At 40.3% G+C, this 144,179-nt stretch overlaps 8 protein-coding genes across 11 annotated transcripts; 5 read left to right on the forward strand and 3 right to left on the reverse strand.

Moving 5' to 3' along the window:
* The first annotated feature begins 410 nt into the window (after nt 1–410).
* On the forward strand, nt 411–10,837 carry LOC141007679 (calpain-5-like). The gene is made up of 13 exons (XM_073480064.1): nt 411–626; nt 2,439–2,627; nt 2,951–3,082; nt 3,929–4,137; nt 4,423–4,615; nt 4,705–4,895; nt 5,148–5,225; nt 5,313–5,508; nt 5,593–5,715; nt 8,049–8,251; nt 8,746–8,867; nt 8,965–9,101; nt 9,788–10,837. Exons 2-13 carry the CDS (start codon nt 2,463–2,465, stop codon nt 9,968–9,970), a joined length of 1,932 nt encoding a protein of 643 aa, XP_073336165.1. The 5' UTR covers nt 411–626; nt 2,439–2,462; the 3' UTR covers nt 9,971–10,837.
* Nucleotides 10,838–14,595: 3,758 nt separating this feature from the next.
* LOC141006799 (serine/threonine-protein kinase PAK 3) lies at nt 14,596–60,788 on the reverse strand. Of its 3 annotated transcripts, XM_073479050.1 has the most exons (17): nt 60,733–60,788; nt 60,545–60,637; nt 59,856–59,966; nt 28,573–28,766; nt 28,344–28,444; nt 26,616–26,769; nt 26,440–26,477; nt 20,663–20,818; nt 20,403–20,577; nt 18,945–19,008; nt 17,673–17,721; nt 17,472–17,584; nt 16,589–16,706; nt 16,304–16,403; nt 15,894–16,090; nt 15,642–15,779; nt 14,596–15,063 (listed from the first exon to the last, which is right to left on the reverse strand). In XM_073479050.1, exons 4-17 carry the CDS (start codon nt 28,742–28,744, stop codon nt 14,974–14,976), a joined length of 1,665 nt encoding a protein of 554 aa, XP_073335151.1. In that variant the 5' UTR covers nt 28,745–28,766; nt 59,856–59,966; nt 60,545–60,637; nt 60,733–60,788; the 3' UTR covers nt 14,596–14,973. The 3 variants fall into 3 exon arrangements, with proteins under 3 accessions (XP_073335151.1, XP_073335150.1, XP_073335149.1); XM_073479049.1 differs by lacking the exons at nt 60,545–60,637; nt 60,733–60,788 and adding an exon at nt 22,993–23,055 and having other exon boundaries at nt 14,877–15,063; nt 59,856–59,934; XM_073479048.1 differs by lacking the exons at nt 59,856–59,966; nt 60,545–60,637; nt 60,733–60,788 and adding exons at nt 22,993–23,055; nt 45,794–45,880 and having other exon boundaries at nt 14,877–15,063.
* Nucleotides 60,789–62,546: 1,758 nt separating this feature from the next.
* mepcea (methylphosphate capping enzyme a) lies at nt 62,547–73,987 on the forward strand. Of its 2 annotated transcripts, none has more exons than XM_073479051.1 (5): nt 62,547–62,858; nt 64,169–66,039; nt 68,745–68,963; nt 69,117–69,240; nt 69,336–73,987. In XM_073479051.1, the coding sequence occupies exons 2-5, from the start codon at nt 64,216–64,218 to the stop codon at nt 69,368–69,370; spliced, it is 2,202 nt and encodes a 733-aa protein (XP_073335152.1). In that variant the 5' UTR covers nt 62,547–62,858; nt 64,169–64,215; the 3' UTR covers nt 69,371–73,987. The 2 variants fall into 2 exon arrangements, with proteins under 2 accessions (XP_073335152.1, XP_073335153.1); XM_073479052.1 differs by lacking the exon at nt 62,547–62,858 and adding an exon at nt 62,896–62,986.
* Nucleotides 73,988–80,925: 6,938 nt separating this feature from the next.
* On the forward strand, nt 80,926–84,914 carry spag7 (sperm associated antigen 7). Its single transcript, XM_073479949.1, has 7 exons — nt 80,926–81,028; nt 82,244–82,311; nt 82,460–82,548; nt 82,660–82,744; nt 82,865–82,954; nt 83,516–83,672; nt 83,788–84,914. The coding sequence occupies exons 1-7, from the start codon at nt 80,944–80,946 to the stop codon at nt 83,901–83,903; spliced, it is 690 nt and encodes a 229-aa protein (XP_073336050.1). The 5' UTR covers nt 80,926–80,943; the 3' UTR covers nt 83,904–84,914.
* Nucleotides 84,915–86,111: 1,197 nt separating this feature from the next.
* chrdl2 (chordin-like 2) lies at nt 86,112–92,910 on the forward strand. The gene is made up of 11 exons (XM_073479914.1): nt 86,112–86,178; nt 86,596–86,708; nt 86,847–86,940; nt 87,023–87,168; nt 89,496–89,589; nt 89,935–89,996; nt 90,573–90,741; nt 90,864–91,052; nt 91,160–91,333; nt 92,194–92,286; nt 92,374–92,910. The coding sequence occupies exons 1-11, from the start codon at nt 86,112–86,114 to the stop codon at nt 92,505–92,507; spliced, it is 1,335 nt and encodes a 444-aa protein (XP_073336015.1). The 3' UTR covers nt 92,508–92,910.
* Nucleotides 92,911–102,056: 9,146 nt separating this feature from the next.
* xrra1 (X-ray radiation resistance associated 1) lies at nt 102,057–108,396 on the reverse strand. The gene is made up of 17 exons (XM_073479623.1): nt 108,306–108,396; nt 107,598–107,746; nt 107,446–107,517; nt 107,285–107,357; nt 107,104–107,201; nt 106,836–106,984; nt 104,889–104,990; nt 104,676–104,794; nt 104,532–104,584; nt 104,363–104,440; nt 104,199–104,292; nt 103,986–104,104; nt 103,719–103,883; nt 102,738–102,897; nt 102,518–102,633; nt 102,291–102,396; nt 102,057–102,202 (listed from the first exon to the last, which is right to left on the reverse strand). Exons 1-17 carry the CDS (start codon nt 108,394–108,396, stop codon nt 102,057–102,059), a joined length of 1,890 nt encoding a protein of 629 aa, XP_073335724.1.
* A 535-nt stretch (nt 108,397–108,931) lies between these two features.
* On the forward strand, nt 108,932–111,913 carry neu3.1 (sialidase 3 (membrane sialidase), tandem duplicate 1). Its single transcript, XM_073479829.1, has 3 exons — nt 108,932–109,251; nt 109,438–109,677; nt 109,780–111,913. The coding sequence occupies exons 2-3, from the start codon at nt 109,453–109,455 to the stop codon at nt 110,782–110,784; spliced, it is 1,230 nt and encodes a 409-aa protein (XP_073335930.1). The 5' UTR covers nt 108,932–109,251; nt 109,438–109,452; the 3' UTR covers nt 110,785–111,913.
* A 3,459-nt stretch (nt 111,914–115,372) lies between these two features.
* LOC141007193 (voltage-gated potassium channel subunit beta-2-like) lies at nt 115,373–139,577 on the reverse strand. The gene is made up of 14 exons (XM_073479543.1): nt 138,030–139,577; nt 124,099–124,142; nt 123,973–124,010; nt 123,593–123,672; nt 123,321–123,365; nt 122,768–122,812; nt 122,615–122,658; nt 120,678–120,764; nt 120,446–120,531; nt 120,214–120,334; nt 120,020–120,114; nt 119,756–119,876; nt 118,536–118,624; nt 115,373–118,367 (listed from the first exon to the last, which is right to left on the reverse strand). The coding sequence occupies exons 1-14, from the start codon at nt 138,353–138,355 to the stop codon at nt 118,278–118,280; spliced, it is 1,311 nt and encodes a 436-aa protein (XP_073335644.1). The 5' UTR covers nt 138,356–139,577; the 3' UTR covers nt 115,373–118,277.
* Between the last annotated feature and the right edge of the window lie 4,602 nt (nt 139,578–144,179).

A 144,179-nucleotide genomic window follows, 5' to 3' on the forward strand; every position in this document is an offset into this window, starting at 1 on the left:
ACAAGATGTGTCTGTTTGAGGGAGTCAAAGTGCTTCTTGTGCTCCTTAAGCTCAGACCACTGAGTGTCTGCCAGTTTGTTTTATTGCCACAGTTCACTTACAGCTTGCAGTGTTTGTTCAATTTAACTGACCTCTGGCTAACTTGAGCAGTTTTCCTTTTCACTGGCAAGGCAAACACAACAAATTATTCAACAGTGTGACAATCAATGTATTAAACGGGCGTTTTCTGTCGTTATCTTTAAAGAACAGATACTAAACAAGACAAGAATGTACTTGTTTCACCTGTGAGTTGGTGAGCGGTGGGCGTGAAGGTGTTTAGTTTCAGTCCCTTCCCTGCCTCCTTGTAATCATCATTTCAGCCATTGCATAACACCTCCTGCCGCAGCGAGGTGCTCGTCAGACCAGTTTTCAGCCAGTGTTTGTGTGTAATTTTGGGGGAAGCCCTAGCAGCCAGACGTTCAAGCTGAAGAAGCTGGATCTGGTTCTGTGAAAGGGTTAGCTGTGACTTTTTATATATCAGATCTTGTGCCAGAAATGTGGGATTGATTTTAACGTCTCACAGGCACCTGAGAGGACTTTGAATGTGTTTGAGTTCATCACTGCAAGGATAAGACAGCTCATCACAGGCAAGTGTTGCTTTTAACTTTAATTACACTTTGTCCCTGGATGAAAATTTTAACATTCTTGTATATTTTTCACTTCACTATGGCTTCATAGTATTGGCTATCTGTACATTTATTGAGTTTTATTTTGACATCTTCAGCTCTTTTCTTGCCTCAAACACTTAAGCCTGTTCCTTCATACTAAATGAGATGTGCTGACTTGTGGCAGAGAGTCTACAGGTAATGTTTCACACATCCTTGAGGGCATTTAGGGCTTTCAAAGAAGGTTTTCTCAGGTACAAGTCAGGACGAACTTCTCTTTGAAATGTGAAAAATTCACACATGGTAGCAACCTGATGATATCTGTTGTCTTATCTGATGGGATGCGTTCATTTTCTGAAAAAAGAGTCAAGCGTGTCTCTAACATGACCTGGTGCGTACGACAGAAAAGTCTGGAATGTGACCTGCTGTCACCTTTATACATATTACAAAGATTAAACAGAGAATATGAGACCTGATGCTGCGAACAAACATTCTTGATGTTAGAAACAAACGCTTCACAGTGCTGTATTACACTCAGGGCCCATTCAAGAAGAACAAACCACCAACCAAAAATAACCTGCCTGACCACATTAGCCAGGAACTCTCAAACAGATAACACGAGCACACGCGAGCACAAAGAGACTTGCAGCCGTGTCTACTCCCTTACCCACTGAATGACTTATTGTCTCAATCAGAAAATGTGGAGGTATTTCACTCCTGCTTCCTAATTCCATATTCTGGAGTTAAACAACAACAGTGAGAGGTAATAAGACACAGACAGGGTGTGGCTCCAACAATGCACATGCATAAGTAGGTTACTTCTGTGTGGGCGGCCGTTACAGGCAGGTACTACACCTGGAAACTTCCTTGTTGTGGAGCAGGAACGAATCCTGCTGTCTGAGAGGTACGGTGGGCATTTATTGTTTATTCTTCCCCTCTATTTCTTTTCTCTTTTCAGGGTTTATCTATACTATTTCTCTCTGTGCCTGCCTGACAATATAAATGTATCTAAATACATGTTTTTGTGAAGAACAAACTCTACATTATGAGCTTGTTGCTTCCAGGAAATTCAATTTGGTTTGCTGTAATGTGTTATTCTTGGCAAAAGTGAAATATAAAGATTTACTCAAAATGATTACATTGGCACATCCTGTCCAAATGCAGCCTCGAACGGTCAGTGTGAGGGGACTCTAAGATCAAGAGTTACAATATCGTCTCTCTCCAGAGAATACAGCTGTGTTGTTCATCACTTCCATTAATACAGTAATTCTCTTGTGAGTCTGGCCTTCAACGCAACTCATGTTGTTCCTACTGAATTTGATAGTTTCAGTCAAAAGCCTCAGTTTCAGGTTGTTAACGTGTAAAGGACATGCAATCAGTCTTGATGGATAAAAAAAAGTTCAATTTAAAAGACATTTGTGACTTATTTTTGTCCACCAGACAATTGGTGGCAGCACTATTAAAAATTAGTTCACAAAAATGTTTAAGCTTTTGTGAAATACATCTGTGGGCTCTTTCTGTATAAACCCAAGAACCCTTTAGTCACAGCCCAATTTTTATGTGGATGAATATTTTGTTTTTTACAACGCTCTAAGTATGCTCATCAGTGAATCCAGACTATCCTGAGGGACTCTGGGTCACAGGGCACTCTGCTGATGTGGAGCAGAGATTTATAGGATACACGTCTGCAGGATTACTCAGAATCAGAGATCAGAGGGCGATCCTGCCCTAATAAAGTCCTCCTGAACACTTTATAAAGTCAGAAAACGTCTGGTTTCTGTCATTGATCCGCAGCTGTGAGGCTTCACCGTCTGGACCATGTTCTCCTCTGCCGTCCCGTACAAGAACCAGCACTACAGCGAGCTGAGGAGTGACTGTATCAAGGACAAGAAACTCTTCGAGGATCCAGAGTTCCCAGCCACCAGTACATCGCTGTATTTTAGGAAACCACCTCCTGGTTTTGTGGAGTGGAAACGACCTGGGGTGAGTGGCACAGGAGGAGGCCCATCGCTTACATGCATCAATCAGGGAATTTGATTATTGCTGCAAATGAACGTAGTCACATTTTACTGTCCAGTGTGGGATTTAATGTAATTATTTAGATTTCTTTAAATATATGACAATGTAAAATATGCTGGCATACACAAAGATTTGGTAAAATATGTATCTCACAGATATACTCTAAAAGGCTTTTAAACTTTACTTTTCTGTTTTCTTCTTCTTCTTCTTCTTTCTTTTTCTTTTTTTGCACAAAAGTCTGAGGTATAAAGTGTATTAAGTCCATCGCATTAACTTTTTCGTTGTAGGAGATAAGCAATGAACCCCATCTGTTTGTGGAGGGCATTAGTGCCCATGACCTGAACCAGGGAGTTGTGGGAAACTGCTGGTTTGTTGCTGCCTGCTCCTGTCTGGCTTCGAAGCCAAACCTCTGGAAGAAGGTGAGTTACTTTAGTTCCTTTATTCTGAACGTGTGAGCCGAGGTGCTGGCATATTTAAAATTGGAAACCAAATATGAATAAGGCTTATGAACTCAGCACAAAGCAAATTGCAACAGCACTGAGGGGTGAAACATGAAACCAGGTGATGGAACAGGTCAGATTTTAACATTATTCTAATAATTAAAATAATTGCTGAAAAAAATTGCTGTTGAACCTGAGTGAGATCAATAAACTAAACAAAAAAGAAACACACTTGTATGCTTAAGATTCAAAATAAAAATACAAATCATTTAAATATAAAACAATAATTTGGGAAAAGAGTCCAGTTATAATAATGGAATAATGATGGAAGAGGAACTGGAGAACTTGGAAGATGTTCAGCTTTGTGTGGAAAGTTTTGTCAGAAAAATCTCACAGAATAAAATGTAACAGAGCCAGAGTGAGGGGTTGGAAATCATCCAGTGTCACATATTTTGCTCTTATCTGTTAATAATGTCCTGTTAAAAGTTCCCAAACATACTTATTCACAAAAAAGAAAATAAACCTGCGGCTGATACATGTTTACAGTAGAAGCTTTAATTAAAGAAGCAACAGTATAAAAGTTGTTAAAGCTGGAAATACCTTCAGGATGATTGGATTAACTTGAGTGACTGTTTTGATTCTGAAAATAATCATATCAGTCTCAAAACACTGCAATGGGGATTTTGGGAAAATACTGTGTGTGGAAATATATTGCACCTACACTCATCCCGTGTGTTATAATGATTATTTTGTATATATATGTATTGGCATGTATCACATGAGGGGCCACATTTGACATTTGACATTTTGTGTGTGTTTTACCAGGTGATTCCTGATCATAAGGATCAGGAGTGGGACCCAAAACACCCGGAGAGCTACGCTGGAATCTTCCACTTTCAGTTCTGGGTGTTTGGAGAGTGGGTGGATGTGGTGGTGGACGACCGGCTGCCTACAATCAACGGAGAACTCATCTACTGTCACTCGAAGGACAACAACGAGTTCTGGAGTGCTCTGCTGGAGAAGGCCTACGCCAAGTCAGTACACCTGAACCACACTGTCCACACTTTATTTATCTATTTACACACAAAAGCTAAAATCTTAATAGTATTAATATTTACATTTACATACATTGTGGAAAGTATATAAAGTGTTTTATTTATATAAATAAGAAGAATGTATAATAAAAATCCAAATATGTCATGAGTCAATTCTTGTGTTCAACTGTATTCTTAAATATATAATGCTTAACATATTCTTAGATTAATATATACTTGAGTACATAAGTCAACTTATGATTCCCCTCCACCCTCTGTGTCCAGGCTCGCTGGCTGCTATGAATCCCTGGAGGGGGGAAACACCGGAGACGCTGTGGTGGATTTCAGTGGAGCCGTGGCCGAAGCCATCAACCTGGAGAAAGAGGCTTACTATAAGGACCAGACAAAACAGGACCAGCTGTTTGAGGATCTACTGAAGGTCTATGACCGTGGAGGAATCATAAGCTGCTCCATTAAGGTCTGTGCTTTTCTTGGATGCATGCTGCTTGTCTCTTTTCCTCAGAGAGAATCTGGCCATAATAAACAAGTTATTTATAATTTCATCAGGCAGATCCTCATGAAATTGAGCTCAAGATGGCGAACGGGCTGGTGAAAGGCCACGCGTACTCAGTAACTGCAGTGAAGAAGGTACGTCTGGGTCACGGGCTGCTGGCCTACTTCAAGAACGAAACCATTCCTATGATCCGCATGAGGAACCCCTGGGGCAAGACTGAGTGGAAAGGAGCCTGGAGTGACAGGTGGGTAGTGTTCACCTTCTTACACATTTCCTTTGGTATTCTCCACTTCCATCTGCTTTTCAAAACCATGCTTCGTTAGTCCCAAATGGTCATATTTTTGTAAAAATATAATTCTGACCACAGAATGAGCAGGAAACAGGAGCTCTAAGGTCTGCAAACCAACAAACACTCATTTTTTTGTGGATTATAATTGTATCTACTAACTCAGAAGTGTGTTAACAATCTTCACTTGCCTTGCTTGCTGGTCATCAGCTCTGAAGAATGGTCAAAGGTCGGAGACACAGAGAGAGGCAACCTTGGCATCACAGTAGAAGATGATGGGGAGTTCTGGTGAGTTTCTCTGGTTACAACAGCCCACCTGTGGAGTTTATCTCGTCTTTCAGAGTGTAATAATGCATTTTCTGTTCACATCCACAGGATGTCATTCACAGACTGGTGCCAGCGCTTCACAGATGCAGATGTTTGCCGTCTCATCAACACTTCGCTAATCAGTGTTCACAAGACATGGCATGAGGTCGTGCACTTTGGGAGCTGGACCAAAAACGCAGAGCCGCTGTTAAACCGCTGCGGTGGCTGCTCCAACCACAAGCGTACATTCCTGCAGAACCCACAGGTACTGAATGCTCTGGCTGGACTCTTGCGTCACATGATACACATTCATCAATATATATATTCACTTCTTCATCTTCTTTCACAGTACTTGTTTGATGTTACAAAGGAGGTCGATGAGGTCCTCATCTCCTTGCAACAAAAAGACCTGAAGAGCCGCAGAAAAGTTGGTCAGGGAGAAAATCTAAGCATTGGCTTCGGTGTCTTCAAGGTAACATATATTATCACACTTTCATCCGTACATTATTATGAAATATTGCACAAAGATGGAGGCGAGACTGACTAAAGATGAGTTCATCAAGGAGGAAATGATGTTTGTCTGGGGCGAGGACATCAGTCAAAGGTCAGTTAGTTTTGGGGGGAAACAGGGTCATGTCATTACGTTTTGGCTCATTCTGGATGAAGATTTTGGCTTCGTTTGACTTTTCCACTCATTTGTTCAGTAGTTGTTGGATGATTGTAGTGACAGGCAGACATTACTAAATAGGGTTATCAGAACCAAAACAGACAATTTAAACAAGAAACTAAATCATACATAAAAAAAGCACATACTTTCACAGATTGTGAAGTGCAGCCAAACACATTTAGAAACTATTTTTTCTGAACTCCCAGAAAGGCGAGAAGAGTTCAGACATCTGTGTTCTAGTACTGTGCTTCTGCTGCCGTTATAATCTGATTCATTATGGTCAAATGTGGTGGTTGCTGGAGATGAAGAAAGCCATGCATTTTGCATTCCTTCTGCATTCGAATATACTCTACATAATGTATAGTACCTGAAAACAAAACTTCACAAAAAAGCCAAAAAAGAATAAATAAATAAAGGAAAGGGAAACACTGTATGAGTTTTGCAATAGAGATAATTGTGTCTAGAACAGAAGTTTTCACGTGACAGGCGGGCCTCCACAGAAATCTCCAAACTGTTTCTGTGGCCACTCACTTTGTGGAACTTGGCATAGAAAAGCCTACATGTCTGTGATTTGGTTAAAGAGCTGCAGTAGTTTTGGGAATTTTTACTGTTTCTCCCACTTTCCCAGAGTCTGAAACTAATAAATACCTTAGAAAAGACCCTTTTTCATATATTTGGTGCAGTCTGAAGTTATGTCAGACAACGCTATCTTGGCTCGGTTGTTTAGTGTCCAGGGGATCAAACAACATAATCATGATCCCATAGGCATCCAGGAATTGATTGAAACTAATCAAGTAAACAACAGAGGTTGAACGGAGGTCCACAGTCTCAGACTATAAAAACCCCTGGTCTAGCACATTTATAGAAACAAACAGTACACTCAGTAATGTTTTCCAGTAGAGTTCTTAACTGACTTGTAAAGTCAACAAAGTCCTCTCCTGCAGCTGTAAAACTTGCCAAACTAGATTTTATCCGACTTGCTGCAATTAGATTGTCACATTCAAATGAGTCCACGCAACCGTATGCGGTAAAACTGACGTCACATTTCCCGTAGTGTGATTTACTTGTCAGAGATCTAAGTTTAAACACACACACACACACACACACACACACACACACACACACACACACACACACACACACACACACACACATTATTCACTCTTATCATGCGATAGAAGTGCTGCCAAAGGGGCAGGCTCTGGACACCAATAAATGTTAGGGCCACAAGGAGCAAGTGATTAAAAAAGCAACTATGTGCACACATGCTGATGAGCTACTGTGAGCCTGAACCAGGATTTAACCCTTGTCAACTACTATCATCATACAAGTGATGGATCCTCCATCTGACGGACTGCAGACACAATTTTAAGTTGTCACCCTCTGCACTTTCTTGTTTGAGAAGTATGTTTGTGGTGAAAGAAAAAAGAAAAGTGTAGAAGTTTTTATCAAATTGCCAGTTATGATCGTTTCGATTAGAAACACAGCATTTCAAATATGTATAAGCCGGCATCTAAGGGCATCACAGCAACTCAGTGAAAGTCTGAGTTTTAAGTACTTCCTATGCTAACCTGGGGCTGTTTGTACTCAAAGAAGAAGGATATGCAGTGTCATCCAGGGGCCGGTCCAACAGGATTTCTTGCTTAACTGACACACAGGTCATCTTACTAGAGCAAAGATTACATTAGTCTGCACTGTCAATAACACTGTAATAAAAAACACACTCATGTTAAATTCAAGTTCTATTCACTATTCTGCCACCAGGAGGCAGAAGAATCTGTGTATTACCTGTTATATGTATTTTACAGTTTTAACCTGAGAAACCTGGTTATTCATATCCCTGTTTACATGATTCCCACAGTATCCAGGGTTCTGATCGTCTGTGTTTAGCTGTGTCTTCGATCTGATTCAGACCTGGATCAGGTACATGCCACAGTATCCTGGATAAGTTACCAGGATAAGGCCTTATCCAGGTTTCAGAAACAAGGATAATGTTTACATGTGCAAAGACATAATACTCATGGATATGAGTGTACATGTTAATGTTAAAATCACTTGCCAGACTGTACACCTGATGAGTTAGTGATTTATTTTCATTTTGTTTTCTAAATGACACCCAAATGCTTTTCCATTCCCAGGTGGAACTGAACAGGAAGTATCGGATGCATGACATCCTGACCCAGCAGTGTGTGGCCACGTCCACCTACATCAACGCCCGCACAGTGTTTATGAGAATCACGCTCCAACAGGGCCGCTACGTCATCATCCCCACCACCTTCGAGCCTCTGACGCTGGGGGATTACATGCTCCGAGTTTTCACAGACGTGGACTCAGACTGCAGGTACGACCGTGATGGAGGTGTGATGTCAAACCAGTGAGGGTAAATGAGCTTCGAGGCTGTCAGACAGAAGTGTAATGTTCACATATCATATAATTATCAGGTCTTAAGAGACATTGCAGGGAAATCGAGAACACAGCTGTTCTCTGGCTTTTCGTTTCAGACATTGGTTTATGGAAAATATCCAAGAAAAGCAAATGAGTGTTTTGGGGGAATGGAGACTATAAAACTATGTTCGTATTAAATCTCTTCTTGGCCAAAGATTTGTTTTGCCAGATTTAGAGGCAGGCCTTGTTGGCAGACCTTAACACAGACCCAAATCATGTTTGCTCACATGCAGGTCATCAAAGCTGGCTAGCTCAACCCCTGTTGTGTTAATGAAACATAATGTCATTCCCCTGGTCTTCCATCTTGCTGATAGCGAGACGTAGGACAGAGTACTGAGATAGAGGAACTCTATTTTCTCCCAGTCCTTAAATTCTCCTCTACTCTCACAGGGAGTTGATGGAGGATAAACCAAAAGTAAGATGCTGGAGTTCATTCCTTGGATACCCACAAGCTGTGAGTCACATCTATGTCCATGAAGCCGAGGGGCTGCAGAACCAGGACAGCACAGGAGGTCAGAGGACTTAACTCCAAACCTACTCATCATTGTGATCAGCCTGTAATCCAATATGTTCTTTTGCTGAGGTGTGTCTTTACATTTCTTCATGTAGGTGCAGACCCCTATGTGATCATCTACTGTGAGGGCCGCTCAGTAAAATCCACCATCAAGAGGGACACCTTGAAACCAGAGTTTGCAACCAGCGGCATTTTCTACAGGAAGAAGCCCAGAAAGCCCATAACTATAGAGGTGAGATGGCAGCTCTCAGGCCATGATGACTGTAATTAATCTTAGTGACTGCCTGCCACTGTCCTGTGGAAAACATCTATCTCTAGACAATGACAAAGACAATGCATTTTTTTCAATATTGTTGATGCACTAATATACTTGTTAAAAGCAGATTTTAGTGTTCTCATATTCTTCTCAGAGCTGCAGCACTGGACAGTATGAGAACACTGATGTTTTTTAAATTTTTTTTTTATGCTTTATTGCAGGATTGCACAAGTCGTTAATTCATGTTCCATTACACATGTTTCTTTTTAGCCATTGGAGCGATCCCACAAACATTTATGTATTTTCTGATGGGTTTTTTGAGCATTAAAGCCTATAAATATATTCGAGTAGTAACCCAAAATAAAACTATGAACCTGAAAATGTGCATAATATAATATAAGTATATTCTGTACCTATGGTAACCAATAATAAGATGAACAGACTGAGCCAATGGACTGGAAAAGCTTACATATAACTCAACTGACAGATGTAATGGCAGCTTGTAATTGGCTGTAATTAGAAGCATCATCTTTTCCTGAAGACGTTATTGTTCAGCGTAGTCAAATCAGAGCCATCAGCCCTGCAGCTCTACCATGTGGTCATCTTGTAACATGTGCCAGTAGCATTCAGACATATATTTCAAACTGACTGCTCTTCCTCAGGTGTGGAACAGCAACGCAGTAAAGGACGAGTTCATGGGCCAGGTGGTGTTGTCTGGGTCGGTGAAAGACCTGGCTTCCCCTCAGAGGCTTCAGCTGAGGAAACGTGGACGGCAGACAGCAGATGAGATGCCCGGTTACATCAGTCTGAGGATCGTCACTTCCACTCAGCTGACCGCCATGTGACCTCGTCGGTGACCTGAGAGAGAGCCGAGTCTTTTTCACTCCTGAACTATATGGTGGAACTTACGGGACAAGAGGCATCATCAAAGCACCAACGACACCACCACCGCTGGATTTCCATGCTTGATGAGAAATTTACATTATTAATTGCACGTCGGTGAATTGTTTTTAAAGTTGAGGGGTGAGCAGGGCACTATTGGACGGACTGAATGTCAATTCCTATTTTTTTTAAATTCAGATGTTTAAACTTTTGACTTACAATTTAAACCATTTTATGTAACTTATGAAATACTTATATATTGACGTTTTGCAAGTTGCTTGTAAAGATACCAGATGTGACACTATAGATACTGTGAGGGATGTAATGGTGGTAATTTGTCATTCAAGTCTTACCATACATTAGTCTCCTTAATGCATGTATGACACATAAATCATGTATCATCTATTTCTTTAATGCATCTTCTGTTCCTCTCCTCGATCAGTTCAACTCATCATGTTTTATCCTCATTATCGTCACATTATCGCCTCATTATCGTCACAGTCACCAGAATAAGATTTCAGCAAACTACAAATATGTTCAAATTTGCACAGGTAGACAGCTGCCAAACCTCGGACCAATGTTGGAGATGGCGTTTCAACAATTGTACGCATGTAACCACTACAAATTTTAACTAGACATCGGGTAGTTTCCAACAGTGTTGCATGTAAGTCATACTTCAGTAAAAATAATGGTATTGTGTTAAAATATTACTTTTGTAAAAGTGAAAGTCACCCATATGAATAAAACTTGAGTAAAAGTGTTAAAGTATCAAATATTAACTGTACTTAAGTATCAAAAGTACAAATAAAGAAGTTATACTTTTATCTATATGCATGTTCTATGGGCCTGATTATTGACCTGGGCAATTATCAGGTCTCATATTCAGCATTTTTCTGATTATCAGAATTAGTGTTGTTTAATCAGATTGTTGACAAAATAAATTGATTTAAAAATGTGTTACTTTGGCTCTGACACAACATGTAATCTGCGAGCAGTAACTATTAACTAAAGTAATCAAATAACTGTAGTGGAGTACAAGTACAATATTTGCCCCCAAAATGTTGTGGAGGGGAAGTATAAAGTAGAAGGAAATGTAATATTCAAGTAAACTACCTAAAAATTGTACTATAAGTGCAGTAGGTAAGTAAATGTACATTCAAATGATGAACCCTGAACGGCACAAACATTTAAAATGAAATTCAACCTTAGAATCATAAAAACCTTACAAGCATTGCAACAATTTTGGTTTTCTTCCTCTTTTTATTTCAGTCCAGTTCCCAAACTGCAATATTTTGTTTTTTTACACTCAAGACACAGCCATGCACAATTCAAAGTTCAAAAAGTCTATTGCTTCAACCACAATTAAAAATAGTTTATCCAAAACCTCATTTCCCCGTTGCTCGTTTGTCCTTTTTCAAAGATAGGGAAAGGCCTGCTGAGGTATGCCAGATGGATCAGCAGTTTTACAAAGCTAGACAATAATAAGAGTAATAATAATAATAATAATGATAATAATAATTTAAAAAGTAACATTTTTTGTCTTTGTTCCATTCTCTTGATACACATTAATAGAGGAATTTTCACACCACGTGTACAGGTTTACACATTCAGAAGATAGGAATGTACAGGAGCAACCACAGAAAAGGGGCACGTCAGCGGTGTCTCTTGTCCCGAACAAAATTCACCTTTTTGTGCTCATAGTTCCGACCTGTACATGAGACAGAGGCCAAACGTCCCAGGGCCGGCGGAGCTTCCTGACAGGCCACCCACACCTACCGCACGCACACATACATGTACTAACACTCAGCAGTGGTACTCGGGACAGACTGTGTGGGCCCGCACACAGAGTGCTGCATCCAATCGGCTCTCTGTCCAGATGAAGGAGTGTCCGACAAAGCCCAAACAGCAGAGCTGGATCCAGGAGTGCGGAGAGAGCGTGTGTGTGTTTGCTTTTCTCTTTTTTAATTCCCCAGGGTGCAAAACATTTATTGATACATAGAGCAACCTGAATATTGTCATTTTAAGTTACATAATTCTGAAAAAAGGGGGGTTTCCCATCATATTTACATACATACATACATATCCTAACAATCTTAACCTATTTGAAGATGAGATACAGTGTATAGTTTGTTTTACATGCATGAATTCTGTTGCGTCCTCCTGTCTAACATCACTCCTTCATCTTCTGTACATTTGCTGTACAATGGAGGTACAATATGACTAAGCAGCTACCCTGCACCTCAGAGTCAAGGTGGACAACACGAGTGAGGCATCTTCTAGTGCAGATTGAGGTAGCCCCCTAACACACACAGACACACACACACTCACACGCGGAGGGATGCTACATGGGAAATGCCAGACGAAGCTACCAAACACTGACACAGAGTAGATAACTTCTGTACAGGAGTTTAAACACTAACCAGGTATGTATGGAGGGAATGTGAGCAAACAAAGTGAACCTCTTACTACGGATTCTGTTTTCAGTGCTCATCATCAGGACAAGGTACAATCATAAAATGGCACTCAGCGCTTCGCTCAGTGGATAACATTCCCCCTCTTTAATCTGCCACACGTTCAAAGACACCACTACAAAACGTATGGAAAAAAACTCACATAAGACACAGTTAAAAGACAAAAGGACACTGATGAATGAATGAGCAGCATCTTCAACATCAAAGGAGAAGACTAGGAGGGTGCAGGTGGGCAAGGGACGGTTGGTGCCCAGTGTCATGGTAGATGTGAATGTTTTATATTCAGTACTTTAATCTGAACGGGCAGCTTTTTGGTTGGCATCTAATCCAAATTCATATCGTCACAGTCACATAATGTGTTCAGCAATATGAAACTTCTTTTGTCTGCATTATACATTTCTCTTCAGACTTTAACGTTTAGATGTCTCTCTGAAAATGATGTTAAGTCACCACAATGAATTCAGGATATTTTATGTTTGTATGTTTTGTTTTGTCAAGGTACATCTCTCCTGCTTAAAATTTAAGGTCACAGGGATGCTGGGGGGCACTATGTGAATCTCTAACAATGTGTGGCATGAGACCTCCAGCTCACTGTGGGTAAATGATATCATGACCTTCTGTTCGCCAGTGTTAAGGCTGAAATATTGTCCACCGTGTGCCAACACCTTAAAAAGAACAATCCAACACCAAATATAAATATTTAAATGAAAATATTTAGATTTCTGTTTCTGTCTCTGAATCAGCGTGTCTTTCCTTCTATTTCATACTTAAAGGTGCAATATGTAAGAACTGGCCACCTCTTGAATTCATACTTCAAACAAATAAGAGGCAGCATATCACCAGAGGAACCACTCAGTTATCAGTGCAGTTAGCGGTCCGGACTAGGAGCTCGGGGTGGTTTTATGAGAAAGGAGAGGCTGGGGCTAGCTGCTTAGCATGCTAGCTTCAGTAGATATTTCTGCAATACAATATATAGACTGTTGTTTCTTCACACTCTGCAGATAATGTCAGTTCACTAAAAGTTCTTACATACTGCACCTTTAATTGTCTGATGTAATAAAAAGAAGAGATTGGCATTAACTAAAATAGATGTTGAATTTACCAAATTCTGATTTATTTACAACAGAAAGCCACGTGTACTGAATACCTATGGGTGATCCTGTTTGAGATGCTTAATCACAGTGACTGCTTGAATTTGAACATTGCACAATGAAGCTGGCACCATTTTTTAGTCATTCTAACAGTTTCTGCAGAGTGTTCAGCACCAAATGTTGATTCATCGTCACAAAAATGTCAACCCCAATAACTAAATATGTTCCACATCATGTTCGATATACACCTTCCTACATTATATCTAAAATGTACAAGTTTACAATTTGCAAGTTTGATCAAAGTAAAGCCACTACAATTTTAGACGCTGTTGTAATTCTGGTTAAAGTTGATCTTTAATGCAGGCAAATTGTGCACCAACTGTGTTTAAATATATCAAATGTTTATAATGTTAAAGTTGATAATATGTAGCCAATTCTAGAGAGAAAATCAGCAAATGAACTGCAGCTAACCTGAACTCCAGTGACTCCACGTCAGAGACTGTCTGAGCAAGGTTGGTTTCATTTGTTATACGAGACCCGTATCTCTTCACCGATATGAAGCGGATTAATGAGTGATGTTTAAAGCTGGCATAGGTCATGTGAAATCATTCTCGACTGTTTCCCCTGTAGCTGCACCCCTGCACACATTCACACACACACACACACACACACACACACACACACACACACACACACACACACACACACACACACACACACACACACACACACACACACACAAATATGCCACCTTGAGGTGTGACAATCTGCAGAGGAGTAGCAGTGTTTCTCCACAGAGCCATAGTCATGCAGGCAAAGATTGGGTCCCAGAGTCACTCTCTCACATCAGCTGGTCACTGCGGGTGCAAGTGTGGCCTGATTGTGCTCCACGGAGGGACTAGAAGAGAGAAACTAAGCCTAGGGCTGGACAGGGAAGGATTCACAGGCTCTTTAGTTTTGTCAGTTTCTCCTCCTCAGGTTTCTTCTTAAATATGAGCACGTTTTCTTTTCCATTTTTGTTTTCTCAGTTTGGGGAGCAACTGCTGCCAAACAAGACATATGACACAAAGAGATGTGCACAGTTTGTACACACGCACACACACACACGCACACACACATACTTGTGATGGACTGCTCTACATGTACAGAGTGCTGGAGAAGTAAACGAGGAGGCAAGGTCTGTTCAGCAGCATTGGGCCGAGAGGCTGCAAGGCCAGATGTCCGTCCTACATATGAGGCCTGGGGGTCTTTTGTCCTTGTGCTGTCACTGTAAGTCACACAAACCCCCTCCTTGTGCTGTTGCCGTCACGTCACCCACCACCCATACACCCAAGCCCCTGCCCCCATGAACGCACACATCACAGGCAGGGCTCCAGCCTTGGGTGGGGACACCTAGAGCACACCCTAGCGACTGCTGTTCTTTATGGCTTCCTTCGCAGCTACAATCAGAGGCGTCAGGCTGGATAGAGGCTTCGCCAGCTTGAGGAAGGAATGCTGCAGAGGACAGGAATGATAAAAATGTTTTAGATATGGAGCCAAAGAGAGATGTATGCAGATTTAAAATGATACATAGTTCTCTTTTAGTGATAATTTGGTGACAAGAGCAGGGGTCTCATTACAGAAACTTCCCAAGTCTGAAATCTATTTTTATCTCAGTTTAGGATGACATTTAGGATTTCTGGTATTTTAGAAAAATGTGTCTGTGTCTGGAAAATATCTTATGAAGGAAAAAGATATCAGGCTACAGGACCATCCTAATTGAATAATTTCCTAAATTCCTTAGGATAGCACAGATCCAGCCCTAAATTTAAAATTACTTCCAAAAATGGCAACACCACTGTTGTTAGGTCTGTGCAGCAATGACACAGCGAACAGCGTGGAACACCGAAATATGCAATGAAATCCTGCGGAGGGCAGGATCTGCCACTACATGTTTTGTCCATTTCCTTTGGTTCTACATTTCATTTTAAGTTACAGTACTGCTTGGCTGATGCTACATCACTATATACAACATGTTGCAAAAGTGTGTGTATGTGCATGTTTTTATACTGAGGATTGAGTCTCGGTTCTACCTGGAGCAGCTCCTTGGCGGAGCCTCTGCGGTCCACATCCATCTCCAGACAGCGGTTGAGGAAGTCTCTGAACACAGATGACAGCCTCTCTGGGTTTTGCAGCTCTGGAGTCCCGTTGGTAGCTATCAGGTACAGCGCCTGGAAATATGGATAAAACAGACCACCACATGAGGGCCCCACAGAATCTGCCTACATACTGTATGACCACTAGCGGGGTAACATCATGACTTCTGGCTGCACTTCCTGTCTTACCCTGAGTGGATTCTCATTCAGGTAGGGTGGTTCTCCCTCCACCATCTCTATCGCCATGATTCCCAGAGACCATATATCCACTTTTGGGCCATAAGCCTTCCGAGTCACCACCTCTGGTGCCATCCAGTAGGGCGTTCCCACCATCGTGCTGCGCTTGTTTTGCTCTGGAGTGATCTGGGCACAGAAGCCAAAGTCGGCTGCGGAGGGAGACGGAGGGAGAGAGGAGTAGTGGTGTGTTATATTATGAGTTTGCATTCTGCTTTAGCACATAAAACACACAGTGTTTACTCTGCATTTACTCCAGTTCAATTTAAGAAGTCTTTCAATTTAACACGCTCAGAAATGGTGCTTTTTTAAAACTTTAATTCTACCTTATAAAAGACAAGTGCAAACTTTAAATGAAGACTTACTGAGCTTGACAGATCCGTCCATACCCAAGAGGATGTTGTCACTCTTTATATCTCTATGGATCACCTGGTTGGAGTGTAGGAAGTCTAGGGCTTGGAGACACTGAAGAGACAGGAAAAAAGCTTAAAAATATACCTGATAGACACACATTCATTAAAAAGGGAAGCCTGTGCTAAACATACATTTGCACAGTCTTTTTCTCTTGGCTGGGCAAAGTGTTAAGGGTCAGACAGTCAAGCCACAAAAGCAGTGGGCGGTGTTGCTGATGACTAAACTTGGCTTCTTACCTCTCTGCAGACCGCAGCAATCTGGCCCTCGTCCATGCAGGTCTCTGTCACTACATCTGTCAACGAGCCACCGGCCAAGTACTCCATCACCACCCATAGCTCATCTCCTACTAAATAACTAAAAAACACAAGACAGAAAAATAACTGTTATTGTGGTTTTATGTTGACATGCATTTCATGCACATAGGGGTTTTCACGTCAGTCAATACTTGAGGTTGATACAGACACACATGCAGAGAATAAGAACAAATCTTTCTTTTGAGAGAAAATGAATGGCGTAGTTATTCTTCTTTTAAAACAGTAGGTGGCAGTAATGCACCTTAAGATGAATGCTGACTACCATTAAAAGGCAAAAGGATGAAGAAGAAGGAGATGAAGAAGAAGAAAAAGGATCTGAAACATAGGCTCGGAGGATCCCTCAATGTCATTACAGTAACAACATGCAGTGACCTTGTCCAAGATCTGAACATAAATCAGTTGCTATTTGCAAATTAACGTCAGATACATTGGGACTGCTGCATGAACTCATTTATGTTAAGACTTGGACCATCTTACAAAAGCAAAAAATGCTTTACATATGCAGCACAGTTATAATAACTGTACTGGACAATTGATTGTCCTTTATCAGTCCTTTAGCAGGCAAACATGCCAAACATTTGCTGCTTTCAGCTTCTCAAACGTGAGGATTTACTGCTCGTCCCTCCATTTTTTAACAGGAAATTGAATATCTCTAACAATTTGGAGACATCACCTTGGGCTGTGATTCAATGGCCTTGAAATTCTTTTTTGGGGCAATCAAACAATCTCTTAACCTTAACAAAAATAACCATAGAAAGGCCTTGACCTTATATATTTATACTCATGTGTGAAATGTGAGACTGACCTGTCTAGGTAGTTCACTATATTGGAGTTTTTGTTTTCCCTCATCACCAGGATCTCATTGATGATCAGCTCTTTTTTGGGCTGCTGCTGCAGGTTCATCTGCTTGATGGCCACCTGAGAAGGAAGAGTAAATCTGATTAGTGAGGACAAAGAAATAATATACAGTATCTGCATGTTGTTTCATCATAAGAATCTGTCTTACCTCTTGGCCGGTTGCTATGTCGATGGCAGTGTAAACAGTGCCGGACGCTCTGGTGGAACAAAAGATCATAATCAAATTAATGTTGTGACATTTAAGACACTTATGGACATTTAATTTGCCTGAACTCTATCAAATTCATGATTCAACAGGTGTATTTCCAATAAAAAATAAAGGGTGATATCATCTGATTACTATTTTGTCTGTATAGTGTAAGGCAGCTCTGAAAATTTAAATTTATAATATAGTAAAATAAGTTCAAAATCTGTCATAAATTATCCAAAAGGTCTCCTTGTGTCAGTAAAGTTGAGTGTTTATGTAATTTTTAACATAGACATACATTGAGCAATATTCATACTAGGTTAGAATATACTAGGTCGTTTTGTTGTCTTACAAGTCCTATCAACCCTATGTTTTGGTTGTGGCATACCAATATAAATACATTTGAATTCATTCTTCCTTGGAGGAAGAATTATAAACCATATGAACCGCCTCCCTCCAAAAAGTTCCAATCTTGTTTTATTCCCATATGCAGTGTATAAACGTTCCTCGTAGAGGGCTAGACTGAAAACAAAGGGTCTGGAACATTATTTTTGAATGTGTGTGCATAAACCAGCTGAGATAAAGACGTTTTAACTTGTATGTGCTACTTTTACCACAGAAACGAAACTGCTAATAAATTACCTTCGCAGTGATGAGCTCAGACACTGCATCCACATGGAATTTATGGTTTTACAATAGTTGGTCAAAGGAATGGAATGCAGCCACTCTCTCCCTATTTGGAAGTGTAACTCATGATACTAAAAACCTTTCTCTCTTTCTCTCGTTGCCAACTACACCTGTACACTGTCAGAAGCTATGAATAATGAAGCACAGTTCCTGGTTCTAATAAGTTACAGATAACCTAACAGAGAGTAAATAGACTGTTATCTGCTGCTCAAGATAGGAGCTTCCTGATCAAATATGGAAATAGTGAGCATGAGCAGATAACAACGACCACACAGTTTTTATCTGTTCAGATGTGAACAGGGAGAGTGACAGAACAGCAGCAGCGAGGAGAGAGGGAGCTGGCTGAGCTAATCTAGCCCAAGGCCATTTCAGGATACAGTTCTCATTTCCTCTCTACTTAGTTTTCTCCCAGCCCTTTAACCTGACCCTCCCTTTGCCTCTGTCTCACTGAAGTGGTCACCACAGCTCCATCTCCCTCCTGGTGAGAGTGACTGCTCTTGAAATTGCTCTATTTCAATAACTGTGATGACTGGTTCATGGACTTACCCTTGTCCTATTTTCTCGAAGCGTGTGTACTTCTTTTTGGGATCCCCCACGCTGACAATACTCCCTGAGTCAGAGAGAAAGCAGATATATAATGAGTGAGCTTGTGTGGGTGCAAACAGCCATGGCAGCGTTCACACAAACACACAAATACAAAGGAAACATAGCTGAAATAGAAAGACAGAGAGGGTTTGGACTTTCTATTTCAGACATACCCTGTCTTAGAGTATAAGAGCTCTACTTTTTGATGCATTCTGATAATTGGACTAGTGTAGTGAAGGCCACAAAGTACTTCTAGATCCAAATTAGATTAGATTAATGCTCCCTGTTCCTTTGCATATTATTTTTTAAAAGCACAGGATTTGTGCACTAGAAGTAATATACCGAACACAGCCACTGGAAACCAAATATTCCAGCCTGTCCTCTGAATCACCACACAGGGAATTATTAGACATGTCCTTAGTATTGTTTTTGGGAATGTGTGGACTTTGACATTAGGAGGACTTTACATTCTACAATTTTGGATGATTATGATATTCTTTAATGACTCCAAAGCTATAACTGTAATTATTTTTAGACAATTAAACATTAATAAATCAAGATATTTAGGATATCTCCACCTCCAACACTTTCTATTAAGCCCATGTCTATAATGCATTATAACACATTATGAACACACTTGTTATACATCTGAATGTGTCGATCGCGCTGAACAATCATAGTTATAAGAAGTCATGAATATTCATAATGCTTTATAACATAATCATAAATCATTATTACAGTGATGTCTATAATGCATTATAAACATTAGTGCAATGGATTACTCTGACTTTACGCAACAGCGACCACTTATAGTTATTTATAACCGGCCTGTAAAGTATTATATCTGTCTATACATCAGGACATTCCTTACTTTATTTAAAGCCCCCAGAGGCCACTTAAAGTAACTTATAATCACATTATAATGCATTGTAATAGTGATTATAATGTGTTTTAAAATGATTATAATGTATTACAACTACAAAAATGTGATTAAACAATGATCTTTACAAAAATAGTGTGTTGCAATTATGAGGTATTGATACTTGACCTTATAAATCATTATTAAATACTTTATAATGTGTTATGATTATTGTTATAATGCATTCTGAATATTTGCTAATAACAATGATTATACAACGCAAAAGGGACACTATAACACATCATAAGTATGTTCAGAATGCGCTGTAATGCATTATAGACGTGTGCTTCATAGAAAGTGTTACCGGCTTTTATAATCATTTACTATGATTTATTTACAAGAATTAAAACTGAACAATTATGTTCATGACTAAACTGTAAAAAGATTTTAATCATCAGAAATGTTTTTATTCTTTTGGTGGCCATTTAAAAATGCTGTAGGATCCACAGTATTTCTGAAACTCTGCTCCTATACATGTAAAATTATGCACAGACACATACTGAGTCTCTCCAGAATCTCCTCATCCGTCATTTTGGACTTCTTCCTCTGGCGGTCAGTGTGCCGATACATTGTGTTGGACGTGTTCTCCGGCTGGACCTGCGATTCTGGAGGAGTCACCACTTCTTTCACAGGGGTGGGAGGCTTTGGTGGGTCCATGACGGAGCGCGTGTAGATCTGCAGGGAGGAAAGAGTCAAAGACATGCAGAGAGGACTACAATCACAACAGAACCATTTCACCAATCGCGCCACGTAAACTCACAGATTTGGTGTGCTCTGGCCGAGGCGCAATGACTGGCGGCAGTTCGTCTTCATCATCCTCCTCTTCCTCCTCTTCCTCCTCTTCTTCTTCTTCCTCATCCTCTTCTTCTGACACAGGTGGAGCGATCGGGGGCTCTGACGATGATGTTTTGGCAGCCTGCAGGGTAAAGGTGCAAGTGAGCGTGGATGTATGAGCCATGTAGCAGCACGGAATGGAAGTGTGTGTGCAGATCCTCAAATCTTTCCCCAATTAAACAAAATTTGTTATATTATTTTTTGTCTTTGATAATTTGTTGTCACAGTGAACAGCCTGAAAACCCCCAAACCAGCCATGTGCACAGTTTGAGTTCTGGCCAGCTGAGTTTTTCTTATAAAAATAATTTTATAATTGTATAAAAAATATAAGAGATTCAGAACATATCATCAAACATGTTATTCAGAAGTAGTGAGAAAAACATCATAAACAAAAATACAGTAAAAGGTCCAGTGTGTTGGATTTAGGGGGCTATATTGGCAGAAACAGAATATAATATTCATTACTATGTTTTCATTCGTGTGCAATCACCTGAAGCTAAGTATCGTGTGTTTGTTACCCTAGAATGAGCCTTTTTATATCTACAGATGGAGCGGGTCATGGAAGTATAATTTGATTGGAAACAGCGTACAAAGTGGGGTGCTGTTACTTCCTATACAAAGCTGCTCAGTGGTGCATGGAACCAAAAAAGATTGGCGTCCAGATATAAAATTACCCTGATTTTCTGCATAGCTTCTGCATTGTTGGGCCCACAGAATACGCACACAAGGGACTGCTACCTGCCGAGCTGGCCAACTTCTGGCTTAGCCCTTGGCTAACTTGAGTGGGGCCAATATGATCATTGTGCAGCTGTTCTTTCTGAATGTTATCCAACCAAATGGAACAAGTTCTGATAGTAAAATGTGGTTGTAACATTAAAAGCATGTGTCCACCACATAACAACTGCTTCTTTCGCAATGTAAGCTTGGGGAAAAGTCTTTTTGGCTCCTGTGCATCACCTGACATTATAATTACACAGTTTGGCCTCTAGGAAATAGGAGCAGGCTTTCCTTTTTTTCATGGGTCTGCCATGTCGCACCGCCATGTTTCTACAGTATCTCAGAATGGACAAACCAGACACTGGCTCTAGAGAGGGCCTTTTGTGTTTTTCTGATTTCAGCAGCCAATGTAAGGTAGGGGTGACCAGGTGAGGGGTGTTCAGTTGGTTGCAATCTACAACCGCACTGCTTGATGCCACTAATTCCTACACACTGGACCTTTAAATCTGTTGTGATACTCTACCCTGTAACAGTACATCTGATATTTTGTGTAAAAAAAAAAAATAATGAATGGGTTAAAGTGTTGAGAGCAGTTCTGTTAATAGCGAAGGGAAGTATTATGAGTCCAGTGAGAGCTATAGAGACCGTTGTTAAAAGAGTGAGGTGCCATTCAGTGCAGGTTTTTAAGTAAGAAACTGTTACATATTTAACTGTGCTATAGGAGAAAACATGCTGCCACACTGCAGTGATGTGCAATATGGCGATGAACTGTACAGTAGACATCCTCCTGATATGGAAGATACCTTTTAACAAGTGTGATTAATAAGCCTTAGGCATATTTATTATGCCTGATGCTCAGCCTTTATTTTCCCCCCATCCAACACTCTGCTAGCCTTGGATCATCTTCCTCTTATGGAATGGAAACATTTCATCCATTTCCAGTCCCGTCATGCATAAATGAAGCAGTGCAGCTTAGTTCTAGTGATTAAAGGGAAAGGGTCTGGCTGAAGGAAAGTCCCAGTCCTTCATTCAGTCGTACTGGGCCTCTGACCTGCTCCAAGGAGGGCTGGGCCAAGACTGCAGTGCAGAAATGAGTGTCTAGCTCACTGTAAGCAGTGCCATGTGTTTTTTCTTACAGAGCCATGCGGTAATGTCTACAATGGTGATGAAGTTACAGGCACATTATTGGCAATGTGGATCTAATTGTAAGGAATATGAGCTCATACATGCAGCTTGACAGTCATCACAACCCCTCTGTGGCATGCGCCCCTGCCCTGCCATTTCAGAGACGTTCTATTTGAAAGAAGATAAGAGGTGCTCTTGTGGAAGATTATAAATACATCTATAACATCATAAAGGAACAGATCCAATCATACCCCCCCCTGGAAATTTCAATACAGAGAGTGATGATGCGTCTAAAATCAAATATCCGTACGCATTTTGCATGAGCCAGTTGGCAGAATCATAGTTAAGAGACCAGATTTGGCTTCAAAGCCAATGCAGAGATACATCATGTGGAAAGTAATATGGAGGAGTTACCTTGTCAAATAATGCGCTGCAGGTTCTAAGGCTGACAGGAGGCCCAGATGACAGCAGTCGGTTCTGAATGTGAAGGTTGAGAATGGGAGGATTTACTCAAAACAAACCCACACAATGTTTAAGAGTAAGTGGAGTTCAGGGGAAGGGGGGGAGGGCAGGGGTATGCTACTGAGGGATGGACGTTAGGTCCATAAATTGTCCTCCTAACACCCAGCATGAGCAGGGGACATGATAGAGAGTAATCATGCCAACTGAGGACTGTCCTTGTCCGAGCCTAGAATACATCTTCCTCTCCACCTCACGAATTCTCTTCAGATTTCTTGTATAAACTGTTATTTTAATCACCTTTATTTGGATGCCTGATTTCAAATTTCAAAAGATGCAATCTAATAAACTATGAGATTACACCTAATTTATGTGTTTATGTGTTGTCGTAGAATACACAAAAGCACACACATACAGACAAATGTGTTAAAATCTACTGTAGGATAAACTCTCTTTTTCCATTATATTTGTTTGTGTTTTTTGTGAAGCATTTTTTTTTGCAAAAGTGAGAGGTCGAGAAGTTAGAAACCTGACATCATTGAGTTCAAACATGACATTTTTCAATGTCACCTTGCATTAGCTGGAAGGAAAGTATTGTTAATGAAACAAATGTTGGTGGATTCACTTTGACAGTAAGGTAAACATTTAAAAAGATGTGCTAGTTATTACTGCAGGATTTCTCATGATGAACGTTTGCTGTTTGTAGTTGTGTCGGATACTGGAACATAACTGTTTCTCAGACAGGAAAATAGTTGTTGATCGAAGAGAAGGGTCGCTGACTGTCTCTATAAACCCCGAATGAAAATAAAGTGGCTGCTCTCAGTCATCTGTATGGATAAATGGTATCTCCTAGCATACTACTGAACATTTTTCAGTCAAATCATGAATGAAGATTTGAATGGAAAATGTAATGAATAAATATTAAAGCTTGTGTGACAAGTTTTCTTGAGTTGTAGCGCGGAAAAGCACACTTACTCTGATAAATTGTCAATGCTGTGAACCCCCCAAGAGCTAGGGTGCATCGAGGGTGTAAATAACATCTTTTTAAATCAATTTGGGATCTCAGGGCTTCTGAAGACTTGGATTACGCCAGACAAGCTATATGGAGCCATTTTATGCCTGTTTTCGGTTGTTTTTTTACGTTTAAGTCCCCATCTACTTCAGTTGTTAAGGAGAACGCTGCTGCGCTGTTCTGCTGTGAAGCAGCAACAACAACAAAAGCGATCCCAGCACACTGCCAGTGCCATTTTTTCCCACAAATTTAATCTTCATTTCCGGTAAAAGCGTGTGTTTGTTTCCTGCCAGATAAAGGTCTTAGGTGAATCTATTGTCCGGTAGAGGCGGACACTGATAGCAGCATTTAGCACATTAGAGTCGACAGCACGCACAGGAAGTAAAGATATTTTCTTTCAGCGGTCCCAAATTCAATTACTACTTTTTGGTCCGACCAAAGCTTTGATTAGGATGCAACACAGAGTTCTTACAGTACGACCATCTTTCCATTTGACTTATCATTACGAAAACAGTTATTTTTCTTCTTTAATCCTTATTGAACAAGACAAGAAACCTGCACGGTAGATGTGGACTGTAGCAAGTGATGAGAATATAAAGCAAGTTGCTCAAGGAAAGCAACACACCAGCTCTCAAATATTTACCTGCATTGCAGGTTAGAAGAAGTTGCTGTTCAATCTGTCAGAGAGCATCAGGTAGCTCATAGTGAGTTAAAGTGTCACTCTGAAAAAGGAGAGTTTGCTCTGACAGACTGAGTATTGGCACCTCTCCTGTAGTTCTGCTTGCCTGCGGCCCAATCCTAAAATGAAATCTGTGGCACCGTAGCCAATAGCTGACTCACCTCTGCAGAACGGGGACCACTGTGACAGTCCAAGGCTGAGATGCTCTCAAATACCTCCACTCTGTTTGCACAACCTTTTAGACACACTGCCACACCCGCCTACCCTTCACTAGCAAAGAGCTCTTTCAAGCAATAGCCTTGAATTAAGTGATGCTATTGTAGTTCGCCTGGGGCGGCGAATCCCACTGAACAGACTTGGATTCCACTTTTTCACCCGGCTGAGCGTGCACAGGCCGAGGCATTCAAAGCATAGATTACTCCGGTCAAAGCCAGGAATGAGGTCAGCACAGCAGGAGTCCTTCTAGATGCAGTTGAGCCTCCAGTAAAGCTTGTCTATGGGTATTTCAAAATCTGGTTAAGTCGATTGGAAAAATAAACAATGAGCAGCAGTGGCTCTCACAGCAGTCACAGTTTCTGTGCAGGAGCTGTGAACTGATTGGCGTGTACGCAAAATTCAGGGCATTATGTCGCAGAGTGAGGGCAGTAAGCCTCCAGAGGAGTACGCACACAATTTGCCCGTGAACGTGCTGGGAGTCTATCCCAGATATTCCCAGATGGAGTTAGAGAGTAAAGTGAGAAAGATTTACTGCGGTGTAGTCTGAGAGGTTCAAGACGATTAAATAAAGCCACATAATGCTGTAACTTACCTGTTAGGTAATTGCACTGACACATGTATATAAATCATGAAAAAATGTTTTCCCTCCATATATTACGGTATATGGTAGAGATATGGCTCACGACCAGAGATTGTGTTGATTTGTAGTTTAAATATTTTTACTATAATAACCAGACAGTGGGAGGTCAAGATATGCAGTTGAGCAATATTTAACTCCTCCCAACTAAAACTAATTAACAACATGCTTGTTTGTTTAAAGGAGACATATTATGCTGATTTTTGGATTGATAATTTTATTTTGGGTTACTAGTAGAATAGGTTTACAGGCTTTAGTGTTCAATAAACAGATCAGTTTTCTTCATACTGTCCAGTGAAGCAGGCACTGTATTCCCCACTCTGTTTTAGCTCCCGTCTTTTTAAGTCCCGCCTCCTGAATACCAAGTCTACTGTGATTGGTCAGCTCAAACACACCTGAGCCAGCACCACTTACAACAACAGAGTAGCTGTGCTAAATCAATTCTTATGTGCCAAGTAGTTTCTAGGCATAAATTATGCAAAGTGTGACATGGTGACGTAGTGTGATGTCACAAAGTCACGGAATTAAAGGCGGGACTGCTGACGAGGTGTTTCAGGAGCAGTGTTTTCTCTGGGAGAGAGGAGCTTGCTGACTCTGACCTTTTTAATTTTCAAGCTCTTTTACATGCACAAGAAACTACTGTATATAAAACACTGAAGAAAAGAAAAAGAAAAAAGTATAATAGGTCTCCTTTAAACTCAGTATTAGATAGTAGTTGGGTATTAATAACTGACACATAATTTGTCAGATTATCATTTTATGGCTCTTTTCCATTAACAAATATTCTCAAAAGTCATCAAATGTATTGTTTAGGCTTAAAAACACCAACCAAGTAAGTTTAGATGAAGAAGTACTCACCAGAGTGTTTGCCGCTATGTACCCATGCGCTGATTTGTCTGAAACAGAAAGGAACATTTTTCTTGAGCAGCATATAGAAAATATTTTGTATTAGATATAAGAATAAATATGACGGCTTTATTTGATTTTTTAAAAATATAATGTTTTTGTTTTAACAGTATTTTGTTGTTGCTTACCTCCCGAGGTGAAGCTCATGTACTTCTGGTTGTTGACGGTCTCTTTGGAGTCGTAGAACTTTAAGACGTCCAGCACAGCCTGTGGGTTCTTCTTCTGCTCCAGCTTGGTGATGTTCGAGGTCTGTAGGAGTCGTGCCCACTGCTCTGGGATACCCTGCGCAAATAGATAGAGGTCAAATGTTCAAACATTTTAGCTTGAGGAAAAGAGTGTGGGTTGTTAATAGTCCTTCAACCGCAACCAGAAACTGCTGAAAAATGTAGATGTGGTGTTTGTGTTGTAGCACGCGGGGGTGGACAAGTGATTGCTAAAGCTGAATGGTCAAGAGTTTAAGACCCCTGTCAGTTAAGCGAGCATATATGTTTAACTATAATATTAATCATTTCTTTTGGAGTTTTTATGTTGAAGTCATTGAAATAACTACATCAAAGTATTGTCCAACATTTTGGGAATACATGCTCTCTTCTGAGCATAAAGACTAAAAGACAGTGGGAAACATCTAGCCTAACAATTACTTGTTGATTTCACATTTCAGGTTCTGCAAGATTCTGCAAAACAAGATTACACAGCCAAGCTAGCTGTTTCCCCCTACTTCCAGTCTTTATGCTAAGCTATCTGGCTAACTGGCTGCTGCAGCTTTAGCTTAATATTTAATGCACATATATGAAAGTAGTATTTTGAATAGTGAACAGTGAATATGTTTATTTCACAAAATGTCAAAATATTCCGTCAAGGCATTTCCACACTTGGTAAGCCTGTGTTTACCATGTTTTAATGTGCATTAATGTGCAACAAAGGGTTTCATTCATGCCATCTTGGAAACTTGTGGTTATTTTTACACTTAAAGCAACTGTCTGTGGAGAATAGTCTGCTGTTCTGTTGGTGTTATAGGCGTCTTGGATGGGGATCAAGGGGCAAATCAACAGTAATTTACTGTATCCTCCCAGAAAAACCATGAAAGAAGTGGAATCAAAGTGGTTTGGTTTAATCTTGTCTTAATGGGGCTCTGTGTGTCACACAGGCGCACAGCTTATCAAACGAACAAGGAACTACAGTATTTGTTACTGATGTCAGGGACCGAGTGCTGTTCATTTGGAAGTCAAATAGACCAGAATACACACAGTGTTCCTGAGTATGAGTGGTTTAAACGGGATGATGATAAGTCTTGGCTTGCTCATCCATTATTTAATGAAGTAATGGATGAGAAAGCCAAAACAACGATGAATAGACAAGAAATTTAAGGTGCAGTGCATCTTTAAAGATTCATTATACAACACAATGAACCCTCACCACTGACTGGGTGCTCAAAAAGGAGCTACAAACATCTCTGTGGGATCAAAAACTGATCATTAAACCTTAATAATCTTTGATTTAATGCTGTTGTACTGAAGAACATTAACAGATAAAATAAAAGAAGAAAATATTATGTCATCTAGACTTGTGTTTGAATAAAATATCTACTGCAAAATGAAACCGCAGGTTGTAAATGTAATTTACCAAGAAACGCTAAAGGATTCTAGTGCAGGTTTCAGCCGACAGGGGAGATGGAGTGATTGTCATTCAAGTCGCTTGCAATACTAACTTTTATGTGGAGGAAAATATATTATTATTTGACTCAATCACCTCAGGGAATTGTGATTTTAGAAATGCGTGCCTGAGACTCTGAGAATTTTTCGAAGCACGCCTGTCCCTGTTTATACTCCTGATTGTCAGGTGAAAGAGATACTCACCGTGAATTCTCCTGTTACAGCATCAAAGCCAACATGAATGGTGTGTTCAAAGTCTGAGGGTAGGGATATCTCAGGACGTTCCTTCTCCTTCTTCTTGTTTGCTACAAGAGACGAAACAGAACCTGATTACAGCCTGATTTCTAGTGCTTTTATAGACAGGATGATAGTAAATAAAGTGCACCAATGTGGCGCTGAGCGTGAAGGTGACACATGGGGAAGAGATACTCACTCTTGTCTCCCCCTGGGAAGATGGAGCGCAGGCGGACTTTCTTGTTTTTCTCTTCAGGAGCCATTGGAAGCGGTTTAGAGGCGTGATTCAACAATGAAGAGTCTCGGGAACTACTGTTCATTCTCAAGGGGGGGGCTGGTGGTTTCTCTTCAATATCAACACTATCAGACATCTTTAGTAGCACTCACAATGTCCTGTGAGAGAGAGGAAAGAGAGGGGAAGAGAGAGAAGGTCGGTGTTTAAAAGTCTGGGTGTAGATCAGAGGCAGATGGAGAAAAAAATCTTTCTGGACGCACCTATGCACGTTCACCAGCGACGTTTTCAAAACTGTTTTGCCTCCCATTCCAAAACCCGAAGATTTAAAATCTATGATGATTTAATACAGAAAAAAAGCAACTAAAATTAATGTGCAAAATTGAATAAACAGTGAATTGTTTTGCTATTTTGCTTGAAACAATCACTTGATTATCAAAATTGAGTTTTGTCGATGTTAATGTCTAATCGTTGAATTCTTTTATTATTTTCAAACAGATTTTTTTTTGCGAATTTTTAAATGAGACATGTAGAATAAAGTGATTGTTGGTGAAACCACACTGTTAAGCTGAGATTTGGTTAGGTTTACTGACAGAAGCAGAAGAAAGAGAAAAAAAACGCCTTTTAAACTTGTCCACAGGTTTTGGGGGTTAATACAGACATGTAATACACATAACACATGACAATATAGACAAAAAAAACAAAAAAAGAACAACTTGATGGGAAAGAAAAGTAAATAACAAAGACAAAAAAAATTGTAGGATCGCTTCAGTAATTCAAATAATTAGCTTAGCAGTACATCCAAACAACTGGAGTATACATAAAGCATCTTCAGAGTTTTATATGGTCCGACATTTTCCTATTTCATATTATGATTTGCATCTTTGTCATGGTTTATACTTATTATTTCCAAAAGAAATTTGCCTAACCCTGCAATATATTTATTAAAAGCTTCTCGATTGACCTTTAAATATACATTTTTTAATAGATTAATTATTTAAACATCACTGCAGTGACAAGAATTTGTACCAGTGACTCAACTCTATGGTAACATGAATGTGACAAAATAACTTGATAGACTTGATAACTGCATTCAGACAGATGTAACACTCAAAGAGGACTCGTAGTTATACTTTCAAAGTACTGTGTTTTCAGAGTGATGGCCTATTTTAGCATGAGGAATCCTGTTACAGTGACACTGGCTGCAGGTCTGAAAAACTCTAGGAAATCTTGTTTATTTTCTAACAGATGTGATACTTTAGAGATTATTTAGACACAGCTTCTAAAACTGTGATTGTAATATTAAAAATGAATCTTATTCCCTTTCTGTTTGAATGGAGGTTATTCAGAGGCGAGGTGGAGCCGTGGTGTCCAGTGGGTCTGTTCAGCTGTGAAAACGGTAACCAGGAGTTGATTCTAAGAGAAACTGGCAAGGGTAAACGTTCCCATCACTCATCCTCTCATCTTTCATCTACCCACTTCCCACTACCATCTTAAACTCCTTCACTGCCTCACCCCGAGGCCAAGCCCATCATGTGATGTGCAGCACGACCGTCCCAGAAAAGCGGGCCATTCCAGGCCGCCCCCTTAGTGGAGACCTACATTACCAACAACAAAGACCACTCCTCGGCTCTTACACGGCGCTCACTGCCTCTGACAAATGACACATGTGCCTTCCGAGTGGCCTTTACAATTTTATGTAACCATCTCCTTTACAAGACTAAATCAGGCGTGTTACACCCTACGCTTTGTTAACTTCCCAAAATAATTGATTATGAATGAAGGAACTGAATTACATTGATACAGTGATAGGAAGCTCTAGTTTAACTAGATATGTGTACAGTCACAGCATTATTACAGAGCTCTTTGTTTTCCCTTCTGCAGCCTCAAATCCTGTTTCCTTGTGATACATACTTGTCAGTAATGTGTCATTTCCTGAGAAACCAATTTGAACAGGACAACCAGAGTGAATATAATCTCACAGTATGTGTTTATTGTCTTTTTAAAGGAGCAAAATGCAAGAATTCTAGTTAAAAACATCCCAAAATTAACTAAAATGATCTAGAATGTAAATCAATGACAGTCTTTACATTTACATACATTATGTTGTATTTATATCTACTGTACCTCTATTGAGGTTAGCATGCTAACCAGCTAGCCCCTTCCCATTCGGGTCCAAAGCTCCTGTGCTAGAGTTGTAAACACCAACACTTCCCTGGTGCTCCCAGCTCCCAGTTCGGACCGCTAGCTGCATGGCTAACTGAGCTAACTAGCAAACAACAACTTCCGTTAGTAACAATAAGCAGTTACTCTGGTGATATGCTGCCCCCTATTTGTTTTGGAGTATAATTTAGACAGGTGGCCAATTCTTACATATTGCTCCTTTAACTACTGCAGAGTGAGCTGTCTGATAAAAACTTAATAGCCAACCCAACCACTAAACACCAGGATTATGAACTGATGGGTACTGTTAGCACAGTCCCCTGCCTTGATATTTTTAAAGCTCATGTCAGCTTAGAGTCCTTCATTTCCTTACCACTACTGGATTAATTACAAGTTTACATAAACAATGAACTTGATTAAGTCAGCATATTTTAACTTTATCTCCATAAGAGAGAAACAGTCTCTCATCTGATCAAACAGTTCTTCTTCCCTTGAATAGCATTAAACATTAATGAGTAATTAGGCTGATTCTGATGTTTTATTCATATAAACTAGACGACAAAATATTTGCCAATGATGTGAAAAAAAGTCTTTAAGATCAAACACTGATGGAGATAAAAGACTACCAACACGGTCTTGATGTTTCCTAATAAACTGGACTGTGTTTTCTGTTCCCCTCTGCTTGCGATGTGATGAGAATAAGAATTTTTTTTTTTCAACTGCATTGTGATCCTTCCAATTAACAAACTACTATATAATCACTGCAGGAAATCATTTGGTAGATAAATAGCAGTGCGTACTTTGCTGCCCTTTCAATGTCAGAGCTCGCTGTAGATGAATTGTTATCTGAGTGCAGATGCAACAAATGCTAAATGAAAGTAAAGAATAAAAAACTACACTGCAGCCTCTGTCTGATTTAGATGACACTGATTGTATCTATGAGAACCGACTCAGTTACCCTTACCTCTCAAAACAGGTAATTCCTGACAGATTGGTTAACTATGCAAATAAAAGTTACATGTTGATCCACTTCGCTGTCTGTGAATAACCAGACAGCTACAGAGAAACTCTCTATGATCTTACTATACGAGTACATTTTTTATTTTTAAGTATTTTGCTGGTATATTTCCAGGATATACTGGTGGTGGCAGTTTCTTCCATGCTGGGTGAGTCCGGACAACAGCTGAAAACGTGTTCTCTCAGGTTGGAGGATAGGTGTGTCACTGACAACAAAACCCACTAAAACTCTTGTTTACAAAGGAATGTCACAATATTGACATCCATAGTCGCTGACAACGTGGCTATCACAACACCTGAGAGGACAAAAACAACAGGAAGTTGCCAGGACAAAAGGGAAGACGTGTTGAAGACACACAGTTTGTGCCACTTGACACAGTGAGCCTGGATTTTATCATCAAGGGAGGGGGAGGAAGTCCGAACGAGGAGCACTAGCAGAAAATGTAGGAGCACCACTTAAATTGACATGCAAAGCACATTCATATATTTTCCATCTTAACTGTATAACTGATCAATCCTTTGGTGGCCTAATGAAAAGACAACTTACAGAAATGTGTGAATGTGAAAACAATGTGTTCAAATATGTTAAATGTATACTTTTTCCCTTTCTTTCAGGTACAGGCTATATGTGTAGTACACGAGTATTTATGTTGGGAAAGAAAATTAGCTTGGTTTTGTGTTTGTTTATTATTAGCATATGTGTTGAGTCCTTGTGATGTGTACCCTATAAAACATTAAAACAGATTTGCTTAAAGCGCTTGATTATAAAATAAATCTAGAGCTTGCTCTAAAATATGGAGGTTTGGCTTATTAATTTAATAATCTTTTAAAAAAACTGTATTCCCTGGGTAATATACAATGATGATTTAAAAAAAAACAAAAAACACAGGGAATATTTGCAAGTCACACTGTTGCTCCTGTTTATAACATTTAGTCTGTCTCCAAAAATGGTCAGGATATGCAACTAAATGGTCACAGTCTAGAGTACTGCTAAGTAAAGTGTTAGCAAAAAAAGCTTAAACTCCTGTGAGTCTTGAGTAGCATATATTTGAAAACCAAAAAAAGAGTACTGAAAAAATAATGTATCCCCCTTATCTCGAGCCCCCATGATGCCTTGCATGAATTATGGCCTTGTCCTTTGGTTGGTAGGCCGTATCATTAATTTATGAAGATCTAGGTTAGTAAATGTATCTAGTGAATTATACTAGTAAGTTGTTTCTAGTGAAACAATGTTTTTATTGCTTAGCCCATGCTAACACTGCTGAAGTTTAGAAAGTGCCACCAATTTATGATACTTTGTTACTTACACTAGTTCAAAGGAGCACTGGAAGTATCACCCATTATAGTTTTCCTAGTAACCTCCCCAAGAAACTGACCATTTAAGCAAGATTTAAGTTTTCCAGATTCACCACGCTGACAAACAGTGGCTTCAAAATCCTATTTCAGATTTCATTTAAAATGCCAGTTATGAAGTGCCAGTTACCCTAACCCTGCTGCCTGGCTTCAAGGTTGCAACCGTTAACAGTTCCTGTCTCATTTCCTGTCACTGCCTCTTGACCTGTCACTGTCCAATAAAGGCAACAAATGCCCAGAAAAAAATATGCTAGGTTATGGATCGATGCTAAGTCATCAACTAAATCTAAATCTAAAACTAAAACTAAATCACTCAACCAAGTTCACAATGAAAAAATGTAAACCTTTATTAGCTTTGCCACAAAGACAAGCTAGCTTACCTCACCTGGACTGCTAGTCACAGCATATCATAACTTGTACTGTAACTGTTTCATCTTCATCAAAAAGCATCCAAATCTGACACAATGTCACAGATAATCCCTCACATACTGTATATCCACCTCGTCTAGACTTGTTTTCCCACTACTAAAACACATACATGTGCCTCTGTCCTGGTGGGACTTATGCAGCTGTGACTGTTAATCCATTAACATAATCTTCTGAACACATACTACAGTATGTCATACAGCTTTTATGGGCATGCACAGAATTGGATGTGCACAAGCCAGACCTGACAACAGCGACTGGGATCCAATCAATCAGGTCGCTCTCTGGTCAGCAAATACAGAGGAAAAAAATCAATGGCTGCAACATCAAATAATGACGATGTGACAGGAGGTTCTAAACCCTTTAGACACAGAGCAGACATTTTCTTAGGGTTTATTGGGTGAGTCATACTGTACGCCCCTGCCTCATCGATACCGATGCGACACAGACTACGCTTACATAAAACAGTGGAGGTATAGTGCATGCTCATAAATATGATAATTTCAGTAAAACTGTGTGGATGAATTATGTAGCTGAAAAACACGTCTGACTTTGGTCATTTCTGCATCAGGCAGTAGTGAGGTCCTGAGCCACCAGCTGCGGGAGACAACAGCAAACCACAAGAAACCAATTTTATATATTACGAATTAACTCATCGCTGCTGCGTGGCTATTTGTCTAATCACCTGACTGACTGGCGGCTGCTGCAGCAGCTCTGCTGATCGGTCAGAGTGCTAAAGATGGCAGTTTCATGGAGGCCCAGACATTACTGATTCTTCACTCACATAAAACACTGACCTATTTACTGTGCAGACTGACAGGCAGGCAGGCAGGCAGGCAGGCAGTCAGTGAGCCACTGTCCCTGAAACAAGCAGCTCCTATTCCTGGAACACACACAGGCTTGTCTCTAAACATGATAAATCAACTCAACGTCTGCGTTTTGCCTGATACTGAACATAGTCTTTCATGAGGCTGAACTCAAGGAAAAATTATCATGATGGCATCAATTTTTGTCAAAATGTTAAACAGCAAAAATGCAACTGCAACACTGATGCACATATGCTAATTCGTCAAAAATTACACAACCACAACCTCATTCTGCGTGGCCTGCTCTGGTAGGACGTGACGTTTTGACAGTGATATGAATGTCTAAAACACACACACACACACACACACAGAACCACCACAGACACACCACCTCAACTCAGACATTACTGGGGATGTTTTCACATTTCTCCCCATGAAATATTAATCTATCCACGAAGAGCAGGCATTTTCTCTGCTCTTTCAAACATTAATGCTGAATTTGAATGGCTAACACAGGAAGAGGCTCTAATCTTGAGCCCATGGCGGCCCAGTAATGGCCCCCGCAGTGGGGGGAGGGCTCCATAAGCCCGGCTCTTCATGCCCCTGATTAGGACACACTCTCTGTTTGACTTGGCTTTGGCTTTGGCTGTGCTTCTTTGAAGGATGCTGATTACTTGGATGGGATGGACAGTTAGAGGACATTCAAAGGATGAGGAGGAAGGAGGGGGGACACTCCAGAGCCGCAGTTTAGCATTGTTATCTTCTTTATCTTGGTGACATCCATATACAGTACTTCCACAAAGATTTATAAACACTGAGTCAGAGAAGTTGGCCTATTCCAACCAACACAAAGAAAACCTGAAAGACTCAACAAAACACAGACTCTCCACCCAGACATAAAGCACTGGAGGCCGACAACACACAGATGTCAACATGTTACTGCACAAACGCTCCTCTCTCACATGGTTGGCCTCTGAAGGTCACAATTAAACACACAGAGTCACTGTGTAGATGCCATCTCCCTTTAATTTTAAATAAAGGTTGGGGGAGGATGAGGAGGAGGAGTCTGGCGCTGTGGTTGGGACTCCTTTTGAAAGGGACATGAGCAGAATTTATGGTCACAAGATCAAAACTGCATGTGGTCAAACATGCCACAGCATGGAAAAGGAAATCATCTAATCTAATTCTGGTTTTATTTATTTTTCTTATCAAATACAGTTGATATTTTGAGACATTTTCCCAAAGATTAATTCCGTCTACTTCTGTAGATTCCAGTCCCCCTCTGACTGGGCGTGTCAGAGGGCGTATACAGACAGTAACTAACCATAGCTGGAGGGCAGATATCATGGAAACATAACATTTTTAAAATTGTTGCCATTGAATGTCAAAAAACATAAATGTGATCCAGGCTTTTGCAGAATGGTTGAATGTCAGCACTGTTGTCAGGCGACAGAGTTTGGGTTTAAAGTGTTAAAGGTGTAATCTGTTAGAAATGGCCAGAATTCTAAGGTTTCTCGAGCCATCTTTGGCTGTAGTGACTAGCTGCCGTTAGCAAGAGACCAACGGATGCCAGTTTGATTACAGTGGACACGGTAGATGGAAGACAAGGTGGGCGGGGACACCTCACCACACCTCTATTTGAATGTTTTAATCTAAAATTCTGGCCATATCTTACAACTTGCCTTTCATTTGGGGAAAAAAAAACCTCGATGTCTTGCAGAGAGTTACTTGCAAAAATTGATACCACTCTTGTATCGGTATGGTATAAACTACTGCCAGCAGCCAGATAGCCTTGCTTAGCTTAGCTTACAGTAGCTTAGCACAAGAACTGGAAACATGAGAACACTGCTCTGTTGGCTCTGTCCAATGGTTAGCCAAATCTGCCTTCATGCATCTCTAAATCTCATTCATTAACATCTTGTTTAACCTGATTTGTGCAGGTATAAAAATCCAGGTACTTACAATCAGTAGATTGGTACCTAAAGAGCTGAAACATTGTGACGGCAACACATAAACACACAAAACGCACACTGAACCAGACATTTTCTAAACATTACAATACAGCTGGCAATAATAATTTCTGACATATCAGCTTTTGTCTGTTGAGCCTCCACCTCTGTGGTTTGCCCCCCTTTTTACCAGACTCTGTAACTCTACTTTGCATACAGCTGCCAACGTCTGGTTCATGAAAGGGACAAGTCACAGCTACCTCATCAGTCTGCTTATAACAGGTGGCAGGTGAGACAGGGGTGTGAGTTTATTCTCAACTCATGAACTAAATCTTATTGAGTTCACTTTAAGTACAAATGTTTCTTTTGTTTATATTTCATTGATTGTAGAAAGAGCAGCAGTAAACATCTAGAGTAACAATTTATATAAACTCTAATATAAATATGTTAGTGATGCCGGAGCTTGATTAAAGCTTCATTACAAATTTGTAACATTGATTCAGTTGTTGTCGCCTTTCAGAAAGTGTGAAGTCATTTCTTTCATCGTGTGTTAATTGTGTTGCAGCAGGAGAATTTCACCACGAAAAAAATATGCCAAAATCAAACTTTTTCTTTCTAACTTCTATTTTTAGCTGATACTCATGCCTTGGGATAAAAACCATGAAAATGTTGAGCATGAACATCTTTTAATCATTGGTTGGTATAAAAGGCTTATACCCGTTCATAATATGCTAACTAGAGCATGATTACACAATATCAAAGGCACACTGCTTTAAATGACTTATTCACACTGACCTATTACATCCTTCTGAGGTCTGAAAAACTGTCGATTCACATACAGTTTGTTATCCTACCAAGAGTATTTTTACTAAGCCAGAAAATGACAACAAAAACTTTGATTTCTTTAAGCAATTTTGGTGTTATGCAATCCTATTTCACACACAGCAAAGTGCATAAACATCTCTAATCAGTAACCAGTCATCTATTATTAGCCACCAGCCAGATGTCTGTGTGATCGTGGTGGTTGTTTTTTTTATGGACTCACTAAAAAAAACTCTAGTTAGACAAAAAATTACGCAGCAGTGAAACTGGGTCATACAGTAGTTTTCTATTGTGGATATAAAGATGAAAGAAAAATCAAGCTCTACAGAACCAGGCATGGAAGAAGTACTAAGATATACCACTTAAAGGAACAGTTCACGAAAAAATGAAAATTCAGGCATTATCTACGTATTCACCTCCGTGCTGCACTCTCCTGAACAACTGAAGTAGATGGGGACTTGTTTCTAAACATTTAAAAGGCAGCCGAATAAAACATGAAATGGCTCCAAACAGCTAGTCCAGCGTAATCCAAGTCTCTGGGAGCCCTAGGATCACAAACTGATTTGAAAAGGTGTTATTTACATCCTTGATGTGCGGTAAAGCTTGCGCAACCACTTCAGACGGGGTGCACGCTAACACTTCTAACTTAGCAGCTACAGTGATGATTTAGGCTTTAAAAAGAGTGTAAATGACGTCTTTTCAAATCAATTTGGGATCTTGGGCTTCTTGAGATTGGGGTTACAACAGGCTGTATGGACCCATTTAACGTTTTTGTTTTGGTTGTTTTTTTACATTTTAAAACAAGTCCCCATCTGCTTCAGTTGTTTAGAAGAATGCTGCTACGCTGTTTTGCTGTGAAGATCTAGCTTACCTACCTTAAAATTAGGTACAGTACTCGAGTAAACATACTTATTTATTGCACGGCTTGAAATCCACCACTTATCTGCAGTTTGAGTTTTGATGTTGTTTTTCCAGGAATCTGTTAATATTACACATCATTTTTTGATTCAATACTCATTTAAACTAAATTGGATTACTGAAATGCACTTTTTGTTTGTCTGCTTTGTTTACTCTACATCGATCTTGTCCCAATGCTAATCAGCAACAACACTAACGAGACTGAAGAAGCATGATGATAAAAAAACAAAAAACACACTCCTGGGATGACTCAGTTACTATTAACTAACTGTCTGCTCACATGTTGTGGGACAACACTCCTCATGTCCAAAACAAAGGAGTGAAAAAGTGGTTATTCTACACACAAAACCCATTTATTCACCACAGCCTACAATTCACCATGACTCTCATTTTACCAGGCAGGATCCTTTCCCAAACCCCCCTGCTGGGGAGGCTTCAGAGCTTGCTGTGTCATTTAATATTTAGTTTGGGTGAACTCCCCCCTCCAGTGCTGCGCTCTCATATCCACACATGAACGTGTATGCACAGGCCAACCGACACACACACTTTGGCTACATGTTTTCAACCTGTCACATTAGTTTTCCCGTTTTCATTTTCTTTGTTCCAGCATCTCAAAATAAGAGTTTTGGTAGGTGTTTGTCGAAATGTAATCAGCAGTGTGCACAAGGCTTTTTTGATGTCAGCAGCAGAGGTAAACAACATTCAATTAAAAGCATGCAATAAAACTATTGAACAGACACAGCTGACAAATCTGTGACACACTGTGCTCTGACGGTTTGAGTTGCTCTCTCTGGATGAGTTACCCGTCGAATTAAAGTACTCGACAGTGGAGCAGTTTTATCTGTCAGGTGGAACATTTCTATCAAAATGGACTACCAGTAGCGTAACAGTGCTTCAAAACATGGATGCTCATTCTGACAAGCGGACAAACACTTTTATTTCTAAGCTCATTGACAGTACTGTGTCTGTTTTTGATGAATATTCATTCCTGACAGAAAGGTTTGATTTTATTCAATGCCCATTTCTGTAACTGTTAGTTTATTTTGATAGGCATTTCCTGTCTGACAGACTATTTGTTATACCAAAGCATTGTGATAGCTTTTCTATTCTCCCTGACAGAATGAACCACTGTACCTTACCTGAGAGAAAGATGTGTCTTATTTTCAATCACATTTCATGGTCCATCTTAAAATATGAAGCATTCGGAATGATTTTTTGCATTCATATTCAACTCTTAACCTTGACTTAAAAACAAAGCATGATGAAGGCATGAAATGTGTGGCTGCTGTTGGCTTGGTCTGGTTAAAGCCACTAATTCAACAGATTGAATACCTTCTTTTGCTTGTATTTGAAGGTTGGGAGTTCATGGAGGCTTACAGGAAACACTGGCAGAATCAAACAAAAACACTGCAGTCATTAATTATGCATTTTGGACCACTAGGCCACAGGGGTGCCCAAAACCTTGAATACTTCATACTATTTTGACATTCCTTGTAACCCTCATATAGGCTCCGTGTTTGTGGCTGCAACCCATGAATACATGAATAGAGTGAATACACTGTACGTAACAAGGCATACAATATATCAGTCTTCGACATGACAAGAAAGAGTCACCAATGGTTCCCTGGAGGCGATCGACTGTCCTTCATACTGTCCAACTGTCACTGTACATATCTCTGAGATTCAAATATTATTTTCTAATACTGATTTTGGTCAGTTTTAAGTCCATACCTTGGATTTATGAACTTGAAAAAGTGTTGCATGGAGATATGTAAGACATGCCTATTGTTGGTTATCAAAAACTAAGCAAAACCTACTGCGACTAATAGATTCTGTTACTGTAGCTACTCTTTAATCCAACTATACTCCGGCTTCTTGAGTTACAGTTTATGTTTGTGTCTTACCAACGTGTGAGCACAAAGGACAGGTAGGGCGGCTCATGTTGTACCGTCCACTTAGAGACACCGAGGGGGTTGTTTTTTTTTTGTTTTTTTGTTTTTTTTGCATTAGTGTTGCATGGGTGGGCATATTTGAATGCCAGCTGGAGGCAGAGAGGGGAGTGGATTCCCTCCTGCAATGCCAGCTGGTGCACCTGCTCTGAGTCAAGTTGAAACGGTTAAAACTCCCCCATTGTAAGACATGTACATGCTTTCCCAGCACTGTATAGTTTGCATAAATGCAAAATCAGTTATATGTTGTTTTGAGGTTATGTAAGTGTAAAATCCTTCATGTTTGGGAAGGTATGTGCGTCTCCATTGTGTCTGTTTATCTAGACAGCCTGGCTCAGTCTACAACTATACTGCACATAATCATAATAGTCTAGCTGTTGTCATTACTACAACTAGCCGTGCATTTAATCTTGATGAGCTCTCCCTTGCTAAATGTATATAGCAGCAGTATGACTTTGCATAGACAAATACTACCATGAGACTAATATTAGTGTCAACAAGTGAATGAACTGAGAGGCAGCGTGTTGCCACACACAGAAGTTGCACCTCCACGCAGCTGAGAAAAGAAACTGAATTCCTTACAGTTTATTTGGAGGTAAAGAAACAGTGTTACAACACTGCTATATATTACCTTCAGTGTAAAGGTGTTATTTATTTGTGCCAAATTTTTCTTTTTATCTGGATCATATGGTCATGACAACAGTTTTTCTATACGTTCGCACTAAAACTGTGTCTATGCCTATGTTTTGTTTTTGTTTTGTTTTTTGTTACTCAACTCGTTTAAATGCACATTATGTAATTTATGCTGTTGGGGTGTCTCAATTAAAACAGTAAAAACAAAAGATGTATTTTGATGACATCCTAAAGTAACATGGGGTCATGGGAATTGTTGTCTTTATTTTCAAACGACCACCGATGCTGATGAAAATCTACGTGATTCAGGTAGAAATGTTCCCAGACGAGGTAGTGGATTAAAGTTTTATTCACGTTACGTTCACTCATGTTCGCCGACATCCTTCCTCACTCTCTGACGTATCATCTGATGTTTTCCTCGGAAGTGACAGCAACAGGCGACCAAATGAAACAGAATGATAGATTCTTCTGGTTTTAAAGGAGACACATTATGCTTTAGTGTATGGGTTCTTGTGCATGTAAAAGGTCTTGAAAGTTAAAAAGGCCAAAGTCCACACCAACAGAAGCTCCTCTCGCCCACAGAAAACACTGCTCCTGAAACGCCTTGTTAGTAGTCCTGCCTTTAATTCTGTGACTTTGTGACATCACACTTTGTCACCATGTCACACATTTGTATAATTCATGCCTATATTCATGGTGGAAATGAAGCTAACTGGAAGCTGAAAACAGAGCCGACAAGAGACACATTGAGCAGTGGTGGTTCAGGCGTGTGTCAGCGTAAAAGCATGCAAACCTATTCTAGTAAAAGTAAATAGTTAAATTATGAACCTGACAATGAGCGTAATATGTCTCCTTTAACATTGATGGAAATATTTAGCATAATATAATTAAACGACTCAAGAAAATAGATAATAAAGGTCTGGTCATTTGTAGACATTTTAACATGGATTTTTTTATTTAATGTCAATGACAATCTTGATCAAACTTCAGTTGAAGTTAAAGTCTTCCCAGCTGTTTAATACACTGAAGCTGCTGGACTGTATGTGAAGGTATCACCTCTGGAAACACAGCCGGGGGATCCACAAGAGGGCAATCAGAGCACTTCCTAATAGAAGAAACAGTCCCCTTTTGAACCACATTCGAGGTCATCGGCAGTCTTTTCCTTCTCCGAAAACTCATCTGGCCTCCAACATTTTACATTCTGCAGCTTCTTCCTCTTCAAACAAATTCAAGTTCAGGTGCCCCTCTGCAACTCTCTGCGAACTCTTGACCCAGTGAAACTTGTTAATCTCTTTAACCACCTGAACCCTTTTCCTCCTCCACAACATTTTCACCCTTTCATTCTCTACAGCCTCGATCCATTTGGGGAGTCTTTTCCCTGTGCACTTATCCTACTGGAAAGGCTTTAATGCCACTTGTTTTCTGGAGTCTTGATTCCTCCCAAGACATTTCTCTGACTCTCTTGAAGACAAATTTGCAATTTGTGTTTGATACATCAGAAACAGTTTAAGTCACAGAGGCTTCGTCCCGAACAGAGAGTGCATAGAGGGACACACAAACACACACAGACAAGCCACCCTATTCTAAGTAGCAACAGACATCAAGTAGGGAGATTACGGAGGGAGAGCTGTGTCAATGTGTCAGTGTGTGAGTGTTTCCTCTGTTACTCTCTCTCCCTGTCTCTCTCCATCCATCTCTCTCACTTACTCCCCCTCCCCTTTCTGGGACAAAATGGCCAGATGGCTTCCAATCCTACATGCTAATCCACAACACACAGACTGTAGCCCTGACACACCTACCACAAGACTACTGCTCCGCTTTAGACAGCTATGTCCTTAAACACACACAAACACCCCAGCACGAGGCCACTGCACATTTATAAACTGTCAACAGGAGTCCTAAACGATAACTACGGCGGACAATAGCAGCATAACTCATCTAGACTAAGTCCTCAACAGATGGAGGCCGACTTGTGTGCGCTGTGTGTCCTACTATCATATTTCAGGCAGCCCAGTTAGCAGGCTACAAGCCAAGATGAGGTTCTGTGTCCACTGCTTTTGTTAGCTGAGGTGAGGTAAGAGAAGCTGTGTGTGTTGGGTTACACTGGCCAGTGGAAAACATGGGGAAGCCCAGAACTGCACGCTAAGCCATGGAGACATGCAGGCAGACACACTGGAAAAAGAATAGGTTTCACATTGCTTCAGTGTGCAAATGGAGTTGTACAGTGTGTACAAAAATGCTTAAAATCTAACAAATTCAATGTTGAATTTCAATCTCTTTCCTGTGATGGTTTAGAAAATGATGCATCCCTCCCGTCAATCCTGCAGGGTAATTCTGATACAAGGGGCTTCATGGAAATGATATGATAAAGAATATTTGTCTTGAACAAAGCAAAGTATGTGCAGTAATACTTTACTTGACGTATGCAACATAAATCCATTGTTTATATTTCAGAGAAGAGTACGAATAATTATTCATGAAGTGGATTCTAGAGAACGCACTAAAAGACTGTTCATTAAGTCAGGACTGTTGAAACTTAAAGATTTAGTTGAGGTCAGGGCTGCAACTAACTGTTATTTTCACTGTTGAGTAATCTGTCAATTATTTTCCTCGATTAATCCATTAGGTGTTTGTTCTATAAAATGTCAGAAAGTGTTGGAAAATGTTGATCAGTGTTTCTCAAAGCTCAAGATGATGCCCTTAAATGTCTTGTTTTGTCCACAGCCCAAAGATATTCACATTCAAGAAGCTGAAATTAGAACATTTTGACTTTTTTTGCTGCTGACATTGTTAGAGATTATCATTATATATATACACTCTCATGTCATAAATTAAAATACAGAGTATTACCTCAAATTTGTACAATAATTATTTGTTTTTTAGTTTGTAGACATAAAAGGAAATTTCACTATTAAGCATCAATATAAACTTAAAGAAGATGTGTATTTGAGCGGTTGGTGTCAAAAAGGGTTGTTTAAATATGGTTCAGATCAAGAAACTGTATAAGGAAAGAATCATTAGGTTATATAGGAAGTTGACAGGTAAAGTGTTTTCTTATTTTAGTGAATTATTGCGTCTGTTTTTTATTCTTTTTTTTTAATGTAAGTACAAATTAGGTAACTTTGATTGATAGACCATCTGTGTTTATTCGTCATGTATTTATTGAGTGAGGGGCAGGTAAAATAAGCTCCATTTCTTTTATGGACGGTGCAAAGGGTGTCGTGTTTTGAATGTGAATCACTTTATTTATTTGCGTGCTATAGCTATGCATTACCATGAGTGAAACATATAAAACATGAAGTAAAATAAACAAAGATAAAAGTAATGGTAGTTTTGGTTGTGCTGGTTGATCACAAAGGCCAGTTGTGACAACACTTTAATAAAACGCCAAGCCAGGATGAGCTTGATTTATGCCTGCACAATTCATGTTTACACAACAAACTGTGCACAAGGTGCAGTTTTACTTCCACTTGCAGTATTACAGAACTCACATGTACAGTATAACAGATCTGACACATTACCATCTTTTGACCAGTTTTCTTGCTTTGCAAATATAACAGATTTCATAAGGTGCCTGCAACCTAAACAGACAAACTGGTCTGTTCTACGCAGACTCATACAGATATGAAAAATACAGACATATTAACTGACCATTTGCCTGTAACAGAGATAAAGGTGTGATGAATATGTAATGCTTGTGGCATGTGGAGCATGGCGTCTTAAGATCCAGAACGGCGACCAATTACCCAGCAACGGTTTCACAGATTTGTCGAACAGCAGGATGTATACATACCAAATACTTTCTACTCTATCACAGCATCTCTGTCTGACTGTGACACTGCATTAGATCACTACTGTGAGGCCTGGTGTCTTTTCTGTAGACACAAATGGTTGGATGTACACAGTGAAGGAAGAAGAGTGCAGTCATGGTGTTGGATGTCTGGACAGATAGATGAGTGAATGATGGAAGGGCATGTATCACATCTATATCAATATAACAGGCCAATGTTCAGAGGGAGTAGCACCTTCCGCTTCCCATCCCCCAATTCTCCTCCACAATCATCTCACCCTCCCTCTATCACTGACATGACTCCCTAACATCCCTCTTTCACACGACAGCCAGACAACAGGTCTCCCATCAGGCCCTGCTCCTCACAAACCGGAGGATGACTGCGCTTCCTGGGTGAGGAATCTCTCCCTCCCTTTCTCCCATCCTCCACGTTAGCTCTGACACCAACATCTGAATGAGCAGAGGTGATGGGGAGGCACAAATTAAGCTCCAACCTCCTCCAGCGGCGATGGCTGTGGGAGATCCGAAGCAGAATAGCTCAGCTTTCACAGGAACCGGCCCCCGCCCCCACTCCGATCCCCAAAGAAGTCAGGTGACCAGATGTTGTATATCTCCCTGTCACCACAGCCGCCATGAAGCTGCTACACACATCCATGTTAGCGGCAGGAGACGGAGGCACGTCTCTGCTCTGTGTGCATGTGTGTTCGTGTGTGTGTGGTCATTGAAAGACAGAAATGGAAATAAAAGCCATTTCTTGGTGAAACCCTCCCTTGAAAGGCCATAAGTGAGGCAGTGCAGAGATAACAAAAGAGCATCCATCAGCATATTAACCATCCATCACCCCCTCATCCACAGCATATACAGCTCTGATCCATCCATCAGCCTCGGGTCTACAGACCCAAAATAGCATTGCTTCTTTTTTGTTCCAGTGTTGCCACTGCAGCTGCTGCATTTCTCTAGGACTAACACACACACACACACACACACACAGAGATACACACACAAGGCCCATACAAACGCTACCATTGATTCTAACACCTCCCCATCAATAAAGATGCTATTTGCGAGGCACAAGGGAGTGCATACAGAGATGATGTGATGCAGAGGGGGGTATATGATCATACACAACATGTCCAGCCCATCTGATGCGGGCATCCATTTCCATCTCGGCCTAACGCACAGACTGCTGATGAAACAGCTGCCTTCTTAGCAGGGCAGAATGCAGAGTGGAAGAAGAAGAGGAGGAAAAAAAAGGCTACAAAGCACCCCTACATACACAGCCTCCCCCTCCTCCTCTCCTCTCCTCCCTCCTCTGCCTCCCCCCCTCCACATCCCATATTGCATACACAGAGAGGGAATTACCTGAAATATGTCTTCACATTCTCTTGCTCAGTGTTTCGCCTTGGAGCCCGGAGCTCTGGTAGATTCATCGTCAGCCGTACAGTCCTAACGACAGTTTAAAGGCAGGAGTGCCATTCTCTTGTTAGACCAGTTCCTGACCCTAAAAGCAAGCTTGTTCGGCAGGCTGGATGCTTCACTGGCTGCTCACTGTTCCCTAGCCCATGATGTCATCCACCCTGCTCTGCCCATTGGCTGAGAGGCTGAATATTAATGCAGGCAGCAGGTCTGGGGGAGGAGGCAGCCAACGGGCAGACACACTTGGTTTTCTGTTTGACAGACCAAACCTGCTGAGTGAGAGGGCCAGGAGGGAGGGATTATATGTCCAGCTCAAGGTCTTTCTTTTGCAGACTTGTAAGGCAAGGTCTGTGTTTCTAACCTCTTAATACTACAAGGAGGCTGGTAAAACTTGGCACTACAATTTGAACTAGAATGGCACTCAGTAGAGTGCATACCTCCACCAAGGACCAACAGTCCCCTTTTAGCCACCTAAATACGCATGATTTTATTCAAGATTCGTGCATTATTCCTTAAGAAATTAACAAATTGCCTTACAATGTTAAAAAGAGTGAGAAAAACTTCCTGTATCTATCCATTTATCTAGATTTACACCAAAAGTTAGTGGGGTCTATTGTGGGACAAGACGCATCCTCCATTCAAGTTTCATTAGTTTTTGTGTAATCCTGGTAACAAACCAACCAAACCAACGGACACAGATGAAAACATAACCTCCTTGGTAATAGGTAATGACAAAAGGCTTTGCAAAGGTGTATTTTTTATGTGCAAAGTTTTAACTGAAAAGGTCTTTAATGGACTGGATTTGATGCACCTTTTACTCTAAACCTTTACATTTTCACAATGTGTATCCATGTGCAGCATGAAAGAGTACATGCTGCACATGTATAGTTTAAATTAACTATAAATCACTGACATATTCATATTCATCAGTGATAAATGGAATTGTAAATTTTTATTTTGTATAAATAATTAAATAGAAACGTAATAAATAGAAATAAAAAACTGTCAATGGATGGAAAGTTTTCTTTTATACAGGTGAAAGCTGCTTCTACATCTCACATAATTCTTTGGCTATACAAGATTTCGCACACCACAGCAACGTAACTAGTTCATGACATTATAACAAGCTTCAAATTATGAAAATTCAAATTATACTCATGTTTACCACTAAATATTTATATCAAAGAAGATTCCCTATTACTATTTGGTAACCTGTTACATAAGGGCCATGGTGTTAGTCACTTCTAAATTATGCATTATGCATGTTCTGCGCACTATTTAAACATTTCAGGTAAAACCATGTACTGTTGTGTGATGCTGTTGTAATGCAACATTTTCAAATCTATATTAAGTTTTGTCTGCGTGACATGTAGTTTAAATTGCCTGATATACAGTAATTGCATTTTTTTATATTACAGGGCTGTTTTTCACATTTGTAAATTGTACTAAAATGTTAAACTAAATATTTCCCTGCATGTTAAGAATTATCTGCCAAAGACCTACAAATTTCTTTTTTCTGAGCATAACAGCGCTGCCGGGTTGATAAGCAGGCGGAGACGACAACCAAAAAACTCTCTGCATTTGCCCTAATTTGCCTATGATGTCATCTTTTTCCTCTATCTCACCTGTGATTGGCTGACTGGCACAGCATCTGCTCAGTCTCATGGCTAGTGCTTCTAGCCCAAGGTGGAGGCCTATCTGAGGCTCTGTGAATCATGGCTGGTTGTCCTGACAACCCCTGTAATGTCGATTCCTTGTCGGAGAGTAATATGGCTGTTCTGTGACAGTGTTCACTCAAATGGAGAACCTGATGATCACAAGAACACAATGTGCCTTACAGTCCTTTATTCATGTCAGGAGATGGTCTTTGTGATGTATATAAATAAATTGCCATATCTTCTCTTCATATTTTCTGAGAAACTCAACAAAAAAAATGCAGGTTGGGAACAAATGGGATTTTAGAATTCAATACTTGTCCAAAAATTGTCATTCTAACAATCATATGAGACTTTCTAAAGTCTTGGGGATAATAATAATCCAATGTACATCTTTTTTTTTTGACAGTATACATTTCTTCTACAGCTGTGCAGAAGTGTTGCAATAGCACGACCTGATTAAACCCTGCCAGGAAAGAGAAATGCAAATGTGAATTCAGTTCAGCAGTGTCACGCAAATATCTGAAAGCAAAGAGGTTTTGCTCTGACTCCTGACAGCAGACACAGAGGATCACTGTACACTTACACCAAGGCAGCCAGGCACAATTATTACAGAAAAGTGTCAAAATGACACAACTAGCTTGACAAAGCCTTTAAAGTACAGCAAAAAAACATCATTTTAATAATATTGGCCTCTTTGATGTTATATTTTCAGGACATTTACTGTATAATCTACTCAGAGCCCTTTTTGTTGAATTTTTCCAATCTAATCCTCCCATGAGTTTAAGACATGAGTAATAACTCATTCATTAATTTTCTGTGCTTATGACCTCCGTACATGTGACTATAATTATGAATAGTCCTTGTCACAGTGGGGCTGCCCTAGCAGACATTTGGCTGATAGAGAGGAAATACCCTGGACAGATCAGCTGCCCGTTACTGGTCCAACACAGAGACAAACACTCAAACATATGACCATTTGAGGATCAACACTAACCTAATCTTCTGTTACTGCAGATGTGTATCTAACAGAAGAGTGTGTTTGTTCGTGTTAGCATATTAGCTTTGCTAAATGACTTTGATTCTGCTTGTGTTGGGTCTTATTGCTAGTTACAATTACAGGCCTTGTACATATTGTAAATAGTTATCACGTTCCAGATAGATAGCATGAACAGCAGGTTCTTGTGCCTGTAAAAGGTCTTGAAAGTTAAAAAGGTCAAAGTCCACACCAACAAGAGCTCCTTTCTCCCACAGAAAACACTGCCCCTGAAACGCCTCGTCAGTAGTCTGACATTTAATTCTGTGACATCATAACATCACACTATGTGCATAAGAATTGATTTAGCACAGCTGCTCTGTTGTTGTTAGCGGTGCTGGCTTAGGCGTGTGTGAGCTGACCAATCAGAGCAGACTGGGTGTTTGGGAAGGGGGGCCTTAAAGAGACAGGAGCTAAAAAAGAGCGTTTCAGACAGAGGGGGAATACAGCGCTGCAACACTGGACGGTATGAGAAGACTGATGCATTTTTGAGTAATAAAAGCATGTAAACCTATTCTAGAAGTAACCCAAAATAAAATTATGAACCGAAAAATGAACACAATATGTCTCCTTTAAGTTTAGTGAATGACTTGTTCTTTATTTCTTTTTCCTGTTAGGGCTTAGGTTGTTTTTATTGGAAGTTCAGGTTTTGTTGGTTATTTTGGCCTTAGTCAGCTTCACTTGTTGTAAATAGCTCATCCCCTGTATAAAGAAATCAATTGTTAATCATTTGCCCTGGTGTACACTTTTCGTCCTTATGTCACGGTCCGATACCCCTAGAACAGGCCGTACCACAACATATCTTGGAATCAAGAGGAACCCATAAAAACACAGAAAGCACACTGAGCCACCATGGAACAGGTCAGGAACCAGGGTTTATCAATTCATGTCTTTTGCACTCTCATATTCAATGTTTTTTGTTATTTGGACCATAGCAACCACACACATCCATTACAGAGACAGTTTCATGGTATAATCACTTTTCTTCCACCTTTTCTTCTAACTCTAACCCTGTTACAACCCTGTAATCTGTTGGATTGCTCCTAATACTTCTGGGGCCAGAAACTGGACCCAACACAGATATAACACACACATTCACACACACAGAGAAGCACTTCTTTACGTGATTGCACTGATTAGTCTCCACATGATGCTTCAGTCCATCTTTAATCTTTGATTTTGCCTTCATTTTGTAGATTCAAGTAGACTTAACAGGTGAAAGCAACAAAGGATTATTCGTTTCACCTGGATTAACTCGCTCAGTCCGCTCCGTGAGACAAGCACTCTGAAAGAAACAAACTGGGATGGCAACAATGACAAGAAAGGTCAGACTTTCTACACTGGCTGTGTCTGTCCTTTCACAACCACATGTGCTGTGGACGTGTCCTACAGAAGTACTGAACCTATACCTGCTCCCTCATTGTAAGTCACCATAGATAAGAATGCATAAAATATAAAATAAATAAAATGTAAGTAAAAACCAACACATCAGATATGAATGAACAAAATCTCTCATTTACACACAGTGTCTCCGTCTCCGTATCTGGTCTCAAAGACTGGAGGCTCCAGCAGCTGTACTGACTGATGCACTATTTCTTCTATTCCACAATCTCTTAAATATGTCATATTTACACATAAACTCTGCCGAGTATTACTCCAGGCAGATACTCTCCTAAAGCTCAGATCAGTAGCTGACTGAACAACCTGCAGCTGCACTGAGGAGGAGCACGATTTACTAGTACCCATAGGCTGCTGTCAGTGATCAGGTTTATATAATGAATCCTATAAATATCTTCACAGGCAGAGCACATCTCTGTGGTGACATTTTATAATAAGCCCTGTCTGGAATTTACTAGTGTTGGGAGCAGAGTTGGGAAAACTGCTTTTTATAATATTTATAACCTACACATCTGTATTACAAACATATGCCCTGACTAATAATCTAATCAGTAACATAATTAAGTAGGTTTCTAACAAACACTGTTATAATTGTGTAATATGGCATCTAGATCATTACACCTATTTTCATGAAATGAGATAATTACAAATGAAACGTGGGGAAAAGCCAATCTAGTCAATTACAAGTGCCTTTTCAGCCATGCTAGAGGTGTTGCTTTATGGATGACAATGTGTCAGTGTGTTGGTCCACAAACTGTATTTAAGCCAAAGCATGATCTTTTCCAGCCGGTTCTCATTCCCAACTTATCAAATACATCTGCCTAGTAAGTGATCCTATTTGGCTAACTTGACCGCGGAGCCCTTCACATGCCAAACTGACACTAGAGAGGTAGGTAGAGCGTCATAGTTTAAAGGTCACTGACCAAGCTGCCTTATTTGATGAGTTGGGAGTGAGAACATGTTGTTTTTCCAAACCTTAACCAAGTGTTTTGTGTGCCAAAACCTGACCAGACTCAAGCATAGCACTGTTGCCAAAAAAACAACATCAAGAAACATAAAGTTGAAATGCAAAGAAATGTAATGTTTTTAGCATATTTTGGTTTGCAAAAATGTACAATGTCAACATTTATTGTGGGGATTGGGTTGTTTTAGCAAATGATAGAATCCTAAAATGCTATCTGAGATCAAGAACTTGGTAAACATTATACCTGCTAGCATCGTCCTATTAGCATTGTCAGTATTAATATGTTCATGGTGATGCTTGAAGTTGCCCAAGTACTAAGTAAGCTAGTATGCCTGTAGATGGATTCAAAGATTTGTGATATTGGTTCTTTCTTGATAGTTTTGCCTTCTGGAATAAAATGAAATATCGTGCATTGCAACAGTGCACGCTCAACATGTTTTTCTTCATGTCATAACAGTGAGGCTTTGCAATCCAGTTCAGTCTTCTATGTGCTACAGAATCCCTTTGGTCTACCAACTCGGCAAGGCCAGCCATAAATCCTACCAACGGAAACATCCCACAGTTTTTGTTTGCAATATGAATCTGAAATGTCATCACTGCTGGTATGTAGCAGAATTTCCAAGAAGATCCTTCATCAGTGCAAGAAGAATGTCTCATTCTGCAAAATGGAGGAGGAAATTTGAGATGACAGGTTCTTTTGTCTAGAATCAAATAATCACAGCACTGGTCAATCACTGCTGTATAAACCATATCATATTATGGTTTTAGATTATCATATTATGGTAGAGTTCAATGTGCCACGGGAGCAGAGGCAGAGGGATGCTTCAGAGAGACATGTAAGCCTCGCAGGAAATGATGATATATGAGAAGAGAGGAAGTGTGCAGGTGAATCCCACTGATCTAAACTTCAATTTCCGCGACTGAGATCAATAAAATCTCTCACCTCTCACCCGTGCAGGAAAATATATCTTGTCATAACAACTGTAGTTAATGCAGACATCAGGTAACGTTGATTTCATTCATCGAAGCTGTAGTACAGTTAGACACTAAATTAAGGAATGAAAGAAACTGATTGTCTGACACATTCAAATAGCTATGATCAGGCAGGTCTGTCTATTATGAGACTTTTTATACTACTATGAACACTATAATTTCAAGTTATATTGTTTTTATATCACCAGACATTGGCAATGACAATAGTCATAATATTCACAAAATCAAGCACATCTTAAATAAAGTAATTTAGGGATAGACTGATTACTGACGGTGGCCGACTATTGGATCATATTCAGCATTTTCCCAATAGTTAGAATCTGCCCCCCCCCCCAATTGCCAATAAACAAAATTCATCTAAAAATTGCTTCTTTCGTTCTGATGCAGCTGCCTAATCCTGTGGCGTGACTTACTTTAAGTCCCACTTACTCTTTTTTCCCACTTTTTTACAATCAAAATGTGTATAAAAACTTTGATTGATAAAATGACGTGACAATAAATTGCACAAATAATCCTCCAACAAAAAGCAGATGGAGCGTTACACATTTGTCTAAGTGTACTCGTGTGAGTGGATAAAACAGACGAAAGAGGGCTGGTATGGACCGAGACAGTGTATTAAATGCTCTTCATTTTACCACATCAGATTAACTTCTGTAAGCCCTCCACTGGTAACTTGGCATGTAAAAGATAATAGGTCACGCTCATCCATGCTACAGCCTCAGTCACAAACAGAAAAACTACTTTTTGTGTGCGCTGGCACAGCAGAGATTACCCCCAAAGGAATATAATTGAGGTTAGTAGGCCTCTATCCTGCTGATTATGGTATTGATATGTTACCCACCATGATACGAGAGCTCATTAAGTCTGTTCCCCATCTTTCACAGCGCAAAAAATGCTCAACAGCAATGTAAGCGCTGACAGCTGAGCGCAGTAATTACAGATTACAGAACGGTTTAATGTTGTGCACTTAACACCTTGGCTGTTTTGCCAAGATTTTAAATGTAGGCTATGTTTCATGTTTCAACCTGCTTACTCAAAGAGGATGCTAAGGCTAAGAGGGAGCAGTTCGTCCAACTCTTGCTGCCGTATGTTTTGGATAACGAATGCAGTTTGTGCCTTTACCAACACACTGTTAATCTGTGGTTACCCTGAATGGGGGTGGCATGTGCTGGCACTTATGGAGGGGCTCTTATTGACATTTTGCAGTATCATAGTCTGCTGTGTCTGATTGCTGTGAGGCTGGTGTGACGTGTTGAATGTGAACGGAGTATAGTAGTTTTCCTTGTAAATCTATTGCATGAATGCGTGTGATGCTAAACTAATTTGAAAGATCTGTGCCGATAAAATAAGACGATATCAAAACAATTGTATTTACATTAAGGAAGAAGCATGCCATTCATTTTCCAGTGAAATATATCTAATCACAGAGCTGTACAGGGAAATTACTCAGTCTAAGCTGCAGAATTGTAGAAATATACTGCTGTTGTACTACAACAATATTACATAACTCCCTTTTTGTTTCTATTCTTAAAGTGACATAAAGTCTCATCCTGCTCTAGTATTTTGTCCACTACAATGCAACTTTTCCCATTCAACATACCATAACCTCTGGGTTTTAACACAGTCTGGTAAATCCGTTCTTAAGAGGGATCAGGGGATTTTTATTATGACATTTGTGCGACAGTGGAATCTACTATGTACAAATCCATCTTACACTGAAATTATCTTGGACTATAAAAAGAGGCAGCTGCAGACTGATGTTATTATCGGGGGTAAACAAAGGTGAAGAGTGTTGGCATTATACATTCAAAACAGCAAATATGTGAGGTATTAGCCGTGCTGATTAAATCAGTGAAAAGTCGGGTGAAGTTTTGTAGTCCACAAACAATTCACAGCAAAACAGCATCATAACAGCAGTAGATGGGGACTTGTTTGAAAGCGTCAAAGAACAACAGAAAAAATAATATTAAACAAACTTCGAAACATCTGACTCTCCATCGTCATGGAGGTGAGCAGATAATGACTGGAATTTCATTTTTGGGTGAAATTATCCTTCAATGAATTCAAAATTACCAGTATTTACCAAACAACTGAATGTAACAATCCGGAGATAAACCAAAATGTGTGCAACTAATAATGAAATAAAAAATAAAAATGACTTGATTTGACAATAACAAATTATATGGATCTGATAATATTCCTGTCAGACAAGCCAGAAGGTGTTGTGTTATGAAAACAGTCTAAATCATACAACCAAAAAACTCTTGTTCTATATTATTTCAGCGTAACAACACATCATTCAGTGTAGTTGAGTGGAATCACATTGTTAGGTAATTTGAAACCTTTTGCAAGGACATCAGCTATGATGTGAGGAGGCACAGGGACACACCTTTGAATGTAAAACAGGTGTGGGGGTGGAACATTGGTGGCCTCTGGGGGATAGAGAGAGGAGTCTGTGTGAGTGCTTATAAAGGTCAGGTATAATTCAGTTGTTACACAAGTGTTATAAAAAGGATATGCAGGGTCAGTGGCCGGTGGTCAGTGGTAAAGCAGCATTAGTGCAGTCCAACAAAATTCAACATCTTCTTCAGCACAGTGTCTCAATTTTCGTTATAAAATTACTGGTTTTCTTCATCATCATCTCAATATGCAACAGTTGCACACCACCATCTCTAATCCACAAACCAGTGTGTCTGTATTCACTTCATCTTTGCTGACATGTTGAATACTTAATAAATAATTCTTTACCTCTCCTCACTTGCCTGTTCTCAACCAAGCCTTGTGTCAATACTAATCAGTGCATGGCGGCCGGCCTCATACAAGAGCACCTATCAGCTCTCACAGGGCAACACACCACAAACAGTCCTATCCATGACAACCCTGGTCTGAACAAGCCCCTCCCACTGACAGCTGGCTTATTGTGTGCTGTGCCTCTGAAGCGGCCTTGTTTCCCTCCGCTTGGACAGTTCAATAACTAATCTGAATGCAGCCAGCAGCGTGTAGCTTTGAAAATGAGGAGGGCAGGACCGATGGAAAGTCGTAATCTGCTTGTCAGTGTTGTGTCGGGTAACTGGGAGGTTATCTTGTCAGTTCACATGAGGATTCGTAGGTGGGCCATAAACAGTGAACACACCTGGCTGCCAAGTATGACCACCACCAAATCTAACCTGGGGGTTCAACACCTTTCCTTTTAGTTATTAAAACTTTAAAGGGAGCATAGTTGTAACCTATTTCTGCTTAATTTAACTTTCAATATTTGCTTGATTTAATTAAAAACCTTTCTTTCGATTTCCACGGAATAATTTGCTGCGTGATCTAATTAGTTATACCAAAGGTTATCACAGCACATTTCAACCCAAGATTGCAAATGACATTTTGATCTGTCATCTTGTCGTCCTCCCACAATAATGAAATTGAGAAAGGGCAACTCTGGTTTGGTCTCCGCCCTTTAGTTCATTCATCCATCTGTCAAACCTCAGAAAACCCAATTTTGACGGAGCTCAGTGGGGATGACGCGTGTCAACCAAGCTATAATAATTAGTTCAAGTAAGATACCCATCCATTCCCTTTTGGTTCAGTATATGTAACATCTGTGACCCTAAAAAGCATTAAGTGGGTAGTGAATATTAACAGAACTCCTCTGTCTTATTACACTAATAGAAACCTTTCTATTGTTTCTGTGCTTTATGGTTTTATTTTGTGATGTGCTATCTATTTCAAGTTCAGTAGGGATGCACAATATTGGAATTTTGCTGATATTTTCCAACTCATTTTGGCCGATTGCAGATTCCGATACCGAGATCCTCAGATGCATCTTTTCTTGTTGTTCCGAGATCTAGATTAATTCACAAAGGTGATAGAGCCTTTGCAGTTAGAGCTCCAAGACCTGCCTGAGGAGATCAGGGCTGCAAACTCAGTCTCATCTTTTGAATCACTTTTGAAAATCCACTTGTTTAAAATTGCCTTCCAGTGATTTTATCTGCTTTATTATTGTGTGTTTTTCCCTCTTTTGTGTATTCTATTTTATTGCTTTTATTATTTTATCCGCTTTGTATTTTACTCAAGGTAAGGTTGCGTTTCTTTGGTCACCTGTTGCTAACTTCTTGGAGAGAGAAAGAGAGCTAAAGTGATTAAACATAATCTTAATAGAACTTTATTACATAACCTTGACTGTGAACATTTCTTCCTGAGTCAAAGAGACAGATTTTCATCAGCAATAGTGGTTATTTAACAAAGAAGACAGCAACTATCGTCATCCCACACTACGTATAGCATTTTTTATTGTTTGTTGACTGAGAGACCCCTAGCAGCAGAAAATTCATATTATGGGTGTGGTTGTCATTTTATCTGCAGAAATGTTCATTTTCAGGCTGATGCGGATATTTAATCTTAAAGCCTTTATTGGCACGTACCAATGACGAGCCCGATGTATCGTGCAGTCCCTAACATTTTGGTATAAAAAGTAATAGTCGTGCAAAAAATGTGTAGAAGCACGTACATCCAAAAAAGTGGAGGTCTACATGTGCAGGTAATAAACGTTTACAGGAGCATTTATTTAGTGTGCGGACTGGGGTGTCGCAATATTGCTATAATATTGATAAAGGTGATATAAAAAAATTAAATATTATTATCGTGTTAAAAATACACATATGATAATATTACGTGAATAATACAGTGAAGATGTTCGGCCTTGTGCATCTTTTGTTAATGATGTTTATCATCTGGATGCCTTTTCATTAGTAATTGAGTGTAACTGTCTTTTTGTATACATTTTTTTTACAGTTATGGTTACAGACTCTCTCCACCTCCCTACAAGTTGTATTTGGAGGGTCATTTTTTTGCCAAAAAAAAAGGGACAAAACACACACTGAACAAAGTTAAAGAGAGATTTGATTGCTTTCGTTTTTTTCAAATTTGCATAGATATCGCGACAATATCGTTATTGTGAATTTGTTTGGCCACGATAATCGTGTGGTGAAAATCTGATATTGTGACAGCCCTTGTGTGGACTCTATGCATCTATATAAAAAGTAATAATATCTTTTATTTTTTGCAGGTTATGGTGTCTGGGAGTTTGCATCATCACTGCCTTAAGTCTATTCATTTGTTTGTTCACCAGCCCACCACACATTATCGTTAGATTTTGACAAAACTTGAATGAATTATGCATCATGTTCGGAGCACAATAGATCAGTTAAAAGATCATCTGTTATCACAATATCTCTGCTATAATCTACTTTAGAGAGCATGCTGACCTGTGGATTCATCCCCTCAGCCAACGGTTACTCGACAAGGACATCACACATAAAATCTGTGCAGCCCTCACAGCAGAACAAACGGCGGAAGGCCCTGATGTTACTGCACACAGGGCACGCGAGCAGCCCCCCTCCCTCCGTCACATGTAGGCTAATGAACAGCAGGCTCGTGCTGTTGACGGAGGAGCCTTTTGGGCCACAAGAACCATCCCTACTCACCACTTTCTGCTTGGACACACGCAAACAATGGGACACGTCTGGAGTGCTTGGGGCCCAAACCCCGAGGAAGGGCAGATGGTGCCCGGGATCGAGGACCGCACCCCCATTAACATGAGAAAAGAGAGGGACAGAGGCGGGGGAACAGGTACCCTCTCTCCCTATTTTCCCCTTCTATAGAGATTAGAGAGGGGGTGACTCATTTACCCAACAGAGTCTGTGGCACTGGAACCCAATTAGGAACATGCTGTCAACTCAACAGCAGAGAATATCAAGTGTGGGGATCCTGTTTGAAAAAAAAAAAAACACTCCCATCTATGGTTAAATAAAAAATGCAGCTTTACTTATCCATATTTAAGAGTTCCAGTTCATCACTTATTTAGGATATTTCATTTTTTTCCACCATATTAGCTGCGAGGACTCACGATAATCTTTTTATTAGAACATCATGATAGGAAACGTAATATTTGAGCTTTTTTATTACAAACAGTATATTTTTATGTGTGGTTACGGCTCACGCAGTGTTTAAAGATGTCACAAGGATTGCTGTAATTGTTAAGTGAAAAGAAGTCATATGATAGCTCTTTTATTCAGTTATACCCTGAAGTTTAAATGCCAGCATGTGGTTAAATCAGTAAAAATGTTCTGCATAAATCTGCATAAATCTCTGATGTAAGTGGATGTACATACGGTGTTGTCATGTTGCTAAGAGAAATCTGCAGCGGGCCATGGCAACTCAAGTGGAAAGCTAGACATAAAGCTGCCAGATTTGGGAATATATGTGTGTGATAAAAATCAACACAGTTTAGCGCCAACTATATAACTGCATTTTCCTGGATGTTTCTGGACCTGGTCAAACTATCCCTCATCATCATGAAACCTTGTGTTATAATTTGGAGAATGGCGGTAAGCCAAGAAATTCCAGCCTTTAGTATCAATAAAGAATAAACTCTTGTTACAGATTCCACTAGCTATTCAAAACAAAAGCTTGCCAGATTCCTTGAGGGCTGGTAGTGTTTTCCTTTCTTTCCACTAGAGGCATTTCTTACCTAAAAACACAAACACTCCTGTTGCCACAGCTGCAGACACTGAAGCCTCTCTCTGGGTGGACTGAGGCCATTGTTTTAACTCATGAATCATACCAGCCACAATGTTCATGAATTTCTCATGAACACAATATCACTATTGTAAAAAGGAATGTCTTCCTTTTTCTCTTTTATTTCATAATAGGCCAACTTATTGGGAAAGCTAAACAGCAACATTTTAATCTGATACAATAATAAAATCGTTACGATTACCAACCGTTGTGCGAATAAAAAGACTAGAGAAAAAGAGTGTGAGTGAACTGAAATACTGCTAAAGTATACACACGCCTATGGTGTGCAGCATATCGATAAGCTCATATTGTGTCTCCCCCTAGTGGCAACTTGGAGGACAGCAAGTTGTCAGTAAATTCAGATGTTAACCTTCAGCACAATGTCTTTTTACATAACTGTGTCCCAGTCTGTTAAAACGAGCAAAAAAAACGTAATTTCTTAAGTGCAAAGAGTTGGGGAAATGTGTGTTCATTCCCTCGTCCCTTTCTCTTTGCTGCACTTTAAGGAATAAGCACAGGAATCACTGGAGCAAATGCTGTGAATGTTAATTTCATGCTTAATTAGGTATAGCCATATATCTGTTTCAGATGTTTACTTTATTAAATAAAGTGCTTAAACCTTCGGTGTACTCAAAAAATGTTTTTCTACAAGTCATGATATTCTATAATAACTTGTATCCATTTAATATGGAAAAGTTGTATTGCTGAACTAACTGGACTAGAGTGAACTACCCTCATGTCATACTTTAAAGTCTGGGTTTTCAACAGGGGGTCTATGACCCCTGGCGGTCCTCAGAGTTACAACAGGGGGGCTGCCAAACTATTGTTTGAAAATTATTTTTTTTAATTAATTAAATGTGCTATGCTAATAATATGTTGGATTTATGTCAATGTGTATCAAAATACACATTGACATAAATCCAACATATTATTGGCATTTCATTTACAGAATACTGATAATAGTCTACCTATGATTACTTGTGCAATTATGTGAGCAAGCAAACCTAACTGTAACATAATGGCTGGTTATCTGTATTATTATCCCAAGTGTACGGATATTCAGATACCTCAGATACCACCAGAGCAAACTGCAGAGGGTGAGGCTAATGCATTGAACATTAGCCATGCTACAACTGCTGCCGACCTGTTTATACGTGGCACTAAAGGTCAGCCCGCATGTTATTGTAGGTCCATTTTAATATTTAACAGAATTGTTTACAATATCTAGACTCAACTAAAGGGTCCTTGGTCTGTTGGAGATGAGTTGAGTGATTTGTTTTATCTCAGTGAACTTGTATTAAAGGTCATACTGCTCTGCATCACATTGTGTGTGTGTTCCCAAAGACAGAAACTTATATCATTGAACTAAACATCACTCAATTTGACATATCATACCTTACAACCAGGGGATTTGAGGTGGGATCCGGGGGGATATCAACCCCCTTATTAGCAAAATGGCCAAAATGCATCCCCGCTTGTTAACCTGCCATCCTCCCAATCCATCCCCTAGTGGCAGAAACAAACAAAAATAACAGAGTCAGTTTGCCAGTCACAGGTTAATGAAATGAACCGGGACCATCCCCCCTGTTAAAAATTAACAAATTGCCTACTGCTTACAAAAGACCTTCAACTTTGTAAAACCTCATTCTGATATGTATCTGACTGACAGAATGTCTCAGGAATTTTAAAAGAACACATTGTGGTAACATCAGTAACTCTGCATTAAATATGTAATTTATGTGTATGCAATGATCTTTATCTGTACCATTAAGGCATAAAACTCAATTCAAAATTCAGATCACAAAGGCAAGGTGGGTGAAATAAAAGCTCTAAGTCATCTAGAGAATCTGTTTGGTGGCAGCAGCACTCACCAATTTGCTGCCCTGTGTATCTTTAACATAGGCGTTTATCAAACCCTGTCACCGGCTGCAGTGTTGAATGACCACAGTTATGTGCAAATGGAAGTGACAAAAAGCTTCCCTGCGACCTCAGCACAATTTTCTCTTAGATCACATCCAGAGCTCTAATTTAAGGCTTACGCTAGACACTGGTCAGGGGAGCAATGATAGGGGGAACACACCTACCTTGTAGATTGTGGCCTTGAAATTGACTGAGAAGGTGTCATCAGAACAACAGCACCAACAGCTGGTTTGTGGATCGTAGCCGTGGTTGTGATGCTGCGGTAAACCAAATAACCAAGAAGTCTTTGAGTTTAAAATTGACATATAGAAACATCAAATCAATTTGGTAATGATTGTGTGGGCAATCTTACTGTGAGACCGAAGTTGCATTCAGATTGTCTCCACATTATATAGGCGACTCATCCATCTGTGCAGAGAGAAGACAAAGTGTAAAAAAAAAACTCCCTGGTCTCCCTGATCTTACTGCAAGAGGCTGCAATCATTACATTTCATTATGGCTGCTCGAAACTCTATAAACATAATGCTAGTCCGGAGTGCATTCCTTCTGAACACTGCATTTATTAATAAACACTTGAAATGTCACATGGAACATCTCAGAAAAATATTCTTGTTTGTTAAATAATCAAAATTTTGACATTTTTCAGAACAACACTTGGACTGAAACATCTATACTTGTAAAGGTCTTAAATAGGGTTGCAGCGGTACGCCATTTTGAAGGTACACTTTAGTATGAAAATTGACAATTATCATACCGTGTACATCTGCTTATCTACTGTATTAAATACTACCGCATGGAGTTATTAGAAGAATAATAACATTTCAAGTTTATATCAAGTTTCATGGCTTTCAGGACATAACATTTTAGTTTTATGTGCGGTTTGTCCAACCAAAAAAAGGTAAAAAAAAGGTAATAATACAAATTCTGATATATTTCCATATAAACAAGCCGTTCTCGAGGGGAATAAGGCCACCAAACAGATGGCTACCAAGAAGGCTCCTGCTTACATAAACAACGTAAACGGTATTAAATTGTGTTGTCCTTGGAGGACAGTTTGTTTATTCAGTTTATTTAGTCATGAAAATCAAATAGCTCAGATTTTTCTCTTCTCTTGAAATGTATTCTTCAATTCAACATATTGCACCTTTTACAGATAATATACTAGAAATGACAAGAATTGTGTTATATCACGTACCGTGTGACCATGAGACTGTGATATTATCGGAGATGGATATCGTACAGTGAAAATCTTGTACCATGCAACCCTGCTTTCAAAACGACTTGGCTCCATACATGAGGGTCGTGTTATATGTTAATTTGAATATTCAGGAAGAAAGTGTTCCTGCTTGTCGGTAGTGAAAACATACATTTTAGTCCTATGTTTATAGTAGTGGTAGACCGATTATCAGCCCTGGCCAATTATCGGGCTGATATTCTGCATTTTTTCCAATTATCGGTATCTGTGATTTTTCTGTCAGATTGCCGATAAAATAAATGAATTTAAAAATGTGCTACTTTAGCTCTGATGCAACATCCTCTCACACAATGTCCTGCCCACAACACAATCCGATTGGTAACATAAACACTAAACACTGCATAATCTGAATCTGCAAAGTAACTAGTAACTAAATGTATCAAATAAATGTACTTAAAAACAGTACTTGAGTAGATTGTACTTAGGTTCATTCCACTACTGCTTGTTCAACATTTTGACACAAAGGATTACATTTTTTAATGCAAATGAATATTGGTCCCAAATATCTGTTTCCAGTCTCCTTGATTTCTAATAATCAGTATCGATATTGGACCTGAAATGCCTTATCGGTCGACATAACAAAAACATAACATATGAATAGCCTACCACAAAGGAATATTGTGTTATTGCTTTTGTTTTTTTGTGACCTTTTTGTTGTGGTTCTGTATTGTCTATATATGTGTCTGTGTTTCTCCCTGTAGCCACTGTAAGTTTTTGACTTCACTATCTTCTGAGCAAACAACCCAGCTGAACAATGAATCGATTGATTTAAACAACTGGTTTATTAATGGCTAAAGAAGGCAGGCCCAGTTTCAGCCCTGGTGATAATAAGGATCCGTGAGGCTCATTATAATATCCTAAAGACGGAGTCCTCCTCCCAGTCACAGATCCCCGCCCCAGTCATCTTGGGCTGCAGCTCGGAGCCCGGATGCGCCGCCATGCCGACTCTATCAGCGAATGGAATAATTTATTCACCAACCTGCCTGACACAGGGCGACTAGGAGTTCACTGAAGAAGTCGACAAGACAGTTTGGAGGACAGAGGAGCCTTTGTCGCGGACGGACCGGCACGGAACAACCGCGCTGTGCCTGCTGGCGTGCCCGCGTCGCTTGCCACCGTTGTGTTGATGTAGGGACACTTGTGAGCTAGCAGCTAGCGTTAGCTCGAGTCGAGAGAGAGTGCGCGGCAGTGACAGTCCGGCCGGAGGCGGGGAGAACTGTGAGGTGAGACTGTTACTTTGACGGTGACTACTCTGTTGACTGTGCGCGAATAGGTGGCCATCTGGTAGATTGTAGCACTTTCGTAAACGTGACTCGCGGTTTTTGTGGGGTTCAGGCAGCAGCCTATCGAGGTGGGTACTTGACTGTTTGTCTGGTAACGCTTGTTGGCCGGAGTGGAGCTGAACGTTGAGTCGACGTTTCAGTGTTCTGGCCCGCGATAGAGGAGCTAGGAGCTAGCTTGCTAACTAGATAAACTGTCCAACACAGTGGCTGCTAAACTTTTCAGGTCAGTAACCCCTGAGTAGACCTGCTTCCGACGTCAGATACCCAGACTGATGATGGTGTAGCCCTAGAGACCCTGCATTTAATAAGGGAGACTTTTGTTATTCTCCAAACACTATGTTAGGAGATGACAGTGAGAAGTGGGGGGTTATCTGGTGCATCCTCCTCTGTGGATACAAAGTGATTGACCACGATGTGAACTTCTGCTGACCCTCATTCTATAAAGATGCATTGTAGAGGTGCCGGTCCCTGGACTTACGCATAACTTGGTAGCTGATCAATAGTTTTATGTTAAATTCCTCATCATACTTTGATGGATTTATGCTATTTAGCAGGGTATTTCCAGATATGGCTGCAGCTAATGATTATTTACATTATCGATAAATCTGCAGGTCATTCTCACGTTTTATCCATTAATCCCATAGTCTTTAAATAGTCAAAAGAAAATGTGGAAAATGCTCATCCCAATATCCCAGAGCCCAAAGTGACATCCTTAAATGACTTCTTTTGTTTATCCAGCAGTCCACAACCCAAAGACTCTTCATTTACTATCATAGGTGGCAAAGAAATTCATTGTTTTTAAGAAGGGACGATGCACATTAATCAACATTCAAACAAAAGTAAATGCAACCGAGCAGTGGCAGACTAAGGCTGTTTGAGGGGCAGGGGCAAAAAGATTTAAAAAAGACTCGTGATATATTTATAGTGAAGACTGGACACTTCACCAATGTTTTGTCTGCTGGAAGGGCACCCTACGGGTCACTTTATCATGTTTTATCTATAGGGGCATCCAAGAGGGCACAGAGTTTCACAGCGTTTTATCAAACATGGGGGCACCAGATCTTCCCTGAGTACACCAGTGCACCCAAGTTAGCAAAGCAGCAAATCCTTAAATTTAAGAAGCTTAAACCAGCAAATGTTTGACATTTTTCCTTCAAAATAGTGGGCAATTAATTTTCTTTTGATATACTAACCCTTGCAGCTCCATTTCAAAGTGTTTCTTTTCACTGATATTATTTTGTCACTTTCAGATCCAGAAGTATTTCCATGTCTACATCAGCTCCGGAAACCAAAAGAGATGTCTGTTGATGAGGATACTGTAAAAACTGGCAGCCCACAGGCCTGCTCAACATCATCTCTGCAGCTGTCGGAGTGCACTGGAGGTTACAGCACTATATCAATGATGGTGGAAGGCACCGCCGCCACCCCTGATTTTGCAGCTGCTTGTCCTGTCCCGGGAACGACGGCGTCACCAAAACACACCAGCACAACTGACACACTCACCCACTCAGACGACGGTGGACAGAGAGCCAGAGGGAACGAGAATAACATCAATCGCAGGAACAGCTTTCATCATTCCAAACAACAGCAACAAACGAAGCTATCAAAGCGCCGCAACACAGCTAACTTTAGTTTCAAGCATCCCACATCTGGCAAGAGGAGACGAAGGGCGAACTCTGAGAGTGACTCCGTCCTGCCAACCAACTTCCTGCTGGGTGGGAACATTTTTGACCCACTAAATCTCAACAGCCTGCTGGACGAGGAGGTCAACAAGGCACTGAATGCAGAGACGCCCAAATCCTCCCCTCTGCCAGCAAAAAGTCGAGACCCCGTAGAGATCCTCATCCCCAGAGACATCACAGATCCACTGAACCTGAACAGCGGCATAGCTGACAGCAGCTTTTTGGTGTCCCCCTTCAAGAGTGGTGGCAGGAAGAGACACCGCAACAGACACCATGGAGGAGGAGGAGGAGGAGGAGGAGGTGGAGGTGGGGTTGGTGGTGGTACTGGTAGTGGGATTTCAACAGCACAGATCAACCTTTCAGAATCAGGAAAAAGTGAGGTTAAAACGGGCGCCTCTGCACCGCTTCCAGGTATGTTAGCCTCATGCTCTGCGCTAGATGTCTCCAAAGAGTCCAACAGTTTCTCCAGTGTCACAGAGGATTCCCATGAGCACACAGCTGACAATTCATCCAGCTGCAAGGAGGAGATGGCATCTGTATCTATGGAGGATTCCACTTCTTCCGTATCAGGAGCACCAAACCAGCACACAAGCAGACGCAAGCGTAGGCGCAACTCTGGCAAAGTAGAGCCTCCTGTGACCCATTCTACGCCGATTGGAAAGTCAGGATCTGGAGACAAGAGTTGTGGGGGACAGAGACATTCTCAGTCCTTCCACACACCAAGGAGTGGGCCCAAAATGGGGCCAGGAGGTCGCCAACACCAGCAGACCCACAACCAGGCAAGGGAGCAACAGAAGAAGAAGTTCCAGTATGGAAACTACAACAAGTATTACGGCTACCGCAACCCAGGCTGCAGCGAAGACCCACGGGTACGCGTGCTTCGTCCAGAATGGTTTGAAGGTAAAGACGTTTTAGATTTGGGGTGCAACTCAGGCCACCTTACACTCTATATTGCCAAAATGCTAAGACCCTCCCGCATATTGGGCTTGGATATTGACAGCGGTCTAGTACATGCAGCCCGTAAGAACATCAGACACTATCTGTCTGAACTGCAGACCCAAGAGGCCAGGCGTGCAGTGCAGAGCACCAAACAGGAGGAGAGGAATGGAAGTGAGAGTCACACAGGCACAAACGAGAAACAAAATGCAGCCGAGAGCTGGGATGAAAACGGGAAGCCAGTGAAAGGAGAAGGTGGCCCTGCAGAGGCTATAAATGACAATGACTCCTATCACACACGTGAGACAGAGACCCAGAGGCAGGATGGCAAAACTGAGGAAATGGACCAGGAAGATTGTGATTCACCCCCTGCTGATCACTCTGTAAGCTGCTCCTTTCCTGTGTCCCTACGGATCTCCAGGGGGCCCATCGCTGCTCCCCCGTTAACAGAAACATCCACCACACGGCCTGGGGAGTTCCCCTCAAATGTGTCCTTCATCAAGGTAAGACTGCACTCTCTATGTAAACATGTAGTGGTGGTGGCATGCATGAGGTTGCCATGTTATTCCATCTTGAGGGATCTACAGCAGATTAAGATAAAATCTACATCTATATTTTACCGTTGGCAACTGATATATGTATGAAGACTTGTATGAACAGCTTGATGTAAAGGAAAAAAGCCTTTATCCACCGTAGAACATTTTAAAACGCATCCAGAGACACTTAATAGGAGAAAGGCTGCTTGCTACTGAAACACTCTGAGGTCTGACTGATCTCAGAAGAGGACTTCATCTGTATTATGCGCCCACTTGTTCTCCCTGGAAACTGATAATGATAATTGTCTTGTCTCTAAATTAGGGATAGCTTTGTCACAGCACAGTCACTTCCATTACAACATGCAGGTTGCACCATGGAGCTTATCTGGACAATCATGTGGTGTTAACTTACCCAGAAAAAGAAAAGCAGCTTTGAATTGCAGTCAGATTTAACATTGTCAGGCCTAAAAAGGTGAATAGATCAAACACGTAGAGTTGATCTCTCAGGATATGGGCCATGTTTACATGATTGGATGCATTGTAAGAAAGTTTCAACAACTCGGGGATATTAAGATGTATTCGAGAACATCAAGCCTTAACAAATTAATGAAATCTTAATGCTTGTTTAACAAAAGCACCCACATAACTCTCCTCCTGTAGGGTATGGAGTAATCATGCCCAGAATCTTTTATGGTTCAATCCTTTGATAAGGAAGTATCTGCACCAGTTTTATTCTCTGTGTCTCTTCAATTGTCTTGAGTTTATTTTCAGGGGTTCATACTGTGTGAATGGAGGGAATTCCCACTAATTTGTACACCCTTATGTTTGCACACCTCATTGTGTGTTTACAATCAGAGGCTCACTATTCTCGCAAGCTGCCAAAGAAGTTGGAAACTGCAAGATGGAAGCAGCAAAGAGGAAGCAGTCTGTTCTCTTTACCAGATTGATTTGGCTGGCAGCATTTCTAAAGCCATTAGCCCATCACGTGCCACCCTTTGTTGAGATTCTGACAAATATTACAACAGCTTTTAAAACGTTCCTCGTTAAGTATCTTCACTCCACTGGCCTTGTGCCTTGCAGGCTTTTTTGGAGGCGGTTACATGAATTGGTTGGGAGCAGAAACAGTTGTGTTTCTGAATGAAATCAATGACTGCCTCCTCCCTGCTATAAGCATTAGAGATAATGGCAGTGCAGCACAGAGCTTCTCCTGTTAATGAGTGGAAAGCCTCAAGATGAGCGCCTGAGCCCCCTCAGCCTGCACAATACAAGGTGGATCTGGTCTGTTTGGCAAACCTACACTTGTATGAACTTACTCTTTAGAAAGGTATAGGGAAGCATTTTTGACCTGCTATAGCAGGTGTATTTTATTCCTTATTGCTAAATTCCAAATAATAAAAGTGCCAAATAATATTTTAGTGACCCTTTCTAACCTTTCTTGGATGTGTTATAACCCAGCTATTGATGGTAACAACTGTGCTTTTCCTGATAAAACATTTAAAAATATCTACGGTGAATAACATCATCATCAACACTTTTCTCCGTCCTTTGTTCTGCTTTTTGCCATTCAGCACAGCAGCAATCACCCTGTGTATCAGTCCATGCTTGGCTCTTATTCTTAAACCTGACAGCTTTATTATAATCAGGAATACCTGCGTGCTGTGAACCATTTGCTTTCTCAGTTCTTTATCAGCTCCAGTGTTTCCTCTACATTCATTCAAGAGTGGTGGACCGCCACTGTAAGATCGTTACCACTGCAGCTAGATAAAATGGAAAATTGAACATTTTATATCTAGATAACAATATATAACAAAAAGAACACACACACACAAGGCCTAGTGCTTAGAAGAAGCCTGTTAATCACGATCAAGTTAGTATGAATAATATAACTGCTGCAACCACTTATAGCACTAGAACCAAAATAAGGTCAACAGGGATGGGCATGGAACAAATACCAAGAATGTCTTTCTGCCACCACTGATGGAAAACAATTACAGATGAAGCACTGTGCTCTGTGTTAGGGCAGCAAGTGGCAGTCATTATTAATACTGATTTTAGGTCTTGAAGTAGTTTTTGATTTATTTTTTTCTCTTGAATGTCAGAGAATAATGACAAATGCCAATCACCAGTTCTCAATGACAGCATATTGAGGTGGCATATTCAGTTTGCTTTTCTGTCTGAACAACACTTAATTTACAAACCGAGGGAAACAGAGAAAAGCTCTATTTGAGAAGTGAGAGCCAGCTAAATTTTGGCATTTTTTACTTGGTAAATGCATTCTGTTGAGAGGTGTTCATATTAATTCTGCACCATTTGTCAGTCAAATTGTTTCACAGAACAGCAGTAAAATGTGGTGGCTATTCTTCCTTGATAGCTCCTGTGTTTGTGTGTTGCACAGCACTGTCAACAGCCTGAACTGGAAGATGGCCTATATAATCTTTATAAGAATCAAATTGTCAGTATCACACATGTTATGGACACTTAAAAAAAAATCATTTTTGTATGCATCCTCTGTCCAGCACCCTGAAAGATTCATTCCCTTTGCTGCTCATCAACAACAAGGTTTTAGACCTGAAACTTGCCTGATATGCAAGTGATGATTTGTGGATGAGTGGGTCTATCTGCACTCACCTGTCAAACCATGTTTTTCTCACTGTACCTCTTCTCTCCTTTAGGCCAATTACGTACTGGAGAACGATAATCTTCTTGTGACTCAGCGGCCAGAGTACGACGTGATCATGTGCCTGAGTGTTACCAAATGGGTTCACCTGAACTGGGGAGACAGTGGCCTGAAGCGGCTCTTCAAGAGAGTCTACAGACATCTCCGTCCTGGAGGCATGTTCATCCTGGAGCCGCAGCCCTGGGAGTCCTACGTGAGGAGGAAGAAGCTTACGGTAAGAGACTGAGAGGACAGGACAGTTAGGATGCAAACCATGACTTTTGTAGCAAAGAATAAAATGCCTTGCGTATATACTAGGTGTACTTAATGATTTTAAAGTTGGTTTGATTGGCTGAAAAAAATGTAAATATTCCCTTTCACTTGACAGGATAATATTAGCAGGAATTATCACAGCATCCGCCTCAAACCTGACCAGTTCTCATCATACCTTACAACGGAGGTGGGCTTCACCAGTTTTGAGTACCTTGGGGCCCCCAAGTGTTCAATAAGAGGTAATTCACTTATTTGTCAGATCAAATTAATGCATTACATGTTACTCACCACTGTAGCTTGATGTCATTTTCAATTTTTCTTTCCATCACCACAGGTTTTCAGAGGCCAATCTACTTATTTCACAAATGACCACTCCTGCCTTGAAGATCTTTGAATGTGAGTAGCCTGAACCACCACCACACATACAAGCCAGCCAGCCGCCCTGGACTGCAAGGAATCCTCTGGATCCTTAACAGCTACTCCAGCTACTCAGCAATGCTGAAGATGAAATTCAGGAAGGAGAACAGGACCAAAAGTGGAATTAATTTCTTAAAGATGAGATCTGTTGAGAAGAGGCGCCTATCAGAATCCTCTGGGACTGCAAATTCTTAAAACGTATGGAGTGAACTCAGATAGGACTCCAAACATCACTGTTGGGGGGGAAGAGGTGCTCATCTGATTTCTTTGGACTATCCTAGTGCTAACGATGCCTCAGTTTGATGCACGGCCATAACGTGTTCAAATATATTTGGCCATATATCTTACTTTCATTACTTTGTTTCGTGCCACCACATCACCATACATATATTATACATATTAGGGTTGGGCAATAGGGCAGACAAAATTGGACACCATCACCCCTTTTCCTGGCGATTCATGGTCTATTCACCACAGTGTGTGTTGCAACTTTAAAGTTGCCGTATACCCCTGGATTAAAAAGCCATTATCAGATCAAACTGACATGATCTCGCCTGAAAAGCCACACAGGAGTGCAGGTAATGTGTTTTATGCCGTGTGTACGCTATCAGTTAAAAAAGCATCATGTTGCAGACCCCAGTGCAACTACTGATAGCATAGAAATTGTGCTCTTAGTGGTTCAATTTTTGCATCATGTTTGAAGCCTTGAATCCTGCTGGGGCAGGTATAAAACACACATAATGTGGTGAATTTAAAACGGCTAAACATATTTTATCATCCAGAATTAGTCTGTCACTAAGAGCTGAGTTTTTTTTTTCCTATATCCCAACCCTGATATACAGTTTGTTTCGTCATTATTTTGCAAAATAGGCCTAAGATCTGAATTAACTTTAATGTATTACAGAGCTGTGATGATGTTTAAGTCCACATTTTTTAAAAGCTCCTAAATTGCACAAACCTAAGAGCCTATAAAGTTAAAGTGGCTTGTCTAAGTGATAAAGACAATGATGCACAATGAGAGGTGCATTCAAAACAGCCAAGCAACAAACATCACTACAGTGTGTGTTGCCGACACAATTGCAAGATGCTTTCTCTTTTTTAGTAACAGTCAATTCTTTAAAACTGTCATGATGAAGGACAATGTAGCCATCAAATATTAGGTTCTGTCATTGGAACATGAAGACAGTTTTTAGTTTTAGCATGTGTACTAGCACTGGAAAAAGTACCTTCACCCATCAGCCACAACTTTTAAACCACCTGCCTAATATTGTTTAGGTCCCCCTTGTCCAGCCTAAACACTTCTGACCCATCAGGTCATGACCACAGGACCTTGGGAGGATCCTTTGGGTCCTCTGGGTTGTAAGGTGGGGCCTCTGTGGATCGGGCATTTTCTGGTGCATCCCACGGATGCTGGATTGGATGGGGATCTGGGGAATTTAGAGGCCAGGTCGATACTTTTGGCTCTTTGTCACATTGCTTGAGCCATTCCTGATTAGCTTTTACAGTGTGGTATGGAGCATTGTCCTGCTGGGGGAGTGCCATCGCCATGAGGGGGTGTGTTTGGTCTGCTATAGTGTTTGAGTGGGTGGTGCAAAGTAACATCCACATGGTTTCCCAGCAGAACATTGCAATATAACAAGGTGATCAGTGTTATTCCGTTCACCTGTCAGTGGTTTTTATGCTGTGGCTGATCGATGTTGTATGTCACCTCAGACCTGACATCGTTAATTGTTAAAAACAAAGAGTTTTGGCTGTTTTGAATGTAAACCTTCTCCAAACCTACAGGCCTGTGTTATTTACTTGAAAGTTTGAACCATTAAGGAAGCAACAAATCACTTTATGGTTTCTTGAAGCCTTTCTGATGCTCCATCCTAATGGTAGGGGGCACGTTTGAGCTGTGATGACACCCAGGTGTCGACTGAGCTCAAAAGAATTCAGCAGACACCACAAGGACTATTTTGCAAGGTAGATCTGTAGCATGCAGTGATCTATTTTTTTTCTAATGACAGTTAAGCCATAGCTCTACCTTATATGTTGTTTACAATGTCCTTCATGAGGTGCGGACTGAGAGTTTAATTGGTGAGTAAAATCAAGGGCAGAGACCAGTTATTAGAGAATAAATACAGCTTCTTCACTGCTGTATAAATCTGACACATGTTTTGTGTGGTCTAATCATCATTACTGGGTAGGCATTAATTCAAACAGCATCACAATCACTCCTGAGTTATACTCAACTTCTGTAACTTCTGAGCAAAGGTTTGACATTTGTAGAAAATGGATTGTTCCTAAAAGCACTGAAATATATCCATATGACTTTTTATCAAATTGAACTGTTGATATGCTGTTTGTATTGAAGCGCTGCCAAGGTATTTTATGGGTCTTTCTGAATTTCACAAAATATGCCATTATCATCTCAGTCTTTGGCCAAATGAGGACAGTTAAGAGTTACAGGTAGTCAGTCTTTGTGATTGTATCTTCATTGGTGTGCACTGAGCGCCGCTCATCTTCAACCGTTCATTCTAAGTTACCGGGACAAAAAAAATCTTCCTTTTTTATGTTTCAATTACAGCATTTGGCATACTAGGTTTAAAGATGATGGAGATGAGATATGTTTCTATTTTAGTAAGTGATCAATGTAAATAAGTTTGCAATTTTTGTTTGACTGTTGTTGTCATTAAGTTCACAACTGCTTTTGTCATTTTCCAGTGGGTTTCTGTTTTGTCTTGTTTTCAAATGTTTGCTGCCAAGTTGTGAATGAGTCATAGGTCAGAGTTTTTGTCCTAAAAAGGATCGCTAATCCAGCTCTGTAACAACAAACAAATATGTACATTGCAAAGTTCTGATGTGTTTGCTTTGTTCTGTCCTGGCAGGCACATGGATTGTTAGATTGGCTCTTTATTTTTTTATAAACTGTTTGAAAGGAGTGTTGTTGTCGATGCACTCTCATTTCACTTCATTAGATACGTTCTAGGTGTTTTAAAACTCTTCAGAATAGCAACGATTTGAATACTTTTTCCATCAAACTTTTTATAACAAGTAGTGGAACACTGATTAACCTATAAATTGAAGCTTCAGGTGACATTTTGAATTCAAAGTGAATTGGCCTCAACCTCAGTTGGCCCTCCAGACACAGGGCACCAGATCACACCTTTCTCCTAAGCTAAGACAATCGGATTCTCAGGCTTAGATCAGCCCACTGCTGTGATTTCATGGGCATTTTGCTTTTTGCATTATTAACAAAGGTTTTTTTCCTTCCTGCAGGTCACATAATGAGCATTTTATTTAGGAAACAAATTGATACATGCTTATTTGTGCTCTGTCACCAATGTTAACGATTGCACCTTACTGTCTCAGCAGCGGCATCTTACAGATTTTAGCCCTGACTTGTAAGTTGAGGTATCCAAGCTAAAGCATGTCTTTGCTGGAGATGTGAAATTGCATGTTGTCATATACAGTGCTGTATAAGCTTTTTGTACTCCCCTTGAGGTTTTTGCACAAAGTAGTGCGAGGGCATTGTGATGTTCTTTTTTATTCAATTAAATTACTTGAAAAATAGGATATATGAGATTTAATGCCATTGAGAAACCTTAAAATTTCAAATTTAGGATGCCCAGATCTTATATTCATGTTCTAGTAGTGTATAATACAATTTTGTGCAATATTTGCTTTTCAGAATTGTAATTGTGCCATGTCAGCAAGCCAGAATTGGTACTATCTCATTGGATAAACTTTTAATTGACCATTTGATTAAACTTAGTTTTGAATGTGAAAGCTTTAGAGTCCAAGTTTTATGTCACAAAGGAACAAAAAATACATACGATGAGATACATTGCAGAGAAAGCACATCCTGTTGTATTTTTACTTTTTATTTTTTTTATTATTCTGTATTTACATGTTTTATATTTGCAACTTGAACTATTAAGAGAAAGAGCTGTTCTGGGTTTTATTTAACAATACAATGCAGATAATTTAGTAATCCTGCTTTGTGCAACAGACCTGTGGATGCCACAGAAACACCAGATTCAACACTATGCTCACATTTTCTACATTTAACTTCAAATATCCCAGAAAATCTTTTAACAGCAGAGTAATTTTAAATGGTAACTAATGTTTTAAACCTGTAACTTTAACACAATTATAAAATTTGAGCAGAATTAGTAATGAACCCTCGTACTTACCATTGTGTAACAGCTTCTCATCATTTTTAGAAGTTTTCTAACAAGAATTTATACAGAAGCGTTCTACAACTGTAGTAAACAGCTAAAATCCTTTTTTAGCACAACAAATGCACAAACTCAAGGGGTGTATGATTTCTAATGGCACTAAAATTCAACTCTTCATGTTCAATTTGCACTGATATGACTCGAGGGAATTAAATTAGTACAATTTTTATAATGAAGTTGATGTTTTACATGTACCTTCACTTTATTTCAATCAGTTTTCTGGTAAAACTGTTGGAATAAAATCCCCTCTCTGTCAGGGAAGCTCTTAATTTTCATGCCTCTGAACAACAAGATATATCTGAATGTTTCTCTGTGTTCAACATTTTGATTAAAAGTGGTTCCAGATTTGGTGGCTCAGTATTTGCTCATACAGCACCTCATAAGCTTTTTTAACTGAAATGTAATTTGTGGATAGAAATAGGTGCTGACGTTAAAGGTGCAGTCTGTAAGAACTGCTGCACAAAACAAACAGGGGGCAGCATATCACTTGAGTGACTGCCATTTGCTGCCAACTGTAGCTGCCATTAGCTAGTTAGCTCAGTTAGCCATGCAGCTAGTGGTCCGTGCGGTGAGCTTGGAGCACGGGGGGAGCGCTGGTGCATACAGCTTTGGACTGGGATTGGCTGGGGCTAGCTGGTTAGCATGCTAACTTCTGTGGATATCTCCTCAACATAATACATGATAATGTCAAAACTGTTATTTCTTCACATTCTGTTGATCATTTTTGTCCATTTTTGGATGTTTTCAACTAAAATTCTGACATATTGCACCTTTTAAGGTATGGACATAATACAGATCTATTATGTGGTTTTATTCGTCTGCCATCCTACTAACAACTACTGAGCGTTGGTTTTGGTTGCCCATAGGTGTTTTTATTTAGATGATCGTCACAGCATCTTTGAAGAGTAAGTAACCTACTTTAAATAACCTGGTGAGTTAAAAGTAAATCCTATACATATTGTTTTGGTGTTACGTTTATTGTGTGGCACTATGGCATCAGTGGTGAGTGTCCATCTTCATTTTTCCTACTTTTCTGTATGTGGTTCCTAAAAATACTTGTTTTAAATTGAATTATTATTTAGCCAAGAGCATCTGCACATAGGCTTTAATCATTTACAGAATGATCTTATGTATTTTGAATTCAGATCGTTTGCTTTGGTACTCTATACGCAAACTGTTGCATCCTTAATTAAGACTTCTCTTCATATTGACCGTCCTTCAGCAAATTCACTTCAGAGGATTTGATCCAGCATCAAAAACAAACTATGTAGCAACATTCAACATAAAGGTCCACTATTATCAGAGCTTCAGATGTCCTTTGCAGTAGTACTTGTACAGAAGTACAGAAGGACGACTCTCACTGCAGTGCTGCATCAATCAGGCCTCTACAGTCGTACAGTAAAAGACCTATGACATTCTACTAAGAGCTTGTAAAATGGCTCTTAATGGACCCTGAGAGCACGAGGGAAACGATTCTCTGGTTTGATTACACAGAAGTTCAACTGTTGCCTGAATGTCAAGAACTACTTCAAATGAAAGCCTGCTTCAAATGAAGTCCAGGTATTGCTCATCACGAATAATACAATCCCTCCAGTGGATAATAGTGGTGGCAGAGGCCTCTCATCTGGTAAAGACTGAGTCTGAGGGAATGATGTATGGGACCAGAGAAAAAGGTCTTCAAGAAAATGTTATCTAGAGTGCTCTGACTCGGTCAAAGATCCACACATTATCATAACAATGGGCGGAATCACACAGCCAAGACTAACACTGGAGTGACTCAGTCGAGGCCCAGATTTGTACTGTTTGTTGTTTTCCATGAGGAACTGGAAGTTACAAAAGAGGGTTTTTTTGTCAGGCTGTAAATTTCCACAGTGTCATGTATTTTATTTTGTTCTCCTAGATTTATTAAATTAAAAAACAACAACTTTAGTCTTAGGAATGACTCTCAACAGTAGAGCAGAAGATACACTTTAAAAAATATATATCGGTAAATGCTGAAATGGTACATTTTTCTACGTACTCAACATTTATATTACACACTCCTTGATTATGTCATGTGTTTAATGATTATTAATTAATATCAATTAAAAGAGCTTTGGTATAATGAGATTAACATTCAAACATATCCACAGTTGTTAACACACTTACATCATTGAAATATGCATTGTTAAAGTCAAGTGCATGCATGAATTTTTATTATACTGTCATTTTTAATGTAACTAAAAACCCATCCACCTCATGGTAAACCAGCCCACATCCTGTCCACCCGCTCAAGCCCATTTTACTTCACGCAATAAGACGCAACACCGCCCAATCCGGAAACAATAGTGTGAACAGTGATTTCCTCTTTATTTAAAAATTTCGGCAATACTTTCTATGAAGGCCATGTCTATAAAGCATCATCATATTTTCTTAAAACATTATAATGCATTTATAAGGCTTTGTAAAACTGTAAATATTGAAAATCATGTAAGGTTTATGAAGATGTATAAGTGTGGTGTTTGAAAGAAGAATCTGAGTCCTGGGTTACACAGCACATTATAACATAATGTTATAAACATAACTTCAGCCAGTCATAAAGACACATTGCTCTAATATAGTATTAGTATATATTTATATAGCCGATATGTTGGTTCCTTGTTCATTTATAATCAATTACAACCCTGAGGAATTTTGTTGCATTAACTCTTTCAATATTAATATTACAGATTTTTAATATGATATCCCCATCAATTTCTTTTTGATTTCCACCAAACATAAATCAAGTTTTCTTAATATTGAGAGACGATTTATTATTATTATTATTATATAACCAAGTTTTGAGGATTTCCAGCTCCCTTTCAATACCACAAAAGTTCCTTTGAAATATTACCAGAACAAAATAAGTAGGATTGTCTGCAAAAATTGGATGTGATCAGTGGTATCAAAAGCCATCTGTAGGTCAGTATAATCCATTAACATTGGACTGCAATGTTAGTGGTCATTTCCTACTAGCTTTATAGTATGGCAGTGTAATTAAATTTGTTTTCCAGGTAATAAAAAGCATCAGCAGCATCTTCAAACCCTCATTTCTCTATGGTAATACAGGTATAGATTGTTACAGTTCAAAAATGCATCCATAATGTAATAACTGTGTGTTTTAAGCTGTTGCTGTCAGCTTTGTGAAGACAGACAGCCTCGTGTAAACAGGTTCGTGGGGGTTTACCCCTTTGTAGTTTGGTCACGCTGCGCTGTCTGAATAGCACAAAGATTCAACCCAGATGACAATGCAGGGCACAATGCAGTGGCTCGTGTTTACAAATAGCATCCATGCCTTTAACACCTACTAACCCAGGCCAGCCATCAACCATCTTCAGATCCTGGCTCAGTTAACTCTGGTACAACATTCAGTAACCAGATGGATGATAAAATGTCTGAATCATACAGTTGGATGATTACTGGATGTATGTATTTTATGATTTATTATAACAGGCTTTTTCTTGCCTCAAACCGAGGTAAATGTTTTTTTTCAGCTGACAGACATGCTGTTTCCTAAAAAGACTAAACAAAGCCGAAGGTCACCGACACAGACATTTGTTACGATCGGAGATAGGCTGTAGATATGACAATGAATTTGCTTTGCAATCGTGAATGGTGGATTGTGACGTTATCCGTCTGATCCAGACAATGTTGACCAGACGGACGAACAGAGTGGGGAAATAACATAAACACAGACATAACACTTCATTCACAAAAGCTCTATTCCATCACCGCTGTTTGGGTCAGTCACTTGACCATTATTGTCTGCTGTCAGTATCAGCGCCGAGCAAAAGCATGCCAGACTCGACTCAGACTGCTTTCCATGCTGTTATTTCCCTAAGGTCAAGCCAAGTGGGGAATGGGCTGCTCATGGGAGCATTTACACTTATTTTAGATGTTTTTCAGATGGAAAGTTAAAGCAACAACATGTAACTCCCTGAAGAAAGATAGTTGATTGTTGAGTCTCATCTCCAGGTCGTCAAATACTGACATGCTGCCAAACCAGAGCATCAGTATTTGACGATCAACAATCTTTCTCCAGGAAGTTACATTTTGTTTCTTTAAAGAACTACTTTGCATTATATTTGCGACAGTGTAATTAAAGCTGATGAAACAGAAGCAAACCAAACATGAGTAAATGTATGTTCTTTTATTTATTGGCAACACAGCATCACAGTAGAGTTCACAAATCATTTATAATGAAACATTGTTAAATAAGGGGTACAGGATCAGTCACACAGCTTGAGACAACAATAAGAGATCTAAGAGCAATAGGATTACAGCTGCGCACCTAATAAGTCCACTTCAAAAGCACTCATTGTCAGATCCCACAAGTCCAAGAGGGGTTGATTAAGAGTAACACTGTCATAATGATTTATTCCAGAAGGATGCCGCGTCAGTTCCCAGGATACCTGCTGCCTGTACTAAAGATGTCAGCCCTCATGCAGGGACATCTTCCAGGTATCATCGGAGGACAGGTGCTAAGACCGCGTTGCACAGCACCTGAAAATGATCCAAGCACAAATGAAGTCAACCTCACACTTAGCAATCATTTGTCCTTTCCTTCTTTAGAACACGTGGTTCTGTTCTGGCAAAACTGAAATATTCTTTGTAACATATGTACAAGTTCTACTTTGTGATCTTTGCAGGCCTACCTGTATCTTCGAGGGCAACCGTGATGACCAACGATGTACTCCTGAGCATAGCAGAACCGTCTGCAGAGTCCTCTATACCCACATGTCCAATACTGCATTTCTGGATCATTGCCTGTGGATCATTATAAAAGAATCACAAATATGTTCCCACATTCCTGATGGATATTGACTTGTTCATTAACTGCAATCACAATGGTTAAGAAAACAAGTTGTGATTTCATAATTTGATTTTCTTCTCCCAAGAGCCACACAAACAGGCTCGGAATGAGCACAATGCAGTTTGAGCCTTTTCCATATCATGATTGTCTTGATTTGATCTCACACAGTAAGAAAATGTGCGTATCCATTGCTTACCCTCCCCGACTGCGAGCATCAGGAGAAGCACAAGGAGAACCAGGCTCAGTCCCCTCATGTTTGGGTACCAATAACCTTTCAGACACTGTTGTGGACAGGCTGATGCTGCATTTATACAGCATTTCAACCACGGGGGAGGAGTCCGTCGTGCTCTGTCCAAATCACAATAACAAAGTATCGCTGAATGATGGCAGTCTGAGGGCTGAAGGTCAGGACTATCAGCTTACTCAGCTTGGTAAATGGCTGCAGCTTCTTGAGAATTTGAGATTACTTTGAGGCATTTTAACAAAGAAAAACACTGTAATTTTCTGCACTCAATGTCCAAAATAATACTTTATTCATCAAATTCTCTTCAATAACACAGAAATCTAAATGAAAAAGGACAGTTCTTCGATATTGTACTTACATACACCCCTATGCCTGGACAGAGGGGTAAACACAGACCACAAAGGACTCCTTCAAAACAACAAGACCTTCAAAAGCTTATTTAAAGATGAAGCACTAACTAAACTGTTTGTTTTAGACACAGTAAGCAGTACAATTCTGTCTGTCCTGCTGTGTTTTTAATGGGCTGCCCTCTGTTCGACCACTGCTCTGCCCACATCTGAATATGGCAGTAGTTCATGTGTTATTGCTGATGCTGTGAAAGTACAATCAAACTGCACAAAACATGCTGCTCCAGTGACACAGGGGAGGATTGTTAACAATACAATAACAACACAAGGCATGGACACAGAGTCATGTGCTTGTAGAGCATGCCCCCTAGTGCTTGTGTAAGGACAGTTGTTTGCTTGGTTATTCTCTGTCAGTCACATGAACAGAGTACCACCTTAAAGCAACAAACTGTGAATAATCAGTCTAAAGAATTATCTTTAAAATATCTTTTTGCCATGAATTGTTTCAGAAAACCAGAAAACAACAGAACATGAAGAGTCTGGCAGCTTTTCTGTACTAAAGCACAAGGCATGAGCAACTTGCCAAGCACTTTTCCCCAAAAATAGCAAGAACTTATTTAGGTAGCTGTCTCACAGCTTAAATCCTTCTTTGTTTTAGAAATGATTAAAAAAAATGATCCACAATAAAAGAAATTGAGAAATTACATTGTTTTCTGGGCCATTAATAATCTACAGAATGTTAATTCACGGTTAGGCTGGATAAAATGTTATGCTGAAAGCACACCACTTATATATTTGAATCACATAGAGGTACTACAGTGGTGCAGAAAGGGGATGAGCTTTTCACCCTCATTCTCTGTGGGAATCAGCTAAGTATATGCACACACACAAGAGATTTGACTCTGGTTTAAAGTTGCTCTCAGTGTACTTACACACAGATCCAAGAAATAGACATAAGAAAGAAAGAAAAGCTGAAAAAAGTTAGGTAAACACAAACTATTATGTATAAATGCTCTGCTTTAGCTCCTGTCTGTTCCGTCCCATATACCCAGTCTGCTCTGATTGGTCAGCTCACACACATCTGAGCCGGCACCTCTAACAACAACAGAGCAGCTGTGCTAAATCAATTCTTATGTGTCAAACTAGCTGCTAGATATAAGTTATGCAAATGCTTAACTCTACATAGTACATAGTGTGATGTTACAAAGTCACAGGAGCAGTGTTTTCTGTGGGAGAGAGGAGCTTCTATTGGTGCTGACTTTGACCTTTTTAACTTTTATGATTTTTTACATGCACGACAACACAGCTATATAGAACACAGAAGGAAAGGAACAAAGTATATTAATAATAGTAGTAATAATAATAACTTTATTTATAGAGCACCTTTAAAAATAGAGTTTACAAAGTGCTTTGGCAGACGAAGTCAAAAGGCAGGACACTCAGGAAGATAATGTTACAGGATAAATGCTTAACAAACACAGAGAAACCCAGATTAAGGAGAAGTTAAAACAAGAATGCACAAATCTAATAGGAGGGTAGATAGATCAAACTAGCAGGAGACGGTAAGAGGACGACATCACATGAGGGGAATCAAAAACAAATAATAAGATTTAAAACAGCAAAATGAATTCAATGAAAGAAGGACTGAAATAATCAAGAAAAAGGGTGTCTTACAAATAAGCACGTCGTTTGTATATGATTTTATTACCAACATAGATATCACATTGTAGTAATACTCTTCTGCTACAGAGGGTGGCGACACATATATTACCAGCCGGGTTTTCACTCAGCGAAGAAGAGCACTGGCAGTCTGCGCATGCGCCGCTCGTACAGCTGCAGTCAACAACAACAGTCTGGACCATCTGCCCTTTCATTCCAAGATGGCGGACCTCCTAGGTTCAATCTTAAACTCGATGGAGAAGCCTCCCACAGTCGGCGACCAGGAGAGCCGACGAAAGGCTCGAGGTACTTCATGTTTTGCCTAAACGACGACGCATTTTGCGTTCGTGTGATACTGCCGAAATGGATATGACAAGAGATCAATATGTACCGCTATGTGAAAGAAATAAATTGGATAGGCGAGGAGAGCGTTTCTAGTGCTCCCATTGGCCAGTTGAGCTTTCAGTAAGCGCACTTGGCCCGGGTTTAGCACCGCCTCAAAGGAACAGGCAGTCCCGCATGTGCCGCAAACTGCCGCATACCGGAGGTCACTGGACTAGTGATGGGGTAACGAAGCTTCCTGTTGAAAATGGTTCAGTTTGGGAGCATTTGATACAGTCAGAATGGGGATATCTGCTGTCCAAGTCTTTGTTTTCGAATCGATAACCGTGACTGTAATACAAACCTGCTAAAGCACTGTACACAAGCAGCACGGCTTGATCTGCTGCGGTAGTGATACATTTCTTACAAAGCCCTCACTGTTTCCATTAATCAGTTTTATAATCAGTTTTAGCCACATTTTCTCTCTGCCAATTAATTCACATTTTAGAAAAAACATCTTTGCTTTTCTCTCAGGCTATTGGCATCGCACGTGAGTTACAGTCGATAGAAGTGAATAATTTAAGTGACATATATACATCATTTTTTAGCTTTATTCAATTGTAGTGATACATAGTATTTGTAAGTTACCAAAAGCTTTCACAGGTACATATATTTCCTTTAGGCTCCATTTAATTCAACTAATAACTCCAGGAGCCAACAGCTGGCGTTGGTCTCCCGCTGAACATGGTACATTTGGATTACATTATGTCACAATATTTCCTGTTTGTAGAGCTGACACAAAAACTGGACTTCCCAACAACGTGGCAATTCTGAGTGGAGCCACTTAAAAGTTGTTGTGAAGACGTTGCCACATGACTGCGGTGATAAAAACTGGCCAAATCTGTTTCATTAACTGTTATGACTATGCCTACTAATAAAACATCAGAGACTATGTGCGCGTAGACACATGCAACAAATAATAAGATTTGAGTCAGTCCGTAGGCCAGCCTCCAATGATCTGGAAATGTGGTTTGGGGATAACAGGAAGTATGTCTCTTGATTAGCCTTTTTGTGAATTAAGTCTTTGAAAGTACGCGTGGGCCAGCTGTATCTGTGCATGATCCGTGTTTACAACGGAAACTTCAGGCACTATTGGAAATAAACAAACTCCATGAAAACTTAAACTTCTGTCCTTTTAAGAGCAAGCAGCAAGGCTCAAGAAGATGGAGGAAGACGAGAAAAAAAAGAAAGCAGCGTTCAGGAAAAAGGTGAGAGCTTACGTGTCACAACTAGTACGACTACGACGCCACCACCAACTCTAACTTCATTGCATACAAACATATAACTGAATTAACACTACTATATCATATATATTATCACATGCAAAATAACACAGACTCCCTGTGTCTTGTTCAGATGGAGAAAGAGGTGTCAGATTTCATTCAGGACAGCGCACAACAGAAACGGAAATACAATCCTATGGGGAAGATTGAAAGGAGTATATTGTAAGTAGTCATTGCTTTGCTTTATTTGATAAGCCCCTTTTATGCAACAAAAAAAACATGTTTTGTTATTAGCTCACAGCTGTTCACATTTCATGTCCTCCTGTCTTACAGGCATGATGTTGCAGAAGTGGCTGGTCTGACTTCTTTTTCTTTCGGGGAAGACGAGGAGAGCCGTTACGTCATGCTTTTCAAGAAGGTCTGAGCGCTTTGTTCTTGATTCAGTGTTCCCTTTGTTACTATTATTAGGACATCATAGAACAATGATATGAAAACTATGAGCAGAAGTGTGACTTATTTCCATCTCGTGCTGTGGCAGGAATTTGCTCCATCAGATGAGGAGCTGGAAGCCTATCGCAAAGGAGAGGAGTGGGATCCCAAGGTGGCGGAGCAACGGCGCAGACTAAAAGTGAGACTGAACGCTCTTGTCCTTTCAATTCTTCTGGTTATGTTTTGTTGGTTTAGGGGTGCATTTGTCACATTACAATCAATACGAAGCTTAACATTGACAAATTAATATCATGAGGTATTCCTGCCTTTAAATGTCTCATGTCCTTTTTTTTATATATTATTATAAATTATTATTATATATTTATTATTTATATGTCATTACCTAAACTTGTTTTTAGAGTGTATTTAATTGCTAAAAAGGAGACAAAAGACACAGTAAACCAAGTTAAAGATGAATTTGACAATTTGATATCACGGTAATGTCGTTCATCATGAATTCGTTTGGCCTTGGTATCCTTATGCTTGTAGTTTGAATTGATACTTTTACTCCTACAAGTCCCAGTACTTTTTGGGGAAGGATGCTGGAATAGGTTAATGCATTTCCTGAAGTGGAAACTGGTGAGGCAGGTTAAGGAGAAACGGCTATATATTTTTCAATTTACATTGCAGCTTGAGGTTATTTAACTATTCCTTGATTATCTGTTACAGTCTCCTGACTTTTTCCCCCTCCTCTCTGCAGGAACAGGCTGCGTTGGAAGAATTAGCATCCAGTCAGACGAAGAAGCCAGAGGCATGTCCCAACTCCAACTACAGAGACAAGTACAGTCACCTGATCGGCACCTCGGCTGCTAAAGATGCAGCACACACACTAGAGGCCAACAGGGCCTATGGCTGTGGTGAGTAAACGTTGTCGCACTGATCAGTCTCATAGAAGCACTGTGTTGCTTCTCTCGAATAACAGCTCCACGTTATTTACTCATTATCTTGTTGTTTTATTTCTGTTTTTCTCAGTGCCGGTGGCCAACAAGAGGGACACTCGCTCCATAGAGGAAGCCATGAATGAAATCAGAGCGAAGAAGCGGCTGAAGCAAGAGGACGACTCAGGGGCACACAGCAGCAGCTCTTGAGTCTCCTCCATTTGTGCTTTCCGTCTACTGTTGTGTGTATGCGTGTGGGTGTGTATGTGTGTATATGTGTGTGTGTGCGCAGTATAATTCATCCTATAATGCAATACTCTGTACTTCAGACATTTAAAGTATAACTTATATGGCAGGCGTTGAATCTAGTCTATGTATGCCACACTCTGATTGTTCTGATATCGTGAAATCTGGGTTTGGTGGAGGTACTCAGGTGTGTCCGATCCAGGAGGTGGATCACTTTACATGTGATGTTCTGTCAGTTATCAAGCCTCTCATACACGATAATATACCATGCAGTATGAGAAACACGTTTTGACTACAAAGAAATTTGTCCACTGGGTGTTCAGCTAATTAAGAGCACCCGATGTCTTCTTACATTGTTTTTAAAGGACATTTTTGGCAGTGATTGACATTTTTGATGCAGATGTGCATCAGTGACATTTTTAACATTAAAATATTGATACTTTCGAGCTTTAGCCAGGCTTGATGACATTTTGAAAGCAAGTCATTAGACAGTGTACTGAAAAGTCCTGCAGACAGTGTTCCGAATATCCAGTGCAGTTTTTTAAAAGGGAAACAGGAGTCCCGTCTGTCGATCAGCATTGGGTTTGTTAAATTTTTGTTTTAAGTCTCAGCCTGTTTCAGAACTTTGTGAAGTTGGAAACATGCCATTTTCTCCGTTTCAAGAGGAATCACATTTTAGAAGATAACGTTTTTTCAATTTTAGGGTCAAGTCTGTGATCATGTTTCGTTTTGGTTTCTATGCATCTGCACCAACTGAACTAAACTGTCACTACAAGCTAAATGTTTTATTATTGAGCCATATGATGGCTTTCATTAGCCATCATAGGATGGAGCAGATGTACCAGACTCATTGTAGAAATATTAGTCAGATCTCTTTTGTTTGTCATATCTTCAATTTCTTGGCATCTTGATGTCTGTTTTAACATGGTTGCACTGTTTTATCCCCTGATGTGTGTTAATAAACAGAGAACTCTCTGCATGTCACCGTCATTTAGACTGGTTCAATAATGGTTTTCGACTGGTTTTAGTGATGACTACAGGGTGTAAGAAACGTGACATAATAAGAAAACCTAACAGTATAAATTAATCCAACATAAAATGTAGGTTTAGAAAAGGATTCACTCTCACTGGATGTAAAAGAAGACAGGAAAGTGACATCATCATAAGTCAGTGACGTTAAAGGATGTTTACTCGAATGCTTCTTGTAGTAAACATGTATGTGATGCTGTGATCCTACTCTCTCACTGAGGTGACATAGAGCAGAAACAAGTGATAGAGGGGCGGAATGGCTGAGACAGAGACACCATTCACCCTATTACAAGACACTGTACCAACAACATGATTTTGAAGCTGCTATTTAAGGTGAAAAAGTTACATATTGTTGCTTTAAGTAAAAGAGCTCAACATTTCCTCTGTTATTTAAAGTGTTGGAAAAAGTACCCAAAAGTCATACTTAAGTAGAAGTAAAGATATTGTGTTAAAATATTACTTTTGTTTATGGCCCTATTTGTAAGAAAGTGGATTTTTGTGTCGCTATGGGATTGTAGGTCGGGGCGGGCTCAGTATTTGATGGGAATGAGACTCAAAAATCAACTTTCACTACAAATTGGACCTTTAAGGTATCTGACACTGAATGTACTAAAGTATCAAATCTAATTTTCTGCCAATAAATGTAGTTAATTATATAAAAAAAAGATATAAGTAAAAATAAATAAAACATTTGTTTTAATGTAATTATATACTGTGTACTATGGGTTGAGCTGCATTTAGCATTCTTCTGTTTATCAGAATCATTTTATTTGATTTTTCAATCTAATGCCAACAAAATATATACATTTTCAAAAATGTGCTACTTTTGCCCTGATCCAGTATGCAAGCTGAAAAGAAACTTAAGTGGCCTGTGATATATATTTAGTTCCTGTATGTATGTATGTATGTATGTATGTATATACTGTATATATAACATCCTGCCTCACTGCAGTCCTCCTCGTTTCTCCGTTCTTGAGCTAACTGTACCTCTTGTCTCCGGAAGGAGGCGCCAAAGATTAACCAAGAAAAAATGGATTTTTTTTTTTTTTTTTTAAACTCTTGTTTCACACTGTCCTGCAGTTTCTGTCTCGCAGAAACACACATCTATTGCGCGTTGAGGACTCAGTCACACACATGTAAAAAATGAAGTCCACGTTTTTGCTCTGGTTCATCATTTGGGTCGCAGATGCGGAGCTAAAACCCCGGAAAGGTAAGAGCAGAGCCTGCTGATGCTTCTGTGTCCTGATCAGACGTGTGGAGGCTTCAAATAAGGAAAAAGCTTGAAATAAGGAAAGTTTTGTCGGACTTTGTCAGAACTGAACGGATATTTTAAGACTGCCAACATCTCCTGCTCAAAACTTTACTTTTGTATTTTGCTCTAGATGTTTTTGCCACAGAAGCACCAAAAGTGAAATCATGACTTCTGTTTGTCCTTTATGCTTATTATGGGCTGTAGTGGGATCACTGCAGTTTCTCATGTTTTCCTCTGATTGTCGCTTTGACAAATATTTTATACATGACTTCACATGGAAATTCCTGTGTTTTTTTTTGTTGCTGTTCGCTTCTTCTGCGCCATATTATGCGTTTGTCCATACTGGAGCTCATCCTCCTCATGTCTGACACCCAGGCTCCGGGGTGCTGTGTACTTTCAAAGACAAGACGTACAACCCAGGAGACGGCTGGCATCCTTATCTGGAGCCCTTCGGACTCATGTTCTGCATGCGCTGCGTCTGCACAGAGGTGCCTCCAACACAAACAGACCTCATTAACAACTAAAGGGACATTACACCAAAAACACCAGACTGTCTTAAGAACTCTAACATATCTGACATGGTGCTGTAAAGGCTTGTAAACTGTGCTGTATTGCTCTTCTCTCAGACTGGCCATGTGAAATGCAACACAATCAAGTGTCCTGCTCTGCCGTGTGAAAACCCTGTGGCCGAGCCTCAGCAGTGCTGTCCAAGATGCACAGGTAATGTCAGGCTGTCCTCATCTAAACACCTGGTGTCAGAGTCTTTGTCTCCTTGTGACTTCTGTCCCGTTTCCCTCCTCAGACGAGCCCAGGATCCCTGCAGGGCTGAGAGCTTCAGTGAAATCCTGCAGGTATAATGGAACTATTTATCAGCCGGGGGAGACCTTCAATAAGCACGACCTCTTCCCCTCCAAGCAAAGCAACCAGTGTGTAATGTGCACATGCTCTGTAAGTTACATCTGATTTACTACTTCTGTTTTAGTCAGACTGGGGTTTGTTTTATTGATCTGGGGAAAGAATATCACATTGTAAAACGGACAGTCTGTAATCGTATAGGGGAGACATGAAACCAGAGGGTTATCATTCTCTGTAGATACTGTATGTTTATATACAGTGTTGAATTCTACCGTATGAGCATGCACACGGGAAGTAGGGGTGCTGAGGGGGCTGCAGCACCCCCTGAAACAAGGCATTATAAAAGCCATCAATTGATAAGAAAGAGGGAGCATGATGTTTCCTACACAAAGAAAGAAGCAACTTAATGTATTAAGAATTTGTCAGAGACAGGGTTTCACAAAATGTATTCACTTTCACCTGACTCAGCAATTCTCTTTGCTGTTTACTGTAGTTAATGTGACTCACTTGACCTACAGTACTTTGGTGTTCAAGTTTGCAGTCTTCTATAGTGCAAAACATTCTCAAATTGTTGGTAAATATTGTTGATAACTACTAGATATAAGTTATCTTGACCATTCAAATGTGACTGACTTCCAGTGTCCCTGCTGGGAAAAAAATGAAATAAAATAAATGAAATGAAATGGAAAAGAAAACACAGGAACATTTTCAAAAGGACCTTAATTTTTAAAATGTATATGAAAAAACCTCAATCCTTGTTCAGGGTGACTATGTTTTCATTATTTTTTTTTTTTACAGTGTATATTTATGAATTCTTCATAATCCTCCTTTCCTTGGATATTGTTCTTCTGTCAAACAACTAATTTAAGCACCACCACCACAGCATTAAGGGAGAGAAAAAAAGATCAAGAATCAGCTTTTAATTATTAGATGTTTAAAATGAAAAAAGTTCTCAACACACTGTCTTAATTCATGTTCAACAGAACTTCTTTACATTATAAATATTGCTGGAGCGTTTACACGTTACAACAACTTACAGCTCTGGCCCATATGTTACATTTTACACCTCACAATTTATCACAGTCAAAAAATCAAAATGTGTATGTATGTGTTAAGTGTTTTCTGAAGTACATTGCGTATCTCTGCTAACGTATAGCCGCTAATGGTAATTTAATGACACAATGAAAGGCTGTGGCTGGTGAAAGCACTGTCCTTTCGTCTCCATTTCGGCTCAGCACAAGAGAGAGGATGAAAGCGTTAATCTCGAGAGAAAAAACTAAAGGCAGGCGTCAGTGAGGAAAGCAGAAATGAAGCCTAAATTGAAATCAGCCTGGCGTTGTCCCTTAAAAGGCCACATGATGAGAGGAGTTAATTTTATTAGTTGCTAAGTGGTGTTTGTGAACGGATGTTTCTGAGTTTCTAAGGAGACTACACATAACAATATTGTGATTGTGAGAGTGGATCCTAGTATATAATTCAGAACAGTAAAAATCAGATTTATCCTAATGCAGCTCTCTCATTTATAGTAACAGGTTCCATTCTCATTGCAGTGTCTGTCCAGGCTTTGATTTCAATGTAACACACTCACAGCTTTGCTTATTACTACAACATATATCCTCTTTCTTTGAAAATAAATGGATAAAATATTTTATTTCCATTCTAACCCCATTAGAGTCCACAGAGTCTTTTGACATTTCAACCACAAAAACTACTAATTTGAATTGTGAAGTATCAAAGTAAAGTACAAGCCAAGTCCAGAAAACAAATTCAATAAAACTACACACTACAATGTTAACAAAATTATCAGAATATCTTTAGTTTCATTTAAATCAGAGAAGACATGATGTCCTGAGGTTGCTCAGGCACTAGAACAGGTTCTCTACAGGACGACAACAGAGTGGAAGCACCGCTGGGTCTTTTTTGGTTATCACATAGTCTCCTGCAGGTGCTCTTTGGAAACTTCAGGTGTACTCTGCCTATTACATCTTGTGAAGGGTTCATTGCATGGGTGAAATATAGTCTTAAAATATAAAATGCAAGTCTTTTTCAAAAACAATCCAAGACACACTTTAGGATTTGTGCAAAATGCAGTGAACCCTTGATAAGATGGAATAAGCAGAGTTCTCAACAGGTTCTGGAGTGTGTGAGTGGAAAAAGAAAATGTGATTTGTTCTGGACAAAAGCCAAATAAATGTAATGTGTTATTATGTTTTTGCTGGGATTTTCCTGGAACTTTGTATCTTAAAAGACTTTGTGATTATGTTGTTTGTTTCTGCTATTCAGAGTCATCTAAATGTTAGGCTTGTATAAGTCCTAGAGAAGCCTGCAGAAACCTTGGAGTACTTAAGCGTCGTCCTCTGGGAAGCATACTTGGAAATATAAAAAATAAGACATTTTCCCCCCTCTTTCTTTTTTTCCAGAATGGAAACATCTTCTGCGCTCTGAAAACATGCCAGCCAATCACCTGTTCCTCACCAGTCTCAGTTCCAGATACCTGCTGTCTGGTGTGTAAAGGTAGACAAACAAAAATGATTTTACTCCGTTTCCAACCTGCAGCCTTTTTTACTTTTAAAAGAAATTTTTACTTTTTAAAAAATAAAACTTGACATAATCAAAATGATGTTCAATGCAATTAATTTTGTTTCACTGTAGAGCACTAAATGAGACAGAACACAAAACACTTCACAATATGATCATATATTGTAGGTCTGCACAATTAATCCAAATTAATTGCGATGTAATTAATTAATTGCAATGCTAAGTGCATTATCCAAATCGCAAGAAACTGTGTGAACAATGTGTGACAAACCAGCATCATAATAGAGACTGTTTTTTGGTCTTATTCTCTTCGGTCTTTAGATCACGGCACCAGTGGGTCTTCATCGACTGAGGATGGAAACCAGCAGCTGAACAGAGGCGTTGTACGTTCTTGCTGATTGATCATAAAATGAGCCTATTTTAGACAGTGCTTTCATTTGAAGCTTACCTCTTTGATCGTTATTTTAATGTCATTTTATGATGGTAAAGTGGTGTCATCAGTTGTGCAGCTGCACTTTAATTACAGGACTCTGAGTTCAAGTCGAGTGTCCTTGAACGTGAAACTGAGATCACTGCAAGCCTCAGGGGGGCTGTTTTGTAGCTGATGCTGACCTTTGACCTCCCCGTGCAAGGGTGCAAGCAAATCATTTATTTCCTCTTAAGAATCGAGGCTCATTTGCTCAACTTAGCATCACATTACTTAGATTATCTCTGAAACATTTTGCTGGGATCATAAAAGACAAAAAGCTTCACATGTTCCCTCAAGATCCATGGATCACATGGCCTGATAGTAGGACTGAACTGCAATGTCGGTCTGTTTGAACTGCCTAAAAAATCTAAGATGTGGGCAGTGATTCATGATGATGCTCCTTCAGCTATCACTCAGGGGAAAAACCAATAGAAAGTAAAGCCAATAGAAGACAGATAACTGTGTTTTATTATGTCTGTGTCCACAAAAGAGGCATTCAGTGGACCAGTGTTCTGGAGAGCAGGGCAGGGCGCGGTCTGACCGTGCCACTCCACCCAGGGTCAGGACTTCTCCCAGAGGCCTGAGCCTCAGTAAACTCAACCTCAAAGGGGCTTCGGAGACCACCGTGAAGATTTTGTTGCAGCGGAAACACCAACGAGGTGAGACTTTGTCAAAACAAAGAGATCCTGTATAGGTATTTGATTTTATGGAGATGTTCCTCGCAACTCTGCGATTGTTTCCACATGTAGCATAATGCTCAGATGTTTTCCATTTCTCTCAGCATGTTTATACAATGGCAAGACGTACTCTCATGGAGACATGTGGCACCCAGTTTTGGGGAAGGTCCTGGAATGCATCCTGTGCACTTGTACTGACGGCTTGCAGGACTGCAAACGCATCACGTGCCCCAGCCAGTACCCGTGCCAGCATCCTCTGAAATCCGTGGGGAAGTGCTGTAAGACTTGTCCAGGTAGTCAAACATGGCTCATAACATATTGAACTGTTTCTGCTGACATGGTGCTGATTAGCTGTAAACATCACCCACACAACTTCTGTCTGTTTTTTCTCTCTCTCTAGAAAGTAAAGCTGAAAGTAACCAGACCCAGTGCTATCTGGGATTTAAAAACAGCCTCTTGGTGTATAAAGTAGATTCATCTTTGAAAGTCGACCCACCCAACACAGTGAGGATCATTGCTATTGAAAGACAAAGCACTGCTGAGGTTGAAGTGCAAGTGTGGAAGGCTGTTGAAGGTACTGTAACTACCGCCGGGAACGTTATTAAAGGAAATGTTCAACATGTTGGTTAATATACTTCATCAATTTCTGGCAGCGAATTAGACAAGAAGATTGATACCACTCTCACATCTGTCACATCTGCTACAGCTAGCTTAGCTTCAGCATAAAGACTTGAACGCTAGCACATAACACCACACAAAAACGTATGTATCTAATGTTCATTAGTGAGCTTTAGAGCTAGGCTAACTGTTCCCTCCTTTTCCCAGTCTCTCTGCGAAGATTTTTAGCTCTGCCACTAGAAGGCAGAGCCACATTTAGCAAACCAAAATGTAAAGAAGACATAGAAATTATGAAATAGTAATCTATTTCACCCAGGTAAAACAAAACATTACAGCTGCAAAAAAACGTGAAGAAATGTATCAAAGTAAAAAGATGGGACAAAGATAAGACGGCCAACAAGATGACGTGCCTTGAAGAGGAATTCTGTTTCCTATATTCGGCTGGAAGGTCACTTGTTCTCTGCTGAAATGTCTGCCCAAACTCTTGAAGAAAGAAATAGAGAAACATTTTCAGACAGGATTTTGGCTCCGTAAATCGCCTTTTGCCCAGGTCTGCTCTTTGTGCTGTTCAGATTTGGGCGGTGTACACTTCAGCTCCTCTGCGGGCCTCCGCAACATACCGTTGCCCAAAATGCAGAATTCCAGCTTTAAAGACACACACACACACACACACACACACACACACACACACACAAATGTGACCAAACAACACCTGTATATGTTTACAAGAAGATGTTTTTTGAACTATTTCTTCAGAGACAAATACATAGAACAGCTGCACCACTGTATGACTCATCTGGGCTGTTTTATTTATAGGTGTGTTACAATTAATGGAAATCGGTGACGTTCAAAGAAAAGATATAATGGATCATCCAGAGAATTACACGTTACTTACAACACTTGATGAAGGTTTGTAAAATCCTGCTGACTTTTAATATGACCTTTTAGATTTTGGTGACCTTTTCTTTAATATTAATTCAATTTTGTTTATTTCAGAGACATGGAGAAAATTTAAAGAGGAGGGAGAAAACCTGAGTAAAGCCTCGCAGACCACAATTTGTGAAGACGGCATTCGGGAGATGGTGACTTTCCTAAATCCCAAGCAGATAGAGGACGTGTGTTCACCCTAATAGTTCTTCCTTGTATTCCCATAACCACATGGTTAATGTTGCACTTGGATTTCCTGTGTCATTCCTGTAATACAAGTGGTATTACTCATTTATAATACTGTTTATTGATTGGTACGTTGTTGTCCGTCATGTTATAATCACCACACGTTTTTATTTGTGAATTGTTAGGTTACAAAGCTGTCATGGTCAACTCCTGGTAGATAGTTCTGAAGAAGAAAAATGCAAAAAAATCAGAAAATGCAGCATAATGTCACTGTGAATGTGGAAGGTAGAGATGTGTCGCATCTGTGATGTTAATATGTGCATCTATTGAATGATTGAGGACATTTGTGGATCAGTATAACTCAAAACGAACCCTTTGCTTTACAGTAATCATAATAAAATTGTGTTTGAATATGTTGGAAAAGGGGCCATGTTCTGTTCAGAATGGGTTTTTTTAAGGATGTTATATGATCATCAACATATTTATTGTACATAAAAATGGAGGTTTTGACACCTTATTTAAAGTGTACGGTTTCTGTGTATATACATTTGACTGTATGAATGTTTTTTGCATGTAGTAGCATGAGGCATTGCGTTGGGGATCAATCACTGAGTATTCATTCACATATAGACAGACGGATATCAGATTATACACCCACTGTAGCTATTTTTTTGCAGCCACAAGACATTTTATACTCCACATACCAGAAATGTTTGTATCTTAAAGTGGTCATAGTTGATGTAGCTGAATGCACTCTGTACCTCTGCTCACTGTTTTATCAGTGTTTTACACAATTAAACTTTTACGTCTGATTTGTTTTTAGCTGTAACGTTCGTCTGTAAATGATGCATAGCCCACACGTGATGGAATTATTAGCACGGAGCTAAACACAGTAAGACAGCTACTAATAATAAACAGGCAAACATAATAATCATGAAAGATTAGTAATATTTATGTGAGACAGGCTTGAGATCAGAGCCCACACTTGTTTCTGAAGGCGCTGTTTGAGAACTATTTGCTGATGCATTTTTGGTCTGCACGCCGGGCCCTGCAGAGCGGTCCAAACACGATCTCCGCCTGCAGGCTTCCATTAAACAGAACTCCGGAAGGCCGGATAAACTGTTTTCCCGCTGGAGATGAAATGTTATCAGAGGCATGAAAATCAAAAGCAGAAGTTCAAACGCCCTTTACCTCCTGAAACTTACATTCCCAACACCAGCATTCTCGTAAAAAATGCCTTTTATTACTGACTGTACTTCGATGAGACCAAGTGTGTGATCACCGGTGGCTTCTGTCTGTCAAACCTGGACTTTTTCTTGAAAATTAAAGACTAAATATGTGGGATTTGACTGAAGGAAAGGGCCTTATCCTTACATTTCTATGTGGAATATTTCCTCTTAGTAGTTAATCAAAGCCAAAGATTCTTAATCCAACATATTTTATAACAAGAAAAGCAGTAACAACAAGTCCAGCTAAGTGGCACAGTATGTGAAGACTGTTAATGTTTTCATATTAACAAAGGATGTCACACTCATAATGATGATCCACAGAGACAAATCACCTGACTCTGCAGCTCCCTTATTGGTACTTTGGTTATTTTACCCACAACTTCACTGTTTTGGTTCAATCAAGCCGCTCTCACAGCGTTGTTCCCTCGACTGTAACCTGGCTTGGATCTGTTGCTGGTTCCTAGGCTCTGTACGTTGGCTGTCCACTGCTCCTCCAGGATAGGTTAAATGCAGAGAAACACTTTCACTACATTGTACATTGTATGATTGTATGTGATATATAAAGATTATTGTTCTTCTAATTAAAGTGGGCATAGACGATCCCCCGCTCCCCACTCCGAGTGTCATTATTACTGGGGCCACCATTGCAAAAACAACCTGACTGCTTTCTGTTTTCCTCAGAGTAGCAAATACCAACAACACAGGACAAAACGTGAGATATGAGTTTATTGATTCATTTAATCTATAATGGAGACATGAAGCAGATAGAAATGGTGCCAGTCTGACTGGATCGACAGTCACCTTCACTTTCCCGGGAGACTTTGTGCCTGGTCGCAGACAAAACAGCACATCGAGGTGAAATCCCGATGGTGTCATCATTCTAAATATATTACACTGTGCAATCAACATTTACTTTAAAATTATACGTTAAAGCAAAACAAACTTGTCTGTTGCCTAATCGCACAAAATGTCAATTTTGACATAATGTTGCTTTAAGTGAGGAGAAACATTACAAGATTTGGTGTGGTGCGCAGAGAACAATCTACTGCTCAACCTCAGCAAAATGCACACTCCTGTCTACATCAGTGGAGCCGAGGCGGAGCAGGTGAACAATTTTGGTAAAACAAAAACACAGAAAAGCCTCTACACCCTGAGGAAACCGAGGAAGGCTAAATCCCAGAGCTGAATTCGCATGGCTCATCATGCTCGCCCCGTACAGGACAGCTGTGCAGAGGGTGATTAAAACTGCCCAGAACATCATTGGTATCCATCTACCGATTATCAGTGATACGGGTGAAGTGAGATGTCTGCACATAGCCCACAGGATACTAAAAGACAACACCCATCCCATCACCCTGCTGCCATCTGGCAAAAGATACTGAGTATCCACTGCCATACCACCAGACTACAGAGCAGCTTCATTCCTCAGACTGAGAGACTCCTCAGTTCATCGTCCACACTCCAGTTCACTCCACAGATTAGTTTGTGTCTGTTTTAAATACATTTCATTTTGCAACCAGCTTTGTAAAATAACAAATACATCAACCTTGTGACCTTGTTTGCAGATTCATTCAGGCCCATTGTAGACCTAAACCTCATAGATCACCACAGAGTGATATCTCAATGTTCAGACTTCTGTAGTGGGGATTCCACTTTTGTCGATGAGTGCGATGGTTTGATTTAAGTACAGGCCAGAAAGCTGAAAGTAGATCATACTAAAGGCAAAGCCATACTTTGAAATAACACTACTGTGCACAATGTCAATGACAAATAATGAGCTCTGCAGAACCCATGTAAGCATGATATGTGAAAGCAGTCCTCTGGCTCAGCAGCACTGTGTGCAGTCTGTCCGCAGGCCGGTTTGATCAACAGGTGTCAAATTATCACTGTGGTTCCCATGACTCAGTCCGTGTGCAGCAGCAGATTGGGTAGACTGAGTGGGCGCTTCAGAATAATATTGCTCCCCTTCTCTGTGAACTCCCGACGTGCTCGCTCTCCGTCCCCTCCCCTTCCACAATGACTCATTGTGTTTCTTTCACACTTTGCGCCAGACAGCTCTGTCTGTCTCTCACTGAAGGCATGAAACAATATTTTGAAACAGACGCACTTCCCTTGTATGCCTTCATTACTCTCTCAAAAAGGCCGTCATATTTTTGTGTAAACTGTCAGACCTGGCACTTTACAACGCTCTCCCTCTTGGTTATCCAAAGAGGCTGTTCCAGTCAGAAGGGTGAGAAAGGGGTGTTCTACTTTATTGCTGCCAACTTAAATTAGTAATCAACATTTTCACGTCGCCATTTTGCCATGCGGGTCATTAACTGATGATTAGTGTGCAGGTTTAAAACAAGTTTTAATTACAACAAACTTGCTGTATCTGGCACTGCATGTTTCGATCTCTTTGTCCGTCATTTTTGATGAATCCCATCAGTCCTCATTCTGTGGATGTTTGTGGATTCGTCTCACGGGCTCGTTCAGCTATGCATGCTTTGCCTTGGCTCTGGCAATTGTAACAGCTGGGGGCAGTCAGTGGGTATAAATCATGCAGTCGGTCAGCTCTCTGTGTATGTGTACTCCACCCCGCTGTCCACGTAACCCAGATTCAGTGAGAAGTGAAGAAAATGTGAGAGTCGGGGTCACGACTCGGCCCAGGATTGGAGGCACTTCTGAGCCATTATTGTGATATTAACAAAACTCAGTCGTCGTCGTTTTTAAATGTCACTTCCTGTTGCGAGACAGTCAGAGAACATCGACTCATGCATGTCACAGAAATGACTTTGAAATCCTTGAAGTTCGCACAGGATTTACTTTAATAGCCACGCTGTCTTGCAAAGAGACCCAGCTGAGTTGAACTGATTTCTAAAGATTAAATAAAACATTTCCGCATGTGCTGCAAGCAAAGCAGTTCCACGCTGATGCATACAGTGTTTGTGAGGAACTGAAGCATTGCAAATCAATCAGGCAGCCTTTTGATTCAAAGGGAGCCAAATTGTGTTAAGTTAATTAAGTCTGATAGATGTGTTTGCTTTCATAGCTGATTAAGGTGCTCTGCAGAACCCCTGAGTTTATACTTCATCAAAATACTTCCGAAATCTATCAAAGGCTGTGTTTTTTACACCCTTACCCTCTCATTAATTAAGTTGGCCCTGATCGTTTTAGCTGATGTTTGGATTCCGGCCAGGAAAACATGGACAGTACCGCGTAACATGTCATGAACACTTTGGTCGTCATCCCCTCATCCTGAGCGGCTCAGTTTAAAGGTCAAAATTTTAAACACAAGTTGAAACGACTGTAAACTACTAACGACAGACCACAACGGGATCTTTTGTCTCGCAGAATAAAGAAGAGCAACAACAACTTTACGGTTATGATCTGTAATTATTAATAATGGGCTCTTTTCAGATGTCAGCCAGAGTATCCGAAGCCTTCCAGGATTACATGGTAAGTGTGTTACAGTTCAATTGTCCATCAAAAGAAATAATGAATAGGTCCAGTCTGCAGTGAACTCATTTGGCACATGAGTAATGAGGAGTGTTGATGAGGTATTCAGGCCTATTCTTCCCGAGCCAAATCTGGTGTCTGAGTCTCCACGGGGTTATTCTCAAAGCTTAACTGTTGGCCCTCAATTTGAGAGTCAAACAAACCTTACCCAAACATTTCTCAGGCTTGATTGCAGCGATGACTGCTCCAGATGTGAAAATGTACCGTGTGGAAATATACAGACAAAGAAAGCACATATAGATAATATAAACAAAGGTCTATCCTGCCGAAGACACAGACCATCATGCCTTTCTCCACCATGTCTTTTGTTATTTTTGCATTTGGACAGAGTATCTCTCTCCCCTGCCAGACTCTGTTATATCACCAAGAGCATGGATGAAAATGTGTTTTCAGTTAATAACCCACCTCATCAGTTTTTCGTGGTAAGAACAAAAGAGGTTACAGAGGAAAAGCTCAGCTGAGCCCTTTATGTCTGTCTGTTTATTCTGCGGGGATGTTGATGTGAAGAAGAGTCCGATGAAAAGAAAAAGAGACATGAATTTCTATCGGCTTCACTCTACAGCGTAAACTTAAACTAACTTTGCTCTTTAAAGACTGAAACCTTTGAGATGACTGCACTTATTCGTGAGAAATAAATCACAGACATGTGTGGATTGTGTAATTATCTTCAGTCTTGAAGGGAGTAGTCACATTAGTAGATCATTTTCACGTCTTTAACATGCTTGAGGTCCATGAGGTCAGCAAGTGCACGTCACCAGTATTAGCAGGCCAAGTCAAAATCCCATACTGTTGCCACAATAAAAAAGTAATTGATTAAACATTTGGATATGGGATTTAAATTTGGATGCAACTAAAAAAACATTGACAAAAAAAAAGGAGTTAAAGGAGTACTCCACCAATTTCACATTCACTTGTTGTTGAATTGTTTGTCCAATGTCCTGGGAGAAAAAATGACCCCGCTGATGTCATCTTGATGTCATTAGGGTTATCTCAGCTTGGATGCTTCACATTTATAACAGAACAGCCTGCGTTACAGACTTGGGGTGCTGGAGTCTGATTACAATGTGTGCATTTGCCAGACAGCAGATCGCTATGTGGTTGGTTCTACACATGACAGATTTCATGTTTCCATATCCCTCTGACAATCGTGGGATAAACAACTGCAGAAAAGAGACAGAAATCATGATTTGGGTTAAGATAACTTGGTTTCATATGACAAACAAACCTTGGGCACCTATGATTGTCCCATGTTTGAGCCACAGCCACCCTGATACAATTGCTGCCCCCATTGCGAGTATACAGGATGCTTCTCAGTAATGAGTGTTGCACAATATACTTTTGTTGGATATTTTACATTAGGTACTACTTATTACAGAAAATCAGTAAGATATAATTTCATGATATTTCTTGGGGTGCAACTGCCCGCCATAATGCAGACGTTGTGTCACAATTTACAGATGACCCAAACGCAAGAACACACAAAGGCAGGCGAACAAAAGTCGAGCTTTAATGAGCTGAAGCCCAAAATCCAAAAGACAGAAAATGCAAAAGTAATACAAAAACTGAGGACAAACCAGAAAACCACAAGGAACAAATCAGGAACACTGGGAGCACACAAGGACTGGGGAACAGGCAGACAGATGCAAGGACGAAAACAGATGAACCAACAAAGAGTGAGGGAACAACACAGGCTTAAAAACAGACAAAAAAAGGAACAAGGGGTGAGGTGAAGGTGGAGAGACACTGGGAAGGAGGGAAACAGAACACTGGGACCACAGGTGAGCAGGAAGTAGAAAGAGACAACAAGACAGAAAATAGAACTACAAAATAAAGCAGGAAATCAAGAAACCAATAAACCCAAACCGTGACACTTTGTCATTCTTTGTTACCAAACTTTTCTCTTTTCCTAACCTAGCAAAGAAGTGGTGCCTAAACTTGACCAAACTATTTGATCGTATTTCATGATGACATCTTTATTTACTGACTGTATTGATAAAATAAAAATAAATCATGTTTCTATCGTCTCATCACATGGTTAAAATCAGAAGGTAGCCTGGAGCTGTTTATTGCTTTTGAATTGACCCTTTATCAACGACTGCTTGATTGATATTACTTGTCAGTGTGTGCATAATCTGAAAGGTAATAATACAAACACGTTCATGCTATCCTTCACCTTCTTGTTAGCATGCACATGTGCAAATGAATAGTTTCAGAGAGGCTTAGAAACGTGTCTGTGATGAGTTCAGTGAATGCCTCCTCTCTACCTGGAATACAACCTTTACTGTGACTGATGGAAAACTAACGACCTCGTACACAATCGTACATTCTGTTTTTTTAATAGAATTCCAGCATGAAAAGTTAAACGCTGCACTTATGTAACCGTAGATGCTTGACGCATTAATCATTATCACTTCAGAATTACTTTGTTACCACATTCTGGTCACGCATGAATTCATGCCAGGTCTCACTGCCTGAAGAGCAAACTCCACTTTGTTTATGAAACCAACAACAAATCCTGAGGGCCTTTACCTGAGTTGCACTCAAACCTGGACCAATAAAAGAAAATTATCACATTTTTTTCTATGATTCGATTACACTGAGATCAAAGATTTTAGCAGCTGTGGTGTGATACTGTGAGATATCTTCGCAACACTGACGAGCTCTGCTCCAATGGACTGGAAAATAGCATTTCTGCAGCGTGTCAAATCTCTGCCATTTGGCACAACCGCCTCATTACTGTCAAATATACCGCTAAAGATGAAAAGAGCCCAACCAGACCATCGGACTGAAGGCCAGGTGTTCATCTGACAACGTGGACCAGGAAACTACTGACTGTATGTATTTATATAATTTACCAGAGCAAACAAACTCTTTACACTTTTCAGTGTTAAATCAAACTACACGGTCATAAAGGTAAACTACTGCTGCTGTAACTTTAAATCACTAATATTTGAGATATTTGTAATTCCATACTTTGCTCACACATTGAATATCTGACCACATCCCACCATGTGTAGTGTAACTTGTTCCTTTAAGGTATTTTAATATCAGTTTTCTTGAGCAAAAGTAAAGATGTCATGTCAAAATATTACTTTGGTAAAAGTGGAAGTCATCCATACGAATAGTGCTTGAGTAAAAGTCTTAAAGTATCTGATATCATAAAGTAGCATAAAATGAAAATACTCAAGTGAAGTACAAGTAGCTCAAAACTATACTTAAGTACTGTACGCGAGTAAAAGCAAAAATGTGAAAATCAAATCATAAAATAAAAATGTACAATAAAATCACCAGAAAGTTTCCCACTGGCTGTGTACAGAAAGCATACATACAGTATATTACATCTAGACACACAGAAGCAGGGAGACGTCCACACATAAACGTAACAACCTGGAATCCCATGAAATATTTCCAAAGTATTGATTTATTCCACCTGGGCTGAAAGTGCATTCCACATCTGCAAGCTGCTCTGAGGAAAAATTATTGAAATCATATGAAGGAGAAGGCCATGAAATTAAACAGGGAATGAACAACAGAAATAGAAACATGACTTAAAATGAAACAACGTCCATTGTAAACTTGTTTAAGTATGTGGACTATAAATCATATTGAACTGCAGAGGTTCAGCAGCTACTCCTCCAACAAGTACTCTTGTTCCTGCCCAAGACGTATGATCACATCCAGCTTCACTTCTGGATGACACTGAAGGCTCTACAGCTATCCTACTTGTTTTGTACCTGACCAGTAAAGCAACATTTATTCTAAACGTTCCCAATTACATTTCAAGAGGATATTGCCCCAAAATATGAATAAGCATCACTTATCAAAAGTTCATTCAATAGTCGTTTGACGACACTGGGGTTGGAGAGCGAAGTGTAACTTGCAACATAAGAAAAACATTTTTAACGTGGAGTGTTGAGGAGGCAGCTGCTCTGTGCTCTGGTGGTATGGCGGCACGGTGAACACACTGCCTGGGGTGGGTGTTGTCTTTTAGGCTCTGTGCAGACGTTTCACTTCACCCATATCACTGATGCTCTGTCGATGGGTGCCAATGATGTGCTGGGCGGTATTAATCAAACGCTGTAGAGCTTTCCTGTCTGTGGGCCATGCACGAACCATGCCAGTTTGTGATTTTCCGGTCAGAATGCTTTTTATTGTTCCTCTGTAAAATCTGACATGAATTTGGCTCTGGAATGTATCCTTATAAAACAGCCTTTTCTTCTTCTTCTTCTTCTTCTGTTTCTCAGTTTTTATTTTTAATCAGGGTGGTGATGTGTGATGACCATGACAGGTCCTCTGTGATGTTGATTCCCAGGAACCTAAAGCTCTACCTCAGCTCTACTGATGTAGACAGGGGTGTGCGTCACTGCCTCCTTCTTTCTAAAATCAATAATCAGCTCCTTGGTTTTGCTGACGCTGGGCAGCAGATTGTTCTCTGTCCAGCACTCTGCAAGATTGTTGATTTCCTCCAGATTTGAACTCTCATCGTTGTTTGTAAGGCGGAGGACGTTGGTGGTGTCGCCCCCTACTTAACAATAAAGTTCTCTTGATATCTGGGAATGCAGTCGTGGGTGTACAGTGTGATCAGGAGAGGCTTATATTTGAATATTAAAGGTTTCTTATATACATATACACATATATATATATATATATATATATATATATATATATATATATATATATATATATATATATATGTATATATATATATATGTGTGTGTATATATATATATGTATATGTATATAAGAAACCATGCATGATTCATGAAGTGTTATTCAAGGCGGGAAGAAAATCACAGCTAAACATTTTAATATCAATCAGAGCACCTGTATGGTTTCAGTTCAGTTTTGGTGGGTGTTTCTATCGGACTCCATGCTGGCTGCTTGTTCCATTGTCTCCTTATGCACCATCTTGTATTTTGTCTTCATGTCCCTCAGCAGCGATAGAGCTTCTTGCTTGGTAACTCCTGTGCTGTGTAAGGCACTGTCTGTGCAGAAAACAGAGTGTTATATAAAGACGGTAAAGGTCATGAAAGGTAGAGTTTGTTAAGTTCATTTGATCAGAAATGCGCATACTTAAGGGGACTACTCGTATCGTCGTGCTCTCTTTGATTACTTTGATCATTTCATCGATCCTTTCAGCTCGCTGCTTTACCGGTCCCAAAGGTGGAAGTTTTTTCATCTGTGCACAGAAAAGTTTGAAGGTGATTACATTATACTTGTTCTTCTTGCTAGATTTACTATGATTGGAAGATAATATCGAGTATGAATTCAGTGAATTTTGTGTTAGCAAAATACAAAACCTTCTTCTGTCTTTCTCTGTACAGTGTCTGGATGCAATCAAGTTTTGGTTCTGAGTCTCTGTAAACATTAGGATTCCTCAGTGTGTGTTCCAGCACCCGAACAGCTGTTTGAATCCCTGTTGAAAGAAAACAAATGTATTGGAGTGATTGTATAGACAAAGGTTTTAAGGGCTTAAGGAAAACATACAAAAAAAATAGCTGCAGGTAAAACAGTCCTCACCAATGTTCCCAGTGACATCATAATTTGGTTTTGCATCCATCAACATTTCATAGCATGTGAAGTTTTCAGGAATGGTGTCGTCCTCGCTTCTGGCCTCGTCCTCTGCAGTGTGATTCTTATCAGCCTGACAATCAAACTCAGATTCAGGAAAGTCTGTAACCTGAACATGAAACAACATTCAGTAAGAAACTGTGAAGGTGGCATGTAACTAAGTATATTTACTCAAGAACTGTACTTAAATAAATTCAGGTTTTTGCAAACAAAATGAGGCTTATAAAGTATGATGTATATACAAGTACAGCTGAAATGTTTAGTCAGTTATTGATAGAAAATGATTTGACAATTGTTTGTAATTTTAATGAAAAGATACTTCAAGCTTCTCAAATGTGAGGATTTGCTGCTTTGAAATTTACCTTAATTCAATCATTTTTAAAATTATTTTAATTCATTTTTTAAATAATTTTGAAGTTTTGATTGTTGTCACTTTGGGCTTTTGTAAGGTGTCATGACATTTCTCACTATTTTCTGACTTTGTACAAACCAAACAATCAACTGATCGACTAGTGGAGAAAATAATCATCAGATGAATCTATAATGAAAAAGCCTTTAGCTGCATTCCTGTACAAAATAGTCCAGAATGAGCTCCAGCTGTGTGGAGGACCTAAACTACAAAAATAAAAATAATAAATACATTTCTCACTGCATAAATGAATATAGTATTAAATACAACAAATAAAAAAATATGTATTCTTTAATTAATTTGTAAAATGTGACATTGATATTTCTGTATTTATTCCTCTATTTATCTATTTTCCCTTAAATTTCCCATTTTATTTATTTACTTATTCCTTAAAAATATTAAGTTAGTTTTCATCCTCCACACAACTCAACCAACTAAAAAAGTAAAATCCTGATTTTATATTAAAGCATGAGTAGGAAGAGCAGGAATATAAGAATCACACAAACTGGACATGTTTGCACCTGAGTAACAAAGAAGTGCTCTGTGTTTTCCTGCAGGGTGTCGTCTCTGTTCCTCTTGCTTTTAGATTCTGGTGTTCTCTCCGCAGTCAGCTGACTTTCCCCAGCCTGGGCAGGACAGGGTGCATCCATCAACGTCTCTGACACCTTTGGGATTCTTTCCTCCACCTGCACCACAAAAATGTTACAAAAATAAAAGATGAATCGTTGACAGAGCTGTTTAACTTTCATATGATGAGTTCTGAAAGGAGAATGCAGAACGCATCCAACCTTCCATTTTGGATCAGTGGACACCTTCAGAGGGAGCTTCACAACTTCCTTTGTCTTCTTACGCTTTATTGTTATCCCCAGAATGTCGTGGAGGTAACGGGTCAGTAAGGGAGGGTCTCCTGCATTCAAACAAATGCATGAAGGTGATTTCAGCATTGAACATTCAATCTTTAAAAAACAGCCTCATCAAGGAGAAAACTCAGGAAGGGTTACCACTTCTCTGTGTGGTCAGAGGGTTGGAGTGAATATCAATTTCTTGAAGCTTTGGGAAAAGCGCGACAGCCATCAGAGCTTCTTCCTCTGCGATCTGATGAGAAAACACTGATGAGATGGGTCATCAATGATTTACTTACTTACCTGCGAATTATTCAACACACCTTATTTTCAGCTAAGTTGAGGAACCGAAGCTCAGGTAGTGGCAAACTGGATCCTTTGCAGTGCTCCTCCCAGTTTTCCTAGCAACCAATGTAAACACAAGTTTAATGCAGATTTAAAATAGAAAAACAGTGAAGACACATCTCAAACACCAACTATAGAATGAATTACCTTTGAGGTGCTCTTGAAACGTTCATCAGTGTGAGGATTTGGCTCAGTGGAGGCTGGATTGAGGGGTTAAAAATAAATAACTGTATTGTTTTCTGAGGATGTTGACATGCACGTTCATCGTTAAGTTATTAGCTGAGCATTTACCAAGTCCTTTTTCTTCAGCTTGCTCTTCAATAGAAGTCTGTAAAGGTTCTGAACTGGCCATCAGTCGCAAATATGGTACTTCAGAAATGCGGTTCCCCTGTAGGTTTAAATACTTTAGCCTGTAATTGACAATTATAAATGATTAATTCATGGTTCCACCAATTTGTATGCATTGCTTTGTTTTAGATAGCAAACTTCAAACCACATCACGACCTCTTGAGGTTTGTTAGACTGTTGAAGACTTCAGAGGAGAGTTTGTTATCATCAAGCAGCAGGACTTCAAGAGCTTTGAATTGTGTGTCTTCTTTAGCTGGCCTGGACAAAAGACAAGAAAAGAAAAACAATTTCATAAAATCCAACTTAATAAATACTGATTGTATTTCATAATATAGCTCAATCCATAAAGTTATGGTGCCCTACAACATATGGTATATGTGCACACCATTTCCTGCTCGACTCTGTACCTGGCTGTGGAGCAGGTGTACTGAATGTCTACTGCTTCACCAGAGTCAGGACTGTGAATCTGGAACATTTGTGCGCCCTCTCTTGGTCAGTTTTAAAAGTGTTACAAAGGCATCACGAGTTTATGGCCTTCCAATGTAAATACATTTACTCAAGTACTGTGCTTGATTATAAATTCAAGGTACTTGTTCTTTAATTGTATGTGACTTATTTATTTCTTTTATATAGTATATTCTACTTTTTACTCCATTACATTTGTATGTCAACTTTAGTTAGTAGTTTCTTTTCAAATTACAGTTTTTCATACCCTTCCTGTCCAGTGAAAACAATGCATCTCCAAATTAAATAAACTAAAGTAATAAATGGTCCTTTATGGATTGAGATAATTAAGTTAAGAATAATTAAGTCTTAAAATAAATAAACTATTTAAAACCCTCTTGGACTAGCTGGAAAATACATTGCCACAAAGCTGAAAACAGGCTGTTTTTTTCTGAGCTCATGAAGACTTTACAGAGACACGTGGTTCTCACAGGACATCAGTGCTACAGAGTATGACGCAGTGCTGTTGATTAAACTACCCAACAGTAAACACTATAAAGTAGTTAAAATGAGCTCAACCTTCATCATCTACAGCAGAAACATATTAATCCAATGCTAAAACACTGACAGGGACCATTTAACTCAACTACGTTTACTTTTGTTACTTTAAAGGGGCAACATGTAAGACTTTTAATTGAAAACATTCAAAAAATTAACTAAAATTATCAACAGAATGTGAATAAACTACATTTTTGACATTATGATGTCTATGTATTGTGTGTTGCAGAGATATCTACTGCAGTAGATAGCATGCTAACCAGCTAGCCCCAGCCCATCCCGGTCCAAAGCTCCTGTGCTAGCGGTGTAAATACCAACACTCCCCTGGTCCCTGAGCTCCTAGTCAGAACCGCTAGCTGCATGGCTGACTGAGCTAGCTCGCTAAGCGCAGCTCCAGTTAGCAGCAGTTAGCGGTCACTCTGGTGATATGCTGCCCCCATTTGTTTTGAGTATGAATTTGAAAGGTGGCCAATTCTTACACATTGCACCTTTAAGTACATTTTGCTAGTCATACTTCCATACGTGTATATAAAAAGTTTTGAATGCAGGACTTTTACTTGTAATGGAGTATTTTTTGTATTTGGTATTTGGTATCTGAATACTTCCGTGTATGTTGTGAGATCACACCAAGCCTGATTGATATACTGCATCGTTATGCGTGTGGCCTGTTCAAGGACATCAAAGATATCTTCTGAAGTAATAATTGTAAGAGGCAGACTTGAGGCAGACTGCAGTTGGAGATGAATTTGCATTTCACTGTGGAAAACGTGATGGAACATATCAGTTGTTTTCATTCTGCCAGTTTCTCCATGACTCATGTCAGAGTTTTTTGTGATAACGTTCAGATGGAAAGGAGGCTTTCTGCTCACTAACAGTCTTTACACAAAGCAGTGCTTGACAAAGCTGACCTGTGTGGAAAGAAAAGCACTCACACTAATTCAGTCAATTATGTACTTGTCTTTTTGTCATTTTTGGAAGAACAAAAGAGTGAATATTGTTGTGGAAGAGAAGTGGATTTTTACATCAATTTATATCCGAGTAGACAGACAGCTGTACCGAGTCACTTTTATATTGCTGCTTCATGGATAATAAGATACTAACGGTTGAGTGGCGTCATGATTGGAAGAACCCAGTTTAGGAGGAAGTTGATGCAGCTGATTTCCAGTCAGATGAAGGACCTTTAGATGTGGAAGTCGACCGATGGACACAATACCATCAGCTGACAAACTGTTGTAGGACAAATCTAAAACCTGTGAGGATTAAAATGAATCATTTCAGATTAAAATAACCACATCAAAGAGACAAAACAGAAAAAGGTTAGAAAAAGATAAAGGGAAAGTGCATATCAAATGATAGTCGGTCATCTTACCTGGAGATGAGGGAAGTCAGCAGCTTCAAAGGTCATGTTGCACAGCCCGTTTAACGACAGATTGAGTTCTCTTAAAGACACAAAACAGCTGAAAGAATCTGAGGAAAAATAGGTTTTTGTAAGAGGCACAAAATCTGACACAAATAGAAGGTAAATGTGCATGAAACATAAGGATATTCACCTAAAGAGAGGGAGTTAATCGATGCATCGATGTAAGCTACATTGTCAAACCCCTTGAGGTCTTCTAACTTGACCTGTGCACAGTAAAGAAAGAGCATTGAATCGTTTTTACCCACAAACAACCAAATAATTTGGGTGAAAAATGTGTAAAGTGATTCTTACAGCATTCAGTTTCTGCTCACTGATGTCAACAGAGCAGAGCTCAAGCGGCTTATCAAGATGATGCAAGCGGAGCTGAAAACGAAAATGTAATGTTTAAATTGTTTGGGGCTTCTTCTGTCACCAAACACCTCTCACATATTTCAGTGCCTTACCAGGAAACATCCATCTAATGTGTTACCATGAGAAGTGTTGGCCGCCCTGTCGTTCTCACGTTTTCTACCAGTCTCTTCTATTCTTCGATGCAGAGTCCTGTATTTCTGCCCCTCAGCCTTTCTGTAAGCCGCGAGCCAATGACCAGCACCTAGAAGGTATGTCAAACTGAATCAAATAATGTCTGTGGATATTGTTTGCAGATTTACAAATACAAACCGTCCATCAGGGCTGCAACTAACAATTCTTTTCATTATTGATTCATCTGCCGATTATTATGTTCCTAAAAAAGAGAAATGCAGCAAATCATCAAATTTGAGAAGCAGGAAGCAAAGAATAATTTGGCTTTGTCTATCAGCTCGTCAACATTTACACTCTAGACTCTTTAGTGCAAAACAAAGTGTTTTACTGTGTAGTTATATAGTCAAAAAAACATATGTACTGCTGGCAAATGTCCCCAAATATGCCCTAATGTATCATATTTATATATATATATATATATATATATATATATATATATATATATATATATATACATATACTGTATATACAGACATATATATATATATATATATATATATATATATATATATATATATATATATATATATATATATATATATATATATATATATATATTAATTTAAAAAGAGTGTCTGAACAAGCCAGCTAAATGTTTTTACCATGCTAACTGCTTCAACTTAACCCACCTTCTTTTCTCCGATGGAGTAAAGTCCGGCCTGGGAAGCATTTGGTGGGATAGCTCTGTCCATCGACATGTTTACAGAATGCTGCAGTCATCTTGTTTGCCTGTGTGCTCCATTTATCCCCAAACATTTTTTTATTCAAGTGTCGGTTCCGCTTTTCACGAACGGAACTGGCACGACGAACTACTTGTTACACTACATTTGATCCTGAGCCACACTGTGGTGCTCTGTATCCTAGCAACAGCCTGGAGGACGGGAGGTGCTCCTCCCGTGCAGCGGGGGGCGCTAACAGCTAAGCTAGCTGAACATTTACTCTGCAGGCGAAGGCGGAAGAAACCGGTGAGCCTAGCTGCTCAAAGATTGAATTCGATGATAAGATAATAGTCCGTCCAGCCAAGCGAAGATACTTGAAGACATTGAAAATGTATTGTTAGGAATATGCAGCACTTTTCCGTAAACAACACAAGGTATTAAAATTACTTTTCAATACCAATCTACGATCGACTCGTGTCCGTTCAAGATAGTTAGCTAGATAGCTTGAGTTTGAAGCGACAGCATTGCGCATGCGTGAGGCTGCATACCGGAGTCACTTGATGTTTCTGATTAGTCAAGCCCCCTAACAGTAGCTGCCTTGTCTGTCATTTAGCTATTATGGTGACACAGTGTAATGCGTAGTGTTCGACCAAACTGAATCTTTGAATCTCTGGCTGACACAGGCAGTTACCCCAGATGTCAGATAGATATCCCAGATTTTAGTCAGGACGCGTCTAAACGAAGACGGAAGTGAGTGCGTCTCCGTCTCTCGCTACATCGCAGTCGTCTTCCCTGATGAACCCATAGCATCAGTGTCGTGAACATCAGAGGATTCCTGGTATGGCGTGAAATTAGACGGTATGATGCCGTTCACGCAAAGATCAAGGGCGACAGATGTGACGAGTGACAAGTGAAGGTAAGGGTTTTTGTTATGAATGCACAGTTTACGTTAGATGCTATTTGTAACAATGCAATAATGTGTGTCTATGAGGAGCTGCTGGACTGTGAACTCTTCCTGTTAGTCTGTGCTTGAAAGAGTGTAATAACAAGGCTATAAAACAAGCCACGACGTGTCATATTGTGTCACATCTTCTGTTCACAGGAACTGTAATCCACCATGGGCAACACACCATCAAAGAGTGGCAGTGGAGAGGAGCCGGTCAAAACAACTTTGTTTGAAAAGGAGCCAAGTGGGATAACTTACAGAATCCCAGCTCTCATTTATCTGAGGCACAGTCACACCTTCCTTGCCTTTGCAGAGAAGAGATCCTCGCCCGCTGACCATGACGCCAAAGTCCTCGTTATGCGTAGAGGAACGTTGAAAGATGATGGATCTGTTCAGGTTATTATTACACGCAGTAACCAGCAGATTATCCCTTGCTTCAATACTGATCGCTGTCAAAGTTACCCAGTTTAATTGCTGTCTTTTGTCATGTTTTTCCAGTGGTCGTCCAGTCAGGAGCTGTCAACAGCATATCTACCAGACCACCGCACTATGAATCCTTGCCCTGTGTATGAAAAAAACAGCAAAACGCTGTTTTTGTTTTTCATCTGCATCTGTGGGAACACCACAGAGATGAGGCAGATCATCACAGGGAAAAACAAGGCCCGTCTCTGCTGTGTTAGCAGCAGCGATGACGGGCAAACCTGGAGTCCAGCGAAAGACTTAACCGATAGTGTGATTGGCGACACTATCCATAAGTGGGCCACGTTCGCTGTGGGTCCAGGCCACGGTGTTCAGCTGGAGAACGGCAGGTTGATCATCCCAGCGTACGCCTATTATGTCCCTTACAGATGCTGTTCCTTCCCCATTCCCTTTACAGTCTACCCACGTGCACTGTCGATATACAGTGAGGACTTTGGCCAGACGTGGCACGTTGGAAAGATGCTACGAAAAAAGTCATGTGAATGTGAGATGGCGGAGATCATAGATCATGAGGGCAGGAGTCATCTTTACTGCAATGCTCGTAACAGCGGAGGCCACAGATGTGAGGCCCTGAGTGAAAACAGCGGCATGTATTTCGACAAACCCCACATCGCTCGAGAGCTCGGGGAACCACCCTCAGGCTGTCAGGGCAGCGTCATCGGCTTTCCTGCTCCCGAATTTGTACCAAATGACGACACTGAAAGCAAAGCCTGTGGCACATCGCTCTTGTCTCCTGACACACAAACCTGGCTCCTCTTCATCCACCCAACCAACAAGTCCAGCAGAAGAGACATGGGCGTGTATTTGAACCGATCCCCCCTGCACTCGTCAGGATGGGACAGGCCCAGGATCATCCACAGGGGACCCAGCGGATACTCAGACCTGGCTTACAACGGAGACAAGGATCAGTTTTCGTGCCTGATGGAGTGCGGGAAGGAAAGTGAACTCGAGCAGATTGCGTTCATGTCGTTCACCCTCAATGATGTCATGCAGACGGGAAAGAAAGACAAGAAGATGCGTTGAATTGTGGTTGCTTTATTTCTGTATTAACAAAGCTCCTTTACATTCTCCTGCGCCCCCAGAAGTCCAAGCAAAAGCCACTAAATATGCTGTGCAGTAACATCTGTCTGTGTTTACTGTTGTTCTACATTCTGGAGATGATAATGCATGCATGAGTCGTGTGTTTTGTTGTCTCCTTGTTTACATGAAGAAGTAATTGAAGTCTTAATAGTATCAATATGCAAGCAGCTGTGTGAGGAAGGAAGCTATTTTTCAAAGGGTCAGGGGTTGATTTCAAGCATGCTGTGCTGAACTGTCATCTTTAAAACAGGCTTTGTGTGTGTAGCATGTTTGACAAGTACTTCATACTCATTTCTGCATCTTATTTAACTGTCAGTGTTTCCTGAGCAGCGGAGAGAATTTGCCTACCTCTTTTTATTTTCATACGAAGATCATAGCAGGCCTTGTAAAGCGGAGCGTAGAGTTTCCTCCACGCTCAGTCTCTCCTTTACATTTAGTATACTCTGATTCACGTATGCCTTCTACTCCACTGTTCAAACTTAAGCTGTGCCACAGCCTGTCGGTGCACGACCTTTTCTGTACGTCACACGCGGGCACCACAAGGTCGGCGACAAAACCGGGCAGAAAAGATAAGCATTAACTTTTTACATGCCACACCCAGCTAATCAACGTAGAGACCAACCGAACTGTCTGAGTTTTTAAAACAAGTTGATGGATTATCAAAGATTATGGCTACTTTGTACTGTACACTGATTTTTATTTATTTTCCAAAGCAATATTTTATCGGTCACATTATTTAATTTCCTTCGCATGATTTCCTTAACTCCTTTTATTCCTGGCATTATTAATTAGGTGCAGCTTTATGACCAGATATGATTGGCTGGCTGTTGGTTCTTAAATGAAAGCATGTGACAGCATGTGATAGCAGACAAAGACTCACCATTTATACTGACAGTTGAAATTTGCACATTGTACTGAGCGACCTAAACATCCTCCTTTGCCTGATGTTGTGAGGCCTCGAGGTGGTTCTGAACTAGTTTCATTGTGTTTTTGTTGACTGTTGTGGAAAGTGACAAAACCTGCATGAAACATGTATTTTAGTAGAAAATAAAAGTAACCTGTGATCACCTGACTCATCTTTCTTCTGATTATAGTGTAATTACAGTAATTACTGCTGTCGAGGTCAATTTAAAAGGACAAGTTAAACAATAATTATCCGTCAAAGAGGGTTAAGGGATAGAAGGACAGACAGGTCATGGGTGTGGTTTTAAAAGCAGCTATAAAAAAATTTAAAAAAGCACTTTATCAGCTGCGGAGAGTATTTTATTCCCCCAGCAGCTGAAGGGGGCTTAGGGCATGTTGAAATGTTGTGAAAGGCTGTTGTTGTTAAGCGACCTATGGGGAGTTGAGTGTGACGCAGCAGATGTGCAGACAGCAGGGATGAATTAAGGACAGGGTGGACCATTTTAGTTGAGCAGTATTTTTTAGGTTTTTCCAAATGATAGGACATCACTGCTGTAATGACAGTGGTGGTTTTCTGATGAGATGCAACGAACAAATAAAAACAAGCTGTGACATGACTTCCATGCCGCCTGAGTATCTGGACAAGTAAAAATAATTAACTAATGCAACCTCACAGCTGTTTCTGGTAAAAAAGAAAAAAAGAAAATACACTTAGCAAGGCCACAAAAATAATGCTGCATCCTCGGCAAAAGCTCAATGAGACTCGTGAGCTTTTCCTTATTGTCAGCATATTCCATCAGGAGACCAAAACCAACAACATGTTAGTCTGTCTCCATATTTCAGACTTCAAAAGAGCTTCTTCTGAAGATGTAAATCTCTTGAAGGAAGGTCACAAACATGTAGTTAAACTTTTTTTTTTTTTAAAGGCTTTGTAGTTTTCTAAAATGGCCGGACTATTAAACGTTACTCATACAGGAGTAAACTCTTCATTGTTTTCAGGACTATTTTCCGCTGTGGATGAATACACATTTGGTGTTCTTGTGAGTATTTACAGCAGCAGGACTGCAGTAGAACAGAACACATCATCCTGTGTGATGGAGTGCCTAATTGATGTGTTTTTAATACATTTTGGATGGATGCTTGTAGATCAGTGGAATATTATCATGGTTTGGTAGCAGACGCACCCCTTGTTAGAGCGGCACTAGTCTTTTATTTATGTCCACTTGGAGGGACAGTTCACCGCCAAATCAAAAACACATATTCCTCCTCTTACCTGAAGTGCAATTTATCCATCTAGATTGTTTAGGTGTGAGCTGCAGAGCTTTGGAGATATCAGCCATAGAGATGTCTGCCTTCTCTCTGGTATAATTTCATAGAATGTACTCAAATCTTGTTGTCAGCAGTGTCATGTAGCACCTGCCAACCACATTATCATGCAAAAGGTAGCATGAATCTAGTCACGGATATGAGGCCCGTGCTCGTGAAAGATCAGAATGTAAACATCCGTGTCCTCCTTGGCTTACCTGTAGCATTAGCTAGTTGAGTTAGCCAGCTGAGTTTAACCAGCACCTTCTCCATGATAAGACGTACGCTTCCTTCTGTGCAGTGATATGACTGGTGTTTTGGATTGTGATCGCCTCTGCAATTGTGTATTTTGGTAGAAAGAAAATAGTTCCCACGTGAAACCGCTCACAAAAGGTTCTGTGGACTATTGTGAATAACCAGGTCATATTTCTGTAAAGAGACATTGTTGTTGAGTTTTTCATAAGTATTATTTTGGCGCCTTGAGCTCCACAAGCCGAGTGCCCTCCAGTTCCATCATACTCGAGAGAAGGAAGACATCTTTATGGTCGACATTTCCAAAACTCTGCAACCCACACTAAAACCATCTAGATGGATAAATAGCACTGCAGGCAAGGGAGACAATATGTAGTTTTGATTTTTGGGTGAACCGTCCCTTTAAAATGAGGACGTGAATAAAACCACTAATCGTGCTCGGTCTTGACACCCTGATATTGACTGAGGGATTAAAGGTTCCGACTGTATTTAAATGTCACAATACAGACGCTAATGTATTAAATGGCACAAACACTCAACCCACACTGAGAGGGACTGCCGTGCTCCGCTGAATTATGACAATTGTAAAGGGATTGCAGTCGACATCTGTGCCCTTGGGTGCAGCTACAGGCTACTTGGGACTTCAGTGCTGTGCCTGGCCATTTATATAATCACTGAACTGTTACAAAAGCAACAACTCTGCAAGGTATACAGTGTACTTTATTAGACGTGAGGCTTGTAAATCTCAAATGTGCTCATCTGCTGACCGGCTCCTTCCTCTGTTTTTGTTTTTTCATCACCTTATTCAACCAGCGTCTTCACAGGAAGGATGAATCATGTGAAGAAACCTGTTTCTCTCTGACAGCGTTGGCGGTGACACATCCAACGTTTTCCAGCGCATATGATCATCTTTATCAGAGGGTGGCATGCTGTAAAACACACACATATGTCTCATCTATCACTCTGATGACATTTGGAGTCCAGTAAGAGAGAGGCTAGCAGTGTTGGCGTCACAGATGTTTTTCTGTTTGTGGGAAGCATGTGTGTTGTCCCAGCAGGCTCAGCTCTTTCAGCAGCACAGACAGTGCTGGACACACGGCTGTCACATTGTTTGCGTACCATCCATTTGAATGACCCTGGGGCCTGCAGGTGAAGAGCTGCCAGACATTCGAAAGGTAAACAGGAGTCCACTTAGTTTGTGGTCTGAGTTATTTTGGGGTGTTTTAAGCTGTGGAAATGTTGCATGGCTTGGTAGCTCTTACCTCAAAGAGTCGTTATCAAGTTTAAGTGGTTATAAATGTGATTTTCATCTCTCTTGATTGTTGTGTATTCTTTGTGAAGCAGCTACTTTTGTTCATTATCACCCTCTGATTCAGTAAATCAAGTCATTACTTACCAAACCTCACAATATATCCTGCTGCAACAAGCCAAAATGTGGCACCTTGGTGTGCTTTGTATTTGCACATACAATGGTATGGATGTATGTGACTGGTTGATAACTCAAAAGTGTCATTTTTCAAGCCTTAATTACCAAATGCCAGCACAGTTTAATAAGCAGGTTTCGGGCCTTTGTTACGCATATAATAAGTGAGCCTGCAAAAACAAAGCTGTTTGTCACAATGTCACCATTACAGTACTTATAATAATACACTCAACACTCAGGACTGGAATTAACAGCTTAGTCTAAGTCTGCATGGGTACAAGAACCACATAGATAATCAAGCTTCTGATGTCTGGAAAAAGCCTCCTGAATGAATATATCTCTTTCAGTGCGTGTACACTCCTGACCAACAGACAAAATCTTGGCACTATTTCCACGCTCAGTGCCTGTTGCTGCCATTTTCCACACTTGCAAGATAACTCTGCTTCCACTAAAACTCCAGGAAGCAGGTCTGTTATCGCAGCAGTGATTCACAGTCCACGTTTGATAAGCTTTGGAAGCACACATTTTTGGGTGGGTGTTTTCTACTGGTGTCTGTTTATTGGCTGTTGTTTCAGGGGCTGTCTATGGAGAACCAAAACTGCCAAAAACTAAAATAGTTGGAGAAAGAAATAAATGAATAATTACATCAATTAATATGCCATTTAATGCACAAAAATTTAAAAAGAAAGTACATACATAAATAAGTGTCTGGAAATAAAAAGGGAAAATTATACTGAAATTAAAACAGAAATTAAAACATTAAAAAAATTCAATAAATGTATTTTAAATTAATAAATAGCATGAAACATTTATTGAGACAGTAACTAGAAGTGGAATCAATACAAAGGCAAATAATACAGTAGTAAATGAAAACAGAAGTATCAATGCATGTCACATTTTATAAATTAATAAACGCCTACTTTTATTTTAAATATAATATTTGCATTAAATGACATATTAATTTATTTACTGAGCTATTTCTTTATTTTTATTCCTCCATACTGTGCAACCACAATAAGAAAAAGCTGTACTTCAAGGAGCTGCAGCTACTTGTTTTCCTCTCTATATGCATTAAAATGTGGGATGAAAAAGCGTAGTTCTGTTATTACAGTTTGTGCATGACAAGTATGTGTGTCCATCGACAATATGGACCGTGAAGTGTACACAAGGAGGCTGAAAGCACAGAATAAAGGTTGAGATGTAACCCTAGAACTCCCATAATGCAGTTAGTCTTTTTGGGGGCTCATTTGTTTATATGCAGCTCATATATTAATATCCCTGAACATAAACACAAATTAACAGTTTGTTCCAAATATCAGCATGAAGCTTTAGCTAACGTTCAGACAGCCTGTGTGTTCAGTCTTATCTGACTTTCTATAAGCACACTTTTAATCTGAGTGGTGGGTGTGTGCATGCGGTGTCTGTGCACAACTGTTCGCCTGAATCCCAATGTACGTGTTTGCACGACAGCTCTGCAGGTTTTTATGTAACAGGTTCAAACACAAAAGAAATTCCCCTTTAAAACACATTTTGTGCCGCTTGGTCCCTTTAGGTTAGATAGGTTTGAGCAACAGACATGATACATTCAGTTCGAGTAGTCTCTTCTCTCTTTTGGTTTCTCTTTTGTTGCAAGACAGTAAAATATAAGTTATGCAGGCAAAGTTACATTTTCAAGGTTTGATTGGAGTATCTATGTACACTGGAAGCTACACTCAGTCGAACTGTACATCATCACAGAGTCACAGAGGGGAGCGACGTTTCAGCCGCCCCTTCAGGAATTCTTTCATGATTCACATATTTCACCTTTTATCTCGTTGTCTCACTGCCACACAGCTAAGCCTATTTACAGTACAATGTAACCTCGTACCAACTCAAACAGCGTCATGTATCAAAACACACACCCCCTGCTCTGGAGATTAGTGCTGTTTTCATGGGAAATCACAAAAGGAACAAATCCCCCCCTTCACATTACAAAGTATTTAGATCAATACAAAACTAAAGGGAATAGACATGAAATGCACAGTATAAAATGAGTTGTGCATGTTGTGCAAGAGTCGAGGGAACAAATGATACAGAGAAAGAGAGAGAGAGAGAACTCCCAGAGAAATGAGCAGAGAAGCTATATTTGTAGGCTTCCGCAAAAAAAAAGTTACATTTGCTAAATCTTACCCCAAGTGACCTGTGGCAAGAGTAATATCACATTTGATCAACTCAGACTTATCATTTATGTCCTATCATTTGAAAACTACTAGTTCACCACAGTGTGTCCAAATCTTTGTGTCAGATGCTTAGTGACCCCTCCATGTAGTCCAACTGCCTCAAAACCTCTGATTTAGGAACAATGATGCTCTTTTACGAGAATGGCATCGTCGGCGGTGCTGTCAACATCTTTTGATACAGTTTAGGACGATACAAAGATTATATGTCAGATGGACACACAGTCGTGTCTTCAGACTGCAGAGTCTTTAAAGCAAAGAGTGCCCACCAGCACGGATCCTGGATCAAACTGCCAGAGTAAAAAAAATGGCTTACAAGGGCACTGCAAATCTACATAAGCCATAAAAGCCATGCCACATTTACACCCTGTTAGGGCTATTCTCTCTTAAAGGGACATGCGCACAGTTTACAAACAGAGGAGGCAAAAAGACTGCTGAGAAAGCAGCAGGGTTGGGAAAGTTACTTTGCTGATTCCTGATTGTTAATTTTGCAGTAACGAACATAATGCACTATACTTTAAAAGCCAGCTCAAAATCATTTGTGGCAAAAATCAATCATCATTTCAGCACGTGCCATAATATGTTAGTGAATCAATCCGCCTGTTTTTTTAAAAGCATGTGATCTGCTCTTCTTTTATAGTTATACCTGACTGGATTACGTTTTTTTTTTTTTTTTTTTTTTATCAGTCAGATCACATTAACAACTCCACAAGTAATCCATTGTTCCCAACCCTGTAAAGCAGTGAGCGTGGCAGACCAGTCACATGCACACTATGGGAAATGTTAGGCTAGACACATGAGTACTAACCTTTGGCTCTCTGGCTGCTGGGTACTAAACATCATACAGAATAACAGGCAGCTGCGAGGGGAGGAGACTCAGATGTCCAATGAAAGCACCGTTCACACAGTAAGGTTGCATTTTAGCGAGAGGCAGGTTTTTTTTTCGTCCACTTTAGAACATTTTGATTAACAAGAGTCAAATCTGCTTTGACAGCAGTTGAATATCTTTCAACTGCTCTCGGTCTCTGTGATTGGCAGAGACCTGTCGCTCCGACCGCATTCACCTCCCCCTCTGTTGAAATAATTAGTCTGTGAACAATCGGCAGTGAGCAATATATGACCTGTTTTTTTTTTTTCACAATTGAGAGATCTTCTTTTTTTTCATACATGATACAATGTACTGCGCAAAATGGATATGCGCACATACTGGAAGCATAATGTTGCTGAGGACATGCAAGTTGTTGAGTATACAGCTGCGGAGCAAAAAGCAATGTTTCCCAATGTCATTGTCTTCCTCGTCTTCTCGAAACATCATCTGTCACTCAGATTTGCATCCTTCAAGCGCGCAACTCTTTCTTCGAGTGTGGCTTATTTCCCAGCAGGGCATCAATCTCAGTAATGGTTTGAGGGGTCATTTGGGATAAAATCTGCAAGGAGGAAGGAAGGACGGCAGTCAGTTTAAAATGTGATCTGTCACTTTTGACACTTTGTATGGCACGCAAAGTAGCTTATCTATTGGTTCGAACAACTATGGCTCAGTCTATCAGGGGAAATTATTGATGTGGGAGGAAAGAAGGTAAAAAAAGAAAGTCTACCCTGAGGGCACCCAGGTTCTCAAGCAGCTGGTCTGTAGTAGAAACACCCAGAAGTACTGAGCTGACTCCCTCACTGCGCAGACACCAGGCTGTAAGAGAGGAAAGAGAGATAACAGTGAAAACCAAAGAAAAGGCTGACTTCCTAGTTTTTTGTACAGAAATCAGCTCACATGCTGCTGTTTTGAATTAAGCAGCACCTAATCGCCAAATAAACATGTTTTGACAAGGAATTTTAAAGGAGACCTATTATGCTTTCAGTTTTTTCCTTTCCTTCAGTGTGTTATATAGGTTATGTGAATGTAAAAGGTCTTGAAAGTTAAAAAGCCCAAAGGCAACGCAAACTGGAGCTCCTCTCTCCCACGGAAAACACTGCTCCTGAAGCGCCTCGTCAGTAGTCCTGCTTGTAATTCCCTGACTTTGTGACATCACACTACATCATCATCACACATTTGCATACTTTCCGCCTATATTCACGGTAGAAGTGACTCTAAATGGAAGCTGAAGACATGACAAAGCCGAACCAGAGACATGGTGAGCGGTGCTGGCTCAGGCGTGTGTGAGTATACAGAGACAGAGGGGGAATACAGTGCTGCTTCACTGCTCAGAATGAGAAAATTGATGATGATTTTTTTTTTTTTTTTTTGCATTAAAGCATGTTAAGATATTCTAGTAGTAACCCAACATATATCTATGAAACTGAATAAGGAGAATTATATCTCTCCTGTAAGCAGTAACTCTGACCTTAGATCAGTTAACCAAATACCCTAAAAAGGCTGTATCATGACAGATATCCCAAATCAGTTTGTTTTATAAAAGACAAAGCAAGGATACATGGTCAACAGGCCATGCTTCCTGAGCAATGAATAAACACTATTGATAAAACACAAAGATAGAAAAAAAAGTCATGTAATCAACTAATAAGGTCACTGATGAGGAATAAAGTGGTTACACACTAGCAGACGAGCACCAACCACTGCATCATCCTCAGATCTGTTGCAAAATTTTCTCTTTGCACAATCAAACAAGCCACTTTTATCACATGTGGGAAACATTTTGAATCAATAGTGTTGCGGCTTTACCACAAAAACACTGGCATTTTCACAAAAATGCAAATTTAGAAATGGTTCAATCTTTAACCTCCAGTCACACAGCAATAAATCAACAAAGTCTCTGTATGTCTTCACTGTACCATAATGTTGTTTGCCTTGGTCATACTGTACCTATGGCTAACTGTGCAGCAGTGCAGCCCAGTCTATCTGCCAGTAGATGGAGCTCCTTGATTTTAGCGAGCTGCCTGCGGCCCTCCTCGCTGTTCACTCGCTCCTTCAGCCACTGGTATCCCTTCACAAGGAGTAAAATGGAGAAAAGCATTGGTACAGTGCTGATTTCACACTGCTATGCCCCACTAATCGGGAAGAGAATTACACTGAGGCTGATTTTCAGTAACAGAAAGCCCAGAGGAGGGCCGGTCAAATCAAACTGACCTTCATTGCAGCTCTGGAGCACTCTGGTACACCATCAGTGTACTTCCCTGTGATTAATCCACAAGCAAGTGGAGACCAGGTCATTGCTCCGACACCTGAGAGAGTGGAATAAGGATAGACATTGGACTGAGAAGAAATTCAAATTAAATTAGAGAAATATGATAAATAGAGCTGCGAAGCTAAGGATGTCTGACCGATCTTGTGGTAGAGCTCAGGAAGCTGCACCTCGACTTTATCCCTCTGGAAATAGTGATACTCTGCCTGCTCACACACAGGCGGTATCAGGTTGAACTGGCGTGCCACCGAGTATGCCTCCTGGTGCCAAACAGAGAGAAACAAGATGTCACCAATCAGCATTTATGCCGCGAGCTGACAGCATTAAATTTGTGAAGAGTGAGCCTTTCTGAATGGGAGCTCAGCATTCACCATAATTTCCATGGCACTCCAGCGTGAGGTTCCCCAGTACATGGCCATACCCTGGTTTATTACAAATGTCATGGCCCGGACAATCTCTGCAAAACACAGTAAATAACATCAGATTGAAATTGTTTATCACTCTAGGGCAATTGTTTGCATCCACACCTGACTACTACTATGACTGCAACATGATATCTGCATGAGAATACCAGCAATAAAGAATCAAACATCTGTAACTGACCTTCCATCGGACTGTTAACATCGTTTCTGTTGGCAAAGACGATGTCCACATAATCTAGCTGCAGTCTTGATAAGGATCCTCTTAAACCTGTCATAAACAATAGTAAACGATTAGTCATCATCATCATCGTCATCAGTTTGTTCATTCTTGACACCTTCTAACAAGACTAAGAATCTACAAGCATGCCAGCAGCTCTGTGAGGCTGTACTGAGACACAGCTGTGCTTTGAACTTAATGCTAATGTCTACATGCTGACATGCTCACAATGGCAATGCTACTGTAGCATGCTGATGCTCAGCAGGTATAATGTTTGCCATGTAGGCTACCCCATATGGTTTAGTGCTATAACTGCATCTGCTAATTAGCACTGAACAGAGTACAGTTATAGCTGATGGGAACGTTGCTGGTCTTGCAGGTATTTGATCATAAACCAAACTATTGGACAAATTGAAAACATTTGACCTAATGACGGCACTAGATGAGTACCGACTGTGACTCATGGGGACACATTTTTTTAAAAATTTGAAATTGCTGCAGCTAACGTGTGTGTAAAGTAAAGTAACCCCCAGGCAGTTGCACACCGTCAAAGTGCTCTTATGTTAAAGAAAAATATGCTTTTTGTTTAACCAGACGTGGTTAACACCACAGACGCTCGTCAAAGCCACCAGACTCCATTTGGAGAAACTGTAATTTTATCGTCACACACTTTCATCGTAACTCAACAGAAAAACTAAATAAAACTCACCAAAACCATCCTAGTTCATCTTTCCAATCTCCCAACAATACCCAACTCTGGTTTGGTCTAAATAAATCTTTAATTCATCTCTTTAAGAGACTAAAACGAGCGGATATTGTTCTTGAATTTTTCTTGCAAGGTTTCCTACCTACTTGAGTAGACATACCCTTCACCCTTGGCTATGTTAGCAATTCAAAGTAGAGGTTAAAGTCACAAATGAAGCGAAATATTAAGTCCAAATATGAACACTGTCCTTCACGTAGCTCACTTCTTATGCAATGGACTCAAATCAAAAGCCTCATGACAATGACAGTCAAACAGCCCATTCAGCTCCACGGTAAATGGTCACCTCAAGGCCATACTGCTTACAAAACATACAAAGGAGATATAAAATTTAAAAGGACAGTAGCCACTCAGCTTTCTTTAGGATTATTTTTAGGAGGAGGAGCTGATTAAGTGGCTGAACCTGAGATGTCCTCTACATTCACTTATCTGACCCCCTGTCCTCCTTTGTCCCAGACAAAGAGACAGACTTCAGTTAGTTGATGACAATCCACCGAAACATCAAACCTCATCTCTGCATTTGCATTATTCCTCCGACTAACATATCTTCACAAAATACTGCAAAGGAATACCCTTGTTTTTTTTCCTGAGCCGTTATGAAACACAGTAATTGATTTGAGGCACGTTGATGTATTTATGTGACATGTGATGTAGAGTGGCTTTAACTGAGCGAGACAAACAGTCCTCGCACTCAAAAGTGTCATCAAATGATTCATCACAACTCAGTGTCTGTTTACAGGTTGAACTAATGCACTCTTGGAACTGTTTTATAGAGAAAAAAAAGTAAGTTATATAAAGTCATTAGAGACACTTAACTGCAGTGATGGTATGTAACTAAGTACATTTACTCCAGTACTGTACTTAAGTACAATTTTGAGGTACTTTGCAGATTCCATACTGCATCAGAGCCAACAAGGCAAACAAAACAATCCGATTAAAAAACACTAATTTCAATAATCAGAAAAATGCTAAAAATCATATCCGATATTCAGCCAGGCAGGTAATAGGCCAACCCATAGAGAATATATATGTAAAAATATTTATAAATACTTGTACTTTTGATACTGACGTATTTTTTTACAACACTGCTTAACTTTGCTGAAAAGAAAAGAAAAGAAAAGAAAAGATTAAACTCTACCTTCAATAATGTGCTTTCTGGAGAGTCCTCTCTCTGTCTCTGCTCTGTGGAGACATAAAAATACATATTTTTGATGTTCTGTTGAAAAGATAAATAAAAATGAGAATTTTGATTAAAAACAAGCACATAGGTTTTTTTTAGTTTTGTACTTACTGGCCTCCCCAGTAGATTTTTGTTGTGATGACAAAACTTGAACGCCTGGCAAGGACACAAGAGGGTTAGGGGTTATCTTCTTATTTCTACTTCTAATACTATGAACGGTATCTAAACATAACATTCATAGTTTTCTTTCTCTGTGCCTTCAACCTTTGGTGCGTAAAAAATATTTTTTTCGACCGTAATGTATTTCTCTCTTTCTTTTTTTTTCTTTTTCTCTATCCAAACATTTTCCTCCAGATTAAAAATATCCCAAGGATTTCCCACATGTTTTGTGATCTGGGAGTCTATACTCACATTTTTATCCTTTTATAGTCTTTCTGAAGCTAAAGCTCCTCATTTGTCTAAAAAGCACGAATTTCCCTTGAGATAATTTAATGCTGCGCCTGTTCCAACAGTAATAAAAACATGTAGAAAGGCAGTTCATTTTCAGAACAGAAACGGATTATTAGGGATTATTAAAGCTTTCAAAAAATAAATGTATGACCTAATAGAGTCAGAAAGCTTTTCACATGCATGTGAGTCAGCTGGGACAAATGAGTAAGATCACCTCCATCCTTTCTTCTTGATGATGTTTCCTAGAGTGATTTCCGCTCTGTGGAGAAGCACATGATTTGTTGTGATGGGTGGATGCCGCAGCACAACAATATTAAATCATACAGGAAATGTGCGGACGTGTCATATGTTAAAGAAACCTGAATGAACAGCTGTTCATTGAGGATTTATGGAGCATGCCTAGAAATCCTTTTTTTAAAAAAAACCTCTACAAGAAGTTAAACAGCAGCAAAAGTTTTAATCAGTGTTTAGAGGAAAAAGTCTGACCTTCCAGAGGCGTACACCTCCGCCGTGTCAAACAGGTTCACTCCGTTCTCGTAAGCTATGGCCATCAGGTTCTCAGCCATCTGGGGGAGCACAAACATTGAGACTTAGAGAAGGAGACAATGGATAAATTCCAATTACCCAGAGGTCGTCCGTGAACGGCACTATGCAGGGAGGATAACCCAGCAGACATAATATCTAATATCTCACCACACAGTTATAGTTTCCAGGTATCTGTTCTGTGGGATTTTGAAACAAGTCTATAATTGAAAACCCTGTGATTTGCGCTCACAGTGCAGAGTGTTTTCCACAAAAGCAATATGAGCGAGCGTGCTCGGGAATCGACTTGTCATACAAACAGAGAGAGACACCAGCGTTCTCACCTCATCAGAGATCTGTGATCCGAATGTCACCCAGGTGCCTGAACGAGAGGCGAGACGGAGACGTTAGTTTTGTTTGAGGGGTTGAAACGGAGATTAATATTTTTTACTGCCTTCAAAACAACTTACCTAACCCGAGGCAGGAAACACGCAGGCCTGACTTCCCCAGGTTCCTGTGAAGAAAAAAAAGAAAGTCTGAAGATCAGAAATGAACAATTGGAGGAGACGGTACGGTGTGTGGGTATTTAGGATACCTTTGCACACAACAACAGGTGAGATCCCATCTTACAGTACGCTCGTGTGAGTGACAAGCACAGAGCCGAACAGTCCTGAATGATAAGAAGACTTTTCTGCTATTTTATCCTCCACAACATTTCAGAGACAAATATTGATGCCCCACTACGTTCATTTGACAGCTGTGGTGACAAGTTACTTTGCAAATTAAGATTTGGTATCGAAGTTGTAATTGGTAAGATTTGACCAGAATTAAAAAGTTGTTCCAAATACATACAGGGGGTGATATCACCAGAGGGCTGCTCACAATACTCTCAGCTGTAGCTATCTGTCACTGTAGCTAGTTGCTTTTAGCTAATTCATTGCCTGGCTGAACTCAGATCACGGAAAAGTTACCGAGAGCAACAAGGCTCAGCTCAACCGCGTTTAGCAGCCTCCAAGTCAACACGGCTATACACAAGACTGTGACTGAACACAGCCTCCGAGACCGACGGAGGTCCGTTAGACAACGGGATACAGTACGGAGGTGATTTACAATGGCTCTGGCCAGGACTATGACTCAGGGGGACGAGAAGACACGGCAGGCGGGGGACAGGAGAAGCATGCAGTGGATAAAAAAGCCCTTAGAGCTGAAATACTCCAGTATATTGGAGTAACTTCAATTCAGACGGTGGATGGTTGTATTTTTCTGTAAAGTAAGGAAAATAGGTGTAAAAATGTTTCCTTTCTTGACATTTCGCGAGCTCATTTTTTTGTTTGACGACCAAGCTAACTCACCGGTCGTGTGGCTGAAAGTACGTGGGGTATCGGACTAACGCGGTACAAAATGGTAATATGAGACAGGACAGGCAGGGGCTAGCTGGTTAGCATGCTGCAATATCTCACAAATTGAGTATGCTACAGTAATTCACCATTGTGGTAGTGCTACTACGACTCAAGTAACTGATTTTGTTTTTGTTCAATACACAAAAAAAACTAAAAATACTTGTTCAGTTGTACATGGACCATGGACATACAAAGACAGAAAAATAAAAATGATGGTCTGGTGCGTGAAACTGAACACAAGATTAAAACACTAAATGTTCCTTAGAGTTTCTGGGTGTGAACACTTCTGCCTCCACTTCTGCTGAAAGTCTTTCTCGCCTGTGCTTAAATTACCTCCTGTGTCTAATTATTTCTGAACAATTGACCTTTCATCCTTCGTATGTTAACAGTTCAGCGTATCACACTGGGTCAGTTAAACAGCCGGAGGGAACAGAGCTCGGCTCAGATATAGAGACGGGGCAAAAGCTTCCCCGGACTGCACCGTAAATGGTCCAAAATGTTCCATAAGCTAGAGAGGAGTCCATTACCCAACATGCCACATCTGATTATCCAGACAGCTGAATTTTGAAGGGCGTGTGGGGAGGAGCGGAGAGCTGCATTTCTGACCACAGGAGCAGCTGAAAATGGTGTGGGCTCCATGCTCGGCTCTCCTCCTCCTCCTCCTCCTCCTCCTCCTCCTCCTCCGTGAGCGCTCTCCCCCATTCTAATTAGCCAGGGAGCCAGCTGGAGAGGCAGCAGAACTGCAGTGCATCTCGCTGCTCGCCGTCTTTTCATCTCCAGCGCCTCTCCCCTTTCTGCCTGTCTGCCTGCCTGCGTCCGCCACAAATAGCCAAATGCAGAAAGACAGACTGTCAGAGCATTTAGACTCAGTCGAACGAGTCCTGCTTTTTATTCTCCCCGGTCTATTTTTAATGGCTGACCTTAAGCTATTTTTAGATTCCTGCATATGTAAGCGTTTGTGTCTGTGCCACTGTGTGAGCGTTCACTGTGCGGGGGCGTCAGTGTTCATGCGTGCGCTGCATGTGGGTGTGAGGCGCATATTGTTTGTGTCATTCCTTTAAAGCCTGTCAAAATAGCACACAGGTGGAGGGTCAGGGAGGCTATACGCAGGGAAAGAGTGTCAGCGGGGTTTGATGTTGATGAGTCCTTGTGTGGTTATCTGGCTCTTTGTCAACCAATGACAGCTCTGCCTGTTTTCACACACAGTCAAGACAGTTACTTTGAACACTGGGAGTAAATATAAATGAGGCACATGGGAGAAAACACACTTCACAGACTTTTTCGAAAGCTTTTTTTTTTCAGATAAATATTTTTTCAGTTGTTTTGTTCTCGTTTACTGGCATCTCTCTCTGACATCCATCAAATTGAGCCTTTTTGCCTTGACTTCAGTCAGGGGAAGTTAAAGGAAAATTTTGGTGTAACAACGTTTGACGAGGTTGGACCAGTAACAGCATCCCAAAAATGTTCTCTGCTAGTTAAAACAGCTTTACTCAGCAGCTTCACAGCAGAAAGAAAGGCTTGGAATCCATCAAAAATGGCAGCAATTAGGTCTCAACATCACCTGAAGGAATACTGAAGTGTATCTGCACGCTCAGACAATACAAATACATTTTTGTGCCCCAGAGTGCAGACCCAAACTAGACACTTAATGAGGATTAATATTATAAAACTTTTTTTTAAAACAATATATTCAGCAGACTGGATGTTTTGTGGGGTTTCATTATATTATCTACATTTTATAGCCCAACAGATTTATAGGCGGGCCGATTTTATCAGCCAATATTGGCCTATCACAGATATATTAGTCTGGCAGACTCCAGACCTCCACAGCACTGTCAGTGCTGGAAAAAGGTCTGGTTGCACCCATTATCATTCTGGTATACTGCAGGGGGAAACTATGCTCTGGCTTGTTCTCACGTCATTAAACCAATTCACAATCTTTGCCCCTGCAAAATATTGTCGGAGGAAACTTGGTTTGGACTTGGGGAGGTGAGCCCTGGCATTATAATGGCAAAATCCCTGCAAAAGAAAAGGTAACAGCTGCTAGCTTGTTTATGTTCAGGTTAACATCACCTCAGCGAACAGGTCAGAGTGTTAGAGTAACTTGCCAGTTTCAGGGACATATACATGTAGGTTGCTAGCTTGGGGGTTGTTGTCGTTGGTTCAGATAGCATATGGGATTTAAAAACAGTAACACTAAGATAACAAAAGGAGGGGGGGAATAGGCACCCAGTGACAGGCAGATATATCAGAGATTTATCGGTTTTGGTGTATATGTTGTCTAATAAATGCTGCATATACACAACATAATGGAGAAAGAGATGCTTAGGGTAACTTATAATGATTAAAATCCCTGTAAAGTTGAATGTTTCACTGCACTAATGTCATTTTGGATGATAAATTGTATTTACTCCCCAATATCGGGAGTAAACTGAGTACCTAACATAGTATCGGCCACAAAACTTGAGTATTGGTCAGGCTCTCCTGCATTTTCAGTCTTCTGTTTTACATCTTTAGCATTGCTTATGAATAGCCAGATATTGAGCCTGAGGCTATTTTTGCACTGGTAATAAATGTTAGTTAATTGCACTACAGTAATAAAGCCTAAATCCAGCTGTGTCTACCACCTTCACACAAGAGTTCATGTTCCTTGCATACCTTCCTTGTCAAGTTGTACCATGGTGAAAAACAGTGAAAAAAAAAAAAAAAAGCTAAACAACTAAACATGACTCAGCATTGGGAGAATGTCAAGTGTCCAGTAGCATCCACAAATGCACTCATTCTCTGTTTCAGTGATTTAAAATGCTTTTTTAAAAGATGGAAAATAAGTGTGTTCAGTTGTCACCGTGTTAGATCAGGAGGAACCGAGGAACCAGAATGCTTCAGTAGGTGAATTGCATGATTGCGCTGCCACATAAAAAACAATATTTTTTTTTGTTTCTGGGCAATAGAGGATGTCATTGTTTCCCTGTGTGACAACTGGCCGCCCCCTCCCTGCTCTCAACTCCACCACTCTCTGCAGTGCTGCAGTCTGCTAAATTACTATCAGTGAGTCTGGAGAGACACATGCTCTCTTTCCTCTCACTATCTCCTTCGTGACAGTCTCTCCCACTCTCTCTCTCACACACACACGCACATGCATGTGAGCAGACGCTCGGCCTATATCTCATTTGACATGGATTTGCAGGATATTATGCGCAAACATGACGAGATCTATATTGTGCAAGCGACAGCCGGGCTGGTCGATGCTTTCACGTGCATATTCACGCTTGATGGGAATTACACTCCAACACAGGCACAGATCTACATACGGTCATGCATGAATGCACCCGTGAGCTCACAGAAACACAGATGCTTCTCTGTGGCCTTTGTAAGTGGGGCTGTTTTCTGTTTCCTTGCTTATTTTTTTTCCCCGTGTCATAAATCATGAACTTCAAACAAGGTGATTAGACTTGGCCTGGCTGTTCCAAACATTATTAATGGAGGAGAGAGCGGAGGTGCACAGGTGCTCTGTCACGGTGTAGTCAGCATTTTAACCTGTGCTGACAATTACAGTTAGTTTTCACCTGAGACGGGAGGAAGGCACTATATACAGATGGTTCGCTGCAAATGATGGAGTTTTTTTGCCTCCAGTTGTCATAAAATGCCACATACATGCTGAGCAGGCTTTTCTCCAGAGGGAAGCACACCTAGATATTAATAACACTAACGTCAGTGTGTGTGTCTGTGCGTGCTTAAACACACATTTTCAGAGCACAAACTGTGGGGAGATTGGTGGGCTGTCTGTTCTCTTTTATAGTAATGATGCTGTATTCATCGTTTTAGTGTTTAAAGGGTCGGTTCACCCAAAATTACAAGGAACATTTATTTCTTACTCATGCTGAGATTTCTGCCTCTACCTTAACACAATAGAGGTGAATGGATTTCTACGTGTGGCGCTCACATCTCTGAGAAAATACATTTTTTAAATGATCGACCCAAACGTCTCTCTACTACAATCAGAGTTCTTGTTACTCTGAATAATCCGTAGACCTGTAACAGTTTTCAAAGAGACGCTTTCTTCAGCAGAAAGTAGTTTTATGAAAAGTGAGATCTGAATGGTATCCAGAGTATCAGGGAGCTGCTCAAATAAAAGAAGAGAATCTCCAATGCTGTGAGCACCACAAACAAAATGCCTTTCACTTCCATGGTGCTGAGGTAGAGGCAGGCATTTCAGAGACAGATATCTCACAAGCCATCAGTCCAAGGTACAAGGTACATTTATTGGCATTTTTTAAACCACAAGGATTTAAAAAACACAACAATGTTCGAGTCCTTTGAGTCCTGCTACATCTATTTTAGAAAAAGGAGTGTTGATTATGTACTTTAGGACGTCTTAATGTTAAAGGGGAATTCTGTTTTTTTCAAACCTGGGCCCTATATTTACCTGTTTTGGTGTGTAAATGATTATTACCAGTAGATCGCCTCAGCTGGTAGCCCCAACAGGGCTGCAATGGCTGCAATGTAATCCTTTGGGGCAACTGTTACGTCCACTAAAAGTGCTTGTTTTTGCCACTGACAGGCTGAGGTTGTTATTCTAAGTGTCTGAGAACATTACAGAAACAACTGCTACATAATTAGACATTTTGTCAAAGAGTAAGACCTTTTTACAACCGGAAACAGAAGTTTTGTTCGGAAGTGGACGGTCGAAGGTGCCCCAAAGGACTACGTTGCAGCCATGTCAGGGCTGCCAGCTAAGACGATCTACTGGACCGATTCAGAAACTTTTGGCATGTTTGAATTATTTACACACAAAAACATGTAAATATAGGGCTCCGGTTTAAAAATACCGGATTTCACCTTTAAGTTCAGTAAAGGAAACTATAATGATCACATACTTTATAGTCCCTTTTATCTATTGCTGATTTGCAATAAGCTTTTTTAGAAATCTGTTATTACTGTTACTTTTTTCTTTATTATTAGTATTATTATTATTTGAATGAATATTAATGTGTTCCTTATTTATACGTACAATTAGGTTATTGATATCAAATATATTTATGATGCTTGCATTATGGTCTGTTCGTTGCCTTGTTTTATTCATATTGTATGACAAATTGAGTTTGTATCAAACAAAGTATGCATGTACAAAGTACAATGTACAAAGTAATCAGTGCTGTGAGCGCCACAAACAAAATCCTATTGACTTCCATTGTATTGAGGTTGACACATCAGAGACAGATATCTCACAAACTGGACAATAAACCGAGGACTCTCTGAGGGACGCGAGCCCGGTTTAAGTCCAACAGCGCTCTAATTCTTGCTTCGGCTATTATCAATGAATTAGGTTAAACAACAGACTTCTCATGTAACGTGATGTTTCTTAATCCATTATATTAAAACAGTTAGGAAAGTAGGTCTGTCCTAATTATAAAATACACATGCTGTGAGCGGAGCGAATGGGGGAAAGAAGCAAAAAGACTCAAACACACACACACACACGCACACACTCAAACTCAGCTGCTCTCCTTTAATGTTGTGTATCCACTGCTAACATTTTATTAGCGGTTGTGACTCTCCTATTAACTTAAATTGCATGTAATCAAGGGGAACAGCTGAGAGATTACGCCAGCTGATATTAAAATTGTGAACCCTTATATATTTGTGTGAATTGTCTGTTTTTGAGGCTGTATATAAGGGGGTGCGTAGAACTCCAACGTGAACTGGGTATTAAGCGTGACTTGAAGGTGAAACAATACAAAAACGTCCACGCAGTTTGAACCTTGAGTCATCTCAGCGTGTTCAAATGGATTTTATTAATGAAATCCAGTGTTTGGAAAGGTCACTGCACTCTGCTGCTCCCTGCCGACGTGTTTCATGTTGGTTGAGAGAGGGTTGAAGCCGAATATTGGAGCGATATGTCAGTTTCTTGGTCTGCTGCCTCTTAAATATAGACTCTGGCAGCTCAGAGGATTTAAATGATTAAATGCAGTCGCTAAGATGTTTTTGAGTGAGGGTTTGCAAAGTTTCTTTTTTGATTTAAAACATGAACTATTTTGCTACTTTGTGAAAATGAGTTGAGTAGTGAAGTGTGTGAAAATGCATTAATTATTTTTTGCAATGCTTCTTCCAGACATCTGAAAATGAATTTTCAAATTGTTTTTGAACCTTGATTTTACCTGCACTTACTATCCTGCCATCGCAGTTTGAGGTTAGCTTTCAGTTATGCATGGCATGTATGAACGTGACTAGGCTACGTAGCAGGCTGAAACAAAAATATTACAGGAAAGACACGCTTATTTTAAATTATATTTCAGTTTAAAGGTGCAATATGTAAGAATTGGCCACCTGTAGAATTCATACTCAAAACAAACAGGGGGCAGCACATCACTGGGGTAACCGCTAACTGCTGCTAACTGTAGCTGCTGTTAGCTAGTTAGCTCAATTCGTCATTCACCTAGAGGTCTCAACTGGGAACTCGGAGCTAATTGATTAACATGCTAACTTCAGCAGATATCCCTGCAACACAATACAAAGATATTATAACTTCAAAACTGTGATTTCTTCAGTCTTTTGAATTTTAGTTAATTTTTGAATGTTTTCAACTTAAATTCTTACATAGTGCACCTTTAAGTATTTCAATTACACATTTTCTGCAGTATTCTGATTGTATTAATTGTATGTTTTTAAATTAACTTCCGTGTACCACTAGAGTGAGCTTGGGTACCACCACCGGTACGTATACCACAGTTTGAGAATAGTGGCTTTGAGATATTTTATAAATGTACAGATCATATAGACTAAATAAACACACAAATATTTCCCCTGAAACAGTTGCTTTAAGCATTTTAATTACATGTACATTTTCCATCTAATTTTTTTGCATTAGTTCAATGTAAAGTGTCACATTTAATGCAAAGCTTTTCTACCATGTTGAGTCATTGTGAATAAATTAAATGGCTTAGTCAGATTAAATCAAATGAATGCAGATTAATACATACACCCTTTGTTTTATTATATTAGATCATGTAAGGTTGAGGAGAACTTCTACACAAACCTAATATGTTTTTCAAGTCATTATTATTATTCATTCAAGTATTATGCATGAAAGTAGTGCATTTGAAATTGTTTTGTCTGTCTCCAGTAATAAATCATACATCTAGTAATTTAATTTATTGACTCAATATGCATTAAATGGGACCTTTACATTGAAGTTATGTTATAGAATTAGATGGAAAATGTACATGTAATTAAAATACTTGAAGTCACTGCTGTTTTTCTGTTTTGCTTTTTTTAGTGTATATAAAGACTTATTGAGACGTTTCCATGACCAGTGAAGACTCTTTTCATTAGACTGTGTTTCTGCTCTTATGTAATGTCATGCAATGATGACTTTGCCTCTGCCGGAAGACATTACCAGACTTTGACTTTGACTGGACGGCCTATTCAGAGGACGTGACGTGGATTTTCTGGCTCTGATTATGATGCAAAACAAGCCTTGACACCATTGCTTCCATGCCCAGGCAAATATTGACAAACGTAAGCCTCATTACACAACACTGACCCGGCAGTCACTTCAGATTTGGGATAGATTAAGTTGTCTGCTTGATGTACTTTTATATGCACAGGTTTTAAAATCTGTTGCATTGTTAGTATACATTATTTGGTGGCGTATACATTTTTTTCGCAGTCTAGCAGCCGAAAACAGATAATGGCTGAGATATAGTTTGGTTACGAGCCAGTAAAGAGTTTGCATAACTTGTTGCAGGACCTCAATGCCAGTCTCTTCCTTCGTGTACTTCCATGTTTAAAAAAAGGTTCGATGAAAAATGGATGAAAGGTGATGTCACTAATCTGCTCAGCCAACTGGAAACTCAAAAATCCAGAGAAGAGGAGACTTGAAGGTCAAGGTTGTTTTGCCGGATGCTGTCTTGCTCTCCTCCCCGCTACACAAACTGTTTGTTTCCACTGATTATTAATCACGATAACAGTGTGAGGCAAAATCACTTAATTATCACTTAATTATCATCCATGATGAGTCCACTCTGTGAAGTCCATGTTTCATCACTGTTTGGGATTCATTACAAGTTAAATACATGTGGTGTCCAGAGGGTTTTATCAAAGTGGGAATAGTCTGGTGGCTAATTTTTCCACGGCTTTTCAGAGTCGTACGTATGAGGCATCTCTTAAAGCAAATTATACTCGCAGTAAACAGGCTGTGATCAAATGAACTAACTGAGGCTGTGAAGTCCTCGTAACCTCAGCGTGTATAAAAGTGTAACTGTGACAACAGGCCTGCTGTGAGAGTAATAAGGCCAGACTGGATCACTGTCTCAGAGCAATAAATGACCACAATATATCTGTAAAACTTGACAGGGTTGTTCATCAGCGCCAATGACTCCATCATCACTTCATCGGCTGCTTTCAAAACTCACCGTTCAAGAGCACTCTGTTAGAGAACAGCACCTCTCCGCTCAGTGAAATGTCAGGACACTTCAAACCCCGACACAAAGGCAAACACATGGACACCGTGTGTTTGGTAATTCACATTACAGGACATTTCTGTTTGTTACGTGGTTTAGATTTTAGAAGACATCAGTGGGAAAGTCTTAATTGTTTACTGCTATGAGATAGTGATCCAGTCCCAGTCTTATTACTCTCATAGTAGGCCCGTTGTTAGTTGCACTTTTACATATGTATATTACATTATATACACATTACATATTCATACTGACACTGTGTAATTCTACTCTACATGTATATCATTATATATTTATTTATCATATTTAAATCATGTTATATCACTGCCCATGAGCTTAGCTTAGCATTAAGACTGGAAACAGGGGATACAATAAGCAGGAATCTATCTGATGGTGATAAAATCCACCAACCAGCTACTCTACAGCTAACATTAACATGTTATATCTCGTTTGTGTGTTCTGTACAAAACCTAAAGTGTAAAAATTACACACTGTGGTTTTACCAGGTAAAATGCTGGACTATGTCTTTGCTGTCACTTCCTGGAGGTAACCAACGGCCTGGCAACCACTCCCTGTTGCCAGTCATTGTGCTAAGCTAAGCTAACCAGCTGGCTACAGGTTTATGTTTAGCGTACAAACACGAGATCGATCTTCTCATCTCACTCTCTGCCACAAAGCCAATAAATGTTGAACTATTCCTTAGACAAATTAGGAGCTAAAATTCAATGCACAGAACATAAATGCTGGATTTAGAAAGAGCAGAATGTCGTTGAAGTTGCTACAACCAAATTGTTCTTTGACAATGCCTGACTCTCTTTCCTGTGCATGTCCTGTGATAGTTGCATCCAGCTGCCTGCAAATGACACAATGTGTCCTGCTGCCATGAGATTACAAACATCCAGGAGAAATGTCCAACAGATAAATCTGTGCTGGAGATGCACCTGACCTGCTGCTGGTGAAAAGAGAGGGCCCGGTTGCCATAGAGACGGGCAATTTGCTGAATGACAGGAGTTTGCCTGCGTGACTTGTAAACTCACCCCTCCACAAGTCCCAAAAAACACAGAATCTCTGCTGTTTTCTGAAGATTTCTGAGGATTTTAAGATATCCAACACAGTTACATGAACATAAATTATTCAACTGGGCAAAACTATGTCTGTTTATCTGATGTGGCTTCCTGGTTTTCCTGGAGAAGTTGGTCTAAAGGTTTCACAGTTATTGTAATCACACAATGATCAATCAATCCCTCAGTTTAAAATATGTTTCAATACTGATATTGATTAATCAGGTTTTCTCTCTTACGAGCAGTAAACTACGGAAGCCCTAAAGGGCCATGCATTCATACATTTTATTTCCTCCATTTTCCAATGATAACGAGTTAATTTCATTTGTTTTCTCGAGATCTCGAGTTATTATCTCGAAATAACAACTGCCGTTTTCCCGAGATAACGGGATAATTTTCTCGAGATCTCGAGATAACAAAACTTTGTTTTCCCGAGATAACGATATAATTAATTTGAGATCTTGAGAAAACAAAAGGATCGTGCAGTATATTAAATTATTGCAGGAAACATCATTCAGTGTAGCAATGTCGGAGGAGCAGGAGCATATCGATCACTGCGTCACATATCTTTTCAATCAAGGCCTGACACAGGCTGAAATAGGATTATGCCTTGCTATTACAGATAATATACACATTAGTGTGGGTAATCTAAAAAGACGGTTAGCAAGGCTTCAGCTATATCGGCGGCGCAATCTAAGTGAGCCTGATGTCGTCGTTAACTACATAGCTGACCAGCTACGAGGTCCAGGGTGTCTCCATAATCTCAGGCCTATCATATCACAGTCATTATCTCGAGATCTCGAATTAATTATATCGTTATCTCGGGAAAACAAAGTTTCGTTATCTCGAGAAAATTATCCCGTTATCTCGGGAAAACGGCAGTTGTTATTTCAAGATAATAACTCGAGATCTCGAGAAAACAAATGAAATTAACTCATTATTAATGAGATATCTCGAGATCTCGAATTAATTATATCGTTATCTCGGGAAAACAAAGTTTCGTTATCTCAAGATCTCGAGAAAATTATCCCGTTATCTTGGGAAAACGGCAGTTGTTATTTCGAGATAATAACTCGAGATCTCAAGAAAACAAATGAAATTAACTCGTTATCATGGGAAAATGGAGGAAATAAAATGTATGAATGCATGGCCCTTTAGGGCTTCCGTAGTAAACATCCATGACAAGCCTTTTTCTATGTTGATTGCATAGTTTACACATTGGTCACCTTTTCATCACATTGTTCCCTAATCTTCCAGAGCACACACACACACACATGATCAATGCAGCAGTGCACAGCAACAGCGTTACAGAAGAAAGGAGAGGGTCAAACAGAGGGAGAGAGTTGGGCCAGGGGGTGTAAACAGGGGCTCATGGGAGTGACATCTGGCAGCAGGTGCCATCATCTGTGACCTGTCCGTGAGTGCTGAATACTCACGTTAATGAGATAGAAGGAGGGACGAGAAAACATGCAGGCAAACAGGGCAAAAAGTGGCAAATATAGGTGCCATCTGGAAAATGGAACACAGATGAGATTGCAGCATTTCACTTCTGCTCTGTCGTGGGGTTTTTTTCATGTGGACTCAATCGTCATGTCAAGAAATCTCTGACATTCGCTCTCTGCAGACCCATTCATACAGCACACGGACATCGCTCATGTACATTCCTGTTTCCTCCTGACAGTCTGATTGTGACTGCAGTGTAAAATGGAGAATGTGCGACCACTGTGCTGCCACAAACACGCTCTGCGGCCGGGTGGCGGGGCTTTGAGCGGTTGCTGAAGGGACTGATAAGCGACAGCAGTGCTGGCTGATTAGGAAATAAGACAGACAAAAACTAAAGGCAATGCCTGGGGTGTTGCCCCTGGCAACTGGAGCTGGCCATATGCTGTATAGACTTATTGTGCTGCTGCACTCCCTATTAGTGACACTTTTCCTGAGGCAGCAGAGCAACCAGAATAATCCAACCTAATCACAAGTATGTACTGTATTCAAGGAGAAAAAAAGAGGAGTGGAGATATCCAGGTTTCGTCCTGTGCCTCATTCCCTTTTTAAACATCCTATTAAATGAAAACTAAATTGACTGAGGAGAATGGCAGCAATTCAATCAACCTGATTACCAAGAAAACAGGTCATTAAAACTCTCCTCCTCGTCTAAATGGAGGAAACAGGCGCTGTGAGGTTATAGACTTATAGATCATGGATAATGTGTGTTTTTATATGTGGATTTACATTTGTGCATTATTTTCCACTGCTGTGAGGCTCCCTTCAGTGCCACAATATAATGTTGGCATTGCTCGTTTCTGCAAACCATGGATGTATTACATTTGTGTGTTTCATATGTATGGCATCATTATTTCTACAAAACAAGTCATGACACGCTCAGATTAGATTAGCGAGGCGAGACAGCTGCCAAGCCAGAGACCACTGTTTGAGACGCCGTTTCATCATCATGTGTGGAACCATTTGATATTTGTAAGAGGACATCAGGACGTTTCCAGCCATGTTGTTGGCAACAAAACTGATTGGTTTATTTTGATGAGACGTTGCAACAATTCCAGCTATGTTTGTGAGCTAAACATGATCTTTTCTTCACCCCAACCAAGTGTTTGTTGTACCTAAACCTAGCCAGACCACGTGCACAGCGTTGTCGCAACTTAAAATGAAGAAATGTGAAGTTTTAACATATCAGTGGTTTGCAGAAACATACATTGCCAACATGTATTGTGCTGTGAGTGGGGGGTGCCCTTGTCAAGCTGAAGCTCTAATCCATCAAGGTGAACGGACTCAGATTCTGACTTCTTCTTCTTCCTCTTTTCTTGCTGTTTATCCAGTCTGTTTTCCCCCCTACATTATGACTCAGACCTGGTGTGTGTGTGTGTGTGTGTGTGTGCAACAATGCTTTCCTGTGCATGAGACACTCTACACGCTGCAGCAGTATATTATGAAAATGAAATGCTTTTAAAACCTCCAAGAAAAGCCAGGGTGTCCTGGGGTGATGTGGGGTAAGCTCTTATTGGAGGCTTTTTATTAATCTGTGGTGGAGAGGCATAAAACACATATGCCTTCGGTAGATTCTCCTATACGACACAGTCTGTTCTGCTGTGATAACATTATGGCTGCTTGGTATGGATTATATAAGCAGGAGTGTAAGCGAGTAAATGTCATATTTTTATAAAGTCAGTAAAATAAGTGCTGTCGGCACACTTGCTGATGTGCTAATGGATATGTAGGCAGCCTGCACAGTATGTTACAGAACGCATGTTGGTGACAATTCAAGCTGACCTGGAGTTCAACTCATCTCAACAAAACAGATGGACGGAAATAGACATAACAGAGCTGCCTGGCAGGTGAAGCTGCATGATGAGAGGAGGGCCGATCGCATCACCTGCGCGGGATGATGCTCATTATGATAATCTGCTACCTGGAGGTGAAAGTGAAATGAAAACCACCGCTCCACCCAGCTCCTGATCTCCATACTCACCTGTACTTCATACTGGTGTGGCGCCCGATGGCCTCCTTCATGTGGGCATGGCCCTGAGGGGCCTGACGGGACCCGGACCCCTCCCTGGTCTTGACCGAGCCTTGGGACATGTAGTTGCCATTACTCCCCTGTCCACTCCCTCCTCCTCCGCCACCTCCTCCTCCACTGCCACCTCCTCCTCCACTACCACCACCACCTCCTCCTCCTCCGCCTCCCCCTACTCCCCCACTGCTTCCTCCAGGAGGTGGAGCGGTGCGAAGGCCACAAAGTCGGTCCTCACTGCGACTCTTGAGGTTGTGCTCGGTGCAGGCGAAAGACACCTGCATCCTGACCCTGGTTTCCGGTGTCTCTTATTTTGAGAGAGATAAAGAAGGGGGTGCTTTTTGGAAAGTCGCAGGAGCTATAATGTCTGTAAACTGTTGGAGCTGCTTGACACTGTTTTTCTCCCTGTTGTGCTGTTGTGGCAAAGCTCATACAAAAAGGCTCAGACAAGGGCAGGTCAGAGATTTTGGCTGAGAGCTGGAGGGAGCAGGCAAGAGTCCAGCCTCTAACATGACACACACAGAGTCACCGTCTGCTCTGTCTCCTGTCTGGTGATGCAAACCTGGCAAAGGGGCTCTTTGAGTTTTCACACTCGCAAGATGCATCGGGGCTGCTCTCCAGAAACCATCAGGAAGCTTGTAAGCTCACAGCAGTCCTCAGACGGATTTGGGGATGTGGCAGTTCTTGGGGGAAAGCTCTCTGGAGAAGAGTGTCAGCAGCTCGGCCTGTTCCCCTTTCACATACATGCACGGGCTCGTATGGCTTATGTTGGGGTGGTGGTGGTGGAGGTGGAGGTGGTGGAGGAGCAGCACTTGAGAGGTTGCTGTCTTCTCTTCAGCTGAGGTTAGTTGTGTCTGCCTGGAGCCGAGGAGCTCCGGAGTGTGCCGCAGCAATGACACAACCACAGCTACAGGCATCCTCGCACCTCGCGTCGAAATAAGGCATTTTTCTGTCTCTGTTATGTGTTTTTTGTTGTTTTTTTCTTTGTATCGCAGCAAAGACTCCCGATTGTTCGAATTTACATCGCCGAGGCGAAGCAGTCCGAGCAGGCGGGCAGGGTAGAGAGGATTCACACAGTCAAACCCAGGCGATGCATCATCGCCCAGCAGCCTCACGCAGCATCAAATTGATGCAAGAAGAGAAGGAGAGAGAGGGATGGAGAGAAGGAGGGGATCGGAAAAGAAGAAATTCAAGAGCAAAAAACACCGAGCCGGTTTTTTTTTTATTACCTTCAGCGTGTGAAGTCGTTCACATACCGGCAGCTGGAGCAGCTGTGCAGGTCTCCTGTTATTCGACAAAACCTCACGGTGCACGGGTTTGAAAAAAATGCCGGCATACTGGCCCAAAAATCAGCTGCAGCAGACATCTCAAAACGCTCTCCCCCTCCGAATCATCTCTGTCACATCAAAGTCAGAAGACTTCCTCTCTTGCCTTTCTTTCCTTCCTTTTTTTTTCTTCCAGAGGCTCCAAAAATGTTCACGACACACAAGCAATGTGGGGGTTTTCAAGATGCTCTCTCTCTCTCTCTCTCTCTCTCTCTCTCTCTCTCTCTCACTCACTCTCTCTCACTCTCTCTCTCGGGTGTGATCTCTACATTTTTCATCACACTGGTGTACACACACATCTCATCACACCGTCACTTCATGTTTGTGGAGCTCAAACACACCACTGGCTCCTGAAATTGAAAAAAAAACAACAACAACAAAAACACACATTTATTTTTTTCTTTAATTTGCACACAAGCTCTGGCATTTATATAATATACACAATGTTACAACACTTTCATCTTTCTCTCTCGTCTTTCCGCCACACCCATGTTTCACCGCCTTCAAAAACACCCCTTTTTTCTCACCCTGTATCCACACGGACCCTCACCAGAGTCACGCCGCAACGCTGCACCTCACCACCCCACAGCAAAGAGCAGATACATGACTTCTAAGTCACATCACATCCCATCAGAACACAGCATGGCATGGCATATCATCTCACATTGCATCACATCACATCAAATTAAAACAAAGCTGATGTGTCATTCGGTGGGCCACACAATGATAATAGTTCCTTCAAGGCTGTGTTTACAGTCTGAAGTGTGCTGCCACATCCTCAGAGAAAGCCTGTCACTCCAGAAAGTTTCACGCCGCACAGCAGGACGATGTGCAAAAAAGATAAAACGACCTGTCTCGTGCAAAATAAAAAAGCAGGCGCACAAACATTCATCATGGAATCTTGCTTTAGAGCAATCTGCAGTCCCATGATGATCCTGGAGCAGATTGCGTGGCAGTCAGCTACCAGCAGAATGTAACTTTGAGTTGGCAATCAGCTCTTTTTTAAAGAGCTATTCAGAGCAAGTTGGGATGGGGACGTTTCCAGCTGTATGGGCAGAGAGAAAATGCGAATGCCACCCGCGGTGACATTTTGAGAGAGAAGAAGGTTTAATGATCTCCTGTTAAAGCACACTGAGTGCCTACACAGATCTGTGTGGATGCCGCAGCCACAAGCTCTCCAAGAATCACTTTTTCATTTCAATTTCAGAGTCAGACGCACTAAATCACTTTGACTAAATCTTCATCCACACACAGGCTTAACCTTCACCTTCACTCCAATCACTGTCCATCATCATCATCATCACTTTAAAGAGCAGTGACTCACTCTTCCTGCTCCACTGTTCGGGAACTATGTTGCACTTAAATCAACGAGTGTTTACATGAGCACCAGCATCCTGCTTATGAGTATCCCAGCTGTCTGTTGTGCATGTAAACACCATATCCTAGTTTCAGAAACCTGGATTCGACCTTATACTGGTTTTCTGAAACCAGTACTGCCATAGAAACCAAGATACTGTGGCATGTAAACACCTTTTCCAACAACTGCAGGTAGACGATCAGACACCTTATGATCACAGATGGGGGAGATGAATACCCAGGTTGTTTTTTTACGCAGGAAAAGACTCAAAACCAGCATACACATCAGGCCACTGCTCCATATTGAAGTTCTGTATCGAGAGCCACACTGCTGGACTCTTGGATGCCCCTATGGTCGATAAAACATGATGAAGTGCCCTCTCTTAACTATAAACATATCACTGCTTTCTGTGCACTACTGCTCGGCTTCAAAGCTCATTTCAAAGCATGTCTCTTCTAACTGTGATCCTCTATAAACTGCCAAGTCACCATCCGAGATAAAATGCTCAAGCTTATTTCCTCGTTGACAAAATGCTGCCTGCAACAACTGTGTAACAAAGTGCAGTCAATCTCTTATTTGATGGAGGTTTTCTACAAATAAATAGGTGCATTCATTCATTTCAGGTACCCTCTTGACCACATAAACTGACAAACCCATGTGGAATATTCAACAGGGCTGTTGAATATGTCGTGATATCGCCTCATCTCATTCAGTTGAGTTTTCATTTAGCCGTTTTCAAGTCATGATCAGATGAGTGATCGTGTCCCGTTCTCTCTTCTTCCTCCTCTCTCCTGAGCCACTTACACGCCAGCCACCAGATGATTGATGCATCATGTAGCCAATGAGATTTTAAATCCAGCAACATATAGTTTATATCAGTTTTTGAAGCCCTACTCTCGGATATTATGCAAGTTTATGTAGTTTTATGCGTTCTTCCTCTTCGAATAGGCTGTTTTTCCACCTAAGCATTATGCATAAATTTAGCGTAAAGAAGGAAATAAAGAATTATAATTAGTATTTGTCCCTGTTACCCTCAGGCGCGGGTATTTCGGGGTCACAAAATGGCGCCTGAATATTTCCTTAGAAAAATATGGATCACATATGAAATATAGTTGATTTTGAAATGTTGTTCAGCAGGGAAGTCCCACAGTGACAGTTTTCTGGTAGTTGCAGAGATGCTAACAGCTGGTTTAGACTTGATTGGACTCAAGCAGACATAAAGAATGCTGAGAATCGTTTGTGGTAGCGCCACTGACTTTGAAGTATTCTTCAGACATGTTGTTTTTCTTGTGGTTTGTTCATCTTCGCTTGACATTTGTCAAAAAGAGAACAGTCAGAGGGCATCCTTTAAAAGCTTTTAGTAGATTAGCATCTACTAGCAACTCGGAATCCATTTGACAGCATGTAATGTGTTTTAATAAGTCCAACCTTTAAGCTTTATTTTATTTAAACACGAGATGAAACGCTGATAATCTGTTTGTCAGAATGTGAGTGTCTGTCTCACAAATTTGCTCTGCACTCTGGAGACCAGTGGATGGGAGGAAATTGTTGTTTCCAGCAAAACCCGGCAAATTAGAGAGAACACAGAGGTGCATTGTTAGCTGCTGCGTTGATTACAAGTAATCACTTTCAGTCGTGGGAGACTTCAAATCTGACGCATCATTACACAAATGAACCCCCAGCTAACGTACTACATGCACAGAGGCTATGAAGAGCCTGCTGAAGAAACTCACAAGCACCAGTTCAATTGATGGAGGAATCCGTTCAGATGCATCATTATGCTCTGTTCTCTCATATATTTTAGTTGTGCTGTTATAAAACGCAGATTTGAGAGTGATTTAGGCATGCTTTCTGTCATTCGTTTGGTCAAAATAAAATCCTGAAGTGCAGCTCTTAAACCTCTGTGCTGACTTGTCCTCTCACCAGGGTGACACTGCCACCTAGAGGCAACTTTGCTGGAGTCTTAAAGGCTGTGTGAGTCTGACTGGGATGTAATGTATCACATAAAATGCCATATTGTGTTTTGACATTCCTAAAATAATAAAACGTTTAGATATGACTATTTTAAATACACTGAATTCACAAATAAGCCTCTGATGCTCTTAAATGCAGACAAATCTGCAATCATAAACCGTGCGAGCACCCTCTATGTTTGCTCTGTACTGTATGTCCACTCGTCTGTGTCATATTTCCAGTGGAGAACAGAGTCATGGCAACCTTTTCCTCCCAAAAATAGCTAAACTGAGCACTTTCAGAGGAGAGATGCAAAAACACTGTAACAACCAACCGCCTGTCCCCTGCTGTCAAATCACGCATCATTAAACCCGAACTTATGCCCCACTGCTGTTGACCCCGTCAGGCTGTCTTTTTGGGGTAGAAATTGGACAATGTCCCACGCAAGTTACTGTATCTGCTGATCCTGAACAACCAGATGTTTCTGCAGTCCAGTCACATTTATTCAGCGCCGCTCTGCTTTGAAATCTCATCAAACGCGTGATATTTCTTTCTAGGTCACTGGTGGGAAAAAAAAATAACACAGCAAATATATTTCTTATTTCACCCATGAGTGATGTCTCCACTCACTGCCTTTAACTGCAGTCCTCTTCAAACACTCGACTACATTCATGCATTAGTAATATATAAGAAAAATATTAATCATGTTATTTAAATGGATTATCCACAGATGGCTGAGTGCTCTGGATGGTCTCTCTCTGAATCAAACTTATTAAATCTAAGTTTGGCAGCTACATGTACAGATTCAGTATTGACGTGCCTTAATTAGCTACAGGAGCGAATGAATTTAGAGAAGGGGCTTCATTTTAATGTGTTTCTGTCATCGGTAACATCTTTTTATTCTCAATAATCAGATTGCATTATAGTGTCACATCATAATTCTGCTGTACGTCCACTTCCCTCTTACCTATATGTCATCGCAGAGCGCTCAGCCTCGCACTCGGCCAGGGAGAGACCACATTCTCTGAGGTAGAGCTCCAGTCGGCGTCGCTCCACCAGCCTGTGCGCCGCCTCCAAGATCTGAGAAGCCAGGGCCTCTGACTCGGTCCTCTGGTCCGGACTCTTGCTGCTCCGGGCTCCAGCTTTGGCCACGATGCTCCCTGAGGAGGTCGACGCTTTGGGCTTCTTGCTGATGCCATAGAGGTCTTCCACTGAGTATTTCCCTCCTTTCCCTCCTCCAGTACCACCACGACTGGCAAACATTTTTATACCTGCAAATCGAGTGCTGCAAACAGATGAAAATAGGTCCTCTCTTTCGCTCGGTTTTGTCTGCTACATCTACTTTGGGCCGAGGCTGCTTCTGAGTTAAATACAAAACAACAAGGCAGTGCTATTTTGATAGAGATTGGTGAAGATTTGAAACATCCGGCCCGAGGATGTCAGACATCAAACGGCTGGAAACGAGAACTTAAA

Source organism: Pagrus major, chromosome 13, assembly GCF_040436345.1.
Source record: "Pagrus major chromosome 13, Pma_NU_1.0".
In the NCBI taxonomy this organism is placed as follows: domain Eukaryota; kingdom Metazoa; phylum Chordata; class Actinopteri; order Spariformes; family Sparidae; genus Pagrus; species Pagrus major.

Coding starts and splice junctions, on each gene's coding strand:
- LOC141007679 (XM_073480064.1), top strand. CDS start 2,463: ATGTTCTCCTCTGCCGTCCCGTACAAGAACCAGCACTACAGCGAGCTG. Junction 4,138..4,422: donor CTGGAGAAGGCCTACGCCAA/GTCAGTACACCT, acceptor CTCTGTGTCCAG/GCTCGCTGGCTGCTATGAAT. Junction 4,896..5,147: donor AAAGGAGCCTGGAGTGACAG/GTGGGTAGTGTT, acceptor GCTGGTCATCAG/CTCTGAAGAATGGTCAAAGG.
- LOC141006799 (XM_073479049.1), bottom strand. CDS start 28,744: ATGTCTGATAGTGTTGATATTGAAGAGAAACCACCAGCCCCCCCCTTG. Junction 28,445..28,572: donor CTTCCCAGGGGGAGACAAGA/GTGAGTATCTCT, acceptor CGTCTCTTGTAG/CAAACAAGAAGAAGGAGAAG. Junction 17,722..18,944: donor TTCGAGAAAATAGGACAAGG/GTAAGTCCATGA, acceptor TTGTTCCACCAG/AGCGTCCGGCACTGTTTACA.
- mepcea (XM_073479051.1), top strand. CDS start 64,216: ATGTCTGTTGATGAGGATACTGTAAAAACTGGCAGCCCACAGGCCTGC. Junction 66,040..68,744: donor CAAATGTGTCCTTCATCAAG/GTAAGACTGCAC, acceptor TCTCTCCTTTAG/GCCAATTACGTACTGGAGAA. Junction 68,964..69,116: donor TGAGGAGGAAGAAGCTTACG/GTAAGAGACTGA, acceptor TTCACTTGACAG/GATAATATTAGCAGGAATTA.
- spag7 (XM_073479949.1), top strand. CDS start 80,944: ATGGCGGACCTCCTAGGTTCAATCTTAAACTCGATGGAGAAGCCTCCC. Junction 82,549..82,659: donor AAGATTGAAAGGAGTATATT/GTAAGTAGTCAT, acceptor CCTGTCTTACAG/GCATGATGTTGCAGAAGTGG. Junction 82,745..82,864: donor ACGTCATGCTTTTCAAGAAG/GTCTGAGCGCTT, acceptor GTGCTGTGGCAG/GAATTTGCTCCATCAGATGA.
- chrdl2 (XM_073479914.1), top strand. CDS start 86,112: ATGAAGTCCACGTTTTTGCTCTGGTTCATCATTTGGGTCGCAGATGCG. Junction 86,179..86,595: donor GGAGCTAAAACCCCGGAAAG/GTAAGAGCAGAG, acceptor TCTGACACCCAG/GCTCCGGGGTGCTGTGTACT. Junction 91,053..91,159: donor GTGCTGTAAGACTTGTCCAG/GTAGTCAAACAT, acceptor CTCTCTCTCTAG/AAAGTAAAGCTGAAAGTAAC.
- xrra1 (XM_073479623.1), bottom strand. CDS start 108,396: ATGACTGCAGCATTCTGTAAACATGTCGATGGACAGAGCTATCCCACC. Junction 107,358..107,445: donor GTGAGCAGAAACTGAATGCT/GTAAGAATCACT, acceptor TACTGTGCACAG/GTCAAGTTAGAAGACCTCAA. Junction 102,203..102,290: donor GATACGAGTAGTCCCCTTAA/GTATGCGCATTT, acceptor TTTTCTGCACAG/ACAGTGCCTTACACAGCACA.
- neu3.1 (XM_073479829.1), top strand. CDS start 109,453: ATGGGCAACACACCATCAAAGAGTGGCAGTGGAGAGGAGCCGGTCAAA. Junction 109,678..109,779: donor AAGATGATGGATCTGTTCAG/GTTATTATTACA, acceptor ATGTTTTTCCAG/TGGTCGTCCAGTCAGGAGCT.
- LOC141007193 (XM_073479543.1), bottom strand. CDS start 138,355: ATGCAGGTGTCTTTCGCCTGCACCGAGCACAACCTCAAGAGTCGCAGT. Junction 123,366..123,592: donor GAGGTGTACGCCTCTGGAAG/GTCAGACTTTTT, acceptor GCTTCTCCACAG/AGCGGAAATCACTCTAGGAA. Junction 120,532..120,677: donor TGTTAACAGTCCGATGGAAG/GTCAGTTACAGA, acceptor TGTGTTTTGCAG/AGATTGTCCGGGCCATGACA.